At 39.7% G+C, this 144,179-nt stretch overlaps 1 protein-coding gene across 2 annotated transcripts; it reads left to right on the top strand.

The window, feature by feature from the left end:
- Positions 1-44,343: 44,343 nt before the first annotated feature.
- Positions 44,344-134,897, top strand: LOC129721365 (allatotropins-like). 2 transcript variants are annotated; one of them, XM_055673859.1, is made up of 4 exons: positions 44,344-44,570; positions 44,627-45,099; positions 133,251-133,609; positions 134,026-134,897. In XM_055673859.1, exons 2-4 carry the CDS (start codon positions 45,094-45,096, stop codon positions 134,171-134,173), a joined length of 513 nt encoding a protein of 170 aa, XP_055529834.1. In that variant the 5' UTR covers positions 44,344-44,570; positions 44,627-45,093; the 3' UTR covers positions 134,174-134,897. The 2 variants fall into 2 exon arrangements, with proteins under 2 accessions (XP_055529834.1, XP_055529833.1); XM_055673858.1 differs by having other exon boundaries at positions 44,344-45,099.
- Positions 134,898-144,179: the final 9,282 nt, after the last annotated feature.

Raw genomic sequence — 144,179 nt, 5'->3', positions numbered from 1 at the left:
GATCGATAATCGGTATGTCGCCTTAAAAGTAATGTAAAGTAAGTAATGGCGGACAGTGTACGCAGCTATTTTTTTTATTCTCCGTTGGTCTAGTTCACCGACATTCAGGGAGGCGACTCCACCTAGGATCCTGACTTACGACCCATTGATTAAAGGATCGGCGCCAACGGCTTTACTTGCTCATGCGATGGAAGGCGTGATCCCGGAGATTTTTCGCCTCAGAAAACCTTCCGGTGTCGGCTAGGATTAAACCTAGACCAGTTGGGTTGGTTGTGAGTGGATCACGCCACCCCACAACCATCGACACCTATGTCCGGGTTAGGATCCGAACCCAGGTTATCAGCGTGGTTGGCGTAGATTTTACCAGCTACGCTAGGTCCTCTGCTGTACGCTGCTCATGTAGACGTAGGCCAGGTAATTTTCAATCGTAACGGAGTAGAAAATATAACAACGTCGTAACGTAGCATATCCACTTTAACAAACAATGGATGTTTTTTTATTTAAATTTCCTCGTGCGCATGCGTGGATTTCGTTGGCCTGCGCTAATGACTCATTCGATTCTCCGTTTTTGCCTTTCTCCTAGAAAGGTATAGCAATCACTGGAAAAACCATAGGTATAAAAGTGCTCCAGAGGGTCGAATCTCGTATATCAATCGACTTAGTTCGACGAGCTGAGCATTTTCTGTATGTGTGTGTATGTGTATGTGGGTGTACGTGTATGTGTGTGTATGTGTGTATGTGTGTGTATGTATGTAACGGTCTCCCAATCTCACTCGATTTTCTCAGAGATGGATGGACCGATTTTTATGAAATTAATTGTAAATGAAAGGTCCAGTTGTCCCATAGAACCCTATTGAATTTTATCGTAATCGGATTTTTAGTTTAGAGGTTATGTATCAAAATGTGAAAATCACAAAACTTCAATATCTCAGTAACAACACAACCGATTTGAACAAAATTGGTATCAAAAAACGGGCTTATTTTTTGAACCATTTGTAAATTACCAAACCGGCAAACCGTGATGTGCAAAATAAACCGCAACTTGCGCAGGCACTTGATTACAACGAAGAGAAGGCACCAGAAAAAGTTTTTGGCTCTTACACAAGCGCAAGCGCCGAAGAAAGCAAAGAGATACCCTAAACACATCGATGGTTTTGTCGTCAACCTATCGTCTGCCCAACTCACAGAGCCGGAGTTGGAGTTGTTGAACAAGGGATTAAATTTTGCAATTCCTCCTTCACACCCCCCTATTGCTGATACTGTGAACAATATTGAGAGTGCCATCCAATACAACAGTTTCACTTCCAAATCAGCAATTCGTCACGATGTTGAACGTTGTATCTCGAAAGCAATACACACACGGTATAAGGATGAACAGCTGAGCTTCGACGCGTGGTGTGCGATACGCCAGCTAAAGGCCCGTGATGTGGTGTATTCTCGTGCGGACAAAGGAAATGCAGTAGTGATCATGGATAAACAAGATTACGATGCTCGAGTCTTTGATATGATCAACACTGGCCCGTACGAGGAACACAAATTTAAAAATGGCAAACCCAGAGACCCGCTCAATGCAATGACGGAAGAAGCGAGTGCCGTTCGGCAGAAAGTTGCGCACCTGTTGGGAGAGGATAAACTGGAACGTAAGTTTCACGTTCCCAATCCAAAAGTTGCAGCGCTGTACTGCCTCCCAAAAATACACAAAGTCCCATTAGCAATGCGTCCTATTTCGTCAAATATCGGTACACCGATGGAAAAGATGGCTGCCTGGGTGGTGGAAGAGATGAAAAAATACCCCATAACCCATGGCATGAATGTGAAAAATTCTGTAGAGTTAGTGGATAGACTGCGAGATATAGAGCCGAAAAGGGGAGAAATCTTGGTGTCATTTGATGTAACTGCTCTATTCCCCAGCGTACCAGTGAATAATGCATTGGATAGTCTGCGCAGACATCTAGAACAGAAACGTGTACCCCCCAATCACATCGAAGCATATCTCTTGATAACGAAAACCTGTATGAACCAGAACTATTTTTCATTTAGGGGTAGGTTCTTCAGACAGACATTTGGGCTCAGCATGGGCAATAAATTGTCACCACTTTTGGCAGAAGCTTTTATGAGCGACTTTGAAATGGGATTGCTCGAAGAAAAATATTTCCCGCGAGTTTGGAGGCGCTATGTCGACGACATCTTTTCAGTGGTAAAAGAACGATATCTTTCACAAACGCTAGACTTATTAAACTCCCGCCATAGTACAATTAAATTTACGGTAGAAAAAGAATCCGACGGGAAGCTACCATTCCTGGATCTTATAATTAACAGAAAAGAAAATGATACACTAAAGTACGAAATATATAGAAAACCGACATCCACAGACAGATACATTACCTCAGATTCCAACCATCACGGTGCTCAAAAACAAGCAGCCTTCCATTCGATGGTACACCGTCTCTTCAGCATACCGATGGAGAGCGAAAACTTTGTAACCGAAAGAAATAGAATACATGAAGCTGCCGAACTGAATGGATACGATAAAACTTTCGTTGACAAAATTCTCCGGAAACACGAAAGGAAAAAACACAGACAGATCTGCACAACACTACAGCCAGAGAAAGAAGAAAAGCGTTGGATCAGCCTCCCGTTTTATCCAAAATTGACAAATTCTATCCAATCCGTACTTCAAAAACATGGTTTCCACGCTGCATATAAAAGCAATAACAATTTAAAAGATCTGCTGGTTAATCTTAAAGACAAAGTGCCTCCGGAGGAAAAATCAGGCATATACAAAATCCCCTGCGAAAACTGCCCCGCTGTTTACATTGGCCAAACTCGGCGTAAACTTAAAGCTAGACTGCGAGAACATAAAACTGCAGTAGAAAACGATCGAGTCAATGACTCAAGTGTGGCAGCACACACTACATCCCAAAAACATAGTGTTGATTGGGAAAAGGTTAAACTGATAAAAAATGTACAAAAAACCGCACACTTAAATGCATGGGAATCCATGTACATCACTACCACTGACCACCCACTAATGAATGAGGACGACCCCCCAATATCGTCCCCTCTCTTCCATCTAACGAAGCTGTAAATACAGTACAACTCTCTGCGTATCAGGATCGGAAACTACCACAAGTAACTAGTCGGACATCGTCCAGCTGATGGGCAAGATCGTAGCCCGAAACCGGTCGACGAAAAAGGTAAATTTACTCCTTTTTATGTTTTGTAAGAATAATAAGTGTTATGTCCTGTCTCGCGTCGTCGCGGTTTGTAAATTAACTTTCAAGTGTTTGGACAAGTAGTTCAAAAGTTATGCAAAGAAACGTGTTTCGAAGACTGTTTAATCTCACTCACTTTTCTCAGAGATGGCAAGACCGATTTTCACAAAATTAGTGTCATATGGAAGGTCTAGTTGCCCCATAAGACCTTATTGAGTTTTATTGTAATTGGACTTTAACTTTGTTCGTTATGTATAATAATGTGAAATCAGGCTATTGAAAGAAACATTATCCTAAGACTGCTTGAACTTACCCACTTTTCTCAGAGATGGCTAGACCGATTTTTACGAAATAAATTGCAAATGAAAGGTCTAGTTGTCTCATAATACCCTAATCAATTTTATTATAATCGGACTGTAACGTTGTCTTTTATGTAACGAAATGTTAATATCACGAAACTTCATTATCTCAGAAACTACACAACCGATTGAAACAAAACAGGTATCAAATGAACATGCTGTCTTCAAAGCCTTCGATGATTTTTACAATGAATAAACATGTGGTCCAAAAGTTATAAATATAAATGTTTTCCGATGAGTTTATATCATTCACTAATTCTTGCCTTTCTTCAAGGAAGGTCCAAACGGTCGAATGGCATATATCACTCGACTCAATTCCATGAGCTGCGCATTTTCTGTATGTGTGTATGTGTGTGTATGTGCAAATTTTCAACCTCACTCGATGGACCGATTTTCGATTATTTTCACATGAAAGGTCTAGTTGCCCCATAAAACCCTATCCAATTATATTGTAATCGGATTTTTAGTTTATAGAGCAACATCATTTCAAATCGCCTGGAAATACGCGAAAATTTAATCGACCATTTTTGATTTGAATGAAACTTTGCACACGTATTTGGCTTAGCAAACTGAGCATTTTTCACAGGTGGAGAGATTTTTTACACCCATGAGTTACATTCTAAAAGGGCGTATGCCTTTTGACACAGGTTTTATTCGAAGTATTGTAGCCTAGAAACCGTTGGTTGTATAGAAAAACTGTCTGAGAATGAGTTGTAGGGAGTTAAAAATGCATCATAAAAAAATATACACTGTACAAAAAAATTTTTTTTTTGACCAAAAAAAATTAAAAATAAACATTAAATTTCAATTAAAAAAAAGAGTTGAATTTATTTTTATTTTTTTTTAAAAGAAACTTGACGTTAATACGCAACTTTTAAAAAAAAGTCCAGGATGGAGAAATGAAAAATAATTTTTTTTATGGTAGATTAGTTTTTTTTATAAAATTTCTAATTCATACATTTTTCAAAATATTTGTATTCTGATGATTTTAAAAGATGCAGAAAGTCATTTTGAATCGAAAAGCTCTTGGTAGTAAACATTCTAAAGGCATTGGTTCTCGAGTCATTTCTAATTTAAGCTCAAAAAATTATAATTATTTAGGAAAATACACGTTTTTCTTAATTTGTCCATGGTTCTCCAGCAAAAACCATACGTTTATTGGAATGCTTGATCAAAAATATACAATTCATTCTTTGACAACAAAACGATTGGGCGAACGGTTCTCAAGAAAAGAGTGAAATGTTCTAAGTGATATAAATATATATAAGAATCAAATATTTATATTCGAGTTTTATTATCTTAGGAACATATTTTTTATGACATAGATACTTTACAGAACTAGTTTCACCTTATATTTTATATACATCATAAGTAAATGTTTCGTCATCTTTTGAAAACAGCTTCGTTTGTATCTTATTTTCTGAAATCGGAACAAAAAAGTGATACTTTTGTGTGGCAGCTATTATTATAGATTTTTTGAAAAAATTGTTCCATTCTGTTACTCCTTGTTCATATTCTTCATATGATACCCAACTAAATGACATTTTTGATGAATTTTTATTACTTTCCGTATTAGACCAATCATACAATTCTTTTGCGCTTGTAATGGGATGTTCATGTTCTTTAGCTAAACTTGCATTTCCTGCCATTTGTTTTAATATGCAACCAATTGCATCGCATGGGCCTTTACCATGAGAAGTCGCAAAAAAATGCCACTCTGCATCGACGTTATATTTTGTTTTGAACTTGCAAAAACTTGCAAAGTTTTTTTCTATTTTTATATTGTGAAGCAGCTCCATCAGACATTAATATCGCTTTCTTCAACTCTATTGTTGTTTTCAAAAAACTCATTAATTTGGCAATGAACACCTGAACCGCAACAGTATCATGATGGAGTACTTCCGATATTATGATGAAGCTGATATTCTTAAGTGTTCCAGATTTGAATAGTAAACAACGAAGGGATGAATGGTGGCTTGACTTTAGGGTGGTCGGTATTACCGACTTTTCGAAAAACCGGTATATCGGTATTCATAAAAATGAAAACCGGTAAAACCGGTAAAAAACCAGTATTTTTATTTTTTTCTGACTAATACAAACCTGGGGCGACTCGTGGTCTTTAAACCTACTAGTTCAACTACAAAATTCTGAGAATCATAGTTTGGGGAAATAATGACAATCATGTCCGCGGAAAAACGCAAGTCATTCTCTCTGTACTATTTGAAAATAAAACTGAAAAATAATTAAATATATACAGATATTTGGATGCCATTCGTTGTTTTGCTTTCGTCTCGATTAGACGCAAATTGTTTATCTCCGTTTGAGTTCGCAAAATAACAATACACGAGTTATCGTACAGGTGTTTTTTTGTCGATTAGTTCTTGTGCTGCGCGATAACAATAGCCTGTTATATATCGGCAGAAACATCTGCACACTGGTAGGGGCAGGCTACCCCGCCAGTGATTCGATACGCAGCTGATATATCAGCAAGAATAATTCTCCCGCACCGCTGTTACCCCGCTAGCAGCACGGACCATCATACGATCGAGCGAGTGGAAGTCAACTACAAGTGGCATCTACAAGGTCGCGTGTAGGACACGGCCACTGCGTCTCAACACGAAGCTGGATCGTCATTGTTTGTTCTGCGGAGACGCTCGATTAATTCTACTATCAGCCGTGAGGTCGTGACTTAGACGTTCGGTGACGTATTACCTTTAGAATTTTTACTATTATTATCAATATTATTACTATGTTATAATATTATTATTAATATTATTATTGATATTATTATTGTTATTATTAATATTATTACTATAATTATTATTATTATTATTATTATTATTACTATTGTTATTAGAATTAGTATTACTGTCTTTTTTTTATTTGATCCATTGTAGATTGAAAAATTGTTTTTAAAATTTAACACCAACTACTTGAACCCCCCCCCCCCATATTCGAATATTTATCGTTTGTGTGCGGTAGAGCGTAACGCTCCCGCAAAATGGACGACATGCAGGTGCAACTTTTCCTGGAGGTGGAAACAAACGGGGAAGAAATTGAAAATTCTCCCATCAGCTCACCCCTACCTTCCCCTGTGCCCTCCCCTTTGCCAAGTACTGTACCAAGAGTACCGGAAGTACGGGTAAAAGCTTACCCAGATGCCGCTGGCGGTCCCTACGTTGTTTTTTTCCGGCCCATAAAGAAGCCATTGAATATTATTCAAATTGGCAAAGACCTGCAAAACATTTTTCGGCCGTAACCGAGATTACGAAGGTGAGGCCGAACAAACTGCGAGTTGTCGTGAGTAGCTTGAAGCAAGCAAACGAAATTGCTGGCTACGAGCTCTTCACGAGAGAGTATCGCGTGTACATCCCTGCAAAGGATGTAGAAATCGACGGTGTGGTTACCGAGGGGAATCTCACTGTCGATGACATTTTGCGTCATGGAGTTGGCTGTTTTAAAAACCCCTTGATGCAAAGTGTAAAGATACTGGATTGCAAGCAATTGCATTCAGTATCCATCGAAGAAGGGAAGAAGAAATTCCTCCCTTCGGATTCCTTCCGAGTAACATTCGCCGGATCCGCGCTGCCGAACTACGTCCGCTTGGACAGGGTTCGTCTACCTGTACGCCTGTTCGTACCGCGGGTCATGCATTGCCAAAACTGTAAGCAGTTAGGTCACAAAGCCACCTACTGCTGCAACCAGGCACGCTGTAGCAAGTGCGGAGGCAATCATGCTGAGAACGCTTGCAGTGGGGATACTGAAAAGTGTCTTTATTGCGAGGGAACTCGGCATGACCTACCGGCATGTCCCGCGTACAAACAGCGCGAGGAAAAAATTAAGCGATCCCTTAAGGAACGATCAAAGCGCTCTTTTGCAGAAATGTTTAAGAGGGCTGAGCCACCCTCGACAGGAAACATCTTTTCCTTTTTGCCAACCGATGAGGGTACATCTGACGATCCCGTCGAAGGGTGTTCCTATGCCTTGCCAGAGGGATCTAGGAAGAGGAGAATGCTCAACTCTCCTAATCTTTCTCGTAAAGGTCGTAAGATAACCCCTAGCGGAATGACCAATAAGACAACACAAAAAGGAAGCGGTGAAGAAAAACCGAAGCAAGTACCCCCCGGTTTTAATTTCAAATCAAACCAGGAGTACCCACCGCTTCCTGGGGCACCAAAAACCCCTCGTGCACCCATTTCTCGATCAGAAGACATAAAAAAAACAGGGTTCATAAAATTCTCTGATATTGTGGACTGGATATTTAAAACATTCAACATACCAGATCCCCTTCAAAACATTCTTCTTGCCCTTCTCCCAACAGTGAAAACCTTTTTGAAGCAACTCACAGCAACTTGGCCCCTCATTTCAGCTATCGTATCTTTCGATGACTAATACGTTGAAAGAGGTTAGGAATTTTGTCACTGTGTTACAGTGGAACTGCAGAAGTATCATCCCCAAATTTGATTTATTTTCACATTTGATAAACACATACAATTGTGATGCGTTCGCGCTTTGTGAAACTTTTCTCAATTCAAATGACCAACTTAATTTCCACGATTTTAACATCATTCGTCGAGATCGAGACTCACACGGTGGAGGGGTACTTTTAGGGATCAAAAAGTGCTATTCTTTTTTCAGAATCGACCTCCCCTCGATCTCGAATATTGAAGTTGTTGCCATTCAAACGAATATGAATGGAAAAGACCTTTGCCTTGTTTCGTTATATATTCCCCCATCCGCGCGGATTGAACAGAAGCAACTCCTTGATATAGCAGAATTGCTTCCCGCACCTTTTTTGATTTTGGGAGATTTTAACTCTCACTGTTCGCTATGGGGGTCGCTGTACGACGACAACCGATCTTCTTTAATTTGTAACTTGATCGACGACTTCAATATGACACTTTTGAATACTGGGGAAGCGACACGTGTACCTAATCCTCCAGCACGTGAAAGCGTGCTTGACCTATCCCTCTGCTCGACATCACTTGCGTTAGATTGCCAGTGGAAAGTAATCAACGATCCCCACGGTAGTGATCATCTTCCAATCGTTATATCAATTGCTAATGGTTCAACTCCCCCGAACCCAATCAATATTTCCTACGACCTTACACGTAATATTGATTGGAAGCGTTATGAGTCTATTACAGCGGAATCTATCGAGACTCACGAGGAACTTCCTCCGGAGGAAGAATACGCGTTCTTAGCTGGCTTGATAATCGACGCCGCGACGCAAGCTCAGACGAAACCGATACCCGGGGTAACGATTAGACAACGCCCTCCCAACAAATGGTGGGACAAAGAGTGCTCTGAGCTGTACGCGCGAAGGTCCGCGGCGTATAAGGACTACCGGGAGTACGGCACTGTCAACCTACTACGAGAGTACGAGGCACTGGGGAGGCAGATGAAGAGCTTAGTAAAGGCGAAAAAACGCGGGTACTGGCGGCGGTTCGTAAACGCGTTGTCGAGGGAAACAGCGATGAGCACTCTTTGGGATACCGCCAGGCGCATGCGGAACCGTGACGTTTCGAATGAGAGTGAGGAGTATTCAGATCGCTGGATACTCGATTTTGCCAAAAAGGTCTGTCCGGATTCTGTACCGGAACAGAAAACCTTTCGCAACGCGTTTATAGTAACTACGGAAGAGCCTCCATTTTCGATGTTGGAATTTTCAATGGCTCTCCTGTCGTGCAACAATAAGGCTCCAGGGTTAGATAGAATAAAATTCAACCTGTTGAAGAATCTATCCGACTCTGCAAAAAGACGCTTGTTGGACTTGTTCAACAAGTTTCTTGAGCTAAATATTGTTTCGCATGACTGGAGGGAGGTAAAAGTCATTGCTATTCGGAAACCCGGGAAACCTGCCTCTGATCACAATTCATATAGGCCGATTGCGATGCTCTCTTGCCTCCGGAAATTAATGGAGAAAATGATCCTCTTACGGTTAGACAAATGGGTCGAAACAAACGGTTTACTTTCAGATACTCAATTTGGCTTTCGCCGGGGCAAAGGGACGAACGATTGCCTAGCGTTGCTTTCTACTGAAATTCAACTCGCATTTGCTCGAAAAGAGCAAATGGCTTCTGCGTTCTTGGATATTAAGGGGGCTTTTGACTCTGTCTCTGTAGAAGTTTTAAGCGCGAAACTTCATTCGCAGGGACTTTCACTAAATCTGAATAACTTTTTGCTCAATTTGTTGTCAGAAAAGCATATGTATTTCTCACATGGCGAATCGACAACTTCCCGAATTAGTTACATGGGCCTTCCCCAGGGCTCATGTTTAAGTCCGCTCTTATATAATTTTTACGTCAATGACATCGATGAATGTCTTGCAAATTCATGCACGCTAAGGCAACTTGCAGACGATAGCGTTGTATCCATTACTGGTAGCGAGGCTAGCGATCTGCAAGGACCATTGCAAGATACCTTAGACAATTTGTCTGAATGGGCTCTTAAGCTGGGTATCGAATTCTCTCCGGAGAAAACTGAGTTGGTCGTTTTTTCTAGGAAGCATAACCCAGCTCAGCTGCAGCTCCTACTAACGGGTAAAACGATCTCTCAGGTTTTAGAAGCTAAATATCTCGGGGTCTGGTTCGACTCTGAATGCACCTGGGCTTGTCATATTAGGTATCTGACACGAAAATGCCAACAGAGGATTAATTTTCTTCGTACGATTACCGGAACCTGGTGGGGAGCCCACCCAGGAGACCTTCTAAGGCTTTACCAAACAACGATATTGTCAGTTCTTGAGTACGGCTGTTTCTGCTTTCGCTCCGCCGCGAACACGCACATTATAAAATTAGAGAGAATACAATATCGTTGTTTGCGTATTGCCTTGGGTTGCATGCAGTCGACTCATACGATGAGTCTTGAAGTGTTAGCGGGTATTCTTCCGTTGAAACATCGTTTTTGGAATCTCTCTTACCGGTTGCTAATTCGATGCACAGTTATGAACCCATTAGTAATTGAAAATTTCGAGAGGTTGGTCGACCTTCAATCTCAATCCAGATTTATGACTTTATATTTTGACTATATGGCTCAAGATATTAATCCTTCTTCATACGATTCCTCCAATGTCGCACTTTTAGATACTTCTAATAATGCTATATTCTTCGACACCACCATGAAACAAGACATTTCTGGTATCCCGGATCAATTGCGACCCCAAGAGATCCCTAAGATTTTTTCGAATAAGTTTAAACATGTTAGTTATGATAAAAGGTTTTACACTGACGGATCTAATCTAGATGAGTCCACTGGCTTCGGTGTTTTCCACGAAAATTTTACCGCCTCCTACAAACTCGATGCTCCTGCTTCCGTGTACGTCGCAGAACTTGCTGCTATTCAGTACTCTCTTGGAATCATCGAAACCCTACCCACAGACCACTACTTCATCTTCACAGATAGTCTCAGTGCCATTGAGGCTCTGCGATCGATGAAGCCTGTGAAGCACACCCCGTATTTCCTGGGGAAAATACGGCGGTTTTTAAGTGCTTTAACAGATAAAAATTACCGGGTTACCTTAGCGTGGGTCCCTTCTCATTGCTCGATTCCGGGTAATGAAAAGGCTGACTCTTTAGCTAAGGTGGGTGTTATCGATGGCGATATTTATGAAAGACCAATTGCTTATGATGAATTTTATAGCATTTTGCGTCAGAGAACACTCAACAGTTGGCAATCATCATGGAACTCAGATGAACTGGGACGGTGGCTACATTCCATTTTCCCTAAGGTATCGACGAAAGCATGGTTCAAGGGGTTGGATGTAGGTCGGGACTTCATTCGCGTGATGTCCAGACTTATGTCCAATCACTACACGTTAAACACGCATCTCTTTCGTATAGGGCTTGTAGAAAGTAATCACTGCGTTTGTGGCGATGGCTACCATGACATCGAGCATGTTGTTTGGTCGTGTACCGAATACTGTGGTGTTAGGTCCGAGCTTATAGATTCCCTTCGGGCCCGAGGAAAACAACCGCACGTACCCGTTAGAGACATTCTGGGAAGCGGTGATCTCCAGTACATGACACAGCTATACTGCTTTCTGAAAAACGCTGACATTAAAATTTAAAATTTTCTTTGTCTATTTGTCAGATTAAGGATACAAATATGCTATGCTGAAGACACGGAAACGAAGAGCCCGCATCTATGCTTACACAAATATTTTGAACCCACAACAAACAAGAATACAATTGCTCTACCAGTTGAAAAACGAAGTTCCAAAATAGTTTTAAGTCAAAATTGTATCTCCCCTCCTCTCACCTTAAATCCCCACTAGCTCGTAGTCGGCCGCGAGAATAAAGAAAAGGCCTCCCTCTTTTCCCTGCTAACGTAGAATTAATACGAATTGTACTTGGCTCAGTAAAACAGAAAATGTATCGTGCCGTGTCAAATAAACTAATTTAAACCTAAAAAAATAAAACCTAGATATTTGGATTTGAAATTTATTTTTTGCCTAGCTTTTTAAGTCGCATCTATGGACGTGTCGCTGCATAATTATGTTTTTGCATTTATGAGTACCTATGCTTCTTTACGACCCAGTTTTTTTCTGTAAGATTTGGACCACTTGTTTTGAGCTCTTGTGATGTTATACGATCCAGATACAACACTGGATAAATTTAATAGTGTTTGGAAAATTTTAAATAATGAATCCAGTGATATGATAACGAAGACCATAATTTCGAAACTCATATTAGTAAAAAAACACGCAATTTATTATTCCAAATTTTTTTCACATCGCAAAACTTAGTTTTAAATTAATGAATAAATTTGAAATTCTTCGAGGAACAATTATTAAAACTGTTGAGAAGAGTAAATGAATGAAGAAGAAAATGAAATGACGGTCAGGCTTTATTCTGTTTGATGCTCTTTAAACAGTTCTTCCAAATTCAGTTAAACCTGAGAAGCTAGAATCAGCGCTAATAAAATTCGCTGCGGTTTGGGCGACGAAGCTTTGACCATGCTACAGCTATTTAAATTTGACTTTCTCAAGAATAAGGAGCAGTAATTTTTGGGACGAAATACTTTATTTATTGGTTATTTCATCATGTAAACGCTTCGTAGCAGGAGTAACATGTTCATAATTAGGTGCAACCTGTGCAATGCACACGGAGACGCCAAACAAAAAATTAATCCCTAATCCAAATTTATATATATATATTATTTTTTTAGTTCTACTTTTAAATAGCACAAAACAAATAATGATATACGTTTTCTCAGAATTTGTGGTTGAACTGGTAGGTTCAAAATCCACGGGTTGCCTCTGTAAGTATGGGCGTGTAAAAAGATTAGCTGTTCTACTAAAAAAATAAATGTCTTGCTTTATTGATATGAAGTTTTTCAACATATTATCGATACACACAAATACATCATCTGAATCCAAGCAGAACAAACAAGAAGGAACAAAATTGATAAATAGGTTAGAGTAAATTAAAATTCAATGTTGCTTCTGTCTAAATATATATTTTTATATACACCGTCATGTGATTTGTATAACCGACCTAAGTGGGTAGCATTCATTAACCTTACAATGATTTATGAATATTGTGACAATAAATTTTTTATTTTAAGAAAAATACCGGCAATACCGGTTTTTTCACCTCTTCAATACCGGTATTTCGGTATTGGAAAAAATATCGGTTTTACCGGTTTTTGTTTTACCGGTAAACCACCCTACTTGACTATCATTCCAATAACTACACGAATCACAAATTGATAAAGACGTATTAAAATGAGCTTGACTGTTCAATATTTCTAATTTTGCAATAACGTTTTTTTTTAATTTGCGTAAGCTTGATGAGCACCGATGATCAGGAAAGGGTTTACAGCATTTTGGCTTGGTGTATTCCATTTTCACTTTATTCATCTTCACAAAATGCAAACTGTTACTAACACATCTGGAGTAGTGCAATCGTTTCTATATACGAAAACAGATATTATAGGTAACCCAGTAGTTATTGGTTGCGTACTTTACAAACAGTTATTATTAGTAAACAAGTAGGTAGTGTTGCACGACAAACATATTTTTTTATAAAACATTCGGCAAGGGGGAACGTGTAGGTAGGCTAAGGTTCAGCGCTTGAGTTATTTATCCAATCGTTTTGTTGTCAAAAAATGAATTGTATATTTTTGATCAAGCATTCCAATGAACGTATGGTTTTTGCTGGATAACCAAGGACAAATTAGGAAAAACGTGTATTTTCCGAAATATTAATAATTTTTCGAGCTTAAATTTAAAACAACTCGAAAACCGATGCCTTTAGAATGTTTACTACCAAGAGCTTTTCGATTCAAAATGACTTTCTGCATCTTTTAAAATCATCAGAATACAAATATTTTGAAAAATGTTTAAATTAGAATTTTTATAAAAAAATTAATCTACCATAAAGAAATTATTTTTCATTTCTCCATCCTGGACTTTTTTTAAAAGTTGCGTATTAACGTCTAGTTTCTTTAAAAAAAAAATAAAAAAAAAATTCAACTCTTTTTTTCAAATTGAAATTTAATGTTTATTTTTAATTTTTTTTGGTCAAAAAAATTTTTTTGTACAGTGTATATTTTTTTTATGGTGCATATTTAATTCCCTACAACTCATTTTCAGACAGTTTTTCTATACAACCAACGGTTTCTGGGCTACAATGCTTCGAATAAAACCTGTGCCAAAAGGCATGCGCCCTTTTAGAATGTAACTCATGGGTGTAAAAAATCTCTCCACCTGTGAAAAATGCTCAGTTTGCTAAGCCAAATACTTGTGCAAAGTTTCATTCAAATCAAAAATGGTCGATATTCGACCATAGGTCATTTCGCGCGATTTGTCTCTATATGTTATGTATCTAAATGTGGAAATAACGAAAGTTCATTGTCTCAGGAACTACACAACCGATTTGAACAAAATTGGTTCAAAATCACGGGCTACCTAAAAAATCTCTTAACAATCGAATTTTATAAAGATTGGACATATGGTTTAAAAGTTATAATAAGAAATGTGTTCTGGAGACTATTTAATCTTACTCATATTTCTCAGAGATGGCTGAACCAATTTTCATAAAATCAGTATCATATGGAAGGTCTAGTTGCGCCATAAGACTCTATTGATTTTTGCCTTTCTCCTAGAAAGGTAAATCAATCACTGCAAAAACCAAAGGTAAAAAAGTGCTCCAAAGGGTCGAATGTCGAATATCATTCGACTTAGTTCGACGAGCTGAGCATTTTCTGTGTGTGTGTATGTGTATATATATGTGTGTGTGTATGTATGTATTTTACGCTCTCCCAATCTCACTAGATTTGCTCAGAGATGGCTAGACCGATTTTCATTAAACTAATAATGCTAAAAATGAACTAAAAATGAAAGTTCTAGTTGCCTCATAAGACTCTATTGAAAAATGTAAAAATTATGAAACTTCATTATCTCAGAAACTACAAAACCGATTTGAACAAAATTGGTTTTAAATAAACGGGCTATCCCCCCCACCCCCTCCACCATAACTTTTGAATTTTATAAAGATTGGACTTGTAGTTCAAAAGCTATGGCCAGATGCGTGTTATGGAGACTATTGAATCTCACTCTTGTTTCTCAGAGATGGCTTGGCCGATTTTCATAAAATCAGTGTCATATGGAAGGTCCAGTTGCCCCATGATACCATATTGATTTTTTCTGCAATCGGACTATTTCTTTGCCTGTTGTGTTTAAAAATGTGAAATCCAGCTATAAAAAAAAATATGCCGAAGACTACTCAAACTCACTCACTTTTCTCAGAGAATATTGTACCGAGTTCCACAAAATTAGTGTCAAGTGAAAGGTCTAGCTTCCTCATAACACCCTATTGAATTTTACTGTAATCGGACTTTAACTTGGTCTGTAATGAATCGAAATGTGAAAATCACGAAACTTCATTATCTAAGAAACTACACAACTGATTCGAGCAATACTTATTTCAGATGAACGGGCTAGTTAAGGGCTAACTGACGAATTATTATGATTTTCCCCGTGGTTCAAAAGTCATGAAAAGCAAGTCATATTCGATATAAAAAAGAATCTTACCATAAACAATCGAATCAAAAATTATATTTTAACGAATGATATATCGAGTCCAACCTATATATGAGTACAGTGACGTTTCAATTATACCACGATAAAAAAAAAATTTCGCGTGATATAGGTATTTGAAACATATTTATTTCATGTTATTCGCATGTGTTAATGTATGTTCATATATGTTTGAAAATTATGTTTTAAATGTTTGGTATGGTTTCACTGCTACCAATGATTTGTTATTTTAGAGTGATAAATAAATCCAGCAAATATTATCAAGGGGTATTTTTTATAAAATGAAGTGTTCGTGTAAATCTATTTTAACAAATAATAAGTACGAATGAGAAAGGCTTGGTCTGACCGCTAGGTGGATTAATTTAGGTTATTAGACCAACGTCATAATGAATACGAAGCAAACCGTTACATATATTTTCCAATTGTTGATATTATTCTCCACTTGAGAGAATAAAAACGTGTTTCGTACTGCCTCGCTTTCATTGTAGTATCGGCTTTACTCTCATGCATCATAATTGCCTGACAACCCGCTCGAATTTGCGTTGAAGGATGTCGCGCTGTGAAGGCTGTCATTAGCGACAGCTTGAAAGAACCAACAGACATAAAGAAAGAAAACAACAGCACGTTTGGTATTGCATGTGCACGCTGTCGTCAGTGGCTGTCTGGGTGTGTTCAGAATGTATGGGAAGCAGAGAGAACTGTGCAATACAATAAAAGCCGAATCAGTTTAAAATACTCCGTCACGAAAAGACAGTACTTTTCAGAAGGCTGGTAAGTAGTATGACAAAGGGTACTGCACCGCTAGGGCGATCAATTTTGGTTTTCTTTGAATGAAATTCTGGTCTTTCGTTATATGTACTCATTACATTATTTTACAATGACTTATAGATCAAATACTTTGTGTGACCAATCATGAACAGTGACTTCATATTAATGAAGATGTGGAATTGGAACTGTGAAGATATATTTGTTTCCGCACTAAAGGTTTATTATTCGTAAGAATTTACAGGGCTCGGCAATTGAAGTGCTACATTGAAACAAACAGATGAATTATTCGAAACAAAAAACATTTTATTTCAAATTTATTGATCTTCACTTGAAATCATATCACTTTTTGGAAATTCACTGGTCAAGTCAACGTCGCCAAAATGTATGTTGGTTGACCTCCACGCCTGGTGGCCGTTAGCACATCGGCATAGGTTCGTGATCTTTCCAAACTAAAACCAAACTATGTCGTTCTGCTTAATCACGAGCTGTTGTACGGTAGAGAGTATCTTGTTGGTAAATACGATATTCTCCAACCTTCCTTCCGCGGCTCTCATTACCAGTGCCTTCGCTATTTTTACCAGGGCTAGTTTCTGCCTAACTGAAAGAACTCGAACCTTCTGGAGTTGTAGGGCTAAGTCTGCTGCTAGTGTCGTTTCTTTTTCTGACGTAGAGCTACGTCTCTTCAGAAGTTCGGCTACAAGGAGGTGTAAAATGAAAATTTGTAAACAGAAAACGGAAAAATATGTCCAATTTCAAATGCTAATGAGTCGATAAGTTTTCAATGGATTTTGTTTGTAATTTGATTATTCAACCTATTCATTTATTGAAAATTGTCAAAGCTTGTTGAAATGCAGATTTCGACCTTTGGTTTGTCGCCTAATGTTTGTTTCTCCCATCACGATCGACAGATTTATCTACCTAGTTGACCTGAAATGTTCTATTTGGGCTATATGAGAGCCTGTCTCTGCTTGAACCAATCATTTTACTAGTAGATGGCTACTAGGACCGCCCAGCGATGCGACCTGCATCATTTCCTATACTAAATTAAACAACAGATGGCCCTTTGGAGGACAAATAAATACTTAATTGAAGCATTGATATTTTGTAATCATTACACTTCATTACACTTCATTCAAAATTTTGAAACGCCTCCACAAAGAACGTTGTATGTAAATTCGACTTCGTCTCCATGTCCCAGTTCGAACAGAATTTTCTTTTCCTTAGCAATATGCAGCACCACCCAACAGCAGCCTTATAAAATGTTGCGTAACTGATTGCGGCATCATCTATTATCTGCTTGCATACGACATTAAACGCACCTTGAAAATTTTCAAACCTCAATTATGCAAACAATGTACTATTGAAAATGGCCAAGCCTTGTTGAAATGCAGATTTCGATTGATCTGATTGGTCGTTTAATGCCTTTGCTATGCCTGAAACGGTCGACAGAATTACATACCTAATTAACTAGCAATGCACCATTTGGGCTATATAAGAGTCTGCTCCTGCTCAAACCAATCATTTTACTAGTGGATGGCCACTAGGACGGTCCATACTAAGTAGCAGCGGGTAGCAGTGGTAGCGGATAGCAGCAGCAATGGTATCAGTGTCAGCGGCACGTGCAGCAGCACTGCTTCTTCCTCTAGTGAATAACAGGAAGTTCGGTGTTAATATCTTTAATCGAACATTGATAGAATAACTCACTGATTCAAAATGGGGTCGATTTTTGGCCTATGAGTATTACCGGTATGATCCAGCAATACTATTATAAGCTGGATTTGACCGTTTTTGGGCATTTTTCAGGAACCGGAAGTCAACATCTTGTATTTCCAAATGACCGTAAAATCCGTAAACCGAACTTTTACCCAAAAAGTAGCTAGGTAATATAAGAATAATCTACACAATATGCATATTTTTAGACTATCGTTATGGTTTTGAACTAAGCTCCAAACAAAGTGTTCATGCTGTACTTATAGCTAGGCATTCTGTATACTGTTAGTTGTCCACTCACGACTTATCATCACAGTCTGAAAATAAATTTACTTCTTGTTACAGGTATAAAAGATAGAATGAATATAGCATCACTCAACCTTATTTGCATATGAAAATAGCACAGCAAAAATTTAATCGTGAAATGATTAAAAGCGGATAGAGAACAGATTAATCTTCAATGTCAAACACAGTTTTAACCAATTGCTTATATGGTTAACGATAATTGTTTTGTTAACACTTGGTGTTTTCTACTAGATGTTTTTTACCAAACTTGCTCTAGGAACCATTTTTTAATTAAATTTCGAAGTGCTTGATTTGTTCAGAAACAGTTTTATTTGACTGTTGTAAATTATTACCTTTGGTTGACTGTAGTAAACCGTCGTTCAACCTGCACTTTAAAGCAATTTCAATAAAACAAACCCTCTTTCCAGTATTTTTTAATTTTTCAGTTAATACTTATTTCGATTTTTTTTTTTTGAAACACAATCGTTAATTTTAAAGATAAACTGATTTCATAAAGTCAAGCCACGTCACTAGGTTCTGTGTTGATGTGATGCATACAATAAAACCTACACTTGACTTTTGGTTATGTTGATAAAAATCGACAAGCAATAATCCTAAAAATTGAAACACATATACCTATCAAAGCAAAAACCAAACATTAAACTATATGACCACAAACTTGGATTATCATTTATCGTGTGGAAACATCAGCAAGTATAAATGCTAGTCCACCCACAATCTTTTGAAGGTTTATCTCCGATTGAAGACGTGTGATTAAATTTTGCACGATTTATGTGGTGTCAGTAGCTAATCCAATCCAATGTTTTTTTGCAGCACCCGGGAAAAAGTAGTTGAGAGCTCTCCATCTCAAAAATTAATTTTCCAAATGCGTCTTTATAGCTAACATTCTTCAATTGATGCCATAGTGCCGTTTTCAGAGAGCAACATGCTCAAACAAGTACAGCTACAAAACCTTAACGGTTATTTATGATTAAAATCACCTCAACTTACGCTTGGGTTGATTTAATTAACCCGTGGTTTGAACATGGTATTGAATTTTAAGTTTTGATCACTTTTCTACACACTATCGTTACCATAAATTAGATACAGTTTTGCCATAGTTCGATATCTAAAGCTATTATCATATTCAAAGCGTATACATTAACCTATTGCAAAGTGAGTATGGACGCGACAGCGAATTATCGAAAACTGTTAACAATTCCCGAAATTAAACAACCAGTTCTTAAAAGGCATCAAAAGTGATAATTCGGAAAACGCTGTTACTGAAAAAAAACGAACTGTCATCCAGGCGAGCAAATTATTATAACCCGTGAGTCGTTTATATGAATCGGTTCGCAATGGGAGCAGACTCACGAAAATTAATTTAATGTGACGTGATAAATCCTCGCCCGCTGCCCCCGGACAGAAACGTGTTTTGCTGGTGGTGAAAGTGAACGCGCAAGTTTATTCATTAAATGCATTTCTAATTAGGAAATATTTTCGTGGTAATCCAACTGTCAAAGGTATCAAAGCAAAATTTGAGGGAAAGTTAATTGAATAAGTATGGCAGTAGCTAACGAGTCAATAGGCGGTCTTTCACAGTTCCACGGTCAGTTAAAAACCTTATATTGTTGTCAATTTCGAAATGGCGAACAGCACATATATATAGTGTTAGTATTCAAAAAAAATATAAGCAACGGTAAAATATTGGGATTATTATGTTATTAACAAGTGACAACTAAAAATTTGGATTTTTTTCTACTGTTGTCAAAAAAACCCGAATTAATCCACCTAGCGGTGAGATCCAGCCTTTGTCATACGAACTTATTATTTGTCAAAACAAATTTACATGAACACTTCAATTTTTAGAAAACAAATACACCCTGAAAATTTCTGCTGGTTTTATTTTTCACTCCAAATAATGAATTTCTGGTAGCCAATTGCACATCTATACCGAACATTTAAAACCTAATATTCACACACATATAAGCATACATTAACACATACACATGCAAATACCATGAAATAAATATGTTTCAAATACATCACGCGAAAAATCCAGAAATGGCCAAATATTGCGAATTTCAGTTTCTGGAAAACAGCTCAAAGTGACCAATTATCACCCAATATGAGTATTGCGAAAGCGTTATACCCAGAGGCCAGAAATCAACTTAGGACGCCGTTTTAAATTTCTAGATAGTAGCTTCCGATTTCTGGAAAACAACCTAAAAGGGACAAACATTGCCCAATGTTTTTCGGAAACCGAGATAAAGCTCGGAAGCCGGGATTGAACTCCATACTTCTCTTTGAAACCCGATTTTACAGCTTCCGGTTTCTGGAAAGCATTCTTAAGATGTCAAATACAATCCAAGGTATGTTTATCCACTCTTTGGGTTCTAGAATATTGATGATATATATGAAGTAGGTAATAATTTAAGTATAGTATGTGGAATTTGACGTAGTATTTGTGCTAAAGAAAAAGTGAAATGATAGAAATGACTTTTAATTTCGCACACTTCAATCCCGAGCAACGCCGGGAACGTTGAAATAGTACAACATCATCATTAAATGGTGTTGGGGCCAAATATTTTGATCGTAGCCATAGATTCAAACAGTCTCCAGGTCACATTTCTTTCCATATCTTTTGAACCACATGTTTGAACATTATGAAATTCATTAGTTAAGGGTTTAAAAGACAAACCCGTTTATTTGAACCCAACGGGTTTGTAGTTTCTGTGGTAATTAAGTTTCGTGATTTTTACAATTTGGTACAAAACGGACAAAGATAAAGTTCGATAACAGTGTAAATAAATCGCATATTATGCGGCAACTAGAACTTTTATCTCAGTCTAATTTTGTGAAAATCGGTTCATTTCTGAAAAACATTGAGTGAGCTTAAGCAGTCTCTGATATATGTTCCTTTTCAAAACGTGATTTACCTCTTTCATACATAACAAACAAATTTATAGTCCAATTACAATAAAATTCAATTGTGTCTTGTGGGGTAACTAGACCATTAGTACGACACTAATATTGTGAAAATTGATTCAGTTATTTCTAAGAGAAAAAAAAAACATAAGTTTCAAAGCCTCCGGAACACGTTTCTTTTAAAAACTTTTGAACCACATGTTTAATCATTAGTTAGGGATTTTCAAGACAGCCCGCTCATTTGACACCAGTTTTGTTCAAGTTGGTTGTGTAGTTGCTGAGATAATAAAGTTTCGTGATTTTCACATTTCGAAACACGGAGCCAAAACTAAAAATCCGATCACAATAAAATTTAATAGGGTGTTATGATGTCACTAGACTTTTCATTTTCAACAGATTTCGTGAAAATCGGTCTGACCATCTCCGAGAAAAGTGAGTGAGTTTAAGCAGGCTTCGGTATATGCTTTGCTTTTATAACGTGATTCCGTGATTACATTTTTTTTTAATTCTAAATTAGCAGGGAAAAGAGGAAGGCACATTTTTTATATCTCGCGGCCGACTACGAGCTAGTGGGGATTTAAGGTGAGTGGGGAGTTACAATTTTGTTTTTAACTATTTTATATTACAGAATGTACTCATTTGTACGTGGCTAACCAGTGATGTTCTATTTGAGCAGTTTTGTCTGAGGTGTCTGCGTGAACATAAAGATGCCGAGTCTTCGTCTTAGTGTCTCCAGCATGGTGTGTCATTTTCTTTCAGTTTGTAACGGGAATTGTAATCTAACAAATAGATAAAAAATTCAAATTTTAATGTCACCATTTTTTATAAACCGGTATAGCTGTGTCATGTACTGGAGTTCACCGCTTCCCAGAATGTCTCTAACGGGTACGTTCGGTTGTTTTCCTAGGGCCCGAAGGGAATCTATAAGCTCAGACCTTACACCACAGAATTCGGCACACGACCAAACAACATGCTCGATATCATGGTAGCCATCGCCACAAACGCAGTGATTACTGTCTACAAGCCCTATAAGAAAAAGATGCGTGTTTAACGTGTAGTGATTGGACATAAGTCTGGACATCACGCGAATAAAGTCCCGACCTACATCCAACCCCTTGAACCATGCTTTCGTCGATACCTCAGGAAAAATGGAATGTAGCCACCGTCCCAGTTCATCTGAATTCCATGATGATTGCCAACTGTTGAGTGTCCTCTGACGCAAAATGCTATAAAATTCATCATAAGCAATTGGTCTTTCATAAATATCGCCATCGATAACACCCACCTTAGCTAAAGAGTCAGCCTTTTCATTACCCGGAATCGAGCAATGAGAAGGGACCCACGCTAAGGTAACCCGGTAATTTTTATCTGTTAAAGCACTTAAAAACCGCCGTATTTTCCCCAGGAAATACGGGGTGTGCTTCACAGGCTTCATTGATCGCAGAGCCTCAATGGCACTGAGACTATCTGTGAAGATGAAGTAGTGGTCTATGGGTAGGGTTTCGATGATCCCAAGAGAGTACTGAATAGCAGCAAGTTCTGCGACGTACACGGAAGCAGGAGCATCGAGTTTGTAGGAGGCGGTAAAATTTTCGTGGAAAACACCGAAGCCAGTGGACTCATCTAGATTAGATCCGTCAGTGTAAAACCTTTTATCATAACTAACATGTTTAAACTTATTGGAAAAAATCTTAGGGATCTCTTGGGGTCGCAATTGATCCGGGATACCAGAAATGTCTTGTTTCATGGTGGTGTCGAAGAATATAGCATTATTTGAAGTATCTAAAAGTGCGACATTGAAAGGAATCTTATGAAGAAGGATTAATATCTTGAGCCATATAGTCAAAATATAAAGTCATAAATCTGGATTGAGATTGAAGGTCGACCAACCTCTCGAAATTTTCAATTACTAATGGGTTCATAACTGTGCATCGAATTAGCAACCGGTAAGAGAGATTCCAAAAACGCTGTTTCAACGGAAGAATACCCGCTAACACTTCAAGACTCATCGTATGGGTCGACTGCATGCAACCCAAGGCAATACGCAAACAACGATATGGATTCTCTCTAATTTTATAATGTGCGTGTTCGCGGCGGAGCGAAAGCAGAAACAGCCGTACTCAAGAACTGACAATATCGTTGTTTGGTATAACCTTAGAAGGTCTCCTGGGTGGGCACCCCACCAGGTTCAGGTAATCGTACGAAGAAAATTAATCCTCTGTTGGCAATTTTGTGTCAGATACCTATTATGACAAGCCCAGGTGCATTTAGAGTCGAACCAGACCCCGAGATATTTAGCGACTAAAACCTGAGTGATCGTTTTACCCGTTAGTAGGAGCTGCAGCTGAGCTGGGTTATGCTTCCTCGAAAAAACGACCAGCTCAGTTTTCTCCGGAGAGAATTCGATACCCAGCTTAAGAGCCCATTCAGACAAATTGTCTAAGGTATCTTGCAATGGTCCTTGCAGATGGTTAGCTTCGCTTCGCGAGCCCTGGGGAAGACCCATGTAACTAATTCGGGAAGTTGTCGAATCACCATGTGAGAATTACATATGCTTTTCTGACAACAAATTGAGCAAAAAATTATTTAAATTTGGTGAAAGTCCCTGCAAATGAAGTTTCTCGGTTAAAACTTCTACAGAGACACAGTCAAAAGCCCCTTTAATGTCCAAGAATGCAGAAGCTATTTGCTCTTTTCGAGCAAAGGCGAGTTGAATTTCAGTAGAAAGCAACGCTAGGCAATCGTTCGTTCCTTTGCCCCGGCGGAAGCCAAATTGAGTATCTGAAAGTAAACCATTTGTTTCGACCCATTTGTCTAACCGTGAGAGGATCATTTTCTCCATTAATTTCCGGAGGCAGGAGAGCATAGCAATCGGCCTATAAGAATTGTGATCAGAGGCAGGTTTTCCGGGTTTTCGAATAGCAATGACTTTTACCTCCTCCAGTCGTGCGGAACAATGTTTAGCTCAAGAAACTTGTTGAACAAGTCCAACAAGCGTCTTTTTGCAGAGTCGGGTAGATTCCTCAACAAGTTGAATTTAATTCTATCCAACCCTGGAGCTTTATTGTTGCACGAGAGGAGAGCCATTGAAAATTCCAACATCGAAAATGGAGGCTCTTCCGTAGCTACTAAAAACGCGTCGCGAAAGGTCTTCTGTTCGGGGACAGAGTCCGGACAGACCTTTTTGGCGAAATCGAGTATCCAGCGATCTGAATACTCCTCGGACTCATTCGAAACGTTACGATTCCACATGCGCCTGGCGGTATCCCAAAGAGTGCTCATCGCTGTTTCCCTCGACAACGCGTTCATAAACCGCCGCCAGTATCCGCGTTTTTTTGCTTTTATCAAGCTCTTCATTTGTCTATCCAGTACATCGTACTTTCGGAGCAAATCGATAGTGCCTTGTTCTCGGAAGGCCAAATACACCGAGGACCTCCGCGCGTACAGGTCTGAGCACTCTTTGTCCCACCACTTGGAGGGAGGGCGCCGTCTAATCGTTACCCCGGGTATCGGTTTCGTCTGAGCTTGAGTCGCGGCGTCGATGATCAAGCCAGAAAGGAACGCGTATTCTTCCTCCGGAGGAAGTTCCACGTGGGACTCGATTCTTTGCGATATTATGGTCTCATAGTACTTCCAATCAATGTTACGTGTGAGGTCATACGCAATATTGATTGGATCCGTTGGAGTTGACCCATTAGCAATGGGACACCGCCGCTAATTTTTGCTACCTTCTCACCAGTGAAGGCAACTGTTTGTGTATTGCCATCTATTAAAAAAATGCTGAAACTATCGATTTTTTCATTCACACCAGAACTAGATGTCGTTGCTTGGCTAAGAGTATTAAAGCGGTTCATTGTCAGATGGAAATGTTAAAACTTGATAGTAAAGAGCCAGAATAAAATTTTATTGCTTTTATTTGAGCCCTCAAAAATCCTTAACTTATCGGAACTCAATTACTGGTGACTCCGCTTATCGTATTGCATTTTAAATTTGTATGAAGATTTCTAAGAGATAATTTGCTTTTTGCAACCTTGAACCACCTTAATGAGTATTGTGCGCATCCGCTTTTAACCACACGGCTCTCGCCCTAATTTTGAGCCGTTGTCAAAATCAATACCACGGGCTCATGGACGAATGGTAGTAAGACGCAATGGAGTTATATAGGAAAAACATGTGTTTTGAAAAAAATAGATTGCGTTTAGTGAAAGTAAGGTACCAGAAAGATAGAATAAAATGTATAGAAGACATTTTATAGTTGTATTCTCGGACAATGAGCAAAATACTCGGAGAAATTTTGATTTTACTACCACTGAAAAAGCGCTACTCTTGCTATTGGACATTTTTTCAGGTGTCCTATTGAGATAACGATTGGTAAGTGATCACTACCGTGGGGATCATTGATTACTTTCCACTGGCAATCTAACGCTAGTGATGTCGAGTAAAGGGATAGATCAAGCACGCTTTCGCGTGCTGGGGGATTAGGTACACGTGTCGTTTCCCCAGTATTCAAAAGTGTCATATTGAAGTCGTCGATCAAGTTACAGATTAAAGAAGATCGGTTGTCGTCGTACAGCGACCCCCATAGCGAACAGTGAGAATTAAAATCTCCCAATATCAAAAAAGGCGCGAGAAGCAACTCTGCTATATCAGTGAGATGCCTCTGTTCAATCCGCGCGGATGGAGGGATATATAACGAAACAAGGCATAGGTCTTTTCCATTCATATTCGTTTGAATGGCAACGACTTCAATATTCGAGATCGAGGGGAGATCGATTCTGAAGAAGGAATAGCACTTTTTAATCCCTAAAAGTACCCCTCCATCGTGTGAGTCTCGATCTCGACGAATAATGTTAAAATCGTGGAAATTGAGTTGATCGTTTGAATTGAAAAAGGTTTCACAAAGCGCAAATGCGTCACAATTGTATGTATTTATCAAATGAGAAAATAGATCGAATTTGGGGATGATACTTCTGCAATACCACTGTAATACAGTGATAAAATTCCTAACCTCTTTCAACGTATTAGTCATCGAAAGATATGATAGCTGAAATAAGGGGCCAAGTTGCTGTGAGTTGCTTCAAAAAAGGTTTTCACTGTAGGGAGAAGGGCAAGAGGAATGTTTTGAAGGGGATCTGGTATGTTGAATGTTTTAAATATCCAGTTTCTTTTTTATCTTCTGATTGAGAAATGGGTGCACGAGGGGTTTTTGGTCTTTTTCTTCACCGCTTTCTATTTGTGTTGGCTTATTGGTCATTCCGCTAGGGGTTATCTTGCGACCTTTGCGAGAAAGATTAGGAGAGTTGATCATTCTCCTCTTCCTAGATCCTTCTGGCATGGCATAAGAACACCCTTCGACGGGATCGTCAGATGTACCTTCATCGGTTGGCAAAAAGGAAAAGATGTTTCCTGTCGAGGGTGGCTCAGCACTCTTCAGCATTTCTGCAAAAGAGCGCTTTGATCGTTCCTTGAGGGAACGCTTAATTTTTTCCTCGAGCTGTTTGTACGCGGGACACGCCGAAAGGTCATGCCGAGTTCCTTCGCAGTAAAGACACTTTTCAGTATCCTCACTGCAAGCGGTCTCAGCATGATTGCCCCGCACTTGCTGCAGCGTGCCTTGTTGCAGCAGTAGGTGGCTGTATGACCTAACTGCTTGCAGTTTTGGCAATGCATGACCCGCGGTACGAACAGGCGTACAGGCAGACGAACCCTGTCCAAAGAGATGTAGTTCGGCAGTGCGGATCCTGCGAATGTTACACGGAAGGAGTCCGAAGGGAGGAATTTCTTCTTCCCTTCTTCGATGGATACTGAATGCAATTGCTTGACATCCAGTATTTGTACATCTTGAATCAGGGGGTTATTGAAGCAGCCAACCCCGTGACGCAAAATGTCATCGACCGTGAGGCTTCCTTCGGTAACCACACCGTCGATCTCCACGTCCTTGGCAGGGATGAACACGCGGACCTCTCGTGAAGAGCTCGTAGCTAGCAATTGCGTTTGCTTGCTTCAAGCTACTCACGACAACTCGCAGTTTGTTCGGTCTAACCTTTGTAATTTCGGTTACGTCCGAAAACTGTTTTGCCAGGTCCTTGCATATTTGTATAATATTAAGAGGCTTCTTCATGGGCCTAAAAAAAACTATAAACTATCTGGGTAGGCTTTCACCCGTGTTGCCGGTACCCTTGGTACGGGGCTAGGTAGCGGGGAAGGTAGAGGGGAATTGATGGGGGAGATCTCAATCTCTTCCCCATTTGTTTCCACATCCAGGAATAGTTGCACCTGCATGTCGTCCATTTTGCGGGAGCGTTACGCTCTACCGCACACAAACGATAAATATTCGAATGTTAATCAAGTAGTTGATATTAAATTTAAAAAACAATTTTTCAAACTACAATGGATCAAAATAAAAAAAAAAGACAGTAATACTAATACTAATAACAATAATAATAATAGAATAATAATAATAATAATAATAATAATTATAATAATAATAACAATAATAATAATAATAATATTAATAATAATAACATTGATAGTAATAATATTAATAATAATGATAAAAATTCTAAAGTGAATACTTCACCGAACGTCTGAGTCACGACCTCGCGGCTGATAGTGGGATCAATCGAGTGTCTCCGCAGAACAAACAATGACGATCCAGCTTCGTGTTGTGACACAGTGGCCGTATCCTACCCGCGACCTTGTAGATACCACTTGTAGTTGACTTCCACTCGTTCGATCGTATGGTGGTCCGTGCTGCTAGCGGGGTAACAGCGGTGCGGGAGAATTATTCTTGCTGATATATCAGCTGCGTATCAGATCACTGGCGGGGTAGCCTGCCCCTACCAGTGTGCAGAAGATGTTTCTGCCGATAAACTGCAGGCTATTGTTATCGCACAGCACAAGAACTAATCGAAACAAAAACACCCGTACGATAACTCGTGTATTGTTATTTTGCGAATCAAACGGAGATAAACAATTTGCGTCTAATCGAGACGAAAGCAAAACAACGAATGAAACACCATACTTAATCTTTACAAAATTTACATCTGAGGGGTTTTTTGGTAGTCCGTTCATTTAAAAATTAAATTGTTCAAATCGGTTGCGTCGTTTCTGAGATAATGATGTTTCGTGGTTTTTAAATTTTTATACATAACCTTGAAACCAGCGATGGAAAAAAATCACCTCTAGCGATTTTGAATACATATAAAGGAAGCCTAAGGTGCGTTGACATCGTCGTCAGTATGCGAATAACAAAGAATCGGTGTTGGTTCACTCTCTTTGCTTTCCTTTTTACGATATATTGCTTGTTGTTAGCGTACACCACAACATATGGTTCTCAATGTGCACAACTCGGTATATGAAGTTATTCGTCTCTGTTACACAGAGCGATCAGATCTTGTTATGTTATTACCCATGAATAAGATTTTTTGTCAGAAAAAGAAAGAAAATGACAATGTATGCTCTCCTACTCTCGCTCAAGTCAACCGCTGCTGAAGTAGTCCCTTCCCCCACACTTTGCTTCTCACCGCACCACACCTCTGCTGCTGCTCAGGTGACATGATATTCTTCTGCTGCTATTCTTTGTTACCCTAACGACCGGCATATGGAGAGACAAACGCAACGAGCGAATCGCTTCTCAGAGCAGATGTAGTCTAGTCATGTGTTTATTTTCTCTCAGAAACCTTCACACCATATCATCATTTCATTATGTGTTTTTTTTTTATTCTCGCTTATTTTCCGTCGGTCTAGTTCCGCCACTGTTGTGGCCAATTACCGACGCCCAGGGAGGCGACTCCACACCCAGGACCCTAACTCACGACCCGTTTATCAACGGACCGGCGCCAACGGCTTTACTTCCTCATGCGATGGAAGGCGTGATCCCAGAGATTTTTCGCCTCAGAAAATCTTCCGGTGTCGGCTAGGATTGAATCTAGACCAGTTGGGTTGGTTGTGAGTGGATCACGCCACCTCACAACCATCGACACCTATGTCGGCGGTGGGATCCGAACCCAGGCGTCGAGCGTGGTTGGCGGAGACGTTACCAACAACACTAGGCCCCCGCTCATTACGTCAAATTTCATATTTTATACTTCAATTACAACATCAATATTTTAAAACCCAAAGAGTGAATATACCTGTGTTGAGAGGATTCAAGTTTAGTCGCGGTCTGTAACACTTCATGCTGTGTACATGTGGAGATTAAACGATGATTGCATCATATTCGTTTCGTTTCCATCACTGCTTGAAACTAAAAATCCGGTTACAATGAAATTCAATATTCAATTCAAATTCAATGTTTAGGGTTTGCAATATTCCCGCGAATTGATTTCCCGGAAAACGGGAATGAAAAATTTCATTTCCCGGGAATTCCCGGGATCTCGGGAACGGAAAAAATTCTTAGCTAAAATTAGATTTCAAATAAAGTTTGTTAATAGAAAATAACAACAAATTGTTTAATAACACAGTGCAACAAAAATTGACTTGTTTTCTGCCCTGGCTTCTATATATAATTTTTTTGTGTATTTTTATGCAGAACTGATTTTCCCCGAGTTTGAACATATTTCAACTTAAGGGGCAACAATCGAAATGGTAGGTGTCTGATCTACGTAAAATGTCAGCAGATAAACCTATTTTAACCTATTGTAGGGGAATTGGGGCAAAATCGACATTTTGCTGACATTTTACGTTAATCAGACACCTACCATTCGATTTCTGAGACTTTTTTACTCAAAATAAGATATAATTTGACTACCACTTTAAGATATTAGCGAATTACCATTGATACTCAGAAATAATCGATATTATTTTGCTTTTTTTTTGTTCATCTATAATTTATTTGACACGGCACAAATACAATTTAATGTTTAACGGCGCCAATTATATCTGGTAGCTTACTTTTTAAAGTATCTTAATAACTAAAAGCAAATTTTTTATCCTCGCTGCCGACTACGAGCTGAAACTAAATGTAACTTAAAGCTATAATATTTTGCATTAAAAGCACTGGTTTACTGTATGATGGTTTTCATTGCCATAGGTAAGCACATGTTCCGCTGCTGGGCCAAGACAATACGGACTGGCATATTGGGTTGTCTCCCTCGGGACCTGAGAGTATCGTGCGGGTCTAGTTGTTGTTTCCGGATCCGGGGTCTTAACGTGTTCTTGTCGTTTGGTTGGATGTAGGCGGAAGGGAATAGGATTAAACAGGGGCGTGGATGGATTTCAGGAAAACGTATATAAGGGACATGTAGGATAGGTCACGGCTCGCCAAGACATCACGAACAGGAACAGCCGGCTGCCTACTTTCGGCCTGCAGGTAAGCTATTAATTTAGACCTGGCGTCACGGTGTACAAGGCATGACCAAACAACGTGCTCTATGTCGTGATAACCTTCACCACAGGCACAGATACCACTTTCCCCGAGCCCAACACGACGGAGATGCGCGTCAAATCTATAGTGATTGGACATAAGCCGGAACATCACGCAAATGAAATCCCGACCTACATCCAACCCCTTGAACCACGGGTTCGTCGACACCTTGGGGATTATGGAATGTAACCACCTTCCCAGTTCCCCTCTGGTCCAAGCATTTTGCCAACTGATGATCGTATTCTGACGTACAAATGAGAAAAATTCATTAAAGGCAATTGGTCTTTCATAAATTCCACCGTTTGTTGCGCCCACCTTAGCCAAAGAGTCCGCTTTCTCATTGCTCGATAGAGAAGGGACCCACGCTAAGGTAATCTGATACGATTTTTCGGATAAAGCACTCAGATGTTCCCGTATTTTCCCCAGGAAATACGGAGAGTGCTTAACATCTTTCATCGATCGGAGAGCCTCAATGGAACTGAGACTGTCCGTAAAGATGAAATAATGGTCCGTGGGCATTTTTTCGATAATCCCTAGGGTGTACTGAATTGCAGCCAATTCTGCGACGTAAACAGAAGCAGGATTATCAAGCTTATGGCCAGTGGACCCATCAAGAAGTGATCCGTCAGTGTAGAACATATTGTCGCAGTTGATGTTTCGATATTTATTGGAAAAAATTTTGGGGATCTGCTGCACGCGTAAATGATCCGGGATTCCACGAGTTTTTTCTATCATGGATGTATCGAAAAACACAGTAGAATCAGAAGTATTTGATAAGTCGACACGATTTGGAATATTCGAAGAAGGGTTAATATTTTGGGACATGTGATTGAAATACAATGTCATAAAACGGGTTTGAGAATTAAGTTCGATTAACCTTTCAAAATTTTCAATCACAGGACGGTTCAAGACCTCACATTTGATAAGAATGCGAGAAGACAGGCTCCAGAAGTGGTTTTTCAATGGTAGTGCTCCAGCTAAGATCTCCAAACTCATCGTATGGGTCGACTGCATGCAACCCAAGGCGATACGCAAACAACGATATTGTATTCGCTCCAGTTTGATCAAATGTGTGCTTGCTGCGGAGCGGAAGCAGAAACACCCGTACTCAATGACAGACAATATCGTTGCTTGGTAAAGCCTTATAAGGTCTCCTGGGTGGGCTCCCCACCATTGTCCGGTTATTGTACGAAGAAAATTCACTCTTTGTTGACATTTTTTCATCAGATATCTAACGTGACAACCCCAGGTGCCTTTAGAGTCTAACCAGACACCAAGATATTTGTGTACCAAAACCTGAGAAATCGTTTTACCCATTAATTGTGTTTGAAGCTGAGCAGGTTCATGCTTCCTAGAAAAAACTACTATCTCAGTCTTCTCCGGAGAGAATTCGATACCTAGCTGTAAAGCCCAAGCAGACAAATTGTCCAAGGTATCTTGCAATGGTCCTTGCAAATCGGCAGCTTTGGCTCCTGTAACAGAGATTACACTGTCGTCTGCAAGTTGTCTTATCGTGCATGAATTTGCCAGACATTCGTCGATGTCATTTACATAAAAGTTGTAAAGAAGGGGGCTTAAACATGAGCCCTGGGGAAGACCCATGTAGCTAATGCGAAAAGTTGCCAAATCGCCGTGCGTAAAATGCATGTGCTTTTCGGACAGCAAATTGTGCAAAAAATTGTTCAAAATTGGAGAAAATCCTTGTCGGTGAAGTTTACCCGAAAGAATGTCAATAGAAACGGAATCAAAAGCCCCCTTAATGTCCAAGAACGCAGACGCCATTTGTTCTTTGCGAGCATACGTCAGCTTAAACAGATGTTGAAAGCAACGCAAGACAATCATTCGTCCCTTTGGCACGGCGGAAGCCAAATTGAGTATCTGACAGTAGACCATTTGATTCGACCCAATGGTCTAAACGACGGAGTATCATTTTTTCCATCAATTTCCGGATACAGGATAGCATTGCAATCGGCCTATAAGAGTTGTGATCAGAAGCTGGTTTCCCTGGTTTTTGGATGGCGATCACCTTCACTTGCCTCCAATCCTGCGGTACAATGTTTTGCTCCAGGAACTTATTGAACAAGTTCAACAAGCGCCTCTTGGAATTGCCGGGTAGATTCTTCAACAAGTTGAATTTGATTCTATCTAACCCAGGCGCGTTATTGTTACAGGACAGGAGGGCAACTGAAAATTCTGCCATCGTAAAAGGTGATTCTATCGCGTCGTGGCCCGGAGACGCATCGCGAACAATGTTTTGCTCAGGAACAGAGTCCGGACATACTTTCCTGGCAAAATCAAATATCCACCGACTTGAAGACTCCTCGCTTTCGTTGACCGTTACGCGATTCCGCATTCTTCGGGCTGTGTTCCAAAGAGTGCTCATCGATGTCTCCCTCGACGTCTCGTTCACGAACCGACGCCAATATCCGCGTTTCTTTGCTTTAGCCAGGCTTTTAAGCTTGGTATTAAGCTCCGAATACCGTATATAGTCATCGGGTATACCTCCCTTCTGGAAGGCCAAAAACGCGTCGGATCTTTGCGTGTAGACATCGGAGCACTCTTTGACCCACCACGGAGTTGGAAGCCGCTCTTTGATCGTTACGCCGGGATATTTCTTCGTTTGGGCTTGCAACGCGGCGTCGATGATTAAGCCCGTGAGGAGGTTGTATTCTTCAAGTGGTGGGTGATGTTGAATCGACTCGACCGCTTTTGAAATCATTTCCTCGTATAACTTCCAATCGACATTCCGTGTGAGGTCATACGGAATGTCAATTAGTCGCATGCGAGTTGAACCGTTAGTAATTGAAATAAGAATAGGCAGATGGTCGCTACCGTGAGGATCGAGGATTACCTTCCATGTGCAATCCAACCGTAGCGACGTCGAACATAAGGATAGATCCAAAGCGCTTGGGCGCGCTGGAGGTTTCGGGATACGTGTCATTTCACCGTTGTTCAAAATAGTCATGTCGAAGTCATCGCAAAGGTTATAGATTAAAGAGGAGCGGTTATCATTGTAGAGGGAACCCCAAGCCACACCATGAGAGTTGAAGTCTCCCAAAATCAAACGTGGCGAGGGAAGAAGTTCTATTAAATCAAAGAGCAACCGTTGCCCAACCTGTGCTCTGGGAGGAATATATATTGAGGCAATACAAAGCTCTTTACCTTGTATTGTCATTTGACATGCGACAACTTCGTTGCCTGGAATCGAGGGGAGGTTAATACGATAGAAAGAATAGCACTTTTTAATCCCTAAAAGTACTCCTCCATATGGGGTGTCTCGATCAAGGCGAATAATATTAAAATCATGGAAGTTGAGATCAATATTTGAAGTAAGCCAAGTTTCACAAAGGGAAAATGCATCGCATTTGTTTCTATTTATTAAAACTTTAAATGAATCCATTTTTGGTAAAATACTTCTACAATTCCACTGTAAGACAGAGATAGAATCCTTCGTATACGCAGATGAATTAGGCATCGAAGGATACAATCGCTGCTAGGAGGGGCCATTGGGCAGTCAACTGCTTCAAAAATGATCTAACTGTTGGGGGGAATGCTGTAAGAAAAATTTTAATTGGATCGGGTACATTGAAAGTTTCAAAAATCCAGTCCACAATGTCAGAAAATTTCACTAATCCAGAGTTTGTTTCATCAACTGGGAGTGCAAAAGGAACAACTGGGGTTTTAGATGTTCCTGGCAGTGCTGGGAACTCCTTCTGGGACTTTAAATTTGCAAGCCCAGGAGGAGTTTGCTTCGGTTTTTCCGCAGCACTGTTTGGTTTGTTTGTAACTTTCATTTCACTTTGGGAAATCTTAGGACCTTTACGGGGAAGTTTAGGAGAGGAAACATTTTTCCTCTTTCTAGACGCCCCAGGATTGGCATAAGTTGTTCCCGCTGGTGAATCGTCAGAATCGGTATCATCAGAGGACAACAGATCAAAGGGGTTCGATGTTATGGTAGAAGTGGTCACGGTCTTCTTCAGCATCTCAGCGTAAGATCCCTTTGAACGCTCCTTAAGTGACCGCTTGATTTTATCTCTGCGCTGCATGTACACCGGGCATGTGGATAAACATAACACGGGGTACATACAATCGCACAGGCAGACGAACCCGATCGATCGAGACGTGGCTAGGGAGAGCAGATCCGGCAAACGTAACACGAAACGAGTCCGACGGAGTGTACACTTTTGTGCCGTTGACAAGAGACACAGACCGCAATTGCTTGCAATCTATGATCTTTACTTTTACGTCGTGACACAAAGCATTTTTGAAGCAGCCAAAACCGCTTGCCAAGATACACTCGACCGACAGACTCGAATCGGTTATGACACCGTCAATCTCCACGTCTCGTGCGGGTATATAAACGCGATACTCGCGTGTGAAAAGCTCGGAGCGAGCAATAGCGTTGGCCTGTTCCAGGTCGCTGACCACGACACGGAGCTTGTTGGGTCTGACCTTGGAGATTTCGGTCACGGCCTTGTACCCCTCCGTCAGGTTTTTCGAAATCTGCAGGATGTTCAACGGTTTCGATTTCGGTCCTGCTTTTGGCCGAAAGAAAACAGTAAAGCTGCCCTGAGATCCGTCCGGGTAAAGCCTGGGGCGAGGGGGGACTGGAGAATTAACAGAGGAAGGGTTGGCAGGAGGGACAGGGTCGGAGGGGTTCGGGGATGGTGGCACAGGAGGCGAGGGATCTATATCCATCGCGCTAAATCTAGCGCACTAGCGCCGACAAAACACGTACCTCTTTACTTCTCCTTTCAGCAGGGTTGGTTGTCCGAACGGTCGAAGCTGCAGCCGTTACAGCCAGCAGCACCAATACAGCAGCTCCAAACAGCCACCAGCAGCGAGCCGGGTGTGTGATCACTCAGCACAGCGACACAACTCACTGTCAACTGTTGGCTTCTTCTTTTTCCTCCTTTGTGTTGAGATTCTCGTCCACTGCTGTAGCACAAATCACTTAGCAGCCAAATCGGCTTACGCACCAGCAAACAGCCACAATGCGAAACAGTTGCACAAAGGCGGGCGACCTTGAACCTTCACTCGACCAGGCAAACAATGCCAACACTTGCTCGCGCGTCTTTTGTTTTTATATTCTATCGGAGCGATCACCAAACACGTCCTATACTGATGCGTGTTCGGCACAGAATGATTATTTTGCTTTGTGAAATATACTAAAATTATGTCAAAACCGGTTTCGTAGAATTACCGTTTTGAGCTCAGTTTTTGTCCGATTTAAGATCTGTTTTTTCAAGAGATGGGTAAAAGGATACTAATATGTGGACAAACTCTTTAGCAGGTATTAGACGACGCAAATATTTGCTATTTTTGGTACGATTTTTATTTGCACAAAATAAAATCTGTATTGAAAAATAGCAAACATTTGCTCCGTCTAATACCTGCTTTAGAATTTTGATATTTGGCCTCAAAACAAAATGGCGTCGAAAAAACCACAAAAATTACCATCTCAAAAATTCAAAATGGCTCCATTGTTGCCCCTTAAGTTGAAATATGTTCAAACTCAGGGAAATTTATTTTCGCATCAAACTTCATCAAAAAATCATACATAGGAGCCAAGGCAAAAAAAATTGTTGCACTGTGTAATCAGTGCGCATAAAAAGGAATTAAACAAAAAAAACTTATTCAAGTTCACATCAGAAATTCGTGATCGATTTTTGTTGCAGATATTTGTAGAAGAGGGGGTTTCAGGGTTTTAATGTCGTTAAACAATCGCTTCAGTTCGGCTAACAGTTTTCCGTTGAGCTCAAATAAATTTCCATCTGCAAAACTCTACTTAAGTACGCTGAATCACCTGGTGTATGATTTCTTGAATACTTCCAAATCATCGATTCCAGCTCTAGCTACATTTCGTTAGAAATAGAAACTGGGGTGTCCAATACTTAAAGTTTGTTGAAGAGAAAGCTTAGCTTGCTATATGGTACGCGCTTTTTGGGCAAAATATTTTTTCGGGTTAATCTATATGCTATACTATTACACTATGGCAAATATTTGCTCAAAATTCTGTAAAGCCTCTTCGCTTATCAAATATATTTACTATGCCATTACCCGATGCGAATTATTTTCAAAAAAAAACCGCCTAACAATAAAGCTTATAAAAAAACTGGTGTCAGTTTCATGAAAGTGGGAGAGGAATCTTGGTTTTAAAACAATTGTGTTTCAAAATTTCGAGGAGAAAGAACTTAAATCAAAAGTATTCTAGTTTTTGTACAACGCTTATAATGGTTAAATACTCGCTCGACAATTTTTGTGAGAGATCTCGGCAAATCCCAGGACTGTCAAGTGGCGCTCTCTTAATTGCAAATAATCTTGTTAAATGAATAAAATGTTTGTAAGTCATCCACCGTTATCTCGAGTATTTTCTTCGATACACTGATCCGCACTTATTACGTGACAAGTAGCTGGTGGCATAAAAATAAATATTCGATTGACCGAATCGAGAGAAAATTTGAAAACTTGAACCGTTTTTTGTTGCTGTATGAACCGCTCTCTGCGATCAAAAACTTTGATTTGTTGTGATATCACCCGGACCCGGAACACTTTACCTGTATATTTTCACAAAAACTTTAAATTAGGTATGCGATTTTCGCTAAAACTGGCATGCAACAACTTTTGCAACCATTCGCTTCTCTGCTTCCGGTACGGAAAGAAGCAATACCGAAACGCTCCGATTATATTCTGCCCGGTTGAAAAACAATACCGCTTTGTGTGAAAACGGTACGCGTGTTTGAAGTGCTATTCGATACCAGTGCTGAACAGACAATATTCGTCTAGCAGCCGCAGAAAGCCCCCGCGCCGCAGCGTACCCCGCTAGCAGCGTACAAAGGATCGCCCAGGCTGTCGTTGGCTGAATAGAAGACGCTCAACAAAAATTGAAACTACGAGCGGCAACGAGGCCGTGTGTGTACACGATAAAAATTGGATTTTGGTGAAGTACAATTTTTATTATTATTATATATTTAAATACTTCATTATCGTTTTTCTACTCAACTCCATTGCCTTTTTTTTGACTTTTTTACGATTTGACCCGTTGTGGTTGGAAAAATTGTTTTTCGATTTAATCTATTTACTTGACCCCTTCACATACGAATATTTCTCGTTTGTGTGCGGTAGAGCGAATCGCTCCCGCAAACGATGGATAACATCCAGGTTGGGCTTTTCGTCGATATCGAAACCGATGGAGGTAATATGGATGAAAATACATCGTCACCAGTTGGAACCCCTCCATTATCCCCCGCACCTACCCCTCAAGTTTTGAATGCTACAATAACCCAACGGGTTAAGGCTTACCCGGATGTTTCGAAGAGTCCCTACGTTGTTTTTTTCAGGCCAAAAAGTAAGCCATTGAATATCATTCAAATCGGCAAAGACCTGGCAAAACAGTTTAAGGACGTAACCGAAATCACAAAGGTGAGACCAAACAAACTGCGAGTTGTCGTAAGTAGCTTGAAGCAAGCAAACGCGATCGCTAGCTACGAGCTTTTTACGAGGGAGTATCGCGTGTACATCCCTGCCAAGGATGTGGAGATCGACGGTGTGGTTACCGAGGGGAATCTCACAGTCGATGACATTTTGCATCATGGAGTTGGCTGTTTTAAAAACCCCGTGATGCAAAATGTCAAGATATTGGATTGCAAGCAATTGCATTCGGTATCTTTCGAAGAAGGGAAGAAGAAATTCTTACCTTCGGATTCCTTTCGAGTGACCTTTGCCGGATCTGCATTGCCGAACTACATCCTTTTGGACAGGGTTCGTCTGCCTGTACGCCTGTTCGTACCGCGGGTCATGCACTGCCAAAACTGCATGCAGTTAGGACATACAGCCACCTACTGCTGCAACAAGGCACGCTGCAGTAAATGCGGGACAGCCATGCTGAGACCGCTTGCGATGGGGACACTGAAAAGTGTCTTTATTGTGAGGGCACTCGGCACGACCTGTCGGCATGTCCCGCGTACAAACAGCGCGAGGAAAAAATAAAGCGTTCCCTAAAGGAACGATCAAAGCGATCTTTTGCAGAAATGCTGAAGAGAGCTGAGCCACCCTCGACAGGAAACATCATGAGGGTACATCTGACGATCCCGGCGAAGGGTGTTCTCATGCCATGCCAGAAGGATCTAGGAAGAGAAGAATGATCAACTCTCCTAATCTTTCTCGCAAAGGCCGCAAGATAACCCCTAGCGGAATGATAAATAGAACAACACAAAAAAGGAGCGGTGAAGAAAAACCGAAGCAGGTACCCCTCGGTTATCAGAATTTTAAATCAAACCTGGAGTATCCACCGCTTCCCAGGGCACCAAAACCCCTTTGTGCACCCATTCCTCGACCAGATAATTCGAAAGAAAAAGGGTTCCTAAAATTTTCTGATATCGTTGACTGGATATTTAAAACTTTCGACATCCCAGATCCTCTTCAAAACTTTCTTCTTGCCCTTTTCCCTACAGTGAAAACATTTTTGAAACAACTTGCAACATCTTGGCTCCTCATTTCAGCTATCATATCCTTCGATGACTAATTCGTCGAAAGAGGCTAGGAATTTTATCACTGTACTACAGTGGGATTGCAGAAGTATCATTCCCAAATTCGATCTATTTTCACATTTAACAAACACACATAACTGTGACGCATTCGCTCTCTGTGAAACTTTTCTCAATTCGAATAACGAACTCAATTTCCACGATTTTAACATTATTCGTCGAGACCGAGACTCACACGGTGGAGGGGTACTTTTAGAGATCAAAAAGTGCTATTCCTTTTTCAGGATCGACCTCCCCTCGATCTCGAATATTGAAGTCGTTGCCATTCAGTTTCGATTTATATTCCTCCAACAGTGCGGATTGAACAAAAGCAACTCCTTGATATACCGTGAAATGGGGCGAATAGAAACTGTGGGGTGAATAGAAACAAAACTTCCGAACTTGAAAAATGCGATTTTAAGTCTTTGATTACATTTAAAAACCATGCAAAAAATATTTTCTTGGATAGTTCAATAGTAAACAAGTCCTGCAAACCCATTTGTGGGTAAGCAGCACTACTGTCGGCTTGCTTAAAAAATTGCAAAATGGAGGCGCAAATTCTGAACGTTTCCGAGTATTAAAAAACTTTGTCTGTGGAAGCCATTCTGCTTCACTTAGAACTTGTTCGTGTGATATACTGGGTCGGTAGTTAAGCATTTCAAGTTTTTACGGTGAATTAAAGGATTGCCGTAAGGTATTCATCACCACGTTACCTATGTTACATGAAAAACTCGCGGTTCTCAGATTAACGGGGCGAGTGGAAACAACGCCGTAGCGGATATTTTTTGTACCAAAACATGTGGATTTGAGAAATGCTATAATGTTTACATGTAAAATGATGTCTGGAACATGTTTTGTGCATTTTCAGCTCACCAGGGTCAGAACTTTCCAACAAAAAAGTCCAAAAACGTATTCGCTTCGCTGAGATGCTGGTGAGATTTTACGCAAAAAAGCTATTTCCTTGTCAAGCGGTTACAAAATATAGAATCAGCTACTCTGTGATAAATCGGATGTTACCTTTAGACTTCAATCCAGTAGACAACCACGCTAGTTGCCAAAAACGTGATGAAAGTCTGATTTATCTGCTGCATGATGCTTGACATGGACTGACACGAGAGATATGGATCAAGGTTTCAGTTCCACCAAGACAAAATGTTTCCAGATGTCGTGTCCTAGATGAAACACCGGAAGATGCCAGACCGGTGGAAATGCTTGACCCAGCCCCGAGTTCTTCTGTTCCTAATAAGGACATATTCATTCATAAAATAAAAAACATGAAGTAATAAACCGAACATTTCCACTATTTTAATATTTTATATCGTTTTCTTGCCTCTCATATCAATAAATATGATGTAATTGTTCTGTTTTCTTCAAATTAAAACTAGAATTTTCTATCAGAACAAGGAAAACGTATTTTATTGGCGAGTGTTTATATTCGCCCCATTGCGGGGTGAATAGAAACATGCAACATTTTTTTCAATATAACAATGAATTACTTATTGTATCAAAATGGACGTTACACCCTTAATAAAGAGAGGCAAGACCCATGTTTTAAAACCTTCAAATTCATTCTAGACATTATAGTATTTTTTGTACACTGCAAGATATATCGCAGACTGTTTCTATTCGCCCCGTTCTACGGTAGCAGAATTGCTTCCAGCACCTTTTCTGATTTTGGGAGATTTTAACTCTCACTGCTCGCTATGGGAGTCGCTTTACGACGACAACCGATCTTCTTTAATCTGTAACTTGATCGACGACTTCAATATGACACTTTTGAATACTGGGGAAGCGACACGTGTACCGAATCCTCCAGCACGCGAAAGCGTGCTTGACCTATCCCTTTGCTCGACATCACTAGCGCTAGATTGCCAGTGGAAAGCAATCAATGATCCCCACGGTAGTGATCACCTACCAATCGTTATCTCAATTGCTAATGGGTCAACTCCAAGGGATCCAATCAATGTTGCGTATGACCTCACACGTAACATTGATTGGAAGTCTTATGAGACCATAATATCGCAATGAATCGAGTCCCACGTGGAACTTCCTCCGGAGGAAGAATACGCGTTCCTTTCTGGCTTGATCATCGACGCCGCGACTCAAGCTCAGACGAAACCGATACCCGGAATAACGATGAGACAGCGTCCTCCCTACAAGTGGTGGGACAAAGAGTGCTCTGACCTGTACGCGCAAAGGTTCTCGATGTACTTGGCCTTTCGAAAAAACGGTAATCTTGATCTACTCCGAAAGTACGATGTACTGGATAGGCAGATGACGAGTTTAATTAAAGCGAAAAAACGCGGATATTGGCGGCGGTTTGAAAACGCGTTGTCGAGGGAAACAGCGATGAGCACTCTTTGGGACACGGCCAGAGGCATGCGGAATCGTAACGTTTCTAACGAGAGCGAGGAATATTCAGGCTTTGCTCGATTTTGCCAAAAAGGTCTGCCCGGACTCTGTACCGGAACAGAAAACCTTTCACGACGCTTTTGCAATAACTACGGAAGAACCTCCATTTTCGATGTTGGAATTTTCGATGGCTCTCCTCTCGTGCAACAATAAAGCTCCAGGGTTGGATAGAATCAAATTCAACTTGTTGAGGAATCTACCCGACTCTGCAAAAAGACGCTTGTTGGACTTGTTCAACAAGTTTCTTGAGCTAAACATTGTTCCGCACGACTGGAGGGAGGTAAAAGTCATTGCTATTCAAAAACCCGGAAAACCTGCCTCTGATCACAATTCATATAGGCCGATTGCTATGCTCTCTTGCCTCCGGAAATTAATCGAGAAAATGATCCTCGTACGGTTAGACAATTGGGTCGAAACAAACGGGTTACTTTCAGATACTCAATTTGACTTTCGCCGGGGCAAAGGAACGAACGATTGCCTAGCGTTGCTTTCTACTGAAATTCAACTCGTCTTTGCTCGAAAAGAGCAAATGGCTTCTGCGTTCTTGGACATTAAGGGGGCTTTTGACTCTGTCTCTGTAGAAGTTTTAAGCGAGAAACTTCATTTGCGGGGACTTTCACCAAATTTAAATAACTTTTTGCTCTATTTGTTGTCAGAAAAGCATATGTATTTCTCACATGGCGATTCAACAATTTCCCGAATTAGTTACAAGGGTCTTCCCCAGGGCTCATGTTTAAGCCCGCTTTTATACAATTTTTACGTTAATGACATCGATGAATGTCTTGCAAATTCATGCACGCTAAGGCAACTTGCAGACGATAGCGTTGTTTCCATCACTGGTAGCGAGGCTAACGATCTGCAAGGACCATTGCAAGATACCTTAGACAATTTGTCTGAATGGGCTCTTAAGCTGGGTACCGAATTCTCTCCGGAGAAAACTGAGCTGGTCGTTTTTTCTAGGAAGCATAACCCAGCTCAGCTGCAGCTCCTACTAACGGGTAAAACGATCTCTCAGGTTTTAGTCGCTAAATATCTCGGGGTCTGGTTCGATTCAAAATATACCTGGGCTTGTCATATTAGGTATCTGACACGAAAATGCCAACAGAGGATTAATTTTCTTCGTACGATTACCGGAACCTGGTGGGATGCCCACCCAGGATATATTTTAATTTAGTTTTAAGTGAAAATTGTATCTCCCCTCCTCTCACCTTAAATCCCCACTAGCTCGTAGTCGGCCGCGAGAAATAAAAAATGGCTTCCCTCTTTTTCCTGCTAACTTAGAAATAATAAGACTTGTATCTGGCTCAGTAAAACATAAGATGTATCGTGCCGTGTCAAATAAACTATCTAAACTAAAAAAAAACTTTTGCAACTTTTGTTCGTTCAAATTTGAAGTCCAAGGGTCGAAATAGTTCAAAGAAAAGTTGATTTCAGCAATTCATGAGCTATATTTCTGAAGTTTGTTATGAAACTTACTACAAACTGCACATTTTTTGAAAGAAGAAGGTTAGGAATCTCATTTGAAGATATCATAATTTTGGCCATCATTTTTGAATCATGTCCGCAACTATCGATTATTGATCGGTTCTAAGCATTGGAAAGATGAGAGAAAATGGTATAAGATTTTACTAACTGAATCAGCGAGCATTAGGGATTAACTCACTAATTGAACCAATTTTTCAAATGAACTAAAAACTATTCAACGCATCTTTTTGATCATAGCCGTTTTAAATGTTGACATATATAACTCATTGATCTTCCAACTGTTAATTTTCTTCCACTTTGTTGGCGTCTAACAGCACTGTGGTCTAAATTTGTCTGGTTACGTACGATAATGCTTTTATTATATCCTAAACATGATCCAAATTACTTGTGTTACATTCTTTTTCACTAATCTCATATCTATACATTTTTATTACTAAACTATGGTAGTAAGGTAAATTCAAAAGTCAATTATACTTTGCATTAAAATGAACGCACTGGTTAAATCGTTTATAATAGCTCCCAAGAAGCAGCCCAAATTCTGGGAGTGTAGAAGTTCGAGCTGATTTCAGTATATGCCAGCCTACGCGGTTTACCATTTTTGAAATAGCTTCTATGATTACGGATGTATTTGCGGGAAAGGAAGGATAGTCGAAGGAATTAACTTCATGATTTCGTGCTACCGAGTGGATGAATATCTCGGTTATAGCACGTGCTTCTTCGTGTGTTGCGTTGCTGCGCATTACGACACGAAGCGAAGCGCGATGCAACAAAACGTTTACCAAGCTGCGGTGGCGCTGTTGCAACGTGATAAATCTGTAACGCGAATAATCGAAAGAATGTTGCTTATTTAATTCCACTACGGTCGGTTTTTAGAGTGCTTGAAATAATTTTGTGAGTAGTCTCTATTTACGTAATGCTATACTGTTATTCACTTGCCAATAGTAGAAGTTTTTGTTTTCATGTACGTTACGTACGTTGTTATGTACGTTGTTGCATTGTGCATATACTCGCATTTTTGTTTGTTTGACAAACGCAACAATGCTTTACGACTAATTTTGAAAAGCTTCAACAAGCTGCCAACGTTTAGAAGCCACGCAGCATGAAAATGTTACATAGCTTCTCGCATTACCACGGTGACGGTGATAATGAGACTTCTACGAACGACGATGGCGCCGATTCCGTCCGATAGGGACGACAGTAATGTGTGGCGATGATGGATGGAAAGGGAATAAAAGGAACTGATCTTTTTGAGCGGCAAGCACTCCTTTCTGGCAATTTCGACCAAACAGGTGACTGAGCAGAGCAGCAGTCGGTGATCCCAGGTGGTACTTAAAAGGACATCAACTTAAAGTTTTGTGCCAAAAGGAGCACCATAAGTGGTGTGTGATAGTGTACGAAACATAAAACAAAAAGTCGTTAGAATTACTGTTCTACATAACAGTTTTCTAAAGAATCTAGTGATAGTGTGAAAAAGTAAGCATTGCATCAAATTATAGTGAGCAAGCACTTCAGCGCTATTATTTTTCCAGAGTCCTATTCAAAAGCGCGCGTGTTCGTGCAAACAAAAGGAACGTTGCAACTTTTTTCTCACTAGATTAACAATAAACCAGTTCTGAGAGGCTAACTCGAGTGGATCTTTATACAGGTCCACTCAAAACCCACCACTTGCTAGTCTTGTCGAACCAGGCGCAGCGAATAGGGAAGTATTTCAGCATAAAAAAAAGATTTCCGGAGAGCACGTCAGAAGTGAATGGATTTATGACGCAGAAAGTCTATGAATAAATTTGTAAATCTGTAAGATTTGTCGCAATCGGAACACCATCCGTGCAACTAGTTGAAAAGTGCACTGCTCTGGCTAGAAAGGGTGCGTAGGTGATTTTGGGAAAAGCAGAACGGTCTCGAGAAAAACCAGGTGGAGCCGAAGTAAAATTTATCACCGAAGCTCAAGTCCGCTGCAATAAACTACTAACGATTTTAGTGATCCGCAGTAAGATTCATGGAGGTAAGTAAAAAGAGATTTATTATGATTGTTGGTGGAAGATAGTGAAAAAAAGTTGATCAAATTTAGAATTGGCGATAGATTAGAATTTTATATATCGACTCTGAAATTAGAAAATGGACTTTTTCTTTCTCAGTGTAGAAAGCGCATATTTTCTTTGAAAGCATGCCTGTTTAACGGACAAAACTTTCTTTTTATTTTTGGAACTTCAAAAAAAATATTCAGCGAGATAAAGTTCTTGTCTAGATATACTGCATATATTTTTCCATCATCCACCTTTATAACCATTCCCTGCGGAAGCTGTCGAAAACTGCTCAATCGAACTCAAGTTCTATGAGAGAATTGGTTAGGACATTTTTTAACACATTCCTTTTCAAAAAATTGTTTGATCGTTCATTTCATTTTCCTAGTTTGTGTTATATTGTCTTAAGATGTACAGAAATAAGGATTAAAAGGTAATTTTGCGCGACTGTAACTCGAGTTTTTTTTTTCTTCAAAACTAGTTTCAACATTTATGTGTTCAAACTCGCAAAATATTATACTTACTAGATTTTACAGTACACGCAAAAGTTCAAGCTTACATCAACCGATGTGTCCTCTCAAAACGCACATTAAATGCTCTGGCTTTGCACAACAAATGTGTCAAATGTGTATATTAAGGTATGGTTTGACACTTTGGTAGTACTGCTTACGAATAAAATACAACGAACAACTTCTTGAGAGATTTTGTATTGAATATTATAAAACGTCAGTGAGGCTGTGTAGTTAAAATTCGAAAATTAGCAAGTCAATATCGTTGCTTCCCACTTCCCAGTCTGAATAACTTCCGCTTTTAGATTCTTGTATTTTCCGATCAAATGAAGAAACCTGTCACATCAATTCAGCGGCTCGACAAACATGTGATAAATGCGTGTGAATGTTTCCATGCATAATACATTAAAAAGTAGCATACCGATTTCGCCTCTTCATTCATAATGCGTTCTTGGGTTGTTTTTGAACGGGGAGGTTAATATTAGCAATGAGCAACGTTGTTTTACAGTCATATTGCCCTTAAGCTTCACACAGCTGGCTGTGACTCAAAATGACAATCTCACAGCACCTGAGTCTGCAAAAAGTGCACCCTCAACCCAGTAATTATTTTCCGATCGCGCTTTTTGATTTAGATTCTCCCTTTGCTTTCGTCAATCAATAACACTCATAATAGCATGTATGGTTGGTAATCGTAGGTATACAGAGTTACCCATAAAGTTTTTGACTAGTGCGGAAGAATACTGGAAATAAACCTAAAAAAAACTAAATCCAAAATGTAAGTGAAACATAGCTATTTTTTTTTTTTTAAGGGGGGATTTGTTAGTAGCTTAAGTATTTATGATAAACATTAGTAAATAATGAGTATGTGTGTTCAATCACAAATGGTGACTTCTCAACACTGTTAGAAATTTGTAATTTTAATTGTTAGGATTTGTTTGCTTTCGCAATTAGGACTTATCATTCGTAGGGATTTAAACCTACTTGTCAGAAAAGGGGAAGTAAACTTACAACTAACTTAATTGCTAACTTATTGACTATAAAGAGAGCTTCTTGTAGCAATTGAGGATTGCAACGATTTTTGTCGAAAATTGTTAATAATTTTATTTGACATAGCTTCTAATGGTTCAACACCAGTAAGTCTATGTAATTCGAGTGTACCAAACCAAGGAGGACGCTTCAAAATCATTTTCAGAATTTTATTCTGAATCCTTTGGAGCGTTTTCTTCCTTGTTGAACAGCAACTTGACCAGATCGGTACAGCATAAAGCATTGCTGGTCTATAAATTTGTTTGTAAATCAAAAGTTTGTTCTTTAAACAAAGTTTAGAATTCCTGTTAATGAGAGGATATAAACATCTCGTATATCTGATGCACTTGGCTTGTATACTCTCAATGTGCTCTTTGAAAATAAGTTTTTTATCATAAATTAGTCCCAAGTACTTAACCTTGTCGGACCAACTTAAAATAACCCCATTCATCTTGACAACGTGATTATTGTTTGGCTTGAGGAAAGAAGCCCTAGGCTTATGCGGAAAAATTATCATTTGAGTTTTAGAAGCATTGGGAGAGATTTTCCACTTTTGCAAGTAGGAAGAAAAAATATCTAAACTTTTCTGCAATCGACTGCATATGACACGAAGACTTTTTCCTTTTACGGAAATGCTTGTGTCATCGCAGAACAATGACTTTGTGCATCCTGGAGGCAAATCAGGAAGATCTGAAGTGAATATGTTGTACAGGACTGGACCCAAGACTGAACCTTGAGGTACACCTGCTCTGACAGGAAATCTATCAGATTTTGAATTCTGATAGACAACCTGCAGAGTTCGATCAGTAAGATAATTTTTTAAAATTTTGATTAGGAAAATTGGAAAATTAAAAGTTTGCAATTTCGCAATCAAACCTTTATGCCAAACACTGTCGAATTCTTTTTCTATGTCTAAAAGAGCAGCTCCAGTGGAATAACCTTCAGATTTGTTAGCTCGTATCATATTAGTAACTCTGAGCAATTGATGAGTTGTGGAATGCCCATGGCGAAATCCAAACTGTTCATTTGCAAAAATTGAATTTTCGTTGATGTGTGACATCATTCTGTTAAGAATAATTCTCTCAAACAGTTTACTTATTTAAGAAAGCAAACTGATTGGTCGATAACTTGAAACTTCAGCTGGGTTCTTATCCGGTTTTAAAATGGGAGTAATTTTTGCATTTTTCCATAATTTGGGAAAATATGCAATTTTGAAGCAGCAATTGAAAATTTTCACTAAAAATTCCATTGTGCTCTCAGGGAGATGTTTGATTAGTATATTAAAGATTCCATCGTCACCAGGTGCTTTCATATTTTTGAAATTTTTAATAATTGATTTAATCTCATTCAAGTTAGTTTCAATTATTTCTGCAGGAAAAAAATTCTGGGAAGAAATTAAATCAAATTGACGTGTGACTTCATTTTCAATTGGACTCACAAAATTCAAATTTGAGTTATGAACACTCTCAAACTGCTGAGCAAGTCTTTGAGCCTTTTGTTCATTGGATACAAGAAAACGTTCACCATTTTTTAAAACTGGAATAGGCTTTGAAGGTTTCTTAAGAATCTTCGACAGCTTCCAAAATGGTTTTGAAAATGGTTTCAATTTTTCAACTTTAGTCTCAAAATTTTGATTTCTCAGAAGAGTAAATCTATGCTTAATCTCTTTCTGTAAATCTTTATAAATAGTTTTAAAAACAGGGTCACGAGAACGTTGATATTGACGTCTGCGGACATTTTTCAAACGAATTAGAAGTTGAAGATTTTCGTCAATTATTGATGAATCAAATTTCACTTGAGCCTTTGGAACAGAATAATTCCTGGCATCAACAATTGCACATTTTAATGCTTCCAAAGCGGAATTAATATTCACTTCGTTTTGCAAATCAAGCTCATTATTGAAATTTCTCTCAATATGAGTTTTGTATCTTTCCCAATTAGCCTTGTTATAATTAAAAACAGAGCTCATAGGGTTTAAAACTGATTCATGTGATAAAGAAAAAGTTATTGGAAAATGGTCGGAATCAAAGTCAGCATGTGTGATCAAATCACTACATACATGACTTTGATCTGTTAGCACCAAATCAATTGTTGAAGGGTTTTTTACAGAAGAAAAGCATGTAGGACTATTCGGAGACAAAATAGAATAGTATCCTGAAGAACATTATTTACTGTTAAAAAGTTAAAAAGCTCATTCTCATTGGCCTTCAATGAGCGAGCATTCCAATTTAAGATTTTAATTGTTTTATTTAAAATCATTGCTAAATTTTAAATTAGAAACAATTTTAATAGTAAAATTTGTGCCTATTTGAATGGCTTCAAACATTGATTTTGCCTGCAACATGGCGTTCATAAGATCGAACATTGCCTGTTGCAAAAAAGAAAGTTTACCTGCCGTAATAGGCCCCAGGCAGTTGACATTAGAAAAAATATTTTCGGCAGCAATATTAGCTGGAGTAATAGGTGTACAATTATTTTCTAGCGTGTTTTGCTTACCCATATTAACGGTCATTTTCGAACTACCAACACTAGGCGGTATAATGTTCGAACTACCTGTAACCTGTGCATAAGTTAAACGGGTATGCAGAGGAGTAGGTAAAATATGCGTCACTGGTACGCTTGGAGAATTTTGTTTTGAAGTTGGTTTTAATTGAGAAATTGAATTTTGTTTACCTTGCCTTGCCTTAACAATTGCTAAACGGACTGGGCACTGATAAAAATTTGACATATGGTTGCCGTTACAATTCGCACAGCGAAAATTTTTACTCTCTTTCACAGGACATGTGTCCTTTTTGTGAGAAGAGTCTCCACAATTAAGACATTTTTGGTCCATGTTACAGAATTTGGAACCATGGCCATAACGTTGGCAAGTACGGCATTGGGTGATATGCTTTTCACCTCCGCCATACTTCCTATAAATTTCCCACTTTACACGCACATTATACAAAGCATGTGCTTTTCCAAAAATTTTTAAGTTGTTAACCTCATTGCGGTTAAAATGAATTAAATAATTAACAAGGGAAATTCCAGTTCTCTGACTGTTTTCGCCTCGTGATTTTTGTTTCATTAGAATTACTTGGGTAGGGGCTATGCCAAGTAATTCTGTTAAAGTAAGTTTGATCTCATCAACGGTTTGATCGTTGGTGAGATCTTTCAAGACAACCTTGAACGGCTTGGCGTTCTTGGTGTCATATGTAAAAAATTTGTACATCTTGTCAGTTAAATACTGAACAAGACGATCACGACCCTTTACTGAGTCGGCTAATAAGCGGCATTCACCTCTACGGCCAATTTGATAGGTAACTTTAACGTCAGAAACAAACGTTGAAAGTTCCTTTTTGAATATATTAAATTCAGAAGAAATAGTTACCACAATAGGTGGAACTTTCTCCTTTTTTAAAGATTTTATATTTTGTATAGTTTCATTATTGGTAACTTCCATTTCACCAGCTTCTTGCTCAGGCAAAATATCAAAAGGATTGTCACTACAGACACTCGAAGTGTCAGAAAGAGATGCCTCTCTTTTCCTCCCCGCAGCGATGCGAGGTTTCTTTTTCCGTCCAGCCATTTCAGGTGATACGAAAAAAGTTAAAACAAATGTTAAATTCAAAAGTAGGTAGTCTTGAGAAAGACTGATGGGAACTAACTTTCAGGTAGTCTTTAAAAGACACACTGACAAAACACAAACTTTGAAGCTACAGGCAGTCAAAGACCAGTCCACAAGCAACCGAAAAAACGTCTGATCTGTAGGACAGTTCAAGACGCACTGAAACATAGCTAATATATATGGTTTTGGTGAGATAATGCCTTAATTACATACTAAACTATACTCTCAATTTTGTTTGAGATGGGTTTCCTGTAAATGTGATCCATAGAAAGGGGGAAGAAAACAAGATCGTAAACCAATATATTGTTTTTCAGCCAAAGATACATTCCAACTCCAACTTATTTCAATTTTTTATGCTGCCGAAAAAAGTCTGCACAACACATAGGGTAAGGAACGGCTTAAACAGTGACGCTATTTTGATCAGTCGGAGAAAACGGCCCTTAAACATCTGAATTTTGACCATTATTGACAATTTCAATGACTAGAACGAACACTCCGATTAACTAACCGTTATATGAATACACCGTTCAACTGAGAGAAAACTTTAAATAAACATCAATCGGATCAACCGGAGAGGCCGTCCATCCCAACATTCGATAATTTAATGATTTGAGCCGTTACCACTGCCACTACCTCCCTTGATGGCTACAGCGCACAGATGTGTACCTAGAACAAAAAGCTGGCCAAAATAAGAAAAAAGTTTTTTGTCGCTTTTTGGTGCCACTATATTTTTTCCTGCCGCTAAAATAAATGCTCCACAAAATGCCATCACTCGATGAACGTCAAACGGTATTATCATATGCTGGGAGCGCTGTAAACATTGACAAATTTTCAAGCATTTTTCTGGGAATCGAACCATTTATAGTAACAAGTTGTGCCAGGCATCAAAAAAATGACAATTGATCAATATTTTGCAGCATATGAGTTCTTTATGTTCAATGCTAATAAACCGGTTGATAGAAATTCCGAAATTTCAAAATTATAGTTACTTTAAAGAAGTTTTAGCAATTAGTGATTTTTACGTATTTTCGAGCATTTTCAATATTAAAAAAGTTATCAAATCTCGCGGAATCCGATCATATAATCATCGGAGGAATGGATTTTCATAACATCACGAACACATCCCCGCAAATATCTCATCCGGTAACGTCCGGATTGGCATTTGCGACCCGTTTGAAAAATGCTGTTTATGACGAATTTTGACGTTAAGTGTTCACGCGTACACGGGAAATTCAAAAAAATACCTGATGGGTGCCTGCCTCACGCTTAAAACAGTGTTTCAGCTCAACAAAGATGAAATGAGATTAGTTTAGTGAATGAGTTTCAACTAATTTAAGTACTTAAAAATAACTTGATGCACAGAATCAATAATCCAGATAAATAACCCTCCGTACAAAAGGCTTTTTCCAACCTACGTAGGTTCCACGAGGCATCATATAATTCGTGAGCATCAAATTGATAGGTCTAAATGAAGATATTTTGCTACATCATTTTTGCAATTTGTTTCGCTGCCCGTTTTGCGAAAACAAATCATTCGAGCGTATTACTTCATCTGCTCACTAACATTAATGAAGTCACATAGGATACGTAAATGTAAACATTAAGTTGTGTGTGTGATATTTAGAGTTACTTTTTAATATAATACTCGAACCAGCCACTTCCACCTCTCACTTATATGTTTCCCAAAACATCGCTAAATAGCAGCGAAAATAATTTTGGCCAGGTTTTTACTCGAGTTACTCCTCTGTGCAGCGTGTCCTCACGCCAATGCCGGGGGTATCTTCGTCGGTCTTGGGCGATACTTTTCCAGTTCCCCTGAATGTTCAGGGCTCCCAGGTTCTCTTTCACTGCATACAGGCATGTTCATGGCTTTCCACGAAGCCGCCGACTTCTATCTGGTTCTTTAGTGAGCACTATTTATTCTTTCTTCCGACATTCGCACTAGTGACCAGCCCAGTGAAGTCTGTCCTTTTGCAATAAGGTCTATAACACTGGTCGACAAAATGAAAAAAGTGCATTTCAAAAGCTCAAACCGGAAAAAATAAAAGATCATAGCTATTCAACCATTCTTATGAATTTTCGCTATAATCTTTCGTTTTTTCCGGTTTGAGCTTTTGGAGTGCACCTGTGTTGACGAGTGTAATGTTCACATCTCTATACACTTGGTACAACTCGTGATTCATACGTCTGCGCCACACACCATTTTCCAGTTTCCCACTGAGAATTGTACGCAACACTTTTTGCTCGAAACGTTTTGTGTCCATAGAGAGCCACCGGAAGGATCAGCGTTTTATACAAAGCGAATTTCGTCGACGTTTGCAAGTTGAGGGACCTGATCTAGCTACGCAGTCCGTAAAAGGCCTTATTCGCTGCCAATACCGCTGTTAAATTATAAATGAAGTGTAATGAATGAACTAGAAAATATGAACTCTTCAAATTAAGTGTTTAATTTGTCCACAAAAGGACAATTGATTGTTCAATTCTCTTTTGATACTTGTTAACATCGCTGTGCATTAATCGTGGGCCAGCCAAACTCAGCCACAGGGATAACCGGAGTGACAGCGAGTGTCAGCCAACCAGAGGGATAGCGAGGCGACAGCCGATGTCAGAGGGGATAAATAAAAAAAATAATAAAAGATTAACGATAGCGAGCGTGGTTTATTAATAGTAAAAATATTGCTTAAAGTTCATAGAAGATATTATACTGATCATAGCAGCTTATAAATCGTAAGAAAGTATACGAAATCAGCGCGGTGCAAATATATATTACCGCATAACCTGAAAAAATACAGTGAAATAGTTGAAAAGGAAAGGAAGAGAAAGGCAGGGAAAGGAAACGAAGGTTCAAGTGGAAGGGATCTATAGTGTGCAGGAAGACCAGGAAGGGAAACTAATTGTTGTAAGATTCATTGATTCATTGAACTACGAATTATGCAAATCACTATATAAAAATCTTTACAGTTTGAGCTTCACTAATAAAAGGCTGCTTCAAAAAAATAGTTATCGGTTCCGTCAGAACATTCTCAAAAACAATTATCGAGAAATAGGATTCTGCTTCAAAACGCTATGGCTGAGAATACCGAACTGAATTTCACGCAAACGCAGCCTGCGAACAAATTTCAACTACTAATGAGAGTATGATTGGCTGTGATGGATGCGAAAGCTGGTACCACTGTCGTTGTGTCGGAATAACCGCCGAAATGAGGCTGGAAGAAAAGTGGTTTTGCGATAGAGAAACCTGCAAAGCCCTGGCTTACAAGAATGAAAAAGAGAAGGGTGCTAAAAGAAAAAATACTAGCAAGAAAATTGCTAGCGATTCCGAACGGGCCGTTCAGCAGAGACTACAGGAGATGGAAGAAAACCAAAAACGATTGGAAGAGGCTATGGAAGCAGAATTGATGCTGAAAAAAAGAGAACGAGAGTTAAAGCGGACACTGGAGAAAAAGAGAAAAGCTGTTAGAGCAACAAATGCGCGAAGAAGGAGAAAAGGAAGAGCTCGCGCTGCAAGAGCAGATTCTACGAGAGAGAAAAATGCAATTAGATCGACTACAGGCAAGGCAGCAGTCGTTCCAAATCGAGATGGCAAATTTGGACTCTCAAATGTCGAAACTCGAAAGGGCTGGTGCAAAATCGATAGCAAAGGTCGATTCGAACGTAGGTGGATCAGATGTACACCCTCTGGAGAATAAAAACACACCGCTTCGCAATCCGGAGGTTAAAGGGCGACAGAAACCGAAAAAACTGCACCGATTTGCTGGAGATGAATCCTCAGAAGAAGACGACTATGAAAGCGAAGAGGAGCATTCTTCTGGCGAAGAAAATACTGATTCTAGTGACATTGATTACGATTCGAAAAATACAAAAGTGAAGGAAGATGGGAAAAACGGTAGCATTGGCCGCGAAGGGCTGGGGCAGCTGCAATTGAAGCCAACTAAGGCACAACTGGCTGCGAGAAGTGGTATATCGAAGAAACTTCCTAATTTCTCTGGGAGGCCGGAGGAATGGCCCTTATTCTACGGAGCATATCAGGCCTCGAATGAAGCATGTGGTTTCTCCGCCGTTGAAAATTTAGTTCGACTGCAAGAATGTATTAAAGGTCCAGCGCTAGAAATGGTACGAGGGCAACTTCTTTTACCTAAATCCGTACCGAAGGTAATTGAAAAACTGCGCAGCTTTTATGGTCGCCCGGAGCAGTTGCTACAAAGCTACTTAGAAAAAGTCAGAAAACTTGAGCCACCAAAAGCTGGAAAGCTGGCGAGTTTTATTCCCTTCGGGACTGTAGTTGAACAGCTCTGTGAGCATTTAGAGGCTGCTGGTTTAAAATCACATCTTATTAATCCACTTCTAATACAAGATCTAGTTGGAAAGCTTCCGGATAACGATAAGCGTGAGTGGGTCCGCTACAAACGCGGAAAGAAGCGAGTCACGCTACAGACATTCACCGATTTTATTTCCGAAATAGTAGAAGAAGCTTGTGAGGCAAATGTGACGCTAGAGTATAAGCCCGTTACCGAGTTCCGAACGGGCAAAGACCGACAGAAGGAGAAAGGCGGATTGTTTAACCATAGCATCAGCGAGAACACGAGAGCTAGCAATGAAGAACGGAAGAGGCAAAAACCTTGCAGAGCATGTCAGCGCACTGATCATCGACTGCGTTACTGCCAGGATTTTAGAAACCTCTCGTACGCAGATCGAATGGAAATAGTAGATCAGTGGGGTTTGTGCTCAGTGTGCCTGAACGAACACGGTATGGCTCAATGTAAATTCAAATTGCGATGCAATGTTGGCGAATGCAGAGAGCCTCATAATCCTTAACTACACCCCTTTACAGACGTCGTTGGTACGAGTGCCCATATTCGAACCAACAACGTGACATTGTTCCTAATGATTCCAGTTAATCTCCACTGGGGGAATCGTACAATCACAGCTCTTGCGTTTTTGGATGAAGGTGCTTCCGTGACGCTGGTAGAAAAAAATATAGCAGATCGTTTAGGTGTGTGTGGCGTCCAGGAAAAGCTTACGATTAGGTGGACGGCCGATATAACACGAGTAGAAAAGGAGTCGCGTAGGATGAATCTTTGGGTATCCGCCGTCGGTGCGGATGACAAATTGTTGCTGAAGTCAGTTCGGACGGTGGAAAAATTAATGCTACCCCAGCAAGCGCTAAAATCAAAGGAGATTGCGGCACAGTACGCTTACATGCAGGAACTATCGATAACATCGTATGATGGACGACCGGAATTACTCATAAGTTTGAATAACATCCATTCGTTCGCACTGACGGAAATAAAGGTTGGGACGGAGACAGAACCTATTGCAGTGCGCTGTACGCTCGGGTGGACAGTATATGGACCAACCCGAGCAAACCAATTTGGAAAAGAAGGCGCTTGTTTAAACTTTCATCAAGAGGTCAGCAATGAACAACTGTACGATTTGCTAAAGACCCACTATGCATTAGAGGAATCAGTGGTTTGCGTGCCAAGGGAATCTGCAGAAGATAAAAGGGCTCGCGAAATCCTCCAGCGCACTACTAAACGAATTGGAGACCGCTTTGAAACCGGGCTTCTGTGGAAAAATAACGATCCGCATTTCCCGGATAGTTATCCGTTGGCCGTGAAAAGACTGAAGCAGTTGGAGAAAAAACTGGAGAAGAATCCAGAGTTGTACGAGGACGTATGCCGACAAATCGATGAGTACCAGGAGAAGGGGTACGTGCATTTAGAAACTCCTGAAGAGCTTGCTAATACAGAACCAAGAAAAATATGGTACCTCCCTTTTAATGTCGTCTTGAATCCCAGGAAACCAGGAAAAGTACGGCTCATCTGGGATGCTGCAGCTGCCGTGCAGAACGTATCACTCAACTCTCAGTTATTAACGGGTCCTGACATGCTTGTTCCGTTGGTTACAGTAATAATCGGATTCCGAGAGCGCAGAATTGCCTTTGGAGGCGATCTGCTTGAAATGTATCACCAAGTAAAAATAATCGACGATGACAAGCAGGCCCAACGTTTTCTTTTCCGAAAAAAACTCCAAGACCCGCTAAATATTTTCGCTATGGATGTTGCCACATTTGCATCCACATGTTCTCCCTGCTCAGCTCAATACGTGAAAAACTGTAATGCACTGGAGTATGCCGGACAATATCCAGAAGCAGTGGAAGCAATTATAAATCGCCACTACGTCGACGATTATTTTGATAGTGTCGATACCGTTAAGGAAGCAATTACCAGAACGAATCAAGTAAAGTTCATTCATAAATGCGCCGGATTCGAGATTCGCAATTGGGTATCGAACTCGTCTGAAGTACTGCATAGTTTGGGAGAGAAAATTTCAGCTACGAAGGTCCATTTCAATCAGGACAAGATTACGTTACAAGAGCGTGTGTTGGGTTTGATATGGAATCCAGAACATGACGAGTTTTCCTTCTCCACACAGCATCGAGAAGCAACTCTTCCGTATCTTCGGGGGGACAAACGGCCAACAAAACGAATAGTGTTGAGTTGTGTAAGGGTTTTTTTTACCCTTTGGGCCTGCTGGCACCTTTCACAATACACGGGAAAATTATCGTTCAGCATCTTTGGCGTAGCGGTTTCGACTGGGATGATGTAATTTTCGACAGCTGCTGGGAGATGTGGAATCGATGGATCGGTTTACTGGTGGACGTAGAAAACGTACGCGTCCCACGATGCTACTTAGGCGATTCAGTAGCGGCGGACGCTGAGTCAATAGAGATCCACATTTTCACCGACGCCAGTGAAAACGCCTACGGAAGCGTTGCATATCTCCGGGCGGTTTTCAAAGGCGAGGTGCGGTGCTGCCTGGTTATGTCTCGAGCGAAAGTAGCTCCGCTGAAACGCCAATCGATACCTCGATTGGAATTGATGGCTGCTGTTCTAGGGGCTCGAATGAGCCAGACCATACTAGCAAAACATACGTTGAAGATTAACCGTTGTATTCTGTGGACAGATTCCAGGACAGTGTGCAGCTGGATAAGCTCTGACCAGCACAAATTTAAGCAGTACGTGGCTTTCAAAGTTGGGGAAATTCTGGAGCTAACTCGTGTAACAGATTGGCGATGGATTCCGACAAAGTTGAACGTGGCTGACTTACTAACTAAATGGGGTCGAACTCCGTTTTTGCACAGCGACGGAGAATGGTTCAAAGGTGCATCTTTTCTTTACAATTCGGAAAACCAATGGCCGTCTACGAGTATACCAATTGAAGATACCGACGAAGAAACTAGAGCTCACGTACTGTATCATGAGGTCACCGTTGATAATAGGTGCTCGCGATGGACCACATTACTTCGAGGTACAGCATACGTGTTAAGGTTCCTGAACAACTGCAAGCGAAAGAAAAACAAACTTCCCATCATCACTATGAAAGCCACGGAAACTCAGCGGAAGTTGATCATAGCGAAACATGAGACGATTCAGCTGCCACTAAGCAAAGAAGAGTTCCAGAAGGCAGAAAGTGTTCTTTGGAAACAAGCACAGTTTGATGGGTTTCCAGACGAGATGAGCGCGCTGATGACCAACATAACGCTCAAACCAGGACAAGAACCCGAGAGGATTACGAAATCCAGTTGTATTTACAAACTAACACCGGTCCTCGACGAAAACGGGGTACTGCGCGTTGGCGGTCGAATGGAAACATCAACCGTTTTCCGGTTGACAAACGATTTCCGATTATTCTGCCGCGGAAGCACGGCTTGACAAGAAAAATAATTCAATTTTACCACGAAAAGTTTGGTCACGCTAACTGCGAAACTGTGGTGAATGAGCTTCGCCAACGTTTTTGGATTCCAAATATTCGAGCAGCGATTATACAGGTCATGCGCCAATGTATATGGTGTAAGGTGAATCGTTGTCGTCCATTGGCTCCGATGATGGCTCCACTACCCGTTCAGAGAGTGACCCCCCATCTTCGACCATTTAGCTCGATAGGCATCGACTATCTGGGTCCCATTGAAGTGGCGGTCAACAGAAGGAAAGAGAAAAGGTGGGTCTGCGTATTCACTTGTCTTGCGATTCGTGCCGTGCATCTCGAGGTTGTACATAGCCTCTCAACACAATCATGTTTAATGGCCATACTGAGATTTAATAAGGAGCATGGCATACCAACAGAAATTTTTTCGGACAACGCAACTTGTTTCAAGGGCGCAGACCGCGAGATGCGTAGAATCTACAGTGAGTGCGCGAATACAGTAGCGAGCGCAACGACAGCGTGGCATTTCAATCCTCCAGCAGCGCCGCTCATGGGTGGCATCTGGGAGAGAATGGTAAGATCCGTGAAGGAATGTATGAAAACGCTTGATGATGGAAGAATCCTAACCGATGAAGTTTTGCTAACGGTCCTTGCGGAAGCAGAGGATATGATCAATGCGCGTCCCCTAACGTACATACCACAAGAGTCAGCTGAAGAAGAAGCAATCACCCCGCATCATTTCCTTCGTGGAAATGTGACGATTGCGGATATGAAGGTAGACGGGAAAGTTAATGTTACAGGCGCTCTACGAGACGCTTACAAGCGACCGCAATTTGTTGCGAACCGAATGTGGGAGCGCTGGTCTAAAGAATATTCACCAACTATAAACAGGCGAACCAAATGGTATGAAGACCAGAAACCATTAGAAGTAAATGACCTAGTATTCATTGTCGACGGAAAGAACAGGAAGTGCTGGACTAGAGGTATAGTAGAACAAGTGTTTCAGGGACCGGACGGGCGAATCAGGCAAGCAAATGTGAGAACAGCTGGAGGCGTACTGAGACGTGCTGTAGCAAATTTAGCGGTGCTGGGGATAAGAGACTGTAAATCCGAAACTTCCGGAAAAGTTACCGGATGTTACGGGCTGGGGCATGTTAACACCGCTGGGCATTAATCGTGGGCCAGCCAAACTCAGCCATAGGGATAACCGGAGTGACAGCGAGTGTCAGCCAACCAGAGGGATAGCGAGGCGACAGCCGATGTCAGAGGGGATAAATAAAAAAAATAATAAAAGATTAACGATAGCGAGCGTGGTTTATTAATAGTAAAAATATTGCTTAAAATTCATAGAAGATATTATACTGATCATAGCAGCTTATAAATCGTAAGAAAGTATACGAAATCAGCGCGGTGCAAATATATATTACCGCATAACCTGAAAAAATACAGTGAAATAGTTGAAAAGGAAAGGAAGAGAAAGGCAGGGAAAGGAAACGAAGGTTCAAGTGGAAGGGATCTATAGTGTGCAGGAAGACCAGGAAGGGAAACTAATTGTTGTAAGATTCATTGATTCATTGAACTACGAATTATGCAAATCACTATATAAAAATCTTTACAGTTTGAGCTTCACTAATAAAAGGGTGCTTCAAAAAAATAGTTATCGGTTCCGTCAGAACAATACTCTTTTGATAGCACAGTGGAAAGCGGTTTCACACTGAAAATCTAAAGACCGACCGATTATGATTGCCAACATCCCCGTTTGTGTGTTGCCAGAATACAGCAAAGCTCTTCTCTGGAGGAAGTGCTAATGCACCTAGCGCTGTTGTTGCTATCACCGCACAAAGGCAGATTTTTACCAGTGGAAGTAAAGCCGCTGCTCCTATCGCTGATGCTGCTCCCTCTATCGCTGCTGTTACCCGCTTCAGCTACCGCTGCTACAGTTCGCTGCTATCCGCTGCTGCTTAGCTAGGTCCGTCATAATGGACAATTTTCTGTATTTGAGCCGATGCATAGATGATTTTCCAATCGATTGCTGCAAGAACGAAGGAAATCCATTGAAAACTAACCGATAAGCATTTGCAATTGGACATATTTTTTTCCTTTTCCGTTTTTAGATTTTATTTTAATTCCAAGACCAAAATCGGACAATGCGTGCTGCAAGAAAGGTGTATCAGTTTGTGAAATAACAAACATATAAACAACATATTTACATAGGCTTGTCATTTCTCCTCAGAGAATCACTAGCGTGTAGGACAGGGCTGTTCAACGTACGGCCCGCGGGCCATATCCGGCCCTCGGCTTCTTTTCTCGCGGCCCGCGTTAAGTTTTGAAACGCGTTTCACATTTGACTCACGTGTTGATGTATTCGGATTGGAATTTGTTATGATACAAACTATCTTTGTATAATTTAAACTTATTTAACGTTGAAACTTCCAATCCGTATCGACATTTCAAAAATGAAGAACGACTTCAATAGAATGGAGGTAGAAAAAAAGTAGTTGTCGTTCATCTTTATCAGACGAGAATTTAGAATCGTGTTTGCGGACTTCGGTATCAGATTTTGATATCAATATGGCACGTGTTCTGGAAAAAAAGCCAATGATTTCAAGTTTCTCATTGATTCTCCAAGCGCATATAATTTTAAAAACTTACAACAGTCCTGTTTTATCATGAGAAAAATTCAAAAAATCATTGTTTGTTTTCCATATTTTTTATGGCTGTGGCTTGTAAGTTTACGTTTATCATGGTAAGCTTCAACTGGTACCCCCCTTGGCTTTTCTATCTAGAACGAACTGCTTTTAAATCAAAATCACAGTTAACCAACATAATATTTTAACATATATTTGTACACAATCTGAAAATTAGCTGAAATTTGAAAGTTTTCAAAATTTTGGCTCGACAGCTGTTGTGGATTGTGAAATTTGGCCCGCGTGTCAAAAAGGTTGGACAGGCCTGGTGTTCACTGTTTGTCTATTAAACATTCATCAAATGAAGGAAGCGTCTAGATAGGAAAGTAGACTACATTGTTTACTTTGCATTTTGGAACTGGAAAAAAAATTCAACCGCCGGTCACGCATGTTTGCTCTTCAAATACTATCGAATTTATCTTGGCAGTGCGTACCGCGATGTACTTCTATGTGTTCTCACTAGAGTGATTAACCACTCTTGCTTTGCTCAGCTGTGGTGTAAGCAGCTAGTGTATTAATTTTTATGCAAGCGGTAGAAACACAGCACAAAGCAAAATAAGCAATAACTGTGCCTGCTTACATATACATACGTATGTGCACACACACAAACACACACACATACACACATACAGACATTGTTAAATTCATCGAACTGAATTCGCGTCAAAAGTTGATGTTCTATTGGGTCATTCCATGTCAAGTGTCCGAGGAAATACATCGACCATCTCCGATTTCGACCAAAATTTGTGAGTCGATGTATTTCGAGCCGGAACTTATAAGTACAAAGTGTTGTACCGATTGGTGGACCCGTCGGCCAATGGGACTGCCTCCACTTTTTGCGAATTTAGCAAAACACCTTTTTTATTTTGTGAATATCTCGGGACCCTGAAGAGATACAGGTGATATTGACATATCATTTTGAAGGGTTTTAGATGTAAAATCGAACTGCGTGATCAATTTTTTTCTGCAGTGTTGCCAACATTGCATTTTTTTCGATTCAAAACTTAATTTGCAATTTCCTCAAAATACCCCCCCCTTCGATTTTGATTTTGACCACGCCAATGTGTTTGGCAGACGATTTTAGATAGGAATAACTTATCAGCAAAAAACAAAATGTAGCGTTCCAGAGATACAGCATTTTCAAAATTGCAAGATTTTGGATTTTGTCTACGCACGAAAGCGCTTCTACATAAACTGCTGCTATCCTTATGGTATCCTAGCAGGCGTTTGTGTAATCGAAGAGTTGTTCCTTAGAGGAGCATCCTTTAATGATGTAACGCAAAAAATCCCGCTCTAGAATCATTTTCACGAAAAGTTCTCGGTCACTTGACATGGAATGACCCATATAAAAAATTAAATACACTTTGATCGATATTTTTAAACCTAAGCCGCCAACCAAAAATCCGCTCGGTAACATTTTTAAGGAGCGCAGCAGCCTTCATTTGCGACTAAAAATATCAAATATTCAGCATCACATAAATATATACTGACAAAATACACACATATGCACACACATGCACACACGCATTTTTATAAGCCGTAATTGACATATTTTAAATTGAAAACATGTATTACTTTAAATAATTTTTTGGTATTTCATAATTATTTTTTGTCATTCCGCGTCGAACACTCGACAGAAACGGACGTGCAAAGTGGTCGTTCTATTACAATCCGGTCCATGTGTACGAATAGCCAAACAAAAGAGTGTATTATTCGCGCTAAATGCCAACTAGATTGTGAGTTGTGTCGTTACGTTCTGTACCCGGCTCGCAACTTTGGCTGTATTGGTGCAAAATACCAGCTGCAGTTTTGATCTGTGCACAGTGAATAGATCTTTCTAATTCAAGGCCATCAGTTGACATTCGAGTGTGCTGAGTGATCTCACACCCGGCTCACTGCTGCTGGCTGTATTGGTGCTGCTGTACTGGTGCTGCTGGCTGCTTTGGGTGCAGCTTCGAACGATCGGACAACCACTGCTGGAAGGAAGAAGTAAATAGGTACGTGTTCTTGTCGGCGCTAGATCGCTAGTGCGCTACATTTAGCGCGATGGATATAGATCCCTCGCCTCCCGTGCCACCATCCCCGAGCCCCCCTGACCCTGACCCTTCTGTTACCCCCTCCCCTGTTCATTCTCCAGTCCCCCCTCGCCCCAGGCTTTACCCGGACGGATCTCAACAGGGCAGCTATACTGTTTATTTTCGTCCAAAGGCAGGAGTGAATTCAAAGCGATTAAACATACTGCAAATTTCTAAAGACCTGACGAAGGGGTACAAGGCCGTGACCGAAATTTCCAAGGTCCGACCTAACAAGCTCCGTGTCGTGGTCAGTGATCTGGCACAGGCCAATGCTATCGCTTGCTCTGAGCTCTTCACACGCGAGTATCGCGTTTACATACCCGCACGAGACGTGGAGATCGACGGTGTCATAACCGATTCGAGTCTGTCTGTCGAGTGTATCCTAAAAAGCGCAACCGGTTGCTTCAAAAATACCGAAACACAGGCGAAGATTTTGGATTGTAAGCAATTGCGGTCCATGTCTCTCGTCGGCGGTAAAAAAGTTTACACTCCGTCAGACTCGTTTCGCGTTACGTTTGCCGGATCTGCACTCCCTAGCCACGTCTCGATCGACCGGGTTCGTCTGCCTGTGCGATTGTATGTACCCCGTGTTATGAATTGCACCAATTGCAAGCAGTTAGGCCACACAGCCGCCTAGTGCTGCAATAAGGCACGATGTAGCAAGTGTGGGGAGACTCATGCGGAAGATTCTTGCAGTGTTAATGCTGAAAAATGTATTCACTGTGGGGAAAACCAGCATGAGCTCTCCACATGCCCGGTGTACATGCAGCGCAAAGATAAAATCAAGCGGTCACTTAAGGAGCGTTCAAAGCGTTCTTATGCTGAGATGCTGAAGAAGACCGTGACCACTTCTACCATAACATCGAACCCCTTTGATCTGTTTTCCTCTGATGAAACCGATTCTGACGATTCATCAGCGGGAACATCTTATGCCAATCCTGGGGAGTCTAGGAAGAGGAAAAATGTTTCTTCTCCTAAACTTCCCCGTAAAGGTCCTAAGATTTCCCAAAGTGTAATGAAAAGTACGAACAAACCAAACAGTGCTGCGGAAAAACCGAAGCAAACTCCTCCTGGGCTTGCAAATTTAAAGTCCCAGAAGGAGTTCCCAGCACTGCCAGGAACATCTAAAACCCCAGTTGTTCCTTTTGCACATCAGGTTGATGAAACAAGCTCTGGATTAGTGAAATTTTCTGACATTGTGGACTGGATTTTTGAAAATTTCAATGTACCCGATCCAATTAAAATTTTTCTTACAGCATTCCTCCCAACAGTTAGATCATTTTTGAAGCAGTTGACTGCCCAATGGCCCCTCCTTGCAGCGATTGTATCCTTCGATGCCTAATTCAACCGCGTATATGTAGGATTCTATCTCTGTCTTACAGTGGAATTGTAGAAGTATTTTACCAAAAATTGATTCGTTTAAAGTTATGATAAATAAAAACAAATGCGATGCATTTTCCCTTTGTGAAACTTGGCTTACTTCAAATATTGATCTCAACTTCCATGATTTTAATATTATTCGCCTTGATCGAGACACCCCATATGGAGGAGTACTTTTAGGGATTAAAAAGTGCTATTCTTTCTATCGTATTAACCTCCCCTCGATTCCAGGCATCGAAGTTGTCGCATGTCAAATGACAATACAAGGTAAAGAGCTTTGTATTGCCTCAATATATATTCCTCCCAGAGCACAGGTTGGGCAACGGCTGCTCTTTGATTTAATAGAACTTCTTCCCTCGCCACGTTTGATTTTGGGAGACTTCAACTCTCATGGTGTGGCTTGGGGTTCCCCTTACAATGATAACCGCTCCTCTTTAATCTATAACCTTTGCGATGACTTCGACATGACTATTTTAAACAACGGTGAAATGACACGTATCCCGAAACCTCCAGCGCGCCCAAGCGCTTTGGATCTATCCTTATGTTCGACGTCGCTACGGTTGGATTGCACATGGAAGGTAATCCTCGATCCTCACGGTAGCGACCATCTGCCTATTCTTATTTCAATTACAAACGGGTCAACTCGCATGCGACCAATTGACATTCCGTATGACCTCACACGGAATGTCGATTGGAAGTTATACGAGGAAATGATTTCAAAAGCGGTCGAGTCGATTCAACATCATCCACCACTTGAAGAATACAACCTCCTCGCGGGCTTGATTCTCGACGCCGCGTTGCAAGCCCAAACGAAGAAATATCCCGGCGTAACGATCAAAGAACGGCCTCCAACTCCGTGGTGGGCCAAAGAGTGCTCCGATGTCTACACGCAAAGATCCGACGCGTTTTTGGCCTTCCAGAAGGGAGGTATACCCGACGACTATATACGGTATTCGGAGCTTAATACCAAGCTTAAAAGCCTGGCTAAAGCAAAGAAACGCGGATATTGGCGTCGGTTCGTGAACGAGACGTCGAGGGGTCGATGAGCACTCTTTGGAACACAGCCCGAAGAATGCGGAATCGCGTAACGGTCAACGAAAGCGAGGAGTCTTCAAGTCGGTGGATATTTGATTTTGCCAGGAAAGTATGTCCGGACTCTGTTCCTGCGCAAAACTTTGTTCGCGATACGTCTCCGGGTCACGACGCGATAGAATCACCTTTTACGATGGCAGAATTTTCAGTTGCCCTCCTGTCCTGTAACAATAACGCGCCTGGGTTAGATAGAATCAAATTCAACTTGTTGAAGAATCTACCCGGCAATGCCAAGAGGCGCTTGTTGAACTTGTTCAATAAGTTCCTGGAGCAAAACATTGTACCGCAGGATTGGAGGCAAGTGAAGGTGATCGCCATCCAAAAACCAGGGAAACCAGCTTCTGATCACAACTCTTATAGGCCGATTGCAATGCTATCCTGTATCCGGAAATTGATGGAAAAAATGATACTCCGTCGTTTAGACCATTGGGTCGAATCAAATGGTCTACTATCAGATACTGAATTTGGCTTCCGCCGCGCCAAAGGGACGAATGATTGTCTTGCGTTGCTTTCAACAGATATTCAGCTGGCGTATGCTCTCAAAGAACAAATGGCGTCTGCGTTCTTGGACATTAAGGGGGCTTTTGATTCCGTTTCTATTGACATTCTTTCGGGTAAACTTCACCGACAAGGATTTTCTCCAATTTTGTACAATTTTTTGCACAATTTGTTGTCCGAAAAGCACATGCATTTTACGCACGGCGATTTGGCAACTTTTCGCATTAGCTACATGGGTCTTCCCCAGGGCTCATGTTTAAGCCCCCTTCTTTACAACTTTTATGTAAATGACATCGACGAATGTCTGGCAAATTCATGCACGATAAGACAACTTGCAGACGACAGTGTAATCTCTGTTACAGGAGCCAAAGCTGCCGATTTGCAAGGACCATTGCAAGATACCTTGGACAATTTGTCTGCTTGGGCTTTACAGCTAGGTATCGAATTCTCTCCGGAGAAGACTGAGATAGTAGTTTTTTTCTAGGAAGCATGAACCTGCTTAGCTTCAAACACAATTAATGGGTAAAACGATTTCTCAGGTTTTGGTACACAAATATCTTGGTGTCTGGTTCGACTCTTAAGGCACCTGGGGTTGTCACGTGAGGTATCTGATAAAAAAATGTCAACAAAGAGTAAATTTTCTTCGTACAATAACCGGACAATGGTGGGGAGCCCACCCAAGAGACCTTATAAGGCTTTACCAAACAACGATACTGTTTGTTATTGAGTACGGGTGTTTCTGTTCCCGCTCCGCAGCAAACACACATTTGATCAAACTGGAGCGAATACAATATCGTTGTTTGCGTATCGCCTTGGGTTGCATGCAATCGACCCATACGATGAGTTTGGAGATCTTAGCTGGAGTACTACCATTAAAAAACCGCTTCTGGAGCCTGTCTTCTCGTATTCTAATCAAATGTGAGGTCTTGAACCGTCCCGTGATTGAAAATTTTGAAAGGTTAATCGAACTTAATTCTCAAACCCGTTTTATGACATTGTATTTCAATCACATGTCCCATAATATTAACCCTTCTTCGAATATTCCAAATCGTGTCGACTTATCAAATACTTCTGATTCTACTGTGTTTTTCGATACATCCATGATAGAAGAAACTCGTGGAATCCCGGATCATTTACGCGTGCAGCAGATCCCTAAAATTTTTTCCAATAAATATCGAAACATCAACTGCGACAATATGTACTACACTGACGGATCACTTCTTGATGGGTCCACTGGCTTCGGTATCTTCAATAAAAATTTAACCGTCTCCCATAAGCTCGATAATCCTGCTTCTGTTTACGTCGCAGAATTAGCTGCGATTCAGTACACCCTAGGGATTATCGAAAAAATGCCCACGGACCATTATTTCATCTTTACGGACAGTCTCAGTTCCATTGAGGCTCTCCGATCGATGAAAGATGTTAAGCACTCTCCGTATTTCCTGGGGAAAATACGGGAACATCTGAGTGCTTTATCCGAAAAATCTACTCAGATGACCTTAGCGTGGGTCCCTTCTCACTGCTCGATACCGGGTAATGAGAAAGCGGACTTTTTGGCTAAGGTGGGCGCAACAAACGGTGATATTTATGAAAGATCAATTGCCTTTAATGAATTTTTCGCATTTGTACGTCAGAATACGATCATCAGTTGGCAAAATTCTTGGACCAAGGGGGAACTGGGAAGGTGGTTACATTCCATAATCCCCAAGGTGTCGACGAACCCGTGGTTCAAGGGGTTGGATGTAGGTCGGGATTTCATTTGCGTGATGTCCCGGCTTATGTCCAATCACTATAGATTTCACGCGCATCTCCGTCGTGTTGGGCTCGGGGAAAGTGGTATCTGTGCCTGTGGTGAAGGTTATCACGACATAGAGCACGTTGTTTGGTCATGCCCTGTACACCGTGACGCCAGGTCTAGATTAATAGCTTCCCTGCAGGCCGAAGGTAGGCAGCCGGCTGTTCCTGTTCGTGATGTCTTGGCGAGCCGTGATCTATCCTACATGTCCCTTATATACGTTTTCCTGAAATCCATCCACGCCCCAGTTTAGTCCTATCCCCTTCCGCCTACATCCAACCAAACGACAAGAACACGTTAAGACCCCGGATCCGGAAACAGCAATCAGACCCGCACGATACTCTCAAGGCCCGATGGAAACAACCCAATATGCCAGTCCGTAATATCTTGGCCCAGCAGCGGAACAAATTTAATATTCTGCTTACCTATGGCAATGAAAATCATCAAACAGCAAACCTGTGCTTTTAATGCAAAATATTCTAGCTTTAAGTCAGATTTAGTTTCAGCTCGTAGTCGGCAGCGAGGATAAAAAATTTGCTCTTAGTTATTAAGATACTTTAGAAAGTAAGCTACCAGATATAATTGGCGCCGTTAAACATTGAATTGTATTTGTGCCGTGTCAAATAAACTATAGATGAAGAAAAAAAAATATTTTTTGCGATCTTAGCAACGGTATATCTTTTTAAAAATAATAGTTTTATTTTAATGCATACCTACCCTTCCAACGATGGGCGAAACATATTTCCAGAAAAGAAAAACCAACCAGAAGATAAAAGAACACCAGAAGAATTCACTGAAATCGTGATGAAAATTATTAAATGTATTTTTTTTTCAAACATACCAATACGTATAAGGTATCGGACTGCTAGAAGTTTTTCTTAGGCAGGTTTTGCATTAGGCTGCTGAGGAAAACCTGAATTACCCGGTCTCTAGAAGCAGCAAGTAATGAACTAACATTTTGTTGATGAAAAACTTTTGTTTTCGTTTATCATCAGCAATTAAGTTAAAAAGAATCACACACAATCATTGTTATTAGAACCGAAGCTCGGTAAATTTTGAGAATAAACAAATTCCGCACAAAATTATTTTCGTTACGCCAACAATTACTGTGAGAGGAGCTTTCAATACGGTGACTCGAATTCATTTTTGTTCCCGATGGTTGTTAAATAAATGAGTAAATAAATAGCTTGACCCGGAAAAAACAATCGAGCTTGTAAATATGGATAACAAATTCATCATTCAAGCGATATCACTAAGAAATTCGTGGTTCGTCGTTGAATTGGAAGCTTTGTAGTGTTTAATATTTTTGATACAGTTTATATGGGGATATCGAACTACCAACTATATAGGGTGGGGAACGGCTTAAGCAGTGGTGCCTATTTTGATCAGTCGAAGAAAGCAGGTCTTAAACTCCTGGATTTTGATCAATATAGACAATTTCAATGATGGAAACGAAAACTTTTATTATCTAGCTCTCTTACGAATATAAGAAATACCGTTAATCACAAAGAAATCTGTGAACAAACAACAATAGAAACAAATCGACCTAAATTTGTAGCCATTCAGGAGCCACTTCGGGTGCTGAAAAAAAACGCCTGCAAAACAGATGGAAACTGTTTAAAATAGGTTCGGGTGATTGGAATAGTGTCCCTCGATTGGTAACTTTCATTGATTATTGTTAAAGTTTGCTAACTTAGTTTCACAATCTGAAAACAAGTTCTGAAAGAAAAAATCACAGGAGGGTTGTGTGCAAAGCCACGACCGCAAGGATGAAGTAGAATACTTTTACAAGAAAGAAAACCCGGCTGCTTGCGTGTCAGTAATTTTTTTATTTGTTGTTCAATTCAATATCGGATAAGATACCGATCACATCTTGGCGTTATCACTGACAGTGCGAATAAAGTATTCATCGTGATAAAATAAACAGTGAAAGGCTGATTTAACACTCAAAACTAGACGGCTCATGTGTTGACAAAATGAGTCAACTTTTCATTGAATGCATTTACTAGTGCCCGCTATCGCACAGAGACTGCATTTCACTGAAGTGCCTCACTGCATCAGCTGCTATCGATGCTAAACCCGCTGCAACTGCTACGCTATCCATAGCCACGCCAATGTGTTGGCCGCTATACGCTGCTATTAGAATCCGCTGTCCCTGCATCAGCTGGCCCAGCTGCTATCGATGCTGAGATTAGCTGCAACTAGTGCACTGCACTGGCCGCTATCCGCCCTGCACTGCTACTGCTGCTGCTAAGGGAAGACTGCTGTTGTCGCTGTCTAGAATTATTATGAGCGACTTCGATTTTTTTTTTTATTCTCGCTTATTTTCCGTCGGTCTAGTTCCGCCACTGTTGTGGCCAATCACCGACGCCCAGGGAGGCGACTCCACACCCAGGACCCTAACTCATGACCCGTTTATTAACGGACCGGCGCCAACGGCTTTACTTCCTCATGCGATGGAAGGCGTGATCCCAGAGATTTTTTCGCCTCAGAAAATCTCCCGGTGTCGGCTAGGATTGAATCTAGACCAGTTGGGTTGGTTGTGAGTGGATCACGCCACCTCACAACCATCGACACCTATGTCGGCGGTGGGATTCGAACCCAGGCGTCGAGCGTGGTTGGCGGAGACGTTACCAACCACACTAGGCCCCCGCTGAGCGGCTTCGATTGATTGATTTCTCATGAAGGGGCTTTAACCCCAAACGGTCATTCGTCCCAAATGAGCGGCTTCGTTTGTTGTTTAAGTTTATCTGTATTTTTATGCTTTTGTAGGGTATAATACATGTTTTTTTAAAGTATAAGTGATTCACATTACTGTTTTCATCTTTGATGTGCGAGTTTTGATTTTTGTTTTACTAAGCTTTCTAATTGTAGAGATTTTGAATTTTGGATTGTCCACTTTGGTGGCGCTTGTTTGAAAGAAAACTACTTAAAACTACTATTTACAGCTTAAAATTACTATTTACAGCTTAGAACTAACTTAACCTACTATGTACAAACCGCTTATTAAAGCGTATTCTGAATGCTGACATTTATGTACAAATTTGGTTTTGGTTTCTGTTATTCTGGCATCTACTTTTGGAGTAACTGCTTCTTGGTGGAGATCTGTGATCCTGGTGTCATAGGGACAATCGAGGATCATCCGTAAGATTCGGTTTTGCGCAATCTGTATTTTGTTCCTGTGAGTTTGTGCACATGACTCCCACACCGGAGCTGCGTAAAAGACCGCGGGGGCAATTATTTGTTTGTAGACTGCCAGTTTGTTTGTTCTTGAGAGGCGAGATCTGCGACAAATTAGCGGGTATAGTGACCGAACCAAAGCTGAGCACTTAACCAGTGTCCTCTCCACATGCGATCGGAAAAGAAGTTTCTCGTCGAATAGCAGTCCAAGATAGGTAACTTCGGAAGACCACTCAACCCCTGTACCGTTCATAACCACAACGCATGATGGAGGGGGCTTCAGTTTGGGGGATTGTCGATGAAGGAACATTATTGTCTGGGTTTTGGAAGCGTTGATCTTGATTTTCCAGGTGTTAGCATACTCGACAAAGGCGTCCAAGCATCGCTGAAGTTTGTTGGTGATCTCACGAGGCATTCTTCCCTTGACGGCAATTGCAGTGTCATCTGCGAACAGAAAGAGCACGCAGCCATCTCCCAGGGAAGGAATGTCGGAGGTGTAAAATGAGCGGCTTCGACTGAAACAGGCTCTTATATAGGAATGAAAAGCCTATCGATAGTTATCGATAGTAGTAGAAAATCATCGATAACTATCGATAACCATTTCAGTCGATATACAGACAAATAGCAAATTTAAAATGGCAAGGTCTATGTTTCTGTCGACCGTGCTTGGGAAGCAATCATATTAACGACTTATCAGATCAGTCGAATTTTGCGCTTTAACAAGGATTGACCATTCTCAATAATATAGTTGCTTGTCATGATTTGGACTTGATAATTTTTGAATTTTGATTATGCGAAAAATTAATTTTTATGCTGATACCGTCTGCCGGGGTGAGATTGTGCCGAAAAGGACACGTTTCTGTTTCTTAGCTTGTAATGTACACATTTAGGCGATGAGTTTGATTCAAATCACGCCAATGCACACTTAAATGTTTAGTTAACGACTGCCGCAAATATGGTTGATTTACAATAAACTATAATTTTGCTAAAATTTAATGAACTTTGGCCTAATCTCACCCCTTCTATGGGGTGAGATTGTGCCAAAAACAAAAAGTTGACTTCAATACCTGAAAACTGAATAGTAGTGTATCTACGAATAATTCACATGAATAACATGATAAAACAGAAAGTGTAGGGACGACCATAAACAACGTGGACTATTAAGGGGCTATAGGGGGTTGGTCAGGAAGTACGTTTCATATGAATTATAGAAAAATGTATGACTGGATCAAATCGATATCTGGATAACCAGTTATGAGAACGTGTCCAGGTAGCTTAGAAAGGGAAAACGTCAGAACATAAGGACTTTTCGTTTTAATTATTATGTGTCATTGACCACTGTATATTCCATTGGAGATCTCAAAACCGCTGTAAACGTATCCGCGTACGCTTTAAAAATCATCAGTCAATATAGAATAGGAGTAAAAAAATTTGTTACATTCCATAAGAAATATCAGTCATTGTAAATTTCCATCTAACAGTTGTTAGTTTACTGTTCTCAGCTTTTAGTAATTATTTCAAATAATACCTTAGCTAGACAACATACTCTATGTAAACAATGCAAGTGTTTTGGTGTATACTGATATAATTTTGTCGTAAATATAAATTCCGCACACTGTACCGTTCTTTATAGCTTGGCATAATCTCACTCCACAAGGGCTCGAAAAGTGTACAGTTTGGAAAAACATTATTTTCTGAACCAACACAGATATAATGCATAATATTTCCTCAACACATTCGAGACATTCGTTGTTTTGCTTTCGTCTCGATTAGACGCAAATTGTTTATCTCCGTTTGAGTTCGCAAAATAACAATACACGAGTTATCGTACGGGTGTTTTTTGTCGATTAGTTCTTGTGCTGCGCGATAACAATAGCCTGTTATATATCGGCAGAAACATCTGCACACTGGTAGGGGCAGGCTACCCCGCCAGTGATTCGATACGCAGCTGATATATCAGCAAGAATAATTCTCCCGCACCGCTGTTACCCCGCTAGCAGCACGGACCATCATACGATCGAGCGAGTGGAAGTCAACTACAAGTGGCATCTACAAGGTCGCGTGTAGGACACGGCCACTGCGTCTCAACACGAAGCTGGATCGTCATTGTTTGTTCTGCGGAGACGCTCGATTAATTCTACTATCAGCCGTGAGGTCGTGACTTAGACGTTCGGTGACGTATTACCTTTAGAATTTTTACTATTATTATCAATATTATTACTATGTTATAATATTATTATTAATATTATTATTGATATTATTATTGTTATTATTAATATTATTACTAACATTCTGTGCCGAACACGCATCAGTACTGGACGTGTTTGGTGATCGGTCCGATAGAGTATAAAACAAAAGACGTGTGAACAAGTGTTGGCATTGTTTGCCTGGTCGAGTGAAATAAATCCGGGTTCAAGGTCGTTCCTTTGTGCAACTGTTTCGCATCGTAACTGCCAGCTGGTGCGTAAGCCGATTTGGCTGCTGGCTGGATTGTGCTACAGCAGTGGACGAGACACAAACGAGGAAAAAGAAGAAGCCATCAGTGTCAGCGAGTCGTATCGCTGTGTGGAGTGATCTCACACCTGGCTCGCTGCTGGTGGCTGTTTAGTGCTGCTGTATTGGTGCTGCTGGCTGTAACGGCTGCTACTTCGAACGATCGGACAACCAACCTTACTGGAAGGGAGAAATAAAAAGGTACGTGTTCTTGTCAGCGCTAGTGCGCTAGACTTAAGATGGATGTAGATCCCTCGCCTCCCGCGCCACCATCCCCGAACCCCTCTGACCCTGACCCTTCTGTTACCCCCTCCCCTGTTCATTCTTCAGTCCCCCCTCGCCCCAGGCTTTACCCAGACGGAGCCCAGGGCAGCTATACTGTTTATTTTCGGCCAAAGGCAGGACCGAAATCGAAAAAGTTGAACCTCTTGCAGATTTCTAAAGACCTGACGAAGGAGTACAAGGGCGTGACCGAAATTTCCAAGGTCCGGCCTAACAAGCTCCGTGTCGTGGTCGGTAACCTGAAAGAGGCCAACGATATAGCTTGCTCTGAGCTCTTCACACGCGAGTATCGCGTTTACATACCCGCACGAGACGTGGAGATCGACGGTGTCATAACCGATTCGAGTCTGTCCGTCGAGTGTATACTACAAAGTGCCAAAGGGTGCTTTAAGAACAAAACGTGTCCCGAAGTAAAGGTGCTCGACTGCAAGCAATTGCGGTCAGCATCGATCATCGGTGGCAAAACAGTATACACTCCGTCAGACTCGTTTCGAGTTACGTTCGCCGGGTCTGCACTACCAAGCCACGTCTCGATCCACCGGGTTCGTCTCCCTGTGAGGCTCTACGTGCCCCGCGTCATGAACTGCCTGAATTGCAAGCAGTTAGGCCATACAGCCGCCTACTGCTGCAATAAGGCACGTTGTGGCAAGTGTGGGGAGTCTCATGCGGAAGATTCTTGCAGTGTTAACGCTGAAAAGTGTATTCACTGCGGAGAAAATCTGCATGAGCTCTCGACATGTGCGGTGTACATGCAGCGCAGGGATAAAATAAAACGGTCTCTCAAAGAGCGTTCAAAGCGTTCCTACGCTGACATGCTGAAGAAGACCGTTACCACTTCTCCCGTTACTTCGAACCCCTTCGATCTGTTGCCCTCTGAGGAAACCGATTCTGACGATTCACCAGCGGGAGCATCTTACGCCAATCCTGGGGAGTCTAGAAAGAGGAAAAGTGTTTCCTCTCCTAAACTTCCCAGAAAAGGTCCTAAGATTTCTCAAAGTGAAATGAAGGTTACAAACAAACCAAACAGTGCTGCGGAAAAACCGAAGCAAACTCCTCCTGGGCTGGCAAATTTAAAGTCCCAGAAGGAGTTCCCAGCACTGCCAGGAACATCTAAAACCCCAGTTGCTCCTTTTACACTCCCAGTTGATGAAACAAACTCTGGATTAGTGAAATTTTCTGACATTGTGGACTGGATTTTTGAAACTTTCAATGTACCCGATCCAATTAAAATTTTTCTTACAGCATTCCTCCCAACAGTTAGATCATTTTTGAAGCAGTTGACTGCCCAATGGCCTCTCCTTGCAGCGATTGTATCCTTCGATGCCTAATTCAACTGCGTATATGAAGGATTCTATCTCTGTCTTACAGTGGAATTGTAGAAGTATTTTACCAAAAATTGATTCGTTTAAAGTTTTGATAAATAAAAACAAATGCGATGCATTTTCCCTTTGTGAAACTTGGCTTACTTCAAATATTGATCTCAACTTCCATGATTTTAATATTATTCGCCTTGATCGAGACACCCCATATGGAGGAGTACTTTTAGGGATTAAAAAGTGCTAGTCTTTCTATCGTATTAACCTCCCCTCGATTCCAGGCATCGAAGTTGTCGCATGTCAAATGACAATACAAGGTAAAGAGCTTTGTATTGCCTCAATATATATTCCCCCCAGAGCACAGGTTGGGCAACGGCTGCTCTTTTTTTTTTTTTTCTTCACATAACATTTATTTGACACGGCACAAATACAATTTAATGTTTAACGGCGCCAATTATATCTGATGACTTAAAAACTAAAGCAAATTTTTTATCCTCGCTGCCGACTACGAGCTGAAATTAAGTCTAACTTAAAACTAGCATGGGATTTCCAATCAGTGTTTTGTTGTTCAATGGTCGTCTGATAATCGTCGAATGGCATGTATGGATTCGTTCTGCTGAGCCACGATGTCGTGAGTTGGGACAGAGGCTCGTAGTCCTTGGGTCCTGGTTCTGTTGTGCGGGGTCTGGTTGCTGGTTTTGTGCTTAAGGTTCAAACGTGTTCTTGTCGTTTTGTTGGGTGTAGACGGAGGGGAACGGGACTAGACTGGGGCGTGGATGGATTTCAGGAAAACGTATATAAGGGACATGTAGGATAGGTCACGGCTCGCCAAGACATCACGAACAGGAACAGCCGGCTGTCTACCCTCGGCCTGCAGGGAAGCTATTAATTTAGACCTGGCGTCACGGTGTACAGGGCATGACCAAACCACATGCTCTATGTCGTGATAACCTTCACCACAGGCACAGATACCACTTTCCCCGAGCCCAACACGACGGAGGAGCGCGTCAAATCTATAGTGATTGGACATAAGCCGGGACATCACGCAAATGAAATCCCGACCTACATCCAACCCCTTGAACCACGGGTTCGTCGATACTTTGGGGATTATGGAATGTAACCACCTTCCCAATTCCCCTCTGGTCCAAGCATTTTGCCAACTGATGATCGTATTCTGACGTACAAGTGCGAAAAATTCATTAAAGGCAATTGGTCTTTCATAAATATCACCGTTTGTTGCGCCCACCTTAGCCAAAGAGTCCGCTTTCTCATTACCCGGTATCGAGCAGTGAGAAGGGACCCACGCTAAGGTAATCTGAGTAGATTTTTCGGATAAAGCACTCAGATGTTCCCGTATTTTCCCCAGGAAATACGGAGAGTGCTTAACATCTTTCATCGATCGGAGAGCCTCAATGGAACTGAGACTGTCCGTAAAGATGAAATAATGGTCCGTGGGCATTTTTTCGATAATCCCTAGGGTGTACTGAATTGCAGCTAATTCTGCGACGTAAACAGAAGCAGGATTATCGAGCTTATGGGAGACGGTTAAATTGTTATTGAAGATACCGAAGCCAGTGGACCCATCAAGAAGTGATCCGTCAGTGTAGTACATATTGTCGCAGTTGATGTTTCGATATTTATTGGAAAAAATTTTAGGGATCTGCTGCACGCGTAAATGATCCGGGATTCCACGAGTTTCTTCTATCATGGATGTATCGAAAAACACAGTAGAATCAGAAGTATTTGATAAGTCGACACGATTTGGAATATTCGAAGAAGGGGTAATATTTTGGGACATGTGATTGAAATACAATGTCATAAAACGGGTTTGAGAATTAAGTTCGATTAACCTTTCAAAATTTTCAATCACGGGACGGTTCAAGACCTCACATTTGATTAGAATACGAGAAGACAGGCTCCAGAAGCGGTTTTTCAATGGTAGTACTCCAGCTAAAACCTCCAAACTCATCGTATGGGTCGACTGCATGCAACCTAAGGCGATACGCAAACAACGATATTGTATTCGCTCCAGTTTGATCAAATGTGTGTTTGCTGCGGAGCGGAAGCAGAAACACCCGTATTCAATAACAGACAATATCGTTGTTTGGTAAAGCCTTATAAGGTCTCCTGGATGGGCTCCCCACCATTGTCCGGTTATTGTACGAAGAAAATTCACTCTTTGTTGACATTTTTTCATCAGATACCTCACGTGACAACCCCAGGTGCCTTTAGAGTCGAACCAGACACCAAGATATTTGTGTACCAAAACCTGAGAAATCGTTTTACCCATTAATTGTGTTTGAAGCTGAGCAGGTTCATGCTTCCTAGAAAAAACTACTATCTCAGTCTTCTCCGGAGAGAATTCGATACCTAGCTGTAAAGCCCAAGCAGACAAATTGTCCAAGGTATCTTGCAATGGTCCTTGCAAATCGGCAGCTTTGGCTCCTGTAACAGAGATTACACTGTCGTCTGCAAGTTGTCTTATCGTGCATGAATTTGCCAGACATTCGTCGATGTCATTTACATAAAAGTTGTAAAGAAGGGGGCTTAAACATGAGCCCTGGGGAAGACCCATGTAGCTAATGCGAAAAGTTGCCAAATCGCCATGCGTAAAATGCATGTGCTTTTCGGACAACAAGTTGTGCAAAAAATTGTTCAAAATTGGAGAAAATCCTTGTCGGTGAAGTTTACCCGAAAGAATGTCAATAGAAACGGAATCAAAAGCCCCCTTAATGTCCAAGAACGCAGACGCCATTTGTTCTTTACGAGCATACGCCAGCTGAATATCTGTTGAAAGCAACGCAAGACAATCATTCGTCCCTTTGGCACGGCGGAAGCCAAATTGAGTTTCTGATAGTAGACCATTTGATTCGACCCAGTGGTCTAAACGACGGAGTATCATTTTTTCCATCAATTTCCGGATACAGGATAGCATTGCAATCGGCCTATAAGAGTTGTGATTAGAAGCTGGTTTCCCTGGTTTTTGGATGGCGATCACCTTCACTTGCCTCCAATCCTGCGGTACAATGTTTTGCTCCAGGAACTTATTGAACAAGTTCAACAAGCGCCTCTTGGCATTGCCGGGTAGATTCTTCAACAAGTTGAATTTGATTCTATCTAATCCAGGCGCGTTATTGTTACAGGACAGGAGGGCAACTGAAAGTTCTGCCATCGTAAAAGGTGATTCTATCGCGTCGTGGCCCGGAGACGCATCGCGAACAATATTTTGCTCAGGAACAGAGTCCGGACATACTTTCCTGGCAAAATCAAATATCCACCTACTTGAAGACTCCTCGCTTTCGTTGACCGTTACGCGATTCCGCATTCTTCGGGCTGTGTTCCAAAGAGTGCTCATCGATGTCTCCCTCGACGTCTCGTTCACGAACCGACGCCAATATCCACGTTTCTTTGCTTTAGCCAAGCTTTTAAGCTTGGTATCAAGCTCCGAATACCGTAAATAGTCGCCAGGTATACCTCCCGTCTGGTAGGCCTTAAACGCGTCGGATCTTTGCGTGTAGACATCGGAGCACTCTTGGTCCCACCACGGAGTGGGAGGCCGTAACGGCTGCTCTTTGATTTAATAGAACTTCTTCCCTCGCCACGTTTGATTTTGGGAGACTTCAACTCTCATGGCGTGGCTTGGGGTTCCCCATACAATGATAACCGCTCCTCTTTAATCTATAACCTTTGCGATGACTTCGACATGACTATTTTAAACAACGGTGAAATGACACGTATCCCGAAACCTCCAGCGCGCCCAAGCGCTTTGGATCTATCCTTATGTTCGACGTCGCTACGGTTGGATTGCACATGGAAGGTAATCCTCGATCCTCACGGTAGCGACCATCTGCCTATTCTTATTTCAATTACTAACGGGTCAACTCGCATGCGACCAATTGACATTCCGTATGACCTCACACGGAATGTCGATTGGAAGTTATACGAGGAAATGATTTCAAAAGCGGTCGAGTCGATTCAACATCATTCACCACTTGAAGAATACAACCTCCTCGCGGGCTTGATTCTCGACGCCGCGTTGCAAGCCCAAACGAAGAAATATCCCGGCGTAACGATCAAAGAACGGCCTCCCACTCCGTGGTGGGACCAAGAGTGCTCCGATGTCTACACGCAAAGATCCGACGCGTTTAAGGCCTACCAGACGGGAGGTATACCTGGCGACTATTTACGGTATTCGGAGCTTGATACCAAGCTTAAAAGCTTGGCTAAAGCAAAGAAACGTGGATATTGGCGTCGGTTCGTGAACGAGACGTCGAGGGAGACATCGATGAGCACTCTTTGGAACACAGCCCGAAGAATGCGGAATCGCGTAACGGTCAACGAAAGCGAGGAGTCTTCAAGTAGGTGGATATTTGATTTTGCCAGGAAAGTATGTCCGGACTCTGTTCCTGAGCAAAATATTGTTCGCGATGCGTCTCCGGGCCACGACGCGATAGAATCACCTTTTACGATGGCAGAACTTTCAGTTGCCCTCCTGTCCTGTAACAATAACGCGCCTGGATTAGATAGAATCAAATTCAACTTGTTGAAGAATCTACCCGGCAATGCCAAGAGGCGCTTGTTGAACTTGTTCAATAAGTTCCTGGAGCAAAACGTTGTACCGCAGGATTGGAGGCAAGTGAAGGTGATCGCCATCCAAAAACCAGGGAAACCAGCTTCTAATCACAACTCTTATAGGCCGATTGCAATGCTATCCTGTATCCGGAAATCGATGGAAAAAATGATACTCCGTCGTTTAGACCACTGGGTCGAATCAAATGGTCTACTATCAGAAACTCAATTTGGCTTCCGCCGTGCCAAAGGGACGAATGATTGTCTTGCGTTGCTTTCAACAGATATTCAGCTGGCGTATGCTCGTAAAGAACAAATGGCGTCTGCGTTCTTGGACATTAAGGGGGCTTTTGATTCCGTTTCTATTGACATTCTTTCGGGTAAACTTCACCGACAAGGATTTTCTCCAATTTTGAACAATTTTTTGCACAACTTGTTGTCCGAAAAGCACATGCATTTTACGCATGGCGATTTGGCAACTTTTCGCATTAGCTACATGGGTCTTCCCCAGGGCTCATGTTTAAGCCCCCTTCTTTACAACTTTTATGTAAATGACATCGACGAATGTCTGGCAAATTCATGCACGATAAGACAACTTGCAGACGACAGTGTAATCTCTGTTACAGGAGCCAAAGCTGCCGATTTGCAAGGACCATTGCAAGATACCTTGGACAATTTGTCTGCTTGGGCTTTACAGCTAGGTATCGAATTCTCTCCGGAGAAGACTGAGATAGTAGTTTTTTCTAGGAAGCATGAACCTGCTCAGCTTCAAACACAATTAATGGGTAAAACGATTTCTCAGGTTTTGGTACACAAATATCTTGGTGTCTGGTTCGACTCTAAAGGCACCTGGGGTTGTCACGTGAGGTATCTGATGAAAAAATGTCAACAAAGAGTGAATTTTCTTCGTACAATAACCGGACAATGGTGGGGAGCCCATCCAGGAGACCTTATAAGGCTTTACCAAACAACGATATTGTCTGTTATTGAATACGGGTGTTTCTGCTTCCGCTCCGCAGCAAACACACATTTGATCAAACTGGAGCGAATACAATATCGTTGTTTGCGTATCGCCTTAGGTTGCATGCAGTCGACCCATACGATGAGTTTGGAGGTTTTAGCTGGAGTACTACCATTGAAAAACCGCTCCTGGAGCCTGTCTTCTCGTATTCTAATCAAATGTGAGGTCTTGAACCGTCCCGTGATTGAAAATTTTGAAAGGTTAATCGAACTTAATTCTCAAACCCGTTTTATGACATTGTATTTCAATCACATGTCCCAAAATATTACCCCTTCTTCGAATATTCCAAATCGTGTCGACTTATCAAATACTTCTGATTCTACTGTGTTTTTCGATACATCCATGATAGAAGAAACTCGTGGAATCCCGGATCATTTACGCGTGCAGCAGATCCCTAAAATTTTTTCCAATAAATATCGAAACATCAACTGCGACAATATGTACTACACTGACGGATCACTTCTTGATGGGTCCACTGGCTTCGGTATCTTCAATAACAATTTAACCGTCTCCCATAAGCTCGATAATCCTGCTTCTGTTTACGTCGCAGAATTAGCTGCAATTCAGTACACCCTAGGGATTATCGAAAAAATGCCCACGGACCATTATTTCATCTTTACGGACAGTCTCAGTTCCATTGAGGCTCTCCGATCGATGAAAGATGTTAAGCACTCTCTGTATTTCCTGGGGAAAATACGGGAACATCTGAGTGCTTTATCCGAAAAATCTACTCAGATTACCTTAGCGTGGGTCCCTTCTCACTGCTCGATACCGGGTAATGAGAAAGCGGACTCTTTGGCTAAGGTGGGCGCAACAAACGGTGATATTTATGAAAGACCAATTGCCTTTAATGAATTTTTCGCACTTGTACGTCAGAATACGATCATCAGTTGGCAAAATGCTTGGACCAAGGGGGAACTGGGTAGGTGGTTACATTCCATAATCCCCAAGGTATCGACGAACCCGTGGTTCAAGGGGTTGGATGTAGGTCGGGATTTCATTTGCGTGATGTCCCGGCTTATGTCCAATCACTATAGATTTGACGCGCTCCTCCGTCGTGTTGGGCTCGGGGAAAGTGGTATCTGTGCCTGTGGTGAAGGTTATCACGACATAGAGCATGTGGTTTGGTCATGCCCTGTACACCGTGACGCCAGGTCTAAATTAATAGCTTCCCTGCAGGCCGAGGGTAGACAGCCGGCTGTTCCTGTTCGTGATGTCTTGGCGAGCCGTGACCTATCCTACATGTCCCTTATATACGTTTTCCTGAAATCCATCCACGCCCCAGTCTAGTCCCGTTCCCCTCCGTCTACACCCAACAAAACGACAAGAACACGTTTGAACCTTAAGCACAAAACCAGCAACCAGACCCCGCACAACAGAACCAGGACCCAAGGACTACGAGCCTCTGTCCCAACTCACGACATCGTGGCTCAGCAGAACGAATCCATACATGCCATTCGACGATTATCAGACGACCATTGAACAACAAAACACTGATTGGAAATCCCATGCTAGTTTTAAGTTAGACTTAATTTCAGCTCGTAGTCGGCAGCGAGGATAAAAAATTTGCTTTAGTTTTTAAGTCATCAGATATAATTGGCGCCGTTAAACATTAAATTGTATTTGTGCCGTGTCAAATAAATGTTATGTGAAGAAAAAAAAAAAAATTATTACTATAATTATTATTATTATTATTATTATTATTACTATTGTTATTAGAATTAGTATTACTGTCTTTTTTTTTTATTTGATCCATTGTAGATTGAAAAATTGTTTTTAAAATTTAACACCAACTACTTGAACCCCCCCCCCCCCATATTCGAATATTTATCGTTTGTGTGCGGTAGAGCGTAACGCTCCCGCAAAATGGACGACATGCAGGTGCAACTTTTCCTGGAGGTGGAAACAAACGGGGAAGAAATTTAAATTTCTCCCATCAGCTCACCCCTACCTTCCCCTGTGCCCTCCCCTTTGCCAAATCCTGTACCAAGAGTACCGGAAGTACGGGTAAAAGCTTACCCAGATGCCGCTGGCGGCCCCTACGTTGTTTTTTCCGGCCCATAAAGAAGCCATTGAATATTATTCAAATTGGCAAAGACCTGGCAAAACATTTTTCGGCCGTAACCGAGATTACGAAGGTGAGGCCGAACAAACTGCGAGTTGTCGTGAGTAGCTTGAAGCAAGCAAACGAAATTGCTGGCTACGAGCTCTTCACGAGAGAGTATCGCGTGTACATCCCTGCCAAGGATGTAGAAATCGACGGTGTGGTTACCGAGGGGAATCTCACTGTCGATGACATTTTGCGTCATGGTGTTGGCTGTTTTAAAAACCCCTTGATGCAAAGTGTAAAGATACTGGATTGCAAGCAATTGCATTCAGTATCCATCGAAGAAGGGAAGAAGAAATTCCTCCCTTCGGATTCCTTCCGAGTAACATTCGCCGGATCCGCGCTGCCGAACTACGTCCGCTTGGACAGGGTTCGTCTACCTGTACGCCTGTTCGTACCGCGGGTCATGCATTGCCAAAACTGTAAGCAGTTAGGTCACACAGCCACCTACTGCTGCAACAAGGCACGCTGTAGCAAGTGTGGAGGCAATCATGCTGAGAACGCTTGCAGTGGGGATACTGAAAAGTGTCTTTATTGCGAGGGAACTCGGCATGACCTTCCGGCATGTCCCGCGTACAAACAGGGCGAGGAAAAAATTAAGCGTTCCCTTAAGGAACGATCAAAGCGCTCTTTTGCAGAAATGCTTAAAAGGGCTGAGCCACCCTCGACAGGAAACATCTTTTCCTTTTTGCCAACCGATGAGGGTACATCTGACGATCCCGTCGAAGGGTGTTCCTATGCCTTGCCAGAGGGATCTAGGAAGAGGAGAATGCTCAACTCTCCTAATCTTTCTCGTAAGGTCGTAAGATAACCCCTAGCGGAATGACCAATAGGACAACACAAAAAGGAAGCGGTAAAGAAAAACCGAAGCAAGTACCCCCCGGTTTTAATTTCAAATCAAACCAGGAGTACCCACCGCTTCCTGGGGCACCAAAAACCCCTCGTGCACCCATTTCTCGATCAGAAGACATAAAAGAAACAGGGTTCATAAAATTCTCTGATATTGTGGACTGGATATTTAAAACATTCAACATACCAGATCCCCTTCAAAACATTCTTCTTGCCCTTCTCCCAACAGTGAAAACCTTTTTGAAGCAACTCACAGCAACTTGGCCCCTCATTTCAGCTATCGTATCTTTCGATGACTGATACGTTGAAAGAGGTTAGGAATTTTGTCACTGTGTTACAGTGGAACTGCAGAAGTATCATCCCCAAATTTGATTTATTTTCACATTTGATAAACACATACAATTGTGATGCGTTCGCGCTTTGTGAAACTTTTCTCAATTCAAATGACCAACTTAATTTCCACGATTTTAACATCATTCGTCGAGATCGAGACTCACACGGTGGAGGGGTACTTCTAGGGATCAAAAAGTGCTATTCTTTTTTCAGAATCGACCTCCCCTCGATCTCGAATATTGAAGTTGTTGCCATTCAAACGAATATGAATGGAAAAGACCTTTGCCTTGTTTCGTTATATATTCCCCCATCCGCGCGGATTGAACAGAAGCAACTCCTTGATATAGCAGAATTGCTTCCCGCACCTTTTTTGATTTTGGGAGATTTTAACTCTCACAACCGATCTTCTTTAATTTGTAACTTGATCGACGACTTCAATATGACACTTTTGAATACTGGGGAAGCGACACGTGTACCGAATCCTCCAGCACGTGAAAGCGTGCTTGACCTATCCCTCTGCTCGACATCACTAGCGTTAGATTGCCAGTGGAAAGTAATCAACGATCCCCACGGTAGTGATCATCTTCCAATCGTTATATCAATTGCTAATGGTTCAACTCCCCCGAACCCAATCAATATTTCCTACGACCTTACACGTAATATTGATTGGAAGCGTTATGAGTCTATTACAGCGGAATCTATCGAGACTCACGAGGAACTTCCTCCGGAGGAAGAATACGCGTTCTTAGCTGGCTTGATAATCGACGCCGCGACGCAAGCTCAGACGAAACCGATACCCGGGGTAACGATTAGACAACGCCCTCCCAACAAATGGTGGGACAAAGAGTGCTCTGAGCTGTACGCGCGAAGGTACGCGGCGTATAAGGACTACCGGGAGTACGGCACTGTCAACCTACTACGAAAGTACGAGGCACTGGGCAGGCAGATGAAGAGCTTAGTAAAGGCGAAAAAACGCGGGTACTGGCGGCGGTTCGTAAACGAGTTGTCGAGGGAAACAGCGATGAGCACTCTTTGGGATACCGCCAGGCGCATGCGGAACCGTGACGTTTCGAATGAGAGTGAGGAGTATTCAGATCGCTGGATACTCGATTTTGCCAAAAAGGTCTGTCCGGATTCTGTACCGGAACAGAAAACCTTTCGCGACGCGTTTATAGTAACTACGGAAGAGCCTCCATTTTCGATGTTGGAATTTTCAATGGCTCTCCTGTCGTGCAACAATAAGGCTCCAGGGTTGGATAGAATAAAATTCAACCTGTTGAAGAATCTACCCGACTCTGCAAAAAGACGCTTGTTGGACTTGTTCAACAAGTTTCTTGAGCTAAATATTGTTCCGCATGACTGGAGGGAGGTAAAAGTCATTGCTATTCGGAAACCCGGGAAACCTGCCTCTGATCACAATTCATATAGGCCGATTGCGATGCTCTCTTGCCTCCGGAAATTAATGGAGAAAATGATCCTCTTACGGTTAGACAAATGGGTCGAAACAAACGGTTTACTTTCAGATACTCAATTTGGCTTTCGCCGGGGCAAAGGGACGAACGATTGCCTAGCGTTGCTTTCTACTGAAATTCAACTCGCATTTGCTCGAAAAGAGCAAATGGCTTCTGCGTTCTTGGATATTAAGGGGGCTTTTGACTCTGTCTCTGTAGAAGTTTTAAGCGCGAAACTTCATTCGCAGGGACTTTCACTAAATCTGAATAACTTTTTGCTCAATTTGTTGTCAGAAAAGCATATGTATTTTTCACATGGCGATTCGACAACTTCCCGAATTAGTTACATGGGCCTTCCCCAGGGCTCATGTCTAAGTCCTCTCTTATATAATTTTTACGTCAATGACATCGATGAATGTCTTGCAAATTCATGCACGCTAAGGCAACTTGCAGACGATAGCGTTGTATCCATTACTGGTAGCGACGCTAGCGATCTGCAAGGACCATTGCAAGATACCTTAGACAATTTGTCTGAATGGGCTCTTAAGCTGGGTATCGAATTCTCTCCGGAGAAAACTGAGTTGGTCGTTTTTTCTAGGAAGCATAACCCAGCTCAGCTGCAGCTCCTACTAACGGGTAAAACGATCTCTCAGGTTTTAGTCGCTAAATATCTCGGGGTCTGGTTCGACTCTAAATGCACCTGGGCTTGTCATATTAGGTATCTGACACGAAAATGCCAACAGAGGATTAATTTTCTTCGTACGATTACCGGAACCTGGTGGGGAGCCCACCCAGGAGACCTTCTAAGGCTTTACCAAACAACGATATTGTCAGTTCTTGAGTACGGCTGTTTCTGCTTTCGCTCCGCCGCGAACACGCACATTATAAAATTAGAGAGAATACAATATCGTTGTTTGCGTATTGCCTTGGGTTGCATGCAGTCGACCCATACGATGAATCTTGAAGTGTTAGCGGGTATTCTTCCGTTGAAACATCGTTTTTGGAATCTCTCTTACCGGTTGCTAATTCGATGCACAGTTATGAACCCATTAGTAATTGAAAATTTCGAGAGGTTGGTCGACCTTCAATCCCAATCCAGATTTATGACTTTATATTTTGACTATATGGCTCAAGATATTAATCCTTCTTCATACGATTCCTCCAATGTCGCACTTTAGATACTTCTAATAATGCTATATTCTTCGACACCACCATGAAACAAGACATTTCTGGTATCCCGGATCAATTGCGACCCCAAGAGATCCCTAAGATTTTTTCGAATAAGTTTAAACATGTTAGTTATGATGAAAGGTTTTACACTGACGGATCTAATCTAGATGAGTCCACTGGCTTCGGTGTTTTCCACGAAAATTTTACCGCCTCCTACAAACTCGATGCTCCTGCTTCCGTGTACGTCGCAGAACTTGCTGCTATTCAGTACTCTCTTGGAATCATCGAAACCCTACCCACAGACCACTACTTCATCTTCACAGATAGTCTCAGTGCCATTGAGGCTCTGCGATCGATGAAGCCTGTGAAGCACACCCCGTATTTCCTGGGGAAAATACGGCGGTTTTTAAGTGCTTTAACAGATAAAAATTACCGGGTTACCTTAGCGTGGGTCCCTTCTCATTGCTCGATTCCGGGTAATGAAAAGGCTGACTCTTTTGCTAAGGTGGGTGCTATTGATGGCGATATTTATGAAAGACCAATTGCTTATGATGAATTTTATAGCATTTTGCGTCAGAGAACACTCAACAGTTGGCAATCATCATGGAACTCAGATGAACTGGGACGGTGGCTACATTCCATTTTTCCTAAGGTATCGACGAAAGCATGGTTCAAGGGGTTGGATGTAGGTCGGGACTTCATTCGCGTGATGTCCAGACTTATGTCCAATCACTACACGTTAAACACGCATCTCTTTCGTATAGGGCTTGTAGACAGTAATCACTGCGTTTGTGGCGATGGCTACCATGACATCGAGCATGTTGTTTGGTCGTGTACCGAATACTGTGGTGTTAGGTCCGAGCTTATAGATTCCCTTCGGGCCCGAGGAAAACAACCGAACGTACCCGTTAGAGACATTCTGGGAAGCGGTGATCTCCAGTACATGACACAGCTATACTGCTTTCTGAAAAACGCTGACATTAAAATTTAAAATTTTCTTTGTCTATTTGTCAGATTAAGGATACAAATATGCTATGCTGAAGACACGGAAATGAAGAGCCCGCATCTATGCTTTCTCAAATATTTTGAACCCACAACGAACAAGAATACAATTGCTCTACCAGTTGAAAAACAAAGTTCCAAAATAGTTTCAAGTCAAAATTGTATCTCCCCTCCTCTCACCTTAAATCCCCACTAGCTCGTAGTCGGCCGCGAGAATAAAGAAAAGGCCTCCCTCTTTTCCCTGCTAACGTAGAATTAATACGAATTGTACTTGGCTCAGTAAAACAGAAAATGTATCGTGCTGTGTCAAATAAACTAATTTAAACCTAACATTCGAGACGACATCCTAACGTACCAACTGAACAGTAAGTTGATGTGATTTCTTGATCGGGTTGGTTTGCCTAGGACATTTTTGGTTAACGTTATTTGCGCATGTTTTTCACCCTGGACTTTGAAACATTATTTAAGTGAAACAGCTCACTGATATTATCTATATTTCATTTGAAGCTGTGAATTAATATGTCGTGTTTCAAAAAGAATTGAATTTGAGGTATTAGGTTCTAGAAATCTCAAGTAATTCAACATAAAAACATTTCCCGTTTTGGCTCAATCTCACCCCCGTGGCTTAATCTCACCCCGGCAGACGGTAGTAAAGGTTTTTCGGATGTTGTGCTCATGACTGAAGGAAAAGATAATTCAGTACGTTGTGAGACACTGAGATGAAGCCAAATATATTTCTGTTCCAAATTTCTTGAAAGTGTAAATTGATTTAAGAGAAAATATTAATTTTTATTTCATCCTGAAAAGGACAATTTGTTGTTTAATTCAATGTCTGATAAGATGTCAATCACATCTTTGCGTTATCACTGGCAGTGCAAATAAAGTATTCCTTGGGGGAAAATAAACACTGAAAAGCTTTCTAGAACGTTCTTTTTGTTGAATGCATTTGCTAGTGTGCCTGCTATCGCTCAGAGACAGCATTTCACTAAAATGCCACACTGCATCAGCTGGCCCTGTTTATATAAATGCTGAGACCAACATCAACCGCTGCGCTATCCCCGTTGCCACAGTAGTGGACGCTTCCGTTACCATTGGTATCCGCTGCCCTGCATCACCTGGTCCTGCTATCGATGCTAAGACGCGCTCCGCTATCCGTTGCCATACCACAGCTGTGGCCGTTATCCGCTGCACTGCTACTGCTGCTGTATCCACTGCTGCTGCTAAGGGAGGACTGCTGTTGTTGCAGTTTAGAATTATAACGAGCGGCTTCGGGTGAAACAGGCTCTTATATAGGCCAAATAGCACATTTCAAATGGCAAGATCTATGATTCTGTCGACCGTGCTTGGAAAGCAATCATATAACGACCAACCAGAGGCCGAATTTTTCGTTTTGACAAGGCTTGACAATGTTCAATAGTACAATATTTTGAATAATAAAATTACAATTATCTGCATTTGGGAAGAACCTTAGAAGATTTTCCAATCTATTGCTGCAAGAACGAAGGAAATCCATCGAATACTAACCGATTTATTAGCATTTGAAATTGGACATATTTTTCACTTTTTTCGGTTTTAGATTTTCATTTTACATCCCTATGTAGCCGAACTTCCTGAGAGAAGTATTCTACTTCAAAAAAAGATAGAGAACAGATTCCCTACCCTATGTTCTGCTTCTCATATTAGATTTGCTCAGGATTAATGATTCGAACTAACCACAGTAGAGTAGTAATATTTCCGGTTGTGGCTTGAATCTGAGGCTGAGGTACTACACATAAAAGCATTCTTAACATGAAGTTCAATTAAAATTGGAAAGTAACCACCCCCATCATACTATCTATTCTTTTCACAAAGTGAAAAATGAATTACAGCTATTTTCAAAATGCACCGCTTCGAGCAACATGTAATTCTTACCAGTATAGAGTTACCACACTCATCTACGCTGCTTAACGATTTTACGAGTATCTGAACGATTGCCGGAGTTCGAATCGGAAGTAGATATCTCACATCCTCGCCAAAAATCATTTTACGCACAATGGAACGCATCCTCTTCTGAAACGAGAGGCTTGCTGAATTGGAATCGTTCAATTTTGCTAAGAACAGGTCACATATTACGATACATAAACTGCCTCCTGTTCTATTGCTCTATTACAAGCAGTGTCTGTACGTGGCGGAATATACCGTCCGATGTTCGTACAACAGTGTATGGTCGGACCTATATGCCCCGGTATATTGGGAAGCATTAACCTACGCACGTTCATCAATTTCAGATGCTTCACCAGTAGGCAGATGTGTTTGACTTGTCGAACTTTGGCTCAATAAACATGCAACAGGTTGAGTTTTATTGCGTTTTTGTGGCGTACTGAAGAACAAGGTAGATATTGTTGTGGTTATTTTGAGGTAGTTTGAAGGAAATGAGAACTTTTGCACCGGATCAGTCATTGAACATTGTAAACATAGAGGCTTTTGAACTGAACGAAGAAGTTGTACGGCTTTTTGTGACACACGCACTTATCAAATTCAGTTCTAATGGAAGGACTTTTTATTTTTGTTGGAAGATAAATAAAATTATATACTTTTTCCCTGAGTTGAATTTTCCTTTGTTTTAACAGTTATATAAATTCAACTTGAAATCAATTTTCCCTCTTCCACAGTTTTATTCAATTACTATTATGTATAGGAATAGCAATCTATTAGCAGTCTTTGTTGCTGCCACTCTTGCGGGTTCGTAACAGGTTCGTTAATAAAAGGTTTTTAATCAAAGAGTTTTTTGGTTATGCAACCAATTGATATTGTGGTCGACCCGGCACTGGATTGTTAATTTTCCACCCTTGAAACAGTTTCAGTAATCGCTAAGTGGAAGAAAATTGTCCAGTATTAATTACTCTATCCCAATGGCACGACGGCCGACGCAACCGTCAATCTTTTCGAAGCCAAAGGCGGACAAGCGAAAAAGGACACACCGTTCTCTCTAGCACTTTTTGCACGTTTTCGTCTAATTTGTTGAAAAATTTAAAATTGCGTGGCGTGGAGAATGGACCAATAAAAACGAAACTGTTTCGAATCATACTCCGAAGTGTGTGTGTGTGCGTTGGATGATGTTGCTAGTTTAACTGTGTGCGTGTGCATGTGAGTAAATGTGTGTTTGTGTGTACGGGACGGAGTTTCTATCTACAAGGACTACATCCCATATCTAAAATGATCAAATCCTATAGAATATTTTTTTCCTAACGGATAATTACCTTTAAGTTTTCATGCTGGTTTAGATTATTCGCCTATACTCCTGTTTTTTGCCCCGAAACTAAATGGTCAGTCTTCCCTGCATATAGACTTTTTTTCGAGACAGCACTGCTTATGTTTCTGTCAATCTGTAGAGCAAATATTCAAACGTGATTAGACGCCTGCCATAAAGTCTCTGCTGATGATGTGATAAAAACCATACTCAACACGGTCATCGAGTTTCTGATGCCAACGGCATGAAAACGCTATCGTTGTTATCCTTACTTGACCCTTCTTTAGTTGCGAAGGTGTTGCATAATTTTTTTTAAAGAGAATTTTGTTGGTCAACTATTTATTTGTTTGTGTGTAAAAATAGATATTCTGTTGCAGAATAGTTATGACTTTGATTAAAATTATCTGCGGATACGTTGCCCACTGGGCCAGGATTGGAATCTAGCAGAACGAAATTATTAGCGCTCTCAGGGTTTAACCAATCGGTTTCCGATCTTCTACAGGTATACCTCGATTTCACGCACATTCTCGTTTTTGAAATGTGCGTAAAATCGAATTGTGCGTAAAATCGACGCAAGATTTTCAAAATTTTTAATAACCCAAGAATAATTTTTGTAATCGAAAAATTGCAAATAAACATGTAATGGAACATTAAATTATTACGCAACGTCCAAAGAGGGGTTGGAAAGTTTGACAATCCATATAAAAAAAATTAAAGGTCCGAAAAATAGTTACATAGCGGGAAGGGGAGTCGAAGAAGATAATCATTTGCGTTACGTAATTGATAGACGTTCTCGACTGGGCCTTTTATGGCAAGGAACTCACTCAGAATATCTGAAAGAAATTAAATGAAACAATGAATATGGGTGCGTATGTATATGTGTATGTGTGGGTATGTAGGCCACACATTTTCACCCATACTAACTCCGACTTTCATTGAAAAAAGTCCATTTATCTTGCTTGAAATTTGATTCATTAATCAAAGGCCGAGTGTCAAATACATGGGCGTAGCCAGAATTTCGAATAGGGGGGGAAGGCAAGTTCTTCAAAATTTTAGAAGTAAAAAATTTAATTTTTTTAATAACACTAAAATAAACTAAACAGTGGAGATCGAAGTAAAGCACGAACGCGGACGGGCGCAATTTTTCTACTGCGTCACAAACTTCTCGCTAAATATTTTTTTGGTTGAAACAGTGTTATATAAGGTTAGTTTTCACCGAAAACCGCCAACGTTGCCTTCCGTATTTGAAGAAACAGCCGATATTAGTCAACACGCAGGTCGCAGTATTAGTCAAAGTGCATGAAGATCAAGCGGATTAAAATGCCTCCTCAAACTTAGGAAGTAATCGAAACCGTCATAAGGAGAAGTTTTCGCTACAGGAGCCAACGAATGTCCTAAGAATTTTTCTCTTTAATTTATCCAAGCTGAGTGATACTCGACAGATGAGTATGATCGATTAAGGACACAAGATAAAGATTGACTGAATAGGATCTGGATCGAATTGTAGATGGTGAGAGCGTTTTTTTTCTAGCTTAGTATTTTTCTATAATTATGTTTAATATTAATGCAGTACGGCAGGTGGATTTCTGCAGATCTGTATCGCGTTGTTGGTAGAACTTATTAAAAGTACAAATCAAACTAACTCGATAAAAATTCATCGGTTTGCTAGTACATATATTCAAACAACGGATTCAGATTCAGCATACGTTCTCGTTCCCCATTGCCTACCATGGCAAATCCTGAATTTGTCTCACCCCATCTTACTACAACAAATAACGGTTTTGATCGCGCAATAGGCTTCTGAACTTTCAAATTTGTGTTTCGCGTAATATGCATCAGTTATCATAAAGCTACCAGAGCTGTACCTTATTAAAACAATTGCCAATCCTGTGATACTCGTAGAGATGCAGTGGTACCCGCGGTCTCTAAACAAAACGAGTATCACCATCCCTTTCCTTCCCAAGTAGTACCGCCTTTTGGTCGTGGCCGGCGTCGTTATTGGTCAGTGGTAAAAGTTTTCAAGTACTGGCTGTGTTAGTGTAGACCAGACCAGACCAGACTAACACTAAATTAAACTAAACTGTAATTTAATTAACACTAAATCTACCGTAGAAAGATAACAATAACAACGTCGTTAACTAAAAAACATCTTCCTTTTATCCTTCGCAAATCGCTCCAGCGCTGATTCAGTAAATTTTCTCCGATTGTTCATTGGTGGGCACCATTCCGCTAATTCGCTAATTCGCTAATTAGCGACGCTAAAATTTAGTTAGCGATTTAGCGATTTCGCTAATTTTTGAGCTGGTTAGCTAAACCAGCTCGCTAAAATTTTGGCCTTCGAAGAGCTAATCGCTAATTCGCTAAATTTTGTGGAGAAGCGACAATAGAAATATTTAGAAAAACTGTGAATTGCTGATGGCGTACGTAAATTGCTTCGAAAGATGAACATACTTTACTGCGAAAGTTACTTATGTCAGTTTTTTTTTACCCTAGAATGGAGTTCCAGTTATCGTACAAGCCACAGGAGCATTTTGAAGAACAAGCACAAGGTCTAGATTGAATTTTTGGCACACCAAGAACTTTGGTAAATTGCAATGCGCTTGAAATTATGACAACTTTGGTTCTACTTTTTCGATTCAGATAATAATTGAATTTTCATGAAAACATTCCTAAGAGTATCTATTTTCAATGCAAGCTAAATAACTTTTGTTATTCTTGTTTTTACAAAATCAAATATGAATACCGTTTCGTGAACCTCTTACTGTAAATAGCTTTAAAAAGTAATTGTTTTCGTTTGTTTAACCAAAAGAGATTAAGGTGGTCCAAATCTTACAAAACACGAGCAATAAATAGAGCGCAATGACTATTTACATATTAAAAAGTTAGCGATTAGCGATTAGCGGAAGTTCCGCTAATGTGGGTTTAGCGTTTAGCAATTATCGAGCTAAATTTTCCGGTTAGCGACTTAGCGTCGCTAAATTTTCGGTTAGCGGTGCCCACCACTGCGATTGTTGTTAACCATCTGCCGATGAACACTCAGCAAGCAGAGAGCACTCAACTATTGTTGACCTCAGACAGGTTTTCACCCGACGTAATGTGCTGAACGAGAGCTCAATCGTGCTTGTTTTAGATGGTGAAGCAAGTTCAATTTTAATTGCTTTCTCAGTCGCAGGTAAGAACGAACGGGCTTCAGCAAGCAAGTCTATAAGATCCCGTTCTTCCTAATTCTTACCGTCTGCTCTCATGCATGACTCATGCTGCAATGTTGATACCAAACTTCCACCTCTCCAACAAAATTGTTAACGTCATAAAAAAATACGAAAGCTTCGGTTTTGCACTTTAACTCTTCTAACGACATGCGTATTACGTTAGCAGGATGCAGCGAGGACAACGCGTAGGCAAGTGCACTATCTTCCATGAACCGTGTTTCCTGTGAGGTTATTAGAGAATTAAGGTATGGAACTGTCAATGCTCGATTCCAATACTAAGCTAGTTGATGCAGGTGGGTTTGCCCGGTACTTTTGCCGCTGCAATGTCCTTAGTGGATCAACTGAAAAACCTGTGCAATTACACGCAACATAGGGCAAGCATTTCAATCAATTATTTTTGATCTGGCTGATATTTTACACAGATGTTTCAATGGGCTAAAAATGACGTTTCGTGCTAACGTATGCGTTAAAAAAATGGATTTTTTTCGGATGGTGGTAAAAAAATGACAGATAACTAGGTTTGATTAATTTCCTATGGAAGGTAATTATGCTAGCTAACGTGCAGAAAAAAATCTACGATCTCGCGTGCGGAATTTCGGCAGTTGACCGGAACGTTCGCCATGGCGGATAAAAACATGCGTGTAGGCATGTTTTTAAATTCTTTTTTCATTTTATTTATCAATTCCTCCTCAAATTTCGCGACAAAATTGTTGGAGTAGATCTTACGCTTCAGGCTTGCCAGAAATCATCGACGAAACGCAACTTGGGGACGTTGGGCGGGTTCACCAACTTGGGAACCACATCGACATTCAGCCGTTCCATCTCCTCAAATGATCGCCTCAAATAGTGAGCCGTCTCCAGATCCGGCGAAAAAACCGTGTCTTAGGCCTTATGGTATTTTTTGGTGAACGACGCTACTTCCGGCAGGTACTTCGTGCTATAAGTTCCTCCGTTCTCGGCCAGTCCGGAGCAAAAGAAGAGCAGCTTTGACATCCCCTTCACGCTGATTGTCAGCCACAGCACACCGTCTTGGGGAACTTGGTGTGTTAAAGAAGTTTCACCTTAGTGCTTACTTCATTCGTGTAGGAAGTAAAATACAAAGTGCCCTACCAGTAGTTGCCATCCAGAGTGAGACAGGTCTCGTCGTCCATCACCACCGCCACGTCGTGAATTGCCGGGAAAATCGGTTTGACCATCTTATTCAGGCGCTGCCGCTGCGTCATTGCTTGCAGCTCCGAGACTAGTGAACGGGACTGCTTCCTAACATGTATGGCCAAGCGCTCGCAGCGATGTAGCCACTTTTCCCTCGGTCTTCCTCTTCAGCATTCTTTGGAGCTTCTTGTCGCTCAGGGTCGTCGGCCGTCCGGAACTGGGCTTTCTTTCAATGCTCTGATTGTTGTCCAAAAGTGCCAAGATGTTGTAGATGCCGGAACGGGCGTATCCGGTGTCCACGAACTGCCGCACGATGTCTGTTTTCGACGCGACGTGGAAACCGTTATTTAAACGGGCAAATCAAATTTTTTCTGATGACTCATCGGTTAATATGATTGATGCTGCATGCGTAGTTTCGTCAGTGTGTGTAAAGGTAAACCCATGAAAAATTGGCAGTTTTAGTCCATTTTTTTTAGCGCAAACGTTATTAGAGCTGTTGAAAAAAAAATCAGCACCAATGCCAGCGATTAGGGGGGGGGGGCAACGGCCCCCTCCTACCCTCCTGGCTACGCCTATGGCCAAATAATATTAATTTCGTCCTTCAAAAAACAAAAAAAATAAACACTGTAAAAAAAATTAAAAAAAATTGTTTTTCCTGAACTCTAATATTTTTAAATTAATATCTCCCAGGTTATTAAAATTATATGGACCGTGGACATCTTCCTACCTCTCCCCTAAGTTTCCACGTGATATATGGACAACCCCTTATTTGTGAACGATACCTAATTTATATAATCCTGCAATATACACAATTCAAACAAAAAACATTTGAATTGAAAATGTGTTGGAAAAAAGTGTGTATAAAATCGAGGTAAAATGTACGTAAAATCGAGGGTGCGTATAATCGAGGGTGTGTATAATCGAGGTATGTCTGTACTAAGTTTTTGGTATAAATAGAGCCTTCATTTGGATGTTTGAATTAGTTCGGAATTTAGCCGCGAAGGTGGCGTTGCGATGCTAAATTTTTTCCCTTACACGCTAGAGCTTTGCGAGTTTAGACAAAATTGTAGATCTCTTAGTTTTATGAAAATTTACAGAATATAAAAAATTTCCATCTCTTCAAGATTCAAAGATCTACGAGTTTTTATAAAATTTGTCTGAATTTAACGTTTTATTGCCATGACTTAAGGGGTTATATCCACCAAATGCTAGAAAAAACAAGGCTTTTTTATGATTTTTTTTACAGGACATTTGAGATTTAAGGTATATAAATAATATATCATTGGATTAAGCAACTCTTGGAGAATAGAAAATAAAATTTTATTGCTATTTTTTTACAAAATGGCGGCTGTGCAGCGATTGCCGTGAACCGCTTTTTTAAAAGTTCTTCCGCGGCAAGAAACAGAAGTCGTGTCCAATGCCACCTATCATCAAAACAAAAAAAATTTCTCATTATCTACATAAGTATCGCTAGTGAAGTACAAATGATTATATTTTTTGAATTTTTCTTCGCAAAAAAGCAACGGTTTCTTTTTCGACAAAAAAAATCGACTTTAATTGTTTATAACTTTTGTTGTTGTTAATCAATCGCCAAAATCGTGTGTTATTCACTAGTTAAAATTTTAAGTCAATCGGATGTAAACTTTTTCAGTTCTACTGCTCGCCGATTTTGAAAACATGGTTTCAAAATGCTAGAAATTTTGAGAATCGCAATAATAAAGCCCCTAATATTTTTTTTACCTTCAGTCAGCCATCCCTGCGCCGTGAAGTTGTCCTTCCTGGGCTTTATTCTCCTCATCTTCTTTTTATTATTTGATGTAAGGCTGCGCCTAGCCCCTTTCGCGATATCAGACATGCGATTCTCAGCGAGTTTGGCGTCGGAACCCACGCGAAACTCAAACTTGTCACTCATATTTAAGTACTTTTGAATATAACTCACAGTTAAAACGTATAGAAAAACTCTAACAAAGAACGTACACAATGAGAACGGCTGATCGACTAAACAGAGGGAAATTGTGAGTAAACACGTGCTGTGGAGACGCTATAACCACAGAGAACAGACGTTCATCTTATTTACAAAGTATGTGTAAATACTTGTAACCGTCATTTCACCGTAAGTGGTAATGCTCCCGCTATGCGGCGCTCGCGTCAATGATAAACCAAGCACTGATATCGATAAAATATCGATACGGCAATATTTGGGCAGTGAAACTGGGGCACCACAAGACAGATGTCGTTAGTGTATTAACGTATTTCGATTCAAATTTTTACACACGATTTTCAAATTTCTTTATATGAACATGAATGTCTGTTCTCTGTGCTATAACGGTCGAAACTTGATGTAGCAACCTCTATACTTCAAATTTGAAACACGATAACGATCATAGGTAACTTCTGCTAGTTTACAAAGCCTCGAAATAAAAAGAAAAACAAGCATCGCGAAAATAAACGAAAAATGTTATTTTGGAGCATAAAAATTGTTCGGTAAAAATTGATTTAAACGAATTTTGAGTTTAGATCAGTACTTGGGCGATGTAGATTTTGATTTTAGGATAGTTTTAGCATAATTTAAGCCAATAAAAAGAATGACAAGAAAAAATTTTTAGTGAGTTCGCTCGAATTAATTCCTTACAATTTTTTTCTCGATATAAATGGAGTAGTTACGTCATTCTCTTCCGAATACAGAAGTTTTTTAAATACTTAAGTGAAAATATTACACAAAATTTGAAAAATTACACAATTTTGTGACTTAGATATGAGCCGTTGCGGAACAGAGTGGTCTAAAGACCATTTTTTTCGAAAATGAGTTTTTTGCATAAACCGCATCTACTTAAGAAGCTGAAGTTGAAAATTTCGAAAAATCGATTTTTAAAGCTGATTTGTTCTGTATTGAAAGTTCGTCCGAAACAGAATGGCCGTTTTGCTTCGGAACAGAGTGGTCTATGTACATAAATCGATGTAATACTATCATGTAACACGTAACATGTAGCATATGTGATAAGGAACATGCCACTTGTTTTGTACATGTCACACGTGATATGTAACATGTTACACGTAATGTAACACGAAAAATGTAACATGTATAATATTATGTAATATGTAATAACTTGTGTTACATGTAATTTAACACGTGACATCTTACATGTGACAAGCTATATGTATCATATAACATGTGACACTAGCCATTTTATACGATTTACCGTCATTTTCTTTATCATTTTCCGGGTTTGTGTACCTAGACCACTCTGTTCCGAAACGATTCGAGGATTCCAGTGAATATATATATGAAGTCAGAGTGGTCTATATACATTGGTGAGATAAAATCACCGATTTCGCGAAGAAACTGTTAATTTTATGTATTCCAAGGTTAAACCACTTCATAACCTTTATATTAGAACATTTTGTTTGAAAGAATCCGTTGAACAGAATTTTATTCAGAGATTTTTCGAAAATTGCTTCTCCTGAACAATTTGCTCGATGGCACATAGACCACTCTGGTTCGCAACGGCTCATATCTTATCGGTTAGCAAGTATCAGCAAACCGTGATTTTTTCTTAAAATTGGTCGTCAATAAATCTTTATTTTCTGAAATTTTGTGAGATGTTTTTTTTTTTGAGTTTTTGTGATATTTCAATTTCAAAGATTGGTGTGCACGCCGTGTCAGAATCGGCTTATTATGCAACTTCAATGCACCTCGGATTTTTCTTCACCAAAAGTTAGTTTAGGGTCCAAGCTTTCAAATGGAAGTGGTTTTAAAATATTCTATCGGGGAAAACTTAAATAAAACGAGTTTGAATTTTTTCCTGATGTTTTGAAAATTTTTGCCCATTTATGGAGACACTAGCTTTATTGAAATTCATGGTATGGTAACGTTATAAGCAATGTTTGTGTGTGTGTGTGTGTCAGAGAGAGATAGAGAGAGAGAGAGAAAGAAAGAAAGAAAGTTATGAAAAGAGCATCCGTTCGCTAAAACTTGCAATGATTGTTTAGTTCCAATAGGACCTGAAAAAGTGCATAGATGCAACGAAAGTACACTGTTACGAAACCTTTCGATGCTGGCTAGGAACAAATGATCAATCCATGGTAAGTTTCACTAAATTGATGGGAAATTCTAGACACTTTTTTTCTTGAGAGTGCCCACTTGATTTGTTCAGGAGAGTTTAAGGCAACTTAACTGTCTATTTGAAAAACATATTTTGAAAAAATAAAAGAAAACTGAGATGATCTGTGATGAATTTTAATTAAATTTTGGTTTCTATTATATTTTTAGAATCTCGAATTCTATTCCGCCAATACTTTTCGATAAAAGTGCAGAAAAAACTCATGTTTTCTTTATCTCACAGTCACTTCTTCATTTCTAAAAATATGCAGAGTTGCTTTGGGTAGTAAGGCCTACAAACTCATTGAATTTTGATAGGGTGCTGCCAACGTCTGATCGAGCTGGCACGAAATCCTTCACAACTTTTGTTCGAATTTCGCACAACAAATGTGTGAATTGCGTAATGCAAGATTTGAACAATAAATACATTGACATAGATCGAAACAGGAATGTACATCATATCAAAAAAATCGTGATGTTTTGGTAAACTTGGTTTTAAGCGAATGATCAGTTTAGGAACACTCAGAAAACCGTGGTTTATTTTCGTGAGCCGATTCATGGTTTTACCAAACCTAATGCATTCTTTATTGTTATGCTTCGCAACAGAGCTTATATATGAGCCGTTGAGAGCAAAAGTGGTACATGTGCCATTTTTACACTTTTTGTGTTTATTGCATAAAATGCTGCAGAACGCAGTAACGTACTAGAATATCCAAGAAAAACCGAGATCTGACAACCTAAACCAAAGTTATAGCCAGAACAATTTTTGGTAATTAACATGATCACCATTTCGTTGAGAGCAAAAGTGGTACATGTCCAGTTTGTGCATATTAGATGAATTGTAAGTCGAAGATTTTAGGTATAGAACAATCATGTCTTAAGCAAAGTTGGTCAAGTGATTGAGTACTTTCATATGAGGATCTATCTGTTTTGGAATTTTCTCACTACGTGGCGCTAGTGTACCCGTGACCATTTTGTAACAGAAAGAGTTTTATCTATTTCAGTATCAACTCGTATGCTGTGGCCAATTTAGAAAACAACTATCTGAAGTCTTTGATATAGATATATATTTACACACTGGACCCAGGTTTGGTTTCAGGCAGGCCTCCGATAGCCTTTCGGAAGATCCAGAAATACCCTAATTGAGGTCAATTTTCTAAAGTGATCCTAGAGCTTCCTAATTTTTTAGAAACTGCTTCTGCGGGATTGACTAGGAACGAAATGATTTCACCGAAAGATCCGGAACTAACGTAAAATTTCAATTTTCAAAAGTGTTCCTAAAGCTTCCTGTTTTTTTTCGAGACCAATTCTAGAAGAAAAATGATCTTTTAACGAAATATGCTCCAAGATGGCCACCACGTGAACCACCGTTACTACCATAAAAGAGATTAATTTTTAAGAACAGTCCCACTTTTTTTCTAAACCACTCCCAGACGAAAATAAACAATCTCATGACAGAATGTTACTCAAATTTACCATCAGATAGCCCTCCGAAAAATCCGGAGTTACCGTAAACGAGATTAATTTTGAAAAACAGGTCCTAGTCCCATCTGGATACGGTGTATATTTTTCCAAGGCTGTATCATATTTTCAGTTCACTCATTTGTCGCTCCTATAACTACATACACTGTCTGCTTTAATGAACAGGTTCTAGTATTTTCCGTGTTATTTTTCCTCGAAACTATCACATGCAAAAATATACCATAATATCAAAGAAAAACCGAGATCTGATAACTTATACCAGAGTTAGAGCCAAAATAATTTTCAGTTTTCCTCTTCTACGGTTCTGGATCCGGAGGGCAACCGGTAGTCTACCGGAAGTTGAACCTGGATCCAACGTGTAGTTATTATCGACCAAATAGCAATTCTAAAGATACCAGGGTTTTTTCCTTTGAATTGGCCCCAGTTGATCTAAATTATTTAAAATGTCTTCTGTTACATATACACTAGCGCCACAAAGTGACAGAATTCCTTAACAAACAGATCATCATTCTATAGTACTCAATCACTTGAACAACTCTGCTGAAGACATGAATGTTCTATGTTTTAAAATTAGCGAGCTATAATGCATCCTTCATGCTTAGACTGGACATGTACCACTTTTGCTCTCAACGTTTTCTGGTTGTCATTATTTTTCCCATAGAACAAAAGTGGTACATGTTTTTCCATTGAAGTTTGTGTAAGTTTCTCAACCAGAACTCGTTTTGCTTTCATGCACCGTCTTTTGAAACCTTTCCAGCAATGATTTAGTGCAGTTATGTTTGGAAAAATTGTTGAAAATAATTTACTATTTGATTGTTTTCGTTTTTCGCGTCTCCTGAAAAATTTACTTAATGGCACATGTACCACTTTTGCTCTCAACGGCTCATATGGATATCGCAAATTCATCAATTATTTTTGCGAAAGCTGGTTGGCTTAAGGATATCCAATAACTCCGAAGATTCTAAGATACTATAAAATTTAATGTAACCGAGTTTTGCTTTGTAGCAAATGAAGGACTTGGACGGTGTTCGGAACACACTATTGAAATTATTCACCATGATTCAGCTAAAACATGGATGAATCATTAAGTTTCTAAAACGCATGAAAGATATTAGCAGAAAAACATTTTTCATTATTCTTTTCCTATCGATAAAAATCATATTGTACACACTACTACACTACACAGTTTTCTCCTTAATCACCTTTCCACCCCCCCTTCTCACTCTCTCTTTCATCTACACATACACAAGCACACACACACACACACACACACACATACAAACACTGTTTATATCGTTACAATACCATATGTTGCAATGTATTCAGCGTCCTCGTATACGAGCAAAAATGATGGAAAAAATGAAAAATATTCAAACTCATTTTATTTTAGTTTTCCCCGATAGAACATTTTAAAACCACTTTCGTTTGAAAACTTGAACCCTAAACTAACTTTTGGTCAAGAAAAATCCGAGGTGCATTGAAGTTGCATAATAAGCCGATTTTGACACGGCGTGCAGTGCTGTTCGGCAAATCATTTTGCCTTAAGATATCTGTTTCAAAAGAAGAAGTAGAGAGAGGGGATCCGAAGCACGATCCGCCAGAAACACTTCATGAATGTTGATACCCAGAAGAAAACTATACAGTGTATCGTGACCAAGCTTATGAAAAAGACTGCATATCCATGACAGCAAGTTTTCAACTGATTCGGCTGACATTGCTGTCATTGCATTGCCCGAGCCTTTGGCATCCCTATACCGAGTAACAGTGAATGACAATGAACTCATGCCCTGGGCTCAAATTTATTTGAATTAAAGAAGGATAAAGATTTTGATTAGATTTGGATTAAATCCTAATCTTTGGCTTTACTTCTGATTAGAAGAAAAGGTTTGGTTTGGATTTGAATTGGACTAGAATTTGGATTAGATTCATTTTGAGCTTGGATCGGAGTTGGATTGGATCAAATTTGGATTAGGTTTAGATTAAATTTGGATGTTGAGTTGTATTAATATTGGCTCTGGATCCTCCTAACTGGTCTCGAGGTACGACGCTAGCCTAACAAGCCAGTCGTCATGTATTCGAATCCAGGTTCGGGATAAACTGTTGGTGTCAGCAGGATCGTAGCGTTAGCCTGGCAATTGTCCTGTACAGTAACAGTTGGCTGCGAAGTCTGTGTATAGTTAATAGAAGGTCGAGCTCCGACAGGATTGGCTTTGGATTGGATTTGAATTGGATTTAGATGGGATTTAGATTGGTTTCAGGTTGGATTTAAATTGGATTTAGGTTGGTTTTAAGTTGGATTTTGATTGGATTTTAATAGGATTAGAATCGGATTGTGTATGAATTGAATTTGTATTGGATTTGGATTTGGATTGGATTTGGATTGAATTTGGATTGGACTTGGATTTGGATTGGATTTGGATTGGATTTGGATGAGATTTAGGATGGATTTAGATTGCATTTGAACTGGAATTGGATACGATTGGATTTGGATTAGATTTTGATTTTGATTTGGATTGGATTTGCATAGGACTTGGATTGGATCCTCATAGCTAGTCTCGATGTATGATGCTGACCTAACAAGTTAGTTGTCGCATGTTCGAACTTCGACTCAGGAGAGACTGATAAGATCAAATGAATCGTAACGCCAGCCTCACAATTGCCCTGTATACTAATAGTTGACTGCAAAATCCAATGAAGGCCAAGTTTCGATAGCGAAATGTTAGTACCTTAGCATTGCTTTGGATGTAGTTGCCAATATATAAATGACGACACATAATCAACATCACATAGGGTAGTGGTATTCAATCTGGGGTGCGCGTACCCCAGGGGGTACTCGAAAGCCTCCAGGGGATACGCGAAAAAAATATCAGTAATGGCGGACATAGCAAATTACACGATGTTTGAGATAAAATGTTCAAAAATTTATTTTTTGTTGTTGAATTGAAGAGTACTACTAACTTTATTACAAATTAATTCAGTTATTTTTACAAAGTAGCATGGGGGTACAATTGATCTGTAAAATATCGCAAAGGGGTACGCGGACAAAAAAGACTGAGAACTGCTGACATAGGGGAGAAGGAGGAGTAAACGCGAAAGTTCTACTAAAAACTTTGTACCGCGAGCTGGAATGTGCCGCGATAAAGATGGAAGTATTCTGGCGGACGATCGTGAGGTGACCGCAAGGTGGAGGCAGCACTTCGACGAACTTTTAATGGCGCTCAGGCAGAGGACCACCGTACTGAATGCCGTATACAAAGTGCTTTCCTGAATAATTTTCCGCCGACTATCACTGCTAGCCAACAGATTTGTGGTATGTTATCAGGCGGGCTTCGTGGGAGGACGGTCTACGACGGACCAAATCTTTACCATACGTCAGATCCTCCAGAAATGCGCACCACCAATTCATTGACTTTAAAGCTCCGTACGAAACTTACTTAGAGCTATGATTGTCGTGTTGGAAAACGGCTTTCCGGGGAAGCTGATTAGACTGTTGAAGGCTACGCTGCCGCGCATAACAAGTCAGTCCCATTTGCATTTTCAGTAAAATTGAGTTGTTACGCGTAAATGGTAGCTAACAATGCATAGTTTCGTAACAATGGATGAGCTCAACAACTTTGTTCTAAAAAAATGCTGGAAAACATCCAAACATATTCATTCCGCGTCGAACACTCGACAGAAACGGACGTGAAAAGTGGTCGTTCTATTACAATCCGGTCCGTGTGTACGAATAGCCAAACAAAAGAGTGTATAATTCGCGCTAAAGACCAACTAGATTGTGAGTTGTGTCGCTACGTTCTGTACCCGGCTCGCAACTTTGGCTGTATTGGTGCAAAATACCAGCTGCAGTTTTGATCTGTGCACAGTGAATAGAACTTTCTAATTCAAGGCCATCATTTGACAGTCGAGTCGTGTCGCTGTGCTGAGTGATCTCACACCCGGCTCACTGCTGGTGGCTGTATTGGTGCTGCTGTACTGGTGCTGCTGGCTGCTTTGGGTGCAGCTTCGAACGATCGGACAACCACTGCTGGAAGGAAGAAGTAAATAGGTACGTGTTCTTGTTGGCGCTAGTGCGCTAGTGCGCTACATTTAGCGCGATGGATATAGATCCCTCGCCTCCCGTGCCACCATCCCCAAACCCCCTTGACCCTGACCCTTCTGTTACCCCCTCCCCTGTTCATTCTCCAGTCCCCCCTCGCCCCAGGCTTTACCCGGACGGATCTCAACAGGGCAGCTATACTGTTTATTTTCGTCCAAAGGCAGGAGTGAATTCAAAGCGATTAAACATACTGCAAATTTCTAAAGACCTGACGAAGGGGTACAAGGCCGTGACCGAAATTTCCAAGATCCGACCTAACAAGCTCCGTGTCGTGGTCAGTGATCTGGCACAGGCCAATGCTATCGCTTGCTCTGAGCTCTTCACACGCGAGTATCGCGTTTACATACCCGCACGAGACGTAGAGATCGATGGTGTCATAAAAGATTTGAGTCTGTCTGTCGAGTGTATCCTAAAAAGCGCAACCGGTTGCTTCAAAAATACCGAAACACAGGCGAAGATTTTGGATTGTAAGCAATTGCGGTCCATGTCTCTCGTCGGCGGTAAAAAAGTTTACACTCCGTCAGACTCGTTTCGCGTTACGTTTGCCGGATCTGCACTCCCTAGCCACGTCTCGATCGACCGGGTTCGTCTGCCTGTGCGATTGTATGTACCCCGTGTTATGAATTGCACCAATTGCAAGCAGTTAGGCCACACAGCCGCCTAGTGCTGCAATAAGGCACGATGTAGCAAGTGTGGGGAGACTCATGCGGGAGATTTTTGCAGTGTTAATGCTGAAAAATGTATTCACTGTGGGGAAAACCAGCATGAGCTCTCCACATGCCCGGTGTACATGCAGCGCAAAGATAAAATCAAGCGGTCACTTAAGGAGCGTTCAAAGCGTTCTTATGCTGAGATGCTGAAGAAGACCGTGACCACTTCTACCATAACATCGAACCCCTTTGATCTGTTGTCCTCTGATGAAACCGATTCTGACGATTCATCAGCGGGAACATCTTATGCCAATCCTGGGGAGTCTAGGAAGAGGAAGATGTTTCTTCTCCTAAACTTCCCCGTAAAGGTCCTAAGATTTCCCAAAGTGTAATGAAAAGTACGAACAAACCAAACAGTGCTGCGGAAAAACCGAAGCAAACTCCTCCTGGGCTTGCAAATTTAAAGTCCCAGAAGGAGTTCCCAGCACTGCCAGGAACATCTAAAACCCCAGTTGTTCCTTTTGCACATCCAGTTGATGAAACAAGCTCTGGATTAGTGAAATTTTCTGACATTGTGGACTGGATTTTTGAAAATTTCAATGTACCCGATCCAATTAAAATTTTTCTTACAGCATTCCTCCCAACAGTTAGATCATTTTTGAAGCAGTTGACTGCCCAATGGCCCCTCCTTGCAGCGATTGTATCCTTCGATGCCTAATTCAACTGCGTATATGAAGGATTCTTTCTCTGTCTTACAGTGGAATTGTAGAAGTATTTTACCAAAAATTGATTCGTTTAAAGTTTTGATAAATAAAAACAAATGCGATGCATTTTCCCTTTGTGAAACTTGGCTTACTTCAAATATTGATCTCAACTTCCATGATTTTAATATTATTCGCCTTGATCGAGACACCCCATATGGAGGAGTACTTTTAGGGATTAAAAAGTGCTAGTCTTTCTATCGTATTAACCTCCCCTCGATTCCAGGCATCGAAGTTGTCGCATGTCAAATGACAATACAAGGTAAAGAGCTTTGTATTGCCTCAATATATATTCCTCCCAGAGCACAGGTTGGGCAACGGCTGCTCTTTGATTTAATAGAACTTCTTCCCTCGCCACGTTTGATTTTGGGAGACTTCAACTCCCATGGTGTGGCTTGGGGTTCCCCTTACAATGATAACCGCTCCTCTTTAATCTATAACCTTTGCGATGACTTCGACATGACTATTTTAAACAACGGTGAAATGACACGTATCCCGAAACCTCCAGCGCGCCCAAGCGCTCTGGATCTATCCTAATGTTCGACGTCGCTACGGTTGGATTGCACATGGAATGTAATCCTCGATCCTCACGGTAGCGACCATCTGCCTATTCTTATTTCAATTACAAACGGGTCAACTCGCATGCGACCAATTGACATTCCGTATGACCTCACACGGAATGTCGATTGGAAGTTATACGAGGAAATGATTTCAAAAGCGGTCGAGTCGATTCAACATCACCCACCACTTGAAGAATACAACCTCCTCGCGGGCTTAATCCTCGACGCCGCGTTGCAAGCCCAAACGAAGAAATATCCCGGCGTAACGATCAAAGAGCGGCTTCCAACTCCGTGGTGGGACCAAGAGTGCTCCGATGTCTACACGCAAAGATCCGACGCGTTTTTGGCCTTCCAGAAGGGAGGTATACCCGACGACTATATACGGTATTCGGAGCTTAATACCAAGCTTAAAAGCCTGGCTAAAGCAAAGAAACGCGGATATTGGCGTCGGTTCGTGAACGAGACGTCGAAGGAGACATCGATGAGCACTCTTTGGAACACAGCCCGAAGAATGCGGAATCGCGTAACGGTCAACGAAAGCGAGGAGTCTTCAAGTCGGTGGATATTTGATTTTGCCAGGAAAGTATGTCCGGACTCTGTTCCTGAGCAAAACATTGTTCGCGATGCGTCTCCGGGCCACGACGCGATAGAATCACCTTTTACGATGGCAGAATTTTCAGTTGCCCTTCTGTCCTGTAACAATAACGCGCCTTGGTTAGATAGAATCAAATTCAACTTGTTGAAGAATCTACCCGGCAATGCCAAGAGGCGCTTGTTGTACTTGTTCAATAAGTTCCTAGAGCAAAACATTGTACCGCAGGATTGGAGGCAAGTGAAGGTGATCGCCATTCAAAAACCAGGGAAACCAGCTTCTGATCACAACCGATTGCAATGCTATCCTGTATCCGGAAATTGATGGAAAAAATGATACTCCGTCGTTTAGACCATTGGGTCGAATCTGGACATTAAGGGGGCTTTTGATTCCGTTTCTATTGACATTCTTTCGGGTAAACTTCACCGACAAGGATTTTCTCCAATTTTGAACAATTTTTTGCACAATTTGTTGTCCGAAAAGCACATGCATTTTACGCACGGCGATTTGGCAACTTTTCGCATTAGCTACATGGGTCTTCCCCAGGGCTCATGTTTAAGCCCCCTTCTTTACAACTTTTATGTAAATGACATCGACGAATGTCTGGCAAATTCATGCACGATAAGACAACTTGCAGACGACAGTGTAATCTCTGTTACAGGAGCCAAAGCTGCCGATTTGCAAGGACCATTGCAAGATACCTTGGACAATTTGTTTGCTTGGGCTTTACAGCTAGCTATCGAATTCTCTCCGGAGAAGACTGAGATAGTAGTTTTTTTCTAGGAAGCATGAACCTGCTCAGCTTCAAACACAATTAATGGGATTTCTCAGGTTTTGGTACACAAATATCTTGGTGTCTGGTTCGACTCTAAAGGCACCTGGGGTTGTCACGTGAGGTATCTGATGAAAAAATGTCAACAAAGAGTGAATTTTCTTCGTACAATAACCGGACAATGCTGGGGTGCCCACCCAGGAGACCTTATAAGGCTTTACCAAACAACGATACTGTCTGTTATTGAGTACGGGTGTTTCTGCTTCCGCTCCGCAGCAAACACACATTTGATCAAACTGGAGCGAATACAATGTCGTTGGTTGTGTATCGCCTTGGGTTGCATGCAATCGACCCATACGATGAGTTTGGAGATCTTAGCTGGAGTACTACCATTGAAAAACCGCTTCTGGAGCCTGTCTTCTCGTATTCTAATCAAATGTGAGGTCTTGAACCGTCCCGTGATTGAAAATTTTGAAAGGTTAATCGAACTTGATTCTCAAACCCGTTTTATGACATTGTATTTCAATCACATGTCCCAAAATATTAACCCTTCTTCGAATATTCCAAATCGTGTCGACTTATCAAATACTTCTGATTCTACTGTGTTTTTCGATACATCCATGATAGAAGAAACTCGTGGAATCCCGGATCATTTACGCGTGCAGCAGATCCCCAAAATTTTTTCCAATAAATATCGAAACATCAAATGCGACAATATGTTCTACACTGACGGATCACTTCTTGATGGGTCCACTGGCTTCGGTATTTTCAATAACAATTTAACCGTCTTCCATAAGCTTGATAATCCTGCTTCTGTTTACGTCGCAGAATTAGCAATTCAGTACACCCTAGGGATTATCGAAAAAATGCCCACGGACCATTATTTCATCTTTACGGACAGTCTCAGTTCCATTGAGGCTCTCCGATCGATGAAAGATGTTAAGCACTCTCCGTATTTCCTGGGGAAAATACGGGAACATCTGAGTGCTTTATCCGAAAAATCTACTCAGATTACCTTAGCGTGGGTCCCTTCTCACTGCTCGATACCGGGTAATGAGAAAGCGGACTCTTTGGCTAAGGTGGGCGCAACAAACGGTGATATTTATGAAAGACCAACTGCCTTTAATGAATTTTTCGCATTTGTACGTCAGAATACGATCATCAGTTGGCAAAATTCTTGGACCAAGGGGGAACTGGGGAGGTGGTTACATTCCATGATCCCCAAGGTATCGACGAATCCGTGGTTCAAAGGGTTCGATGTAAGTCGGGATTTTATTTGCGTGATGTCCCGGCTTATGTCCAATCACTATAGATTTGACGCGCATCTTCGTCGTGTTGGGCTCGGGGAGAGTGGTATCTGTGCCTGTGGTGAAGGTTATCACGACATAGAGCACGTTGTTTGGTCATGCCCTGTACACCGTGACGCCAGGTCTAGATTATTAGCTTCCCTGCAGGCCGAAGGTAGGCAGCCGGCTGTTCCTGTTCGTGATGTCTTGGCGAGCCGTGACCTATCCTACATGTCCCTTATATACGTTTTCCTGAAATCCATCCACGCCCCAGTTTAGTCCTATCCCCTTCCGCCTACATCCAACCAAACGACAAGAACACGTTAAGACCCCGGATCCGGAAACAGCAATCAGACCCGCACGATACTCTCAAGGCCCGATGGAAACAACCCAATATGCCAGTCCGTAATATCTTGGCCCAGCAGCGGAACAAATTTAATATGCTGCTTACCTATGGCAATGAAAACCATCAAACAGCAAACCTGTGATTTTAATGCAAAATATTCTAGCTTTAAGTTAGATTTAGTTTCAGCTCGTAGTCGGCAGCGAGGCTAAAAAATTTGCTTTTAGTTATTAAGATACTTTAGAAAGTAAGCTACCAGATATAATTGGCGCCGTTAAACATTGAATTGTATTTGTGCCGTGTCAAATAAACTATAGATGAAGAAAGAAAAAATCCAAACATATTGTCCCATCTCGTAAGAAGCAATGTTATAAAATCATATAAAAACGCGTTTTTCTCGGCTTGCTGAAAATGCAGGTGGGACTGACATGCTATGCGCGGCAGTACGGTGGATGGGACACAATGTTCTATGCAGATTTTGAGTGGATTGTCGGGTCTATTTAAATCTCCCGCAGGGGGCTTCGACAGGGTGATGGTGGCTCCTGCCTGTTATTCAACATAGCGCTACAGGGTGTAATGAACCGAGCGGACATCAACACATGGGGTACGATATTTTACAAACCCAGTCAATTCGTTTGCTTTGCTGAGGACATGGACATTGTCGGCAGAACGACTGCGGCGGTGGCAGAACAGTACACCAGACTAAAACGGGAAGCAACGAGGATTGTGTTACATTTGAATACGTCTAAAACCAAGTATATGCTAGCCGGCGGAACCGAAGCCGACCGACAACGCCTAGGCATCGATGGTGGAATTATCAGCGTATTATCAGCGGAAGTCGTGCCTACTATGGGCTCCACAAGCAATTGTGGTCGAACAGAATAAGCCCCCGTACGAAGTGTAACCTGTAAAAACGCACAAAACGCACCGGAAGTTCTCTACGGACATGAAACATAGATAATGCTAAAGGAGGACCTGCGAGTGCTTAGAGTTTTCGAACGACGGGTACTAAGAACGATCTTTGGCGGCGTGCAGAAGAACGGAATATGGAGGCGGAGGATAAATTATGAGCTGGCGCAGCTCTCTGGCGAACCCAGTACCTATTGAAAAGATGGCTACAGTTGGATGAATTCGCTGGGCAGGGGATGTTGCAAGAATGCCAGACAAATACCCTGCGAAGATGCACGCAAAAGTTCAAGCTTTAATCATCCAATGTGTCCTTCCAATTCGCACAGAATTTCATCTGACTTCGCACAACCAATGCGTGATACGCATAACGCAAAAGTTGTACAAGGAATACATTGACAGAGATCAAAATCAGAATATGTATCATATACACAAAATCGTAATGTCTCGGTAAACTTCGGCTTCGGGCGAACGATCAGTTTTGAGGCGCTCAAAAAACCGTTCTTTACTTTCGCGAGCCGGTGCGTATCAACGGCTCGTGCATCCCTAAAAATCGTCAGCAACCGAAACAGCCAATAGCGAGCCTTGTTGCCGCGGAAGTTATTGACGCTGGTGCCAGTAACGCAGAACCGAATGCATGTGAGTGAAACCAGAGTCATAATTAAATGCAAAATGTTTTGGACTAATCTCATGTTTTTGTTTATTGTTAATGATTGAATGATGTTTTCAAATGACCTGATTCATGAAAGTGAATCGATCAGGCAATAAATTCTTCAATGGAGTCAGTACCCAACTTATCAGTATTGATTGCTGGTTGCACTGTTTTAACGATGCCAACCTTCTGAACATCGGCTGATGCTTTATAAGTGTAGTGGTTTGGAGCTGCGCAATACATTCAAAATACGCTAGAGCATCAAGTGCGTTATGCTCAACGCACATGCGTTGTACTGGTTCCAATTTTAATCAGTAAATGCGCTAATTTCGCTCATAAATGATCTGGTTACGCACACTCCAACTTTTGCGTGTGGTGTTTGCCTCAAATCTGGTAGGAAGAAAACGTTCAGGGGCGCAGTGGGCAAGATAGGTAGACCACGTGGAGTAAGATCTGGCGGGGAGTATACGGTGTCCTAGGGACTGGAGAGCGCCAGCCAATAACCGACTGAATTGGAGAAATTTTGTGGATCAAGCCATGTCATTATGACGGAATGCCAAATAAATAAATAATATTCAGCGTATTTTTCGTACCAATAGTAGTGAATAAAACCTTCATATGGTTGCTCGTCTTCCAAATGGTCTGAAGGTACGATGCTGGCCTAACAAACCAGTCGTCATACCTTCGTTCGAGACTCGGCTCGGGAGAGACTGTTAGTGTCAGTAGGATCGTAGCGCTAACCCTGCAATTATCCTGTACATTGAACAGTTGGCTGCGAAATCTGTGTATTATAAACAAAAGGTCATATTCTGAATCGGAATGTAGCATAAGGCTTTGCTTCGCTTTTTATGTTTGCTCGAATGGCACTTCAACTTTAAGTAGAGTTTTAAATGGTCCCCGCCGATACCCGCGATCATTCAAATTCTATAATGTTCCCTCGTGTCCATGGAGACAGGAACATGAATGTTTTCTGGGCCATTTTGGCCTGAACATTCACAATATTGAAAACAAGAACGAGCGAGCAACTCGCAAGTGGCCATTTTCTGGCAAGCAATGTTAGCTTAGAGCGCTACTCGTATACATAAAATTCGAACTGTCAAATCCTAATAGCAGTTACACATATCGAAGCTTTGCTTGCGATATCTGGCTCGTAAAACCGGAGATTTTTGAGTTTTTTTTTCTTCGAAAGTCTATAGGTGGATGTATACCATATTTTTTAGAATTAATTGCTGAATTTCTCAAAAAATACATCATGTAATAACTTCATATCCAGGGAATTTTCTGAGACGATGAATCTTTGGGATCACGTCTTCCATTGCATGAGGAATTGAGGCCGTTGCTACCGGTCCGTTAATCAACGGGTCGTAATTTCTGGGGTTCTGGGTGGAGTCACCTCTTTGGGAGTTGGTGATCGGCACAGCAACAGTGGTGGAATTAGACCGACGGGAAATAAGCGGAAATAAAAAAAAAAGCAGCGATACCCTACCCCTATGTCAGAATAAGTAACGTTTAAGCATCAACCCTTCTCTATGAATTTTTAATTTTGACAAAATTTTACAGTTCCGTAATTGTCTCAACTATCCCCTCCCCATTCCTCACATGTAACAATAAAAAACTGAAACTCAAAATATTGAGCCAGGAGTTTATCGACAAAGTTAAGGCCACATGTCCTCCATTAGATCCTCATTCGAAAGACAAATGACTACCGTGAACAAACACAGATTTCATCCATACGGAATTATTGACCTATACGTCGAGCACCCCCAGGTGCATCCACCTAATCTCTACTTCACAAATGTGTTTGATGAACATTACTTAAGCTTTCGTCGATGCATTTCCTAGAAAAAAATGCTTTACTATAAACTTATTCGAGGTCATTCAAATAATCTTATGTTTGTCAAAGATTAATATTGATAGTATACTCTAATTCAACCACAAGTTCTTGCAAATTGAATATTCCTAGGTATGAGCAATACAGTCCTTATTTGGTAAAGAAAAAAACGGAGTAGAATGTGCAATGAAAACACTTTCTAATGGAACAATGCGTTGATATTTGCATTGCTATCTCCTGCTTCCTAATGAATTGTACTCTTTTTGTATAGGTGGCATCAACTAATTACGTAACGCTAAATATCGACACTGTAAACCTGTTATACCAAATTGTAGGTGCTTATCTTACCGTGGTCATCTGTTTCGGAATTTCGGACAGTCCAGCTTTTTGGTACTCAATGTTATCAGTAATAATGAAATCATGTTACAACTCGTAACATAGAAGCTTACCGCTTCTCCCCTTCTGTTAGCATTACGTAATTAATGGATGCCGCATAGCTCCAAGCACAGCAGTGTTTCTGTTTTTTTTTACACTGTAGGTAAAATGCAAACATGCATACTCAGTTCGCTGGCACATTGGGAGAAAAGAAAAACTTTGAAGCTTCACCTTTCTTGAGGATGAAGATAATTTTACTTCTTGCCACTTGAAACTGCTCAGTGCTCTGGTTCTGGTACTAGTATCGTGTAGCATCTTTGAGTGGGGAAAACAACAATGAGTATACCTGTCTGTACCACAAGCCCTCACATATCAGAGTACAGGGAACAACTTGTCGATGGACTGCAGGCTGGCAAAAGTCTACAGTTGTTTCAGTTAGTACACGGCAGTCAGTCCAACAGAATGTGTCCGGTATTGCCGTTGAAAGACGTTTACATTATTGTATTAAACTCATACTTATCTTGTTGGTGCTATACTTTGAATGAGGCGCAGTCAATACAAAAAAACTTTACTGTAGCATATTCCAGGCATGTTCATTTCTGAAACACTGAGGTGTTTAGGAACTTTAGATTCTTGTTGAAGTTGGTTTTTAAATAAACTTATATTGATCAAAACACTTTATTTTTATTGAAGCTCAGAACTCATAAATTAGTACCGATCAGACCGAATGTGTTAATGATATCGAAGTATGGTAGCACCAACGCTCACATTTAGTGTTACAGATAGCCAAATATTGACTGCAGCAAATTAAACAACTATTGAGAAACCCAAGTTCTGCGAAAAACGTATGCCTAGAACGTGTGACAGTAAACATTTTTTCCTCTCTCTCCCAACGGTGATCAAATGTTGCTATTGTCGGAAGGTGGGTAGATTGTAATTTACTGAACCACGACATTTTAGCGGTACCGTTCACCGAAGGTCTTTCCGCTATTTTCCGATGAAAGCGATAATATTACCAATTTGTATAACAAATATACATAGCGGGAGCAGCGCGTACCGAGTGCTACTTGTTTCAGAATGCAATAGGCTATTCGGGAGTTCCCGCCTCTGGTATGAGTTATTTTTTCCAAGAAACCTTATAACAGTATTTTATACGTATGTCAGAGGTTGAATTCTTTCACTGCTAAGAGAACTTCGTAAGAGCAATGTGTTTACATTGCAGAACAAGTAGCGTTGTATGTTTAACGTATTAGATAGCTAAAAACCGCTATAATTAGAATTGTAACATATTTTTCAAATCTCAAGAGATGCCTCAGTGAGTTTAATATGGGCTCGTTGTACTTATTAACAATGGCAACAATGAATCGCTAGTGTTTCATCTTTGTGGATAATTGAATCACGTTTGTTTCTATGTTTTCAACTGTTCTTCTGTTTCATATTGCATTCTAACATTGAATGATTTATTATAACACGAACTAGTCGGCACGTTTTGCTTGTAATTAGCTTTGTATATGTTCTGCGTCCGTGATACATATGTTTCGAGGTATTGTCTGTTTCCCTGTTGTAAAAAAGCGGATTGGATGAATATTCGGCTGAATGAAAAAGTTGTTCATGATAAGCATACGAAAAATACCATTTGTTTGAGAACTGACTGCATACATTAGAAATAAAAACATATATATGGTGCAATGCGTCAAAGTTTGACTGCATTTTTCTGTGTGTTTTTAAAGTTGCCGCTATCAAAATTTTCTTTTTGTGACAAGTGACAACGATGCATATTATCGTTTGTATTTTTTAAATATTAGTTTGGATTATTCAAATGAATGCACTCGAATCAATGAACAATAATTGACATTGCGGGTATAATTTTTTTTATGAACATGAATTGTGTGATTAATTTATACACAAGTTTGTTGATTGGGAAGTTGATGCAGTCTTCACTAGGATTAGTTTGCTCCAATAGAACATTCAGGTAATTTTAGCAAATGTTTTGGTCTACAATCGCAAAGTTGAATGTGAATGGTACATTATAAAGCTATCATCCTCAGTTAATCTGGCCTGCTGTTTATTGGTAATGGCTCTCATCGAAAAGGAAATGCTTGTGTGGATTATTATTTATGGCGGGATTTTCCGGCTCGATTAATACTAACTGTAAGCCAACCTTTAAACCGATCAAGGGAAAGTGGTTGTGTGAGCGCTAGGAGATTGAATGCAGATGTTAATTACCTCTCACGGTGTGTAACACTATATTTTCTTAGAAAATATTCGTTTCTGTGTAAATTATTTTATACCTGATGTGTGCAAAAACAGTGTTGATAGACTGGAACATGCGAATCTTGCGTAACAAATTGTTTGTTTCTATTTATTTGAAATATGCCAGTTTATGAGAAATGAGAGACTGTTCTATTATGTACTCGTATATTTGCATGTGTTGCGCAACTTGGTTATGTGACATTCTCCTATCCCATAAATCTGTTAGGTTCCTGTGATACAACTTGATATTCTCATGGTTTATTTTCATAAAAGCACAGTTCCCTTCCAAATCAAAAACAGAAGCATAAGCATGGTCTTTTTTTTTATTTTTATTTTTTAACTGGCTCACCCGGAAAACTTCGTTCTGCCCATTTTTTGACGTGGGACACGTCTTTGTTTACTATACTGGGATGCATTCTGTAAAATTGGAAATGAAACGGGCAAATGTTGCGTCAGATTTCAAACGTTAATAACAGCATAACCACATGATGGATAATAATAACCAATATGTTGTTGGATAGATAAAATGTATACCAATTTTGTAATATGTTAATTATCACTCTAATTTCATTGCTAAGCGGTAAAATTGATAAAAAATTGCAATAACAAATTTACGCGAATAATGAACCAATTACATGCGAGCATTCCTAGCACAGACGACGTGAATGGACACCATCCGTTCCCTGTGATACTCCCTGTATCAATTTCGAAAAAAAAATTGACAGAGTCTCCCCGTCCCAATAGGTCAATTTATTTTTGCTTCCATGAGCTTAGATTAATATGATGTCACGAAGGTAAAAGTTTTCCTAAAAGTTTGAAACAATACCCATCCTTGAACAATTTCTAAACCTGCGTGTTAGGTACTAAAGAACCTAATAAAAACTGATGTCTTGAAAGAAAACATGCCGGTAAAAGCAACAGTACCAGTGGAGTATAGAACCGCAGGTCTCTTGTCGTCTATGATTGCAGAGGTACTCTTCTATTCGTACATTTCAGCGGTACACTTCTATTCGTACTGCAGCGGTACTATTCGTATTGCAGTGGTACACTTTTGTTCGTACATTTCTATTCGTATGCAATTGAGGAAAAACTGCAATGCTGCTGTTGATTTATCTCATAAATATGATTACCATAAATTACTTAACAAAAATTTAAAAATTTTGCAACGGATATTTATTTAATTTTATCCTCGATATTCACTAAATAATCGTGACCGGATAGTATCGAAAGAGTAAATTTCTAAATATATACATTTATAGAAGAGTAAGAGCCTGCGAATGCTTGTGATTTTTTTGTTTATTTAGTAAGATTCGTACAGAATCTCTTTTTAGATTTCAAAATTGTTAGATGATATATTATTATTCTAAGCTTTACCATAATAAACGTATATTTCCTGTCTTCGTAATACAGCGAATGTAGTTGTAGGAAAATGAAAAAATTGTCAAGCAAAAATAAAAATGTAATTGTGGATTGCTACGATTTTTGACTGGAACTTGTTAATAATTTCGTTTAAAATATTTTCTTATGTTTGCCAATTGATGAACCTTTGTAAGGGCTTCCATATTATTTTGAAAGTAAGATCCATACTATAAATTTGATTTAGTTAGAGTTAAATATGACAAAACCATTCATTATTATAACGTATTATTGGATTTGGTTTTTGAGGATAGAGAGTTAATTCTCACTTTGACGCGTTACGAGAAATTCTTGGTGCTTCTTCAACAAGCACGATATGCTTGTGCATTGTCATATACATGTTGTTTGCACAAAAAAATACTACAGGCACAATATCGCACAATATAAATATAAAGGTTATTCTTTCGAGTGTTGTTGAATATATTTCAAAAGTTGATTTCTGGGGGAGGCTGAAAATAAAAATACGTACAGTCGCTGAGCAAACACATTGATTCTGTCTGCAGCCTCTGTATATTTTGTAACAAAAAATCCCCTTATTACAGTGTTCAGTCCCACGTCACCATTTCATACAACCCTAGGGCTGTATACCTTGTAGTATTTCTTTATTTAAATAATTTCAAACATTATTATTTGATTCCAAATACATTTAGAGATTGACCTTGCAATATTTTATAGTCTGCAAAGGTATGACGAATCGGATATTGGATACGTTCAAACTCAAAAGACAAATCGATTAAGACGATTGGTTTTATCAGAATGAGAACATCATCGCCTTTTGGATTCTGTACATCATCTTGATTCTGCAAATATTGGGTGGATTTCGGCTGTTTTCCAGAAACAGGAAATTGTCATCTTGAATTTAAAAATGGCAGGTAGAGTCAATTATTGGCCTCTGAGCATGTTTGCAGCCAATCTGTTCCCGAAAGTCGCCAGAATGAAAAATGAAGTCCATAGACGAATTTTGGCTTCTATGCTTCATCCCGATTATAAAAATACCCATATTAGGTGGTATTCGGTTATTTTCGGCTGTTTCGCAGAAACCGGAAGTCGCCTTCTCAGAAATTAAAATGGCATATGTACTCCATTTCTGACAGCTGGGCATTATACTGGTTCCGGAGATATTGGGTGGTATTCCGACATTATCGGCTGTTTTCCACAAAAATTCGTTCAAATATCTGTTTCATTTGCATGGGAGAACCCCCTTCCTCCTCTCCTTGCTGGAGGGGTGTTAAACCATCATAGAAATATTTCTTGCCCCCAAAAACTTCTACATGTTAGATTTGGTCCCTTTTACTAGATAAGTTCCCGAGTTATACAGTAATAAGTGTTAGAATCGTGTAGAAACCCTCTCTTCCAGAAGAGGGGAGGGGGTGTCGAGCCTCGATTGCAAAAATTATTTCACCCTAAAAGCGTCCCAAGCCAAATTTAGTTTTAATCAATTGTTCTCCAGTTGTGCAGTAATTTGTGTATTTGTATATTTATATGGAATCCCTCCCTTCCAGAGGAGAAAGGGGTGTCGAACTACCATGTAAAAATTTATTACATTTATTAAATTTTATATCAGAAAAACGGCTTGTTCGTTTAAAATGATGTCTTCGGCAAAGTTGTAGGTAATAAAATTGCAGTTATAAAAAATATATACACTGTAAAATTTTTTTTTTACCAAATTTTTCAAATTGTCACAAAATATGAAATATCTCAAAAAGTACCTTTTTTATAAATCTAATTATTTTACACAAGTGGAAAAATATGCTTACGTAATTATTGAACGGCCCCTAAACCACTCAAAAAAAGTTCAGAGTAAAAATGTCAAAATATTCATATGTTTGTAAGTTTCTTGTTTTTCATTTTATCATCACCAAATTCATAATCAAATGTCATCTTCATTGTGTAAAAGAATTGATTTTAAAACAAAAAAATTTGATATATATTATATGTTGTGGTGTTTTGGAGAATTTGGCCAGCGAAAAAAAAATTTTTCCAGTTTTTTTTTATTTTATTTATTTTATTTTGCTGATATAAAATATTTTATTCATCAGTCACATTTTTGGAAAGACCGCATTAAAACAGCAGTCGTGAGTCTACATGAAGAACTGATATTATAGAATGACCTCTTTATCAAAAAGGAACAACCGTACGAAGTTTCAGCGAAATCGGAAATGACATGCTGAGAAGTATTTTTTTATTTATTTTCCATGGACTTGCTCTTCAGTTGTATGAGAACCCTGCGTTCCAGAAAAGAATAGGGTATCAAATTACAACAGAAATATATTTTGCTCCCAAAAACCTCCACCTGCCAAACTGGGTCTCATTTCCTTGATTAGTTCTTGGGTTATGCAGAAAACTATGTTTCATTTGTATGAAAACGAGCGGAGGACGGGGTGTCAAACCGTTGCAGAAATATTCCTTGTCTCCAGAGACTTTCACATGCCAAAATTGGTTCCATTTACATGAGCAGTTCTTGAGTTATGCAGAAATTTGTGTTTCATTTGTATGGGATCCCTTCCTTCTCGAGGAGGGAGGGGTCTTGAACCTGCATGAGAACCTGTTCCGGTCCCAAAAACCCTTACATACAAATTTTGACGTCGATCAGTTTCGTAGTTTCCAAGTCTATCTGAATTAGACAGACAGACAGGACTGCATTTCTATATGTTTAGAACATAATTATGTCGTTGAAGTAAATATTTATGCCCGATGATACGGAAGTTGACACAGCACAGTTATTGAAAGTCTTTAGTTTATAAACTCAAGCTCTACCTAAAACTCCATCCATCGACATCCATCTAAACATATAAAAATGCAGTCGTGTCTGTCTGTCTGTCTGATCCATATAGGCTCGGAAACTACTGAACCGATCGGCGTGAATTTGTGTGTATAGGGGTTTCAGGAGCCGGGAAAGGTTCCTAAGATAGTTTGAGACCCCTTCCTGTTTTGGAAGGGAGGGGTCCCATACAAATGAAACACAAAAACTCTGCACATCTCGAGAGTTAATCAAGTAGGTAAGTGGAACCAAATTTGGCAGGTGAATGTTTATAGGGGTAACAAATATGTCCATAATAATTTGACACCCCTCCTTCTTCTGGAAGGGTGGGGTTTTCTATAAATGAAACACAAATTTCTGAGCATCTCGAGAAATAATCAAGCAAATGAAATCAAATTTGGCATGTGGAGGTTTTTTGGAGCAAAACATATTTTCATTGTGGTTCGACACCCCTCGTATTTCTGGATGGGAGGGCTCTTATACAAATCAAACACAAATTTCTATGGTGGTTTGATACTCCTCCGTACTCTGAAAGGGGAGCGATGTCTCCCATACAAATTAAATAGATATTTTAACCAGGTTTTCCGGGATACAGCCTAAAATGGTCGGTTCGATGCACAGGGGCAAAAACTCGACTCCAGACGCCATATTCAAATTTAATATAGAAACTTCCGGTTTCTAATTTGAGTGTTTTTGGAATCAGAACGACGCCCAGAAGCCAGAAAATGTCTCCAAATACCTTAAAATCCAAGATATCCGGGCCAGAATGATACACAAGAGCTAAAATCGACCACAGACACCATTTTTAATTTTACGTTGGCGACTTCCAGTTTCTGGAAAACAGCCGAAAATGACCGAATACCACCTAATATGGATCAACCAGAATGACGCTCAGAGGCCAGAAATCGTTTCAAAATGCAATTTTGAAATCCAAGATGGCGACTTCCGGTTTTTGAAAAACAGCGGAAAGTGACCACATACCACCCAATATGTGTATTTTTGGAATCTCAATGATTCACTGGAGCCACAAATCGACCTCAAACACCATTTTGAATTGTAAGATGGCAACTCCCGGTTTTTGAAAAACAACCAAAAATGGCCGATTTCCATCCAATATGAGTATCTTTGGAACCAGAATGATGCACATAAGTTAAAAATCGATCACAGAAACCATTTTGAATACAAAGATAGCGACTTCCAGTGTCAGGCAAACAGCCGAAAATGACCAAATACCATTCAAAATAAATGTTTCCGGATCCAGAATGACGCCCAGAGGTCAGAAACTGTCTCCGAATGCCATTTTGAAATCCAAGATGGCGACTTCCTGTTTCCTAAAAACAGCGGAAAGTGACCAAATAGCGCCCCATATAGGTATTTTCGGAAACTTAATAATGCGCTGGAGTCACAAATCGACCTCAGACAACATTTTGAACTGTAAGATGGCAACTTCTGGGAAACAGCCGAAAATGACCGAATACTACTCAATATGGATATTAATTGAGATGATGCAAAGAAGCCAAGCATTGACCCTGGACATCATTTGAATCCAAAGATGATCACTTTCAGTTTCTAGAAAACAAACAAAATAACTCAATACCACCCAATATGGGTATTTCCGGAATCAGATGGATGCTAGGAAAAGAAATGTTCGAATATCACCCAATAAGAATGTTTTCAGAATAGAGGTGATGTACAAAAGACAAAAGTCGAGGATGTTGTCATGCCGATAAAACCAATCGTTTCAAACGATTTGCCTTTTTCACATTGATAATATCCTATGGCCGATTCGTCGTGTTTATTGTCTGCAATAAACAAATGGCAAGGAATCAATGAGTTTGGAATATTTAAAATTACCTAATTAAACACCAAAATGAGCGAGACGAAGTTTGCCGGGTCAGCTAGTTTGTGTATATTTTTTTTTTTGATGTTGTTTCTTTCATAACAAATTGTACAACGATTATTCCTATTTCAATCAATTCTCTGTATACCTAGATAAAGATTTTAACTAAATTGGGCGAACCTTTCATAGACTTTACACTGGCACGAACCAATGGTTCCGGAATAAAACTTTCATATGGCTCCTATTGGAGAGTTATGGCCGCAAAAGGCAATCAATGGAGGGATTGTCTAATCTAATTATTGTAGGTATTAGATTCTCATTTCAAAGGTTGGTATAACCTTATTGCCTATATAAATGAATTTAAAACAAAGGATCGAGTCTAAATTCTTTTCGAAAAAGTTATTATTTGTTATCCTTCCGCAATTACTTTCATGTATTCGTAAAGTATATATGGAACGTTGAATCTCAAACTAGCACAATAAAAATGCATAAAGGTACGAAACCTGGTGTTTGAAGCTACTGTAAACTGGAGTGACTTCGATCATTTCTATGATTATTTTTGAAATGTTTTAGGAATAAACTGAATGAGAATATTTTAAAATGGATGCTGGCCTGCATTGACCGAGGTTCACTCTATATTTCAAGAATCAGCTCTCTTAGTTTCGCATAAGGGGCTGCGGAGCTCTTGTGTTATCAGAAGGGGCCGCGGAGCCAAAAAGGTTGGGCTATCTGGACAATTCTTCACGAAGAGAGAAGCTGGTTTAAAATCGGGAAACATCTGTACATGGTAAATGTGGTTTACCCAGTAGGAGAAGTCGTGAGTTGTCGTCCCCCATATAATACGCTGTTGAAGTTATTAAGATATCAAGGCTCTTGAGGACTCACTCTAAGTTTTCTAAGAGCACTGTGTAGTTTTTGATGTAGGCCTTTCTTCACATTTTGTAAAAAATGTATGGAACGCAACAAAAAACTCATGCCTGTTTAAAAGGTATTTTTTTTTCACAACATTTATTTGACACGGCACAAGTTTGAAAGGTATTCATGGACCATCATTGGAATGAGTTGCAGCAGCCTGGCAGTGAAAATGATATAAACACTTTTGCAGGGCTTTCTACTGACCCACGTAGGTATGTGGGGTTGACATAGCGACTTGTGTCCGCTAATCTTTGCGCCGGAATGTTGCTGTGTATTGTTATCCAGTGATAAAGCTAAGTTTACTTTGGCCGATTGAATATGTTCAGATTAACTTTTTTGATTTAAACTAGTGAAAAAGTAGAAACAACATTTTTCTACCTACGTTTGGGCCATCAATCCCCCTTTTTTAAATTAAATTTCAACTTTTGCCAACAGACAAAATTCAAAATGGAAAAATAAACATTGATAAAAGAATAAAATGAGATTTGTTTTATAATTAATTATAAAGAGAAAGAGTGTAACAAGTTCGAAAAAAGATTAGTGTAGAGAGTATCGATTCAAAACAGACCGAACAGAATTGTAAGAATCTACTATATAAAAATGGAATTCCGTAACGCTTGATCTTATTGATATTATTCTCTCAGTCTCTGAGGTGTGCAGTAATCATCATCATTTTAAATCGTTCTTGATCAAAAATAATAAGCGGTGACATGTGGGTTTTTTCACATGAAAATGTTCGCTGATGTTCAGGAAAGACATTTGAGAAAAAATTATAGGTATCTAATTACTAAAACTTGAGATATTATTCACAAAACTACGTAAAACATGCAAAATTATGACTTTCTGTGCTAAATTTGCCTCTAAATCGAAATTCAAAGCGATGACATATGATTTTTTTTTCACTAAAATGTTTGTTAATGTTCAGGAAAGACATTTGAGGAAAAATAATTTGTATCTGATCATTAAAACTTGAGATATTATTCACAAAACTACGTAAAACATGCAAAATTATGACTTTTATACTTAATTCAGCAATGACATTCGAGAAGAAATAATAGTTATCTGATAACTGAAAGTAGAGATATTATCCACAAACCTAAGTAAAACATGCAAAATCATGAATATTTTGGCTCAATTTGTCTCTAAATTCAAATTCAAAGCTATGATATATGATTTTCTACATTAAAATGTTTGTTTATGTTCATAAAAGATTTTTGAGTAAAAATAACAGATATATGATTACTGAAAATTGAGATATTATTCAAAACACTACGTTAAACAAGCAAAATCATGAATATTTGAACTCAATTTGCCTCTAAATTGAAATTCAAAGCAATGATATGTAATTGTTCTTCATTGAAATGTTTGTTAATGTTCAGGAAAGACATTTGAGGAAAATTAATGAATATCTTATTGCTAAAATTTGAGATATTACTTTAAAAACTACGTATATTCGAAGATGACTTTCTGCATACAGAAAAACACATAAAAATACTCTTTTTTTAAATTTTTATATATATTATACATATAATACATGCAAAATTTTGACTTTTTGAGCATGCGCTCAATTTGCCTGTAAATTAATTTTTTTTTCAATGAAATGTTCGTTGTTCCTTTTAACATCTGCAAATATTTTCTAGCAGAAGAATTTATGTTTTAATTTGGTGCGAGTCGAGCAGAAAAAAATACATTTCTGGTGTTTTCGTAGTTTTGTGAATAGTAACACATTACGGGATTCGAAATACTTTTTTAATTTTACCAAAACTATATTTTGGGACATTAGGCTGGAGGAAAGGCCACATTTCTTTTTTTTTATCCTTTTTTTTAATTTCTACGTAGTTGTGTGGATTGAAACGTTAACTTCTTCTCAGACGTGTTCCTTGGACACCAACATTTTTGCTATAAAAATTCACATGTTATCTCTTTAGATATGATTACAGAGGAGAACTAAGCTTTAGATATGATTACAGAGGAGCTCACGCTAAATTCTTCTCACTTTGATTACTTTCTTCTAAAAGTTACATAAAAAGAGGTTTAGCTGTGAACAATTGACGAATATTCGGCTATCACCCGAGTGTGGTATATTCGGAACTGGGATGACCCCACATAACATTTTCCAACATAACGACTTCTGGTTTCAGGAAAATAATCTAAAGTGGTATTTGGCCAACCATTTAAATACTTTCGAAACTTCCGAACTCCATACGTCATTTTGAAATCTGAAATGGCGACTTTCCAGTTTAGAAAATCTAAGGACTTTCCAGTTCCCAAATCACAAAATGCAATCCAATATGGTTATTTCCGTTCTGTGCGTTCTCAGAATATGAAAGTAATTAAAATGATGATGGACGTATAAGATGTGATATATATTTTTGAAGTGTGTTGTGCTAATAATGCAATGAATTATCAAAAATGATCCCTAATTTTGAAATTTTTGATCCCGAGCATCGCCGGGAACGTTCAACTAGTATAGAATATTTATGCAGTACAAAGTTCTGTTTTGTTGTGTTGAAATGGCAAGTATACATTGCATTCTTAGTAACACCGTTCTAAGTGTTGGAAACTCTAATTATATATTTTTATTTTGACATCTCTATATAGAACTGTAGTTGTCCTACGACAAAAGAAAATGGATAGCGGTGGCTGGTTCTGGGAGCTTGACAGATTATTAAACATTTTTTAGTTAACTTGGTTTTATCCTGAATTAGATGCCGGACACTAGATGAAAGGTTCTTAACAGTATGCTCCGGAAAGTTTCATGACGCTAGGAAACCGAGCGTCAACCATCGGTGGAAAGTTAATTATTTTATTAGAAAGTTGGCCCCATTTTGTTTAGCGTAATTACGCTACAAGCGCAGAGTTTACAGTGGGTTTTGCTATGCGATAGCAACAAATTATTTCGCTACTTTTGTTGCTGTACGAAGTGCGGCCATATCAACTGAGGTTGTTTGGACCTACCTGGCTATATCGTTATATTTCATAGGGTGCTTCCTTTGTTAAAGTAATGAGTAAGTAATGGAAACATTTTAAACCCTTGTTATTCTGCTGTTCATGGGATGAGTTATTACAGTTTGTCGTTTTCTGTTGAACGCACTGCTATTTATTTTTGGGAAGATTTGGCAGTAACAAAGTAAAAATGATGTTTTAAATCATTATCTTTATCGTTGTAACATGATATGTACATTAAGATTTGAATCATTCTATTATATGCGGTAAACGCAGGTGAATTTGCCGCTGACGATGTCACTTTTTCACAGTTTTTGGGCGGAAGTGGTAAAACTTTAAGGCACTGCTTGTGCCAACAGGAAAAGCACATTTTGTTTTTTGGGTAAACTACAGTGTATTTGAAAATGTATTTGTGTATACCTACATTATTCACATTATGATTGTACTGTGCGATGAGCTTAATCGCATTATTGAATGCCGCAAGTTTCAATTCATCCTCATTCTTTCAATACGTCCGATGATTATCGCTTCATACACAATTGTTGTAGGTAACGGACAGATCTGAGCTAAAACATCAATGAATATGTATTGATCCATCAATCGCAGTCGTTGTTGCCGGATTGATATCTATCGTGAAATGCCAGCTTGTACAGCTTATTTCATAATATGGAGAGAAAAATGTTTCCACTGCACGTATCCTAATCCAATAAAAATTGAGGATAACGTAGTTTCTCAGTCTTACATTCAAAAGAAACTTTGGGTCGTGAAATAAATCCTCAAAACAGTTATCTCAACAAAATGCGAAATCGAAATAAACTTTAAATAAAGCTGGTGATAATAAAACAAACCTGATAACTATTTGAATCATATGAAACCATTCAGTCGTACGGTAGTTGAATCCAATATATCTGTTGGCCCATTTAATCGATATGTATGTCCTTTTCAACCGAAAATATATCACATATGTCTCTGCTCACCGGACCTGAAGTGCGGAGCGTAACATCAATAGTAGGTACCTAGCGTAGTAGAGCTTTTGCATCAACAACGAATATCGTTAGAAATCTGACGCGGAAGATGGGGACAAATTTCAACAGGCGGTAATTGGATTCAAACTGTTTGAGGCACGTTGAATGCTGCTCGTGCATTCTGGAGGCGGACGTTCTAGCTAGCCAATTTATGCAGTATAAAGTACGGATTAGCATATCGTATGGGTTATGGTTTTGGACTAGAATTGGTGCATGTTCGATTTGCTTATCCGTTTTTTTCCAATGATTCTGAGTTTTGTTTTGAATGCAATAGGTATACTGGTTTTGATACGCTTCAAACCATGTATAATAGAAAAGTTCTTCAGTTTGTGAGCAATGTAGAAGGTATCGAATATCTTTTTCAGTACCATAGAACTGGGTGAAAATGGTTATTCTTCACAATATTTTCCAAATAAGTCTGTTTTTTTTCTTGAGGAATTATATTTATTTAAAATGAGTAAGGGTATGTGCTCAAGAACACCCCTATGGCTTGGCTACGAGTAAAATTTCTATCGTTTACTCTTTAAATGAAATTCAAGAATTCATTAAGGACTTTGAGATAAAACGAGATGAAATCGATCTTCCAACAGCGATTTTTGAACCAAAAAATATCAAACAATGCTAAGGCGACATCCATAAATTATGCAACGCAAAAAAAACATTTTTGTATTCCCACCCATTCATATGTAACAAAACGTAACGCCACCGCCTACCCCCTCATTAATAGGTACAGAAGATTTTGCCTAATAAAAATGCTCATTTTTTTAGTAAATTTATAGCCTTACTTTACGTAACGCTAATCTTATCTCCTCCCTCCCCTATGTAACAATTCGTAAAGCTCGAAAATACTATGGGCGTCACGTAATTCATGGATGTCACCTAGTTCGTAAACGAAAATAACTATATTTTTGGTTGAAATCTCTTCATTCTGGCTTACGAAGTTTATCGATTAATTTATTGTTTTGCTCTCATTTGATCATTGTTCGACCGGTTTCAATTCAATTTGTCGCATACGGTCAAAAGTTAGCTCTGTGGAATTGAAACTTTTGTAATTTTCTGGTAGCTTACTTACCTTGCTGGTGAAATATCCCTCATGATTTCACCTGCGTCACAATGTTACGCCAACGCACTCGGTCCATGGCAGCATGCCTCCAGTTCCTTGAACGTCTTTCACTTCCAAGACTTTGCTTCACTTGGTCTAATCATCTAGCTCGTTGCCTGCCTCTACGTCTTGTACAGGTCGGATTCGAGACGAACACCATTTTTGCGGAATTGTTGTCCGGTATTCTCACAACATTATATAACATGGAGAATAATTAATTGAACAATTTTACTGAAGACACTATGGTTCTAAAATCAAGTTTTTTTGGGTTAAAAAAATTTCCATCACCTTTTTGCAGCTTTGTAAACAGTGTGCGAAGTTTGCCAGATCTCAACAATTTATGGAGTCTGTAGTAGGCACGACTTCCAGCTATAAAACGTTTGCGGATTTCTCTGCTGTTCTCAGTCTGACGTTACCGATGCTCCTAGATACAAAAATTCGCCAATCACCTCGAACTCACCTCCATCGATCACTACGCTACTGCCTATGCGAGCCCTATTGCGTTACCCCTGCTAGCAGATACTTGGTCTTCGACGTATTTACCCTTAATCCAACCTTTCTGCTTCATATTTCAGCTTGGTGTACTGTTCAGCAACCGCCAGGAACGTCCTCCCGACAAGGTTCATAACGTCAGAGAAGCAGATGATTTTGCTGGAATTATCGAAGATCGTATTGAAGGCCGCACGTTTCATAACATCTTCAAGCGCGATGTTGAACAGGAGGCAGAAAATACCATCGTCTTGTCGAAGCCCCTATTTCAAACGGGCCTAATGCCGCATCCTATATCTTCACACAGCACTGTACAATGTACATTGTACAGCATTCATCGTGGCCCTTAACAGTCTAGATCAGTTTCGCAGGAAATCCATTTTCGTCTATAACTTCTCATAGCTCTACATGGTCGATAGGATCGCAAGCGGCCTTTAAATCAATAAATAGGTGTATTTTTGTATATTGGGCATATTACACCCTCCTTCCACTCCTCCGGTAGCTGGTACCTCCGGGCCTAGCTGGATAAGTTCCGCTGCGATGCCATCCTTTCCAGCTGATTTGTTGTTCTTGAGCTGCTTGACAATATCCTTAACATTACTTATCGTGGGGGCGGTATGTCTCCCTCATCCGCTGTGCTGACGAAGTCGTTCCTCCTACCGTTTTGGTCCTTTACCTCTGTGCTTTTCAGGTGTTCGTTATAATGCTGCTACCACCTGTCGATCACCCCACGTTCGTCCGTCAAGATTCCTCCATCTTTATCCCGACACATTTCAGCTCGCGGTGCAAAGCCTGCGCGGGATGCGTTTAGTTTCTTGTACAGTCTACGTGTTTCTTGAGAACGATACAACTGCTCAATTTCCTCACACTTCAACTCTTCCAGGCGGCGTTTTTTACCCCCGAAAAAAAAAACAGTTTGCTGCCTTCGTATTTGTTTGTATCGACTCACGTAATGACGGGTTATCCGCTGCAGCATTTCCCTCGATTTCCCCTCGACAAATTCCACAGCACCTTCCGCTGCGTTGTACCCTATTAATTCTTCAGAGAGGCCTCGGTTATCCGGTAACGCTGCCTTAGTAGCGACTTCGGGATGTTTAAGTCCCTCCAGATCATACCGTGGCGGACGACGGTATCGGATGTTGTTGACAACCAAAAGTCTTTGGCGCATTTTAACCATCAGAAGATAGTGGTCAGTGTTGACGTTTGCGCAACAATAGGTTCGGTTGTTTGTGTTTTCCTCTAACGTATAGAAGTTACATAACGTGACGTAATTCAATGGAAGAAACTAGTAACATGTATTAAATATACGACGGTATATGTTGTTATTGGATAGATCCCAAGTGACATTAAAAGTTTTTTTTTATACTTTCGACATCGCTGTAATGGCTGTGTTCTTAAATCTACTTTTAAGTAGGATAAACCTTAATGGCTATGATAAAACTATGAAATAACTTTATTACAGCCTCAAGGGCCCACACTACAAGAGGGTGTAAAACCTATATTTAATATATGAATATACGTTTTGGTCGGCAACCCTCAACACAGCTTTAAGAGTGTCTGTACAGTTTGAATGAGAACCTTACTGACATAAAAGAAAACTTAAGACGTCATTCAATAGATCGATTGAGTTTATAAAAAACCTGCGTTTGTAGGTAATCACGAGCACACTTTGGTACAATCGTACAACTTAAAACCATCTTCAAACTATTTGAGTTTAATTCATGTACATATAATATCCTCTAACTTACAAGAAAGAATATAATTTTTATAATAATATTGAGCTTAAATGGGCATGCCAATACAATTCTTGGGTGAGTTTTACTATAAAAGTACCAAATAAAACAAGCGCCTTGATGATATGGTGAAATTATATTGAAATTTTTACAAAAAAAGTTGACCAAGCACCAAGTGATTGGCCATTGCATGTTTTTATCTAGTGCTAGATTTGGACATCATCTACCACAATTAGCACTACGCCTCTTACATTACGAATTTCTCGATTTGAGGCGAATTTTACGTGAAATTTCGATTCTAGAATAAAACATGGCGTACTGAGCAGTATCTCGGCGACTTACACATTTCCTGGTGATAGTGGATTCTGCTGTGATAAGTTCTTCAGGTCTCTCTTAAACTCTTTAAGCTCAAAAATTTATGCGCTGGTTTTATTACGGCCTCTCTAGAATACTTTTTCTATCACGACACAAAACTGAAACCAGAAATACTACTCTTGATCTGTGCTTTATGAGTTTTGAAAAACCAATAAGTTTTCTGGTAGCACGGCACTAGGTCAAATGCACTCTACAGCATTGTTACCTGATGCTACTGTCAAAAACGTAAACAAAATCGTTCGGTATGCAACTTGAAGTGCTGGTTGTACTTTCTAAGTCTGGTGATTAAAGATGTTTGGGGGAGAGTGTGAATCTATTAGTATTTTCAATGTTTCATTAAAATACTTTGGAGATAGCGTACAAGTTGTGCAGACCGTCGAAAGCGGTCTCAGCTCAAAAGCATCTTTAATGGCACTTGTGATGTTGTCATGCCATGGTTGACAATTGACAGAAGAGGAATTTAGAATTTTAAGAAGAGAAATTCTCTTGGTTTCCCGTTCGAAGTTACCACTATTTTTACACTTATCAGCCATGATTGCAGCTCACAATTGTAAAGAAATTGTTTTTTCTTAATAAGGGGTTATTTTATTACCTTAAGTATTTATGAAAAATATTAGTAAATAATGAGTATGTGTGTCCAAATACAAGTGGTGAATTCTCAATACTGTTAAAAAAATGTACTTTTAATTGTTAGGGTTTGTTTGCTTTCGCAATTAGGACTTATCATTCGCAGGGATTTAAACCTACTTGTCAAAAAAAGGAAAGTAAACTTACAACTAACTTAATTGATAACTTATTGGCTATGAAGAGAGCTTATCGTAGCAATTGAGGATTGCAACGATTTTTGTCAAAAATTGTTACTTACTTTATTTGACATAGTTTCTAATGTTTCAACACCAGTAAGTCTATGTACATAATTCGGGTGTACCAAACCAAGGAGGACGCTTCAAAATCATTTTTAGAGTTTTATTAGGAATCCTTTGGAGCGTTTTCTTCCTTGTTAAACAACAACTTGAGCAGATCGGTACAGCATAATGCATTGCTGGTCTAAAAATTTGTTTGTGAATCAAAAGTTTATGCTCTAAATAAAGTTTAGTATTTCTGTTAATGAGAAAATATAAACATCTCGTATATTTGATGCACTTTGCTTGTATACTCTCAATGTGCTCTTTGAAAATAAGTTTTTGTAAAGGAATTGGCAATTTTATCAATGAACTCACGTAAGCCAACAATGTACCAAACTGTTTTAATATTGATAGGTACTAAAGTCCTCTTAAATACTTGATAGTCTCTCGATACTATCTTAAGATAATGAGAAACCTTTAACACAAGTTTTAATGTAGTTGTAAGGATTAGTTTTATCGTGCAGTTGTATCCCCATTAATAAACAGCGAATAACATATTCAAGAAATACCCCTTTTCTGACAAGTAGGTTTAAATCCCTACGAATGATAGGTCCTAATTGCAAAAGCAAACAAATCATAACAATTAAAATTAAAAATTACTAACAGTGTTGAGAAGTCACCATTAGTTATTGGACACACATACTCATTATTTACTAATATTTATCTATAAAAAAATAAAAAAAATTTAAAAAAACACATTTAACAAAAACATGAATTTTAGGAGGCATCTGAAAACCTTTCTAAGACGTTCTAGATTGGATTTTTTTTGATGCAGTATGTTGCTGTTTAAAAACTAACAAGCTTCAGTACGACTTTAACAAAACTTTCTTAAAATATATTTACAGCTTTGAAGTATAGAAATTGTTACTTGTAAATAAATGTAATTACTTTTAAGTCACAAATTTGTTACTTATAGGAGAATTTTTCGAGACTGCTTCTAAAGCAACAAGTAAAAACATGCATGTTGGTAAATTTTTATGTTAGTAGCAAAAAATAAATATACAATATGTGATTTTGGGCGTTGACGTAGATTTCTAAAAACGAGCGAGTGCTAGCATAATATTTTTCCTAACGCGGTCCAAATCTTTTCCGATACTACCAAGGTAATGCGAAGATATTGAATTTGTTGTGTTGATGCTTCAATATTTTTGGAGTTCTACATCACCAACGTTTACAAACAAGACGGTGTACAGCATCATTCCAGGGCGTTTAGTCAACTTTAATCATAAAATTCCCTGGATTTCGGATGAGTAATATGTTTCGATACTGAATTTCTAATCCAAACCATGTACATGTTTTATAGCTTTGTGTAGTTAATATCACAAAGATGTAACTACATTGAAGTTATTTATCTTAATAGAACATTTCAAAGGGAGCTGAATGACAAAAGTTGTGAAACATTAGTACACGGTGAAATAAATCAATTTGTGAACATTAGTAATTTCACCGAAATAAAATCGCAAAGTGCGATTTCCATCATGATAAAATACTGGTTGAAATCGAAGTTTGTCCATTTGGGCTTGTTGTAATTTCAAAGTGTTGAATCTGTACTAAAAAAGAACGGTTGAAGCGTCGAGTTTTTAACCGCTTTCAGTAGTATTCCAAAAGAGTTGATTATACTATTTCAACTATATTTCGAATCTTCACACTGGCATCAAATGCATTGATAATTCCAGGCTCTCCAAGTTTGTCTAGATACTAGACACACTGCTTACATACTTCTCGTGAACACTTTAACAAAATTTTGCATTACACTAGAGCTCTCGCCGCCAAATTTATACCAATAATCCCCGGCTTAATAGCTGTGGTAAATCAATCTATTTTTAAAGACAAAATGAGCTGAGACTTTTTTCCGAAAAATGTTTTATTAGGGAATTTTAGTTCTCTCGTCATAAAAACATTCTAACATTCGAGCAATTTACATTTTTTTCAATTAATATTCAATCAGAAGCAGGATTGTCGAGTTTGAAATTATCTTCAATTACCGATTCCAGCGGGCCCGTTGAGAATAAAGTTTAACAAGCCTGTCGAACTTTTTTCAACCTTGACGGTATGAATCTCAAAAAAGACAATGTTGCCAAAAATTTTTAATAAATAGTAATTTGCAGTGCTGCTTAACGTAGGTTTATATTCTATGAATTTAATACTAATGAAACAACCTTTTAAAAAATGCAAATCGACTCAGTAACTTTCTCATCAACATTATTCAATATTACTTGATTTTACAGGTTATAAAAATGTCAGCTTGCAAGCTGCTGTTCGTTGTGGTGCTGTCCTGTGTGCTGCTTTGTTGTCACACCTCGAACGCTGGACCAGCCCGCCAGTTGGCTAGTCTGGCGGTGAGGGCCTCCAAGATACCTCGTTCGATCAGGGCACCGTTCCGGAACTCGGAAATGATGACCGCGAGAGGGTTTGGTAAAAGACGTGTCCCAATCGGTGCCAACGTTGGAGGAAGCAGTGGAAATAGTGGAGCTACCGATGAGGCGCCATGGGTACACGATAAGAGAGAGACAATTAAGCTATTCGAGCAGCTAGCAGCCGACAATAATGCTGATCCAGGAACACAAATAGCTGGTGAACAAGAAAGGTACCTATATTAATTTAGCTTTGTGATAGATTGTAGGTTGAATCTCATAGAATGTGTTGAATACTTTCTAGATGGCAGCAACCATTTTGAATTGTTGCCATTGTTGTAGATTGTTGCAAGTTAAACTGCAATTTTATCTTCAAAATTCTGGTCTATATAATGTTAGAATTGAACAAAAATGTGTTTTCACCGATTGGAGTGAATTTTGAATTTTCTGCAAAAAAGTAATTGATCCATGAATTTTTCACGCGGGCAATTGCAATGCAACTACTGAGAAATTAGTGGAAGCTGTTTGAATAATGAAAAAAATATTTTCAAAACTGCTTTAGTGTCGCTGTTGAATAACCCTTTAATGTGAAAGCAATATTGATCCAATACCAATGTCATGATACCATATTTCGTTCTCTATTTAATAGTTTCCCGCTGGAATGGTTCGCGAATGAGATGTCCACGAATCCAACGCTGGCTCGTACAATACTGCAGCATTTTGTCGATTCCAATAAGGATGGTTTACTGACTTCGAATGAACTGATAAGTTTGAGCGATGGCAATGATATGTTTTAAACCTGTTTACAATGATACATTGTCAATCACCTTCGACTGTTGTTGCTCTTCAAATCCCACCGTATTCAAGCAGTTACTGCAAAAGACGAAGCCAGCAGGGCTCTTTTATTCTGGATATCAAAAAATTGCAATTCAGAAAACGTATTTCAAAATGGCTGTTCATCAGAATAGTGTAATTGTTATATACAAACAGGTAATTTCTCTCCACCAGTAATGTTTTTTTTTTAAATTCAATTGTTAATCTACAACGTTTAAGGAAATGTATAAGTATTTATTGCTAGAAAAGATTTTTATTGTGATTTAGAACACTCTATATGTAGGGCCCGTTTTATAGTTGAGCTCTAGAATCACAGTGCAAGTATTATTAGTATCTTTGTGTTTGTGCGAAAGTGCTTTAAGCAGGTGATATCTTGGAAATAGCCGGTCGAGGCTGGATACCGAGCTATTTTTGAGATTTCAGTTGACTATTTTTTTGCTTTGAAGAAAAAGGAATAAACTTAACTGTGTTTGGTTCGGAAAGCCAAATTTTAGTACAAGCTTAGGAAATAATTATAATATTGTATGATGAATGCTAGCAAACGGAGAGAACGCTACTTTAAACAAAGTCAGAGATATCAAGTCAAAGTACTGTAATATAAACATAAATAAACAACAAAGCAAAGTTATATAATGCAAGGAATACATACAAATCGCAATGGGAAATAAAACTTTAAAACCAATGAAATGAGATAGCTCTATGAACGAAACTTTCCTGATGATGGCAAGCGAAAAATAAATCCTACGCAGTATGACGTGCATCGGTGGGTACAGCGGAAATTTATCCACTAGATGCCATGAAGGGTACTTGCGCCGATATTAATAATTGCAAATTAAGTTATTTTTTTTTAATAGGGGGGGGGGGGGGGGGGAATGTTTGTAATGATTTATTTATGTACTAATATCTATTCAGAATTTATATTGTGTGTTCTGCCACAAATGGTGACATTTCAACACTATTATATATATTTGTACGCTTTTTTATATTATTGAATGTAATTTGCTTTCGCAGTTAAGTTAATGTAATTGTAGGAAAATTATTAAACCTACTTGTCAAGGAAAAAAAGGAATAAAACAAAACTTAAAATAAACTTAAAACTATCTTACTGACTATAAAGTGAGCTAATCGTTGCAATTGATTGCAATTGCAACGATTTTTGTCGGAATTTGTTGATAATTTGGCTTGACATATTTTCTAATGTTTCTACATTAGTGAGCCTATGTAGCTCGTTTGTGCTAAACCAGGGAGGACGCTTCAAAATCATTTTCAAAAGTTTATTCTGAATCCTTTGAAGTGTCTTCTTCCTAGTTGTACAACAACTTGTCCAGATGGGAACTGCATATAACATTGCTGGCCTAAAAATTTGTTTGTAAATTAACAGTTTATTCTTGAGACAAAGTCTAGAATTCATGTTGATAAGAGGATATAAACATTTGATATACTTATTGCACTTTGACTGGATATTTTCAATGTGCTCCTTGAAAGTAAGATTCTTATCATAAATTAGCCCTAAGTATTTAACTTGATCAGACCAATTTAAGACCACACCGTTCATCCTTATAACGTGGTTATGGGTGGGTTTGAGAAATGAAACTCTTGGGTTATGAGGAATAATAATTAACTGTGTTTTAGAAGCATTAGGGGAAATCTTCCATTTCTGCAAGTATGAAGAAAATATATCTAAACTTTTTTGTAGCCGACTGCATATAACACGAAGGCTTTTTTCTTTTGCGGAAATGCTTGTATCGTCACAAAACAGAGATTTCTCACAACCTGGTGGTAAATCAGGAAGATCAGAAGTAAAAATGTTATATAAGATTGGACCCAAAATACTTCCCTGAGGCACACCAGCTCTAACAGGCAATCTATTAGATTTACCATTTAGATAGTTAACCTGAAGAGTGCGGTCAGTTAAATAACTTTGTATCATTTTTGTAAGGTAAAGCGGAAAACTGAAATTTGACATTTTAGCTATTAAACCTTTATGCCAAACACTGTCGAATGCCTTTTCTATATCTAGTAGAGCTGCTCCAGTCGAATAGCCTTCAGATTTATTAGTTCGAATCATATTTGTTACTCTAAGTAACTGATGAGTAGTGGAATGCCCATGGCGAACACCAAACTGCTCATTTGCAAAAATTGAGTTCTCATTAATATGTGTTATCATTCTATTGAGAATTATTCTTTAAAAAAGTTTGCTAATAGAGGAAAATAAACTAATCGGTCGATAACTTGATGCCTCAGCTGGATTCTTTTCGGGTTTTAAAATTGGAGTGACTTTGGCATTTTTCCATTTCGTAGGAAAATGTGCTAGTGCAAAGCATCTGTTAAAAATTTTTACCAAGAAATTTAAAGAGTTTTCGGGAAGTCTTTTGATGAGGATATAGAAAATCCCATCATCTCCTGGTGCTTTCATGTTTTTGAGTTTTTTGAGAATAGTTCGCACCTCATTCAAGTTTGTTTCCAATACCTCGTCAGAAAGAAATTCTTGAGTGGTGATCTGATCATACTTTTGGTTTACTCCATTTTCAATAGGACTTACTACGTTCAAATTGAAGTTATGAACACTCTCAAACTGCTGAGCAAGTTTTTGAGATTTTTGTTCATTCGTTAGAAAAATGCAATCACCATCTTTAAGGTCTGGAATTGGCTTCGAAGGTTTCTCAAGAACCTTCGAAAGCTTCCAGAAAGGTTTTGAATAAGGTTTTAGTTGTTCAACTTCTCTCATGAAATTCTCATTTCGCAAGAGAGTTAATCTATGTTTAATTTCCTTTTGTAATTCTTGAAAAATAATTTTCAAAGCAGGATCACGAGATCTTTGGTATTGACGTCTCCGTATGTTTTTCAAACGTATAAGAAGTTGAAGTTCACTGTCAATAATTGGTGCATTAAATTTCACTCGAGCCTTAGGAACTGATAAATTCCGGGGATTGAGTATTAAGCTGCTAAAATTATCTAATGCTCTGTCAATGTCAGCACTATTTTGTAAAATAATATCATCATTCAAATTTTCTTCGATCGTAGAACGATATCCATCCCAATTAGTCTTGTGATAATTTAACACAGATCTAGTGGGATTTAAAGTAGTTTCATGGGAAATAGAAAATGTTATGGGAAGATGATCAGAATCAAAGTCAGCATGAGTTAATAAATCACTGCATGAATGACTTTGATTTGTTAGTACCAAATCAATTGTAGATGGATTCCTAATAGAAGAATAACATGTAGGACCATTTGGAAATAAAACTGAATAAAATCCAGCCGAGCAATCGTTAAACAATATTTTTCCATTGGAATTGCTTTGAGCATTATTCCAAGATCGATGTTTCGCATTGAAATCACCGATGATTAAAAATTTAGATTTATTTCTTGTGAGTTTTTGCAAATCTCCCTTGAAATAATTTTTTCGCTCACCAGTGCATCGAAAAGGCAAATACACTGCGGCTATAAATAAAATGCCAATACTTGTTTCATTTCCCAAACTCTCGATAACTTTGGTTTCAAGATGGGGTAAAACACGATGTTTTATCCGACGGTGGATAACTATTGCAACTCCACCACCGGCAACATCAATTCTATGAAACCTATGAACCATGTAATTTGGATTCTTTTTTAGTTTAATATTTGGCTTTAAAAGCGTTTCAGTCACAACTGCAATATGCACATCGTGGACTGTTAAAAAATTGAAAAATTCATCCTCTTTCGCTTTCAAAGAGCGAGCATTCCAATTTAGAAAATTTACAGCATTATTTAAAACCATTGCTGAATTTCAATTTCATAACAATATTAGTTGTAAATTTTATACCTTCTTGAACAGCCTCGTACATCGAGTCACAGTTCAACAAAACGGACATTAGCTGCAGCATGGATTGTTGTAGGTGTTCAATCTTTTCTGGAGTTGGACTACCTAAATCAATACTGGCTGTCTTTTCAGCACCAAACACGAATGGTTTGTTACTGTTTGAATTTAAAATATTACCTGTAAGGACACTGGCATATGAACAGTCTGGTGTTGCCTGAACAGGATTTTTTGTCTGAAATTTGTTAGCTGAATTTAAATTATTACCTACAGACACACCTGCCAAAATGCGAATTTCGCCTTGGCGGCAAATTTGAAAATTAACTTTCACATCCGACAGAAATGATGAAAGTTCTGATCGAAATGCTTTTAAATTTGCTACAAATACCTCAATAGGTGGAACTTTAACCTTCTTCATAACGGCTTTATGCTCAGTATGAGAAGTTTGAATTTCTTGATCCCCAACGGAAGAAAGAATATCATACCTGTTAGTCGAAATGTCAGTGTCACTTGGAGGAGATGCCTCACGTTTCCTTGAAGCCGCATCAAAGCGAGCTTTTTAATTTTTTCCAGGCATAACTGGAAAACTTCACTACACTTTCACTTCACTATAGAATTTAAGTAGAAATATCTCAAACCAAATTTACTCACTAAACACTCGTTAACGTTAAAAACAAATTTATTACTTTGCGTTTCAACAGGTAGTCTTTCAAGAAGATTGCCTGTTGAAAGCGAAAAACAAAATTTCAATATCTCTCGGTAGTCTAAGACTCGAGCTGTTGGTAAAATGCGACCGTACTGTAGGACAGTTCAAGTCGATCTGATTACAAATTAAGTTAGTAACTGGTTGACACTGCGGCTGTGAGAAAAGTGTACACGGATTCTCTGAAATATTTATGAAATGACATGGATAAAAAGTAATGGAAATACTTTTTCCAGAAAATATGGTGCCATCTTTCTAGGTTTGAATATGTGTGACCCTGATGCATATAAAATGGTTTGGAGTTGCCTTGAAGCTAAAACGAGACAAAACGATTGAGACCGGCGACATTTTGCCAATTTCTAAATGGCCAGAACTTCACGAAAAATGAATTGATGATTTCTTTACGGAATTTCGATCTCTGCGTATCAATAAACTAGGAATGAATTATTAGGGTGGGGAATCGTTATATGGAAAAAAACTAAACTTGATAGCAGAAAGCCAGAACCAAGTTTTTTTGGTTCTATTTGGGGCCCCAAACAATCCTAAATTTATCGGAAGTCGATTGGTTTAGTCTCCGCTTGGCGCATTGCATTTCAAATTTATATGGAGATTTGTATGGAAAAACCAACTTTTTTGCATTCTCCATTCTAAAGAGCTCAAAATGGCTCGAATCATAGGTTTCATGACTTCAAATGGAAGGTTTTTTGATGCCTAACACTTGGCCTTGGCCGAAGACACTAAAGAGCTAGTGTGTCCCAAAAAAATACTAGAGCTGTTCAAAGTTGAGTATGTCGAAATTTATGTTGCAAATCATTTTTTCTGCCAACACTGCCAGTTAACCGGCGTCAGTCAGATTTCCATCAGAAGTAACCTCTGGAACACGTTGTAGATTCTATCGACGCACGATGGAACACTTAGAACATCAAACCTAATCATAATTATTTAAAAAAAAAATTTGCACTGAAAACGTATCATATTGTGATAATAAAAACTAATGATTGGATTTGGATAATTTTTTGCATGGAGTAATCCACCTTAAAGTGATGGATGACATTTCTTATAATGAAATTTAAATTCAGTCATAGTCGGGTCAAAATTCATCCAAATATTTTATCATGAAATGACTTTTCAGTACACATTTCAGTCGTTTGAAAAAGTTTCATTTGGGTAACCAAGGCTACAACTATCCAAGAAGCAAAAAAATAAGAATTTCTTTATTATTTTCACATAGCGATAAAACACGAAACCGGAAGCATCCGGAAGGTTTCTCTTCACCATTATAACCAAAAATATTAGCACTTTCACGTAATATAAGCCGTTCAATCGGATTTTGCCGGAAACACAACTTATCACATGTTGAAATAACTTATAAAAACAAATATTTTGGGTTTTATTATATTGATTTTGACAAACACCTGGGTATTTGTAGAGACTAGCATACATGCTAAGTACACATTTCTGTTCGATAAACCTTCTTTAACAATCTCCATCGTTGTTTAATTTAAAAATCGCTAGTTTACCTTCGGAACGTTATATTTTAGCTCACGGTATCAAAGCGTCATTATCATGCACAAAAAACTGTTGAATTGCGGTCGGTTCAAACCTCTCGTTAAGATCGTAAACATAACTTTTGGATGTTGATAAGCTGTCAAGTGATCAAGCATACATCACACTTCAGAATGAAACACTACAATACAAAATTGATTTACTTTAAATTTTTCACTTTTGATCAGGTTTTAAACGTATGTACTCCTATGTGCGACGTCTAGAATATTGACCTGAATTTGTTTGCTTTATCCAGCTGAGTGTATGAACTCGTTACGACAGGTTATTTCTGATGGGAATCCTACTGACGCCGATACATTGGTAATGTTGGAAGAAAACAGGGTTTTCTGCATTTAAATCGACATATTCAACTTTGAACAACTGTAGCTCTTCTTAGAGACATCCTAGCTCTTCAGTGTCTTCTGCAAAGTTGTTAGGCATCTAAAATACAACACTTTAACATAATGTAGTGCATTATTAGATCATTAATGAGCTCTCTAGAAAGGTGAATGCAGGAAAGTTTTCTCATATAAATTTTCATACAAATTTGAAATGCAATGCGCCAAGCGGAGACAAAACCAATCGACTTACGGTAAGTTTAGGGTTGTTTGGGGCCCCAAAAGGAACAAAAAAACTTGGTTCTGGAAAATCGATCACTTTTCCCCACTCTATTAATTATAGTTTATTGACAACATATGGAGCTAAAAAAAACAAGATGTCAGGGAAAATTTTCAGCTTAGAAGTTTTAGGAAAAACGTAAATTATTTATTCAAGAAATATTTTAAAATTAATGCAAATATACTCAGAGAAAGCTTACAGAAAAGGGACAATGGGAAAGAGTACCAAGCCGTATAGTAGTCAACAAAGTTACTCGTTGAAAGTCACTTTTTTGCGATAATTTCCACCCTGTTGAGCGGATGGTCTGTGTGATTTATGTGAAGATTGTACAGGGTGACAAAAAAGTCCGGTCACACAGGAAAACCTCAATATTTCAAAGATTAAGAAGAAAATCTGAATCTGGCTTTCATAGCTTTACTCAGTAACTCATAAAGATACTTCACAGACGATATCTCGGAATTACACCACCTTTCTCTGATCGAACCAGCTTCAGACGTCTCGGAAAGTCGTCGCAAGCGGCGCGCATCTCGTCCCAGATTTTCTCGATAACTCGCTTGAATTGCTCCAAATTTGTTATTTTATAGTCGTTCAGCTTCGACATCATGTATCCCCACACGAAATAATCCAGTGGATTCAGATCCGGAGACGACGGAGGCCATTCATTCTTCGAAATGAAATCGGTCAAGTTTTCCTCACACCACGCCTGAACAATAGGGTGTCCCAAAAAAAATCGATGTTTAAACAGTCAAGGTGCTCAGCCCTAAATTGAAAGATAATGTTATTTATAGAATTTTTGTAGAACATTTCGACTTTCTAAAAGGTCGTTTTCAGGTTGCCCAAACGTGATTTATGAAAAAATAACTTTTTTTAAGCTGCAAACCCATTTTTTGCACCTTTTTCAATTCTGTTCGATTCCTTATTTTTTTCGTACATTTTTTTATTTTTGTGGGGTTGTTTTTGAATGTTTTGCCTGGTTTGGTACAGCATAGTATTCAGTTTTTTGACTCCCAGAGCCCATTAAACATCACAAAAAAAATATTTTTTCTAATAATTTTTAGATAAAACCCTTCAAAACACAAATAAAAAAAAGCTTTGAGCAAGAACTGAAATTTTCGTTGCAAAGCGGGATTTACCACGAAAATTTACATGAGAAAAGATACTTGATATCTTATCGAGGAGCTGAGATATTGGCATTTTTCTATGTGATGGAAAACTATGCATTTTAACAAATATGTTAAATAACTGTTTTATTTTGGGAAATAAAAAATAACAAAGTTCAGAAAACAAATGCATTTTTGGATGGCTGATAACTTAGTAGAAGGTTTCAAAATTTGGAAAAATCTGCGAAAAAAGTTTGAACGAAAATTATGATTTTTCATGCCTTCTAATAGAAAACTCAATGTTGCTCGTAATATGTAAGAGATAGAAACATGATGTCTTCGGTGAAGTTTCTGGTTTTAAGATAACCTAAAACATTGTCGAAGACACCTTGCGTCTATCTCATTCCGATTAAAAAGTAAATTTTTTATCTCACTCATTGGTGGGTTGATCACCCATATTTGCCTTTCTCCTAGAAAGGTATAGCAATCACTTGCAAAACCGAAAGTATAAAAGTGCTCCAAAGGGCCGAATGGCATATATCACTCGACTCAGCTCGACGAGCTGAGCATTTTCTGTATGTGTGTGTGTATGTGTGTGTGTGTGTGTGTGTGTGTGTGTATGTGTGTGTGTGTGTGTGTGTGTGTGTGTGTGTGTGTGTGTGTATGTGCAGATTTTTATTCTCACTCACTTTTCTCAGAGATGGCTGGACCGATTTTCATGAAATTAATTGCAAATGAACGGTCTTATTGTCCCATAAGACCCTATTCAATTTTATTGTAATCGGATTTTTAGTTTAGAGGTTATGTATCAAAATGTAAAAATCATGAAACATCATTATCTCGAAAACTACACAACCGATTTGAACAAAATTGATTTCAAATGAACGAGCTACCTGAAATACCCTTAACTTTTGAATTTTATAAAGATTGAACTTGTGGTTCAAAAGTTATGAAAAGAAACGTGTTCTGAAGACTGTTCAATCTCACTCATGTTTCTCAGAGCTGGCTGGACCGATTTTCATAAAATCAGTGTCGAATGGAAGGTCTAGTTGCCCCATGAGACCCTATTGATTTGTTTTACAATTGGACTATTACTTTGCCTTTTATGTTTAAAAATGTGAATTCCAGCTATAAAAAGGAACATATTCCGAAAACTACTTGAACTCACTGACTTTTCTCAAAGATGGCTGACCCGATTTCCACAAAATTACTGTCAACTAATAAGTATAGCTGCCTCATAACACCCTATTGAATTTTACTGTAATCGGACTGTAACTTCGTCTGTAATGTACCGAAATGTGAAAATCACGAAACTTCATTATCTCAGAAACTACACCACCGATTTGATCAATATTATTATGAGATGAGCGGGCTAGTTAGGGGTTAACTGATGAATTATTATTGAACACGTGGTTCCAAAGTTTGGCTGCCCTATACGTTCCCTTTTCACTTGATTATAATCAAACTTGAGCAACCGTTATGTATTAAATTGTTAATAAAACAACGAAAGTCTATTATCTCAAAGATTACATGACTTATTTGAACATAACTAGTGTCATACGAACGAGTCATCTCTCAAACTTACAAATAACAAACTTCATAACAATTTAATATGTGGTTCAAAAGTTATGGAGAGAAAAGAAATTCAAAGACTACTTGAAACTATACCTGCTTTGATCAATATATGTGGCCTCAACATAATTTAAATGTGGTATCGCACTATTTGAACGTTCGAAATTCATTGATTCCTTGCGATGTGTTGAAAGTCTGCAAATGCACAACGAATCGGATAAGAGCAAAGTCAAATAACAAATCGTTTGAAACGATTGGTTTTATCGAAATGACAACATCCTCGACTTTTGGTTTCTGTACATCGCCTTAATTCTGAATATATTCATATTGGGTGGTATTCGGTTATTTTCAGCTGATTTCCTGGCATCAATCTGACACCGGAAATACCCATATGGGTGGTATTTGGTCGTTAGCCGCTGTTCTTCCAAAACCGGGAGTTGCCATTTTGGATTTCATAATGGCATTTAGAGGCAGAAATTTAGAATTCTGGATTTTGAATGTCATTCTGGCTAAAGAAACACTGATATTGGGTGCTATTTGGTCATTTTCAGCTGTTTTTGAGAAACCGGAAGTCGCCATTTTAGAATTAAAATTGGTATCTGTGGTCGATTTTAGCTCCTGTGTATCATTCT

Source organism: Wyeomyia smithii, chromosome 2 (assembly GCF_029784165.1).
Source record: "Wyeomyia smithii strain HCP4-BCI-WySm-NY-G18 chromosome 2, ASM2978416v1, whole genome shotgun sequence".
Lineage (NCBI taxonomy): Eukaryota > Metazoa > Arthropoda > Insecta > Diptera > Culicidae > Wyeomyia > Wyeomyia smithii.
The sequence above is the reverse complement of the archived record's forward strand: the minus strand, read 5'-3'. Positions and strand labels throughout refer to the sequence as shown.

Excerpts from the sequence above, each read along its gene's own strand:
- LOC129721365 (XM_055673859.1), top strand. Across the intron at positions 133,610-134,025 it reads ATAGCTGGTGAACAAGAAAG|TTTCCCGCTGGAATGGTTCG; the intron begins GTACCTATATTA and ends TCTATTTAATAG.